Source organism: Cucumis melo, chromosome 11, assembly GCF_025177605.1.
Source record: "Cucumis melo cultivar AY chromosome 11, USDA_Cmelo_AY_1.0, whole genome shotgun sequence".
NCBI lineage: Eukaryota > Viridiplantae > Streptophyta > Magnoliopsida > Cucurbitales > Cucurbitaceae > Cucumis > Cucumis melo.
The window spans coordinates 5149145-5293323 of NC_066867.1; the positions used below are offsets into that span (position 1 = coordinate 5149145).

General features: G+C 32.4%; 7 protein-coding genes and 1 long non-coding RNA gene across 11 annotated transcripts; 5 read left to right on the forward strand and 3 right to left on the reverse strand.

Annotated features, from left to right (window-relative positions):
• The first annotated feature begins 19269 nt into the window (after window positions 1-19269).
• On the forward strand, window positions 19270-20786 carry LOC103498415 (CCG-binding protein 1). The gene is made up of 3 exons (XM_008461004.3): window positions 19270-19652; window positions 19759-19832; window positions 20199-20786. The coding sequence occupies exons 1-3, from the start codon at window positions 19418-19420 to the stop codon at window positions 20517-20519; spliced, it is 630 nt and encodes a 209-aa protein (XP_008459226.2). The 5' UTR covers window positions 19270-19417; the 3' UTR covers window positions 20520-20786.
• A 4674-nt stretch (window positions 20787-25460) lies between these two features.
• LOC127144016 (uncharacterized) lies at window positions 25461-53622 on the forward strand. The gene is made up of 5 exons (XM_051079406.1): window positions 25461-25614; window positions 52482-52697; window positions 52773-52964; window positions 53046-53400; window positions 53486-53622. Exons 2-4 carry the CDS (start codon window positions 52515-52517, stop codon window positions 53391-53393), a joined length of 723 nt encoding a protein of 240 aa, XP_050935363.1. The 5' UTR covers window positions 25461-25614; window positions 52482-52514; the 3' UTR covers window positions 53394-53400; window positions 53486-53622.
• On the forward strand, window positions 31452-36083 carry LOC103498416 (methyl jasmonate esterase 1-like). The gene is made up of 3 exons (XM_008461005.3): window positions 31452-32019; window positions 34272-34403; window positions 35604-36083. The coding sequence occupies exons 1-3, from the start codon at window positions 31570-31572 to the stop codon at window positions 35886-35888; spliced, it is 867 nt and encodes a 288-aa protein (XP_008459227.2). The 5' UTR covers window positions 31452-31569; the 3' UTR covers window positions 35889-36083.
• On the forward strand, window positions 50206-52454 carry LOC127144015 (uncharacterized). The gene is made up of 2 exons (XM_051079405.1): window positions 50206-50338; window positions 51217-52454. Exon 2 carries the CDS (start codon window positions 51219-51221, stop codon window positions 52110-52112), a length of 894 nt encoding a protein of 297 aa, XP_050935362.1. The 5' UTR covers window positions 50206-50338; window positions 51217-51218; the 3' UTR covers window positions 52113-52454.
• An 11838-nt stretch (window positions 53623-65460) lies between the features above and the next one.
• LOC103498414 (kinesin-like protein KIN-12D) lies at window positions 65461-81824 on the forward strand. The gene is made up of 37 exons (XM_008461003.3): window positions 65461-65695; window positions 65776-66463; window positions 66640-66795; window positions 66902-66985; window positions 67415-67534; window positions 67612-67725; window positions 67818-67910; window positions 67995-68155; window positions 68269-68343; window positions 68441-68528; window positions 68617-68675; window positions 68904-68967; window positions 69060-69125; window positions 69210-69392; window positions 69668-69772; window positions 69850-70085; window positions 70169-70238; window positions 70336-70401; window positions 70964-71043; window positions 72577-72646; window positions 72819-74531; window positions 74654-75103; window positions 75513-77969; window positions 78055-78162; window positions 78255-78376; window positions 78476-78563; window positions 78710-78784; window positions 78867-79109; window positions 79235-79333; window positions 79494-79571; window positions 79650-79705; window positions 79788-79899; window positions 80039-80149; window positions 80281-80451; window positions 80527-80592; window positions 80702-80821; window positions 81487-81824. The coding sequence occupies exons 2-37, from the start codon at window positions 65777-65779 to the stop codon at window positions 81622-81624; spliced, it is 8784 nt and encodes a 2927-aa protein (XP_008459225.2). The 5' UTR covers window positions 65461-65695; window position 65776; the 3' UTR covers window positions 81625-81824.
• Window positions 81825-88565: 6741 nt separating this feature from the next.
• Window positions 88566-94328, reverse strand: LOC103498413 (probable N-acetyl-gamma-glutamyl-phosphate reductase, chloroplastic). 2 transcript variants are annotated; one of them, XM_008461002.3, is made up of 15 exons: window positions 94207-94328; window positions 94069-94113; window positions 93799-93939; window positions 93517-93624; window positions 93274-93360; window positions 93109-93159; window positions 92892-92963; window positions 92357-92476; window positions 90567-90627; window positions 90390-90470; window positions 89755-89834; window positions 89574-89663; window positions 89319-89447; window positions 89084-89226; window positions 88566-88920 (listed from the first exon to the last, which is right to left on the reverse strand). In XM_008461002.3, exons 2-14 carry the CDS (start codon window positions 94108-94110, stop codon window positions 89119-89121), a joined length of 1170 nt encoding a protein of 389 aa, XP_008459224.1. In that variant the 5' UTR covers window positions 94111-94113; window positions 94207-94328; the 3' UTR covers window positions 88566-88920; window positions 89084-89118. The 2 variants fall into 2 exon arrangements, with proteins under 2 accessions (XP_008459224.1, XP_050935364.1); XM_051079407.1 differs by having other exon boundaries at window positions 94069-94119; window positions 94207-94318.
• Window positions 94329-101888: 7560 nt separating this feature from the next.
• LOC103498412 (serine/threonine-protein kinase SRK2E-like) lies at window positions 101889-106450 on the reverse strand. Of its 3 annotated transcripts, none has more exons than XM_008460999.3 (9): window positions 106082-106447; window positions 105787-105861; window positions 105514-105615; window positions 105273-105326; window positions 105017-105109; window positions 104313-104405; window positions 104048-104152; window positions 103773-103871; window positions 101889-102400 (listed from the first exon to the last, which is right to left on the reverse strand). In XM_008460999.3, the coding sequence occupies exons 1-9, from the start codon at window positions 106223-106225 to the stop codon at window positions 102080-102082; spliced, it is 1086 nt and encodes a 361-aa protein (XP_008459221.1). In that variant the 5' UTR covers window positions 106226-106447; the 3' UTR covers window positions 101889-102079. The 3 variants fall into 3 exon arrangements, with proteins under 3 accessions (XP_008459221.1, XP_050935365.1, XP_050935366.1); XM_051079408.1 differs by having other exon boundaries at window positions 105273-105365; XM_051079409.1 differs by having other exon boundaries at window positions 102240-102461; window positions 105273-105365; window positions 106082-106450.
• Window positions 106451-119815: 13365 nt separating this feature from the next.
• On the reverse strand, window positions 119816-121257 carry LOC127144018 (uncharacterized). The gene is made up of 4 exons (XR_007815528.1): window positions 121067-121257; window positions 120815-120989; window positions 120664-120742; window positions 119816-120255 (listed from the first exon to the last, which is right to left on the reverse strand). It is a non-coding gene; the product is annotated as an uncharacterized LOC127144018 (long non-coding RNA).
• Between the last annotated feature and the right edge of the window lie 22922 nt (window positions 121258-144179).

A 144179-nucleotide genomic window follows, 5' to 3' on the forward strand; every position in this document is an offset into this window, starting at 1 on the left:
ACTGAGCCGCCAAGCTCCCTTTTAGCCCTGTTTTAACCCACATTTTCGGTAAGCCTCGGTAGGTTGATTTTGGTTTCAATCTATCCAGCTAAGGTTATTGTGACCCTAACTAAGTTGGTTGTCGGATTAAATTGACTTAGTTAATTGGAAGCCGAGCTGGGGAATTGTCCAACTAAGTCCAAACCGAGTCCGACCTTGATCTTGGGTAAGTCACTTCAAGTGAGTTTTTGGACCTAATTTCTTTGAGGGTTAAATTATTAAATTGTGGTTTCCTGACCATTTAGGACTTTCGTCGCTTAGGGAGCGTGTTGTTACAGCTAGAACTTGTTGAGTAACCTCCAGGTAAGAGATTCTCCTACTAGACCTTCGATTTACATTAAAGAGACCACATGTTTGAATCTATGGTTACGTATGAATGGTAGCTAAGTACCTAACTCAAGGTTGTTAAGAGAGAGAGATTGATATTGAAATTGTGCCTGCTGATTGACTCTATGGTTAGCGTGAATAGTATGTCGATGCTACCGCCTTCGTTCTAACGACATAGTTGTAGTTGAGGATGACGTGATATGATATGTTAGGGTTGGTACGTTATGATTTGGTATGTTATAACATGAATTAACGTAATTATGACATGTGTGATAAGTTATGATGTGATTGATGAGATGTTGTGTACATGCTATGTGTAGGGTGTATGTTAGCTTCTTATTAGAGTCGTACCCACATGGTTGTCCTTCAGGATCACCACTATTATGACAGACATGATGGAGAGACCCGACGGGGTCGCTCACACTTATGACTGCGTAGTCTGACGGGATTACCAGTCTGACATTGACATTGACATAGACATGACGTGAGTGATCCAACAAGACCACTCACAGCCTGATCGTCTTAGGTATTCCCTTGGGAATCACCAAAGACCAGCTTGTTCCTATGGGGGCACAGATTGCACGTGTTCGGGGACGTGCCAGTTCAGGGGTACCACTTTTCAGGACTCTAATAGGAAGTTATCAGGCATCTAGTGGGACTAGTAGTGGGTCCCTTACTGAGTATTTTTATGTTCACTCTTTCCATTTCCATTTTTCAGGCAGAGGCAGAGGTAAGAACAAGGGCAAGCTGACGAGTGACCAGAAGTGATCATGGCGGGCCATAGAGATACGCTTGCTTTTGCTTATGTCAAAATTTGGATTTTAGTATTGCATTTTCAGTTCATTCTTTATTGGTTAATTTATTTCTTTAAAACTAGATAGGGCTCGAGTTAGGACTTTATTTTATACTTATTTCACATTTTCCTTGTTTATTTTTTTTATTATTTGAAAATTTGAGATTTTTGTCTTATTCTATTTTTAAAACTTTACAAATTTATTTACCCTTTTTAATTAGTAATGGCTTCGACTTAGTATAAGGAGTTTGGTCATTACAAATGTTCCCTTAAATGATGTCTCCAGGACTTGAACAAAGGGTCCTACTCTCTCTATGACACGAGAGGGGTTTCTGTTTAGTGGTTGGACCATAAACGAGTTATTCATTAGAGGAGCACTGATATTTAAGGACTAGAAATAACCTAGGGATAAAACGGTAATTTAACCCAACTGGTGTTATGAACACTTGCGAAGGACTAACTTATTGGTATTGGTATATATCCATGGACATATAAATATATCTACAGTGAGAAGAGTTCAGCTGTGAATCTTTAGTAGAGTGTACACACCGTTAACGAATATTGATTAATGTGGCTAATGAGTTTAGCCAATTAATCTCATATCGTTGTAGCTTATGATCTATAGGTCCATTAGGTCCCTTTTCTAGCTCGTAAAGAATAATGAGATTTAATTTAATTGGTTATAATTTGAAATGATCAAATTTACTTTGGGAATTAATATAATGTATGGTGATACATTATAATATAAAGTTTATATTTTAATTAAATTTTAATATATAAATTTAATTTTGGATATGATTCAAAATTAATTTATGTGAGAATAAAATATTTGAATAAGTTCAAATATTAATTTAATGTGAATTAGATTCATACGTTAAAATTTAATGTCTATATGATACATATTAAAACTATAGGTTATAAGAGAAATTTATATTTGAATATGATTAATTTGGATTAAATTAAATATATGATATTTAATTTAGCAATTAATTAATTGGAGAAGTAATTAATAGTTTAGTTTATTTGATTTAATTAAATTAAAACTATAGGATATATGAGAGATATTAATTAAATATGATTTAATTAATTATTAACTTAATTAATTATTTATTTTAATATATATTAATTTAATATTGATTTATTAAATTAATATTGAATGTGGGTGGTTTCCCACGTTCCCATTCATTCTCTCAACTTCCTACTTCTTCCGTCTGAAGAAGAGGAAATTTTTTTTGCATAACAAAACAGAAAAACTATTCTGTGATTCTGCAAACACTGAAATTCTCTCTGGAAAAGAATTTTTTTTCTTAAAAAAATTCCCTCCCAATTGGTTCCCACAAACCAAATCTCAACTAGAGAATATGAACGTTTCTAAATGGTGGTGTCTCCCAATTTGGAGTTTTGTAGATATCAACGATTGTAAGTTTTCAATTCTCTATATTCCTATGTTATTCACTATTTCAAAGCAGCCATAAATAAGGTGTTGCCAATGTATTGGTATTTTTTAGGTTTCTAATTAAATTGAGTTATGGTCTCTATTAATTATTCCACTGTGTAGGATTTTTATCCTTACAAACACCTCATTTTCCACTTAATCTTAATGGGCTATGTGTATACATCTTTATGAGACCACTTGTCCCTCTAAGTGTTAGTGAAATTATCCAACAAAATGTTGGATGTTCCTACTAACTTTAGTCCAAGGACAATACGACCATTTGACCATTCAGGTGAAAGTCAAAACTTTAACTTTTTTGAAGTTTTTACCATCTTAACTAATTTCGACCTCTCGAGCATGAATCCTAATCATTTTTCTGAAATTCAAATCACATTTGAATATAAAGCCGACCAAAGTTTGACTTTTCACAACTTTGACCATTTCCATTAATTTTGATCTTTCGAATATGAATCTGTATTCATATTTTGAATACTTAAACATAAAACTCTATCTCAAACTTATAATTGATGGCTATATCACATATATTCGTTAGTTTCTCTTTCTTTACTTAATTCGAACAATTCGAATTATTCCAACATATTGTTCTAAGTAAATACTAGTTTGAGAACCTAATGACCCAATAGATCATGGGCTCCAACAATCCCAGATTAAGTAGCTAAACCTTTTAGACCGAGCTAATCAATATTCATTCACTAACGAGTCATTCCACTAAAGTCCTGCAATTGTACTCCCCTCACTACAGATATATTTATGTCTATCTGATATAACCATGATCAGTAAGTTAATCCTTCACAGGTTGTTCGTAACCTCGACTGGGTCAAAATACTATTTTACCCTTGAGGCTACATTTTGCTCATTAAGTCTTACTGATCTATTATTGAATAATTGCTTTTAAGTCGAACTTGTAAAATCGAATCCCTCTTGGGCCAATAAGAAGATGGGGTCTCTTGTTCAAGACTTGGATTCCGTTCTTAAGGTGACAACTTATTTACTAACCCTAAAGCAGGTATGAGTGAATCGTGTCTTGCACCTTATGTCTCTAGTCATCCACCCCATTTTACCACTGAAATGGGAGACTTATTAGACCAATGCTATTGAGCTACCCTCACCTATCTAGATCTAAGGATAATTACGTTTGAACAGAAGTTCATAGTTAGCTTAGGATTAAGATTTAGTTACGTAGGTCATCAATAATCGAAATAGTCAGCTTTATACAATCAACGATGTTACAACTTAAAAGTGATTATTTCATGCACTACTACAGAAAATGGATTAGTTGACATTAATACAGTGTCAAGTAAACCTTTACTTGACGTTTTTAAAAGCGTCGAGTAATCTGACTATACTTGAGAGTCGAGTATAGTCAGATTACTTGACACTAAAAAACCGTCAAGTATATCGTTACTTGACATTGAAAACATATCAGGTATTCCTTTACTTGACAATAATAAAACATCCGTTTCCTTGACACTGTATTGACGGCAAGTAATCTACCGTCAAGATCACATACTTGACACTATTTACACGTCAAGTAAAATTGTATAGTTAACACTAAAAAACCGTCAAGTAAAATATTATATTTGATTCAAGTAAAATCGTATACTTGACACTTTTTATACGTCAAGTAAAATTGTATAGTTGACACTAAAAAACAGTCATGTATTTAACGTTATGTATATTGTTTATTAATATATTAAATATACAAGTTTTCTATTTTTTGTTTCCTGTATTAGGTACATTCCTTTCCAACCAATAGTTAGACAACAAGAAAAAGACAAATAAACCAATAAACCAACAATAATTTCATTTTTCTCCTTAATATTGATCATCAACAATTACAGAATTCCAATCCATAATATAACCAACTAAAATTTCCTATATGTGGCCTATTCCAAAATCAACAATAATAATAGCTATCCTTATATAACCAAAGACATGTGTTGTATACCAAAACTAAAGTCTATCCCCTTGCATCTATTGCCTCATCTATATAAGTATAATGGCTATGAACAAAACATTTACACAAAAAAGGTTATGAGCATTCTCATATGTTAGCCATTTACAAAATTAAGATCATATCTAGGTGTCTATCATATATACCGAGTTAAAAATTCAGCCCACTCTACTTGTATTTCATCCAATTCAAGCTGTGAGTATGAGTTTCTCCTATCAATCTGTACAACATAAAAAGTCAAGTAGACATTTTGTTAAAAAAATAAGTCACATATTATACTATTTATAACGTTACAATGTAAGTAGTTTAAAAACATACCGCATCAGTAATAATGTTTGTGTCCTTACTCACGATTTCGTGCATGTATCTCATGACATAATATCCACATTTAACAGTACCTACTTGTAAAGGACACTATAACACAAAACCAAATAACAATGCATATTAGGTTATGTGCTAAATTAAATTGTAAATAATTTTATAAATATATGTACCTTTACCGCTTTCCAAAATGTTGTTTTTCTAGTCTTGTTCAAATTCTTCTGAGATTGGAAAATCGTCAAGACCCTACATTTCCCAAGTATAGTATAAATCAAAATGAACTAATTTCTTTATCGATTAAAAAAAAGAAACATATACATAGTTAGCTTACATATTTGTTACGTATTTAATATCATCTCGGGAGCTTGTTCTCAATGAGTCAAGATGGTACACCACATCATCATATGGATTAATGACTACTAATGACCAATGATCCCTAAATGAAATATATATGCAAGTAATTAGTATTTTGGTACTAATGCAAGTTTAAAATGACAAAAATTATATTTATCTAGGAATACTTACCCAGGATTATAAGGAGCAACAACCAATTGATCTTGTTTGGAAGTCATTAATCTACTACAAAGGTTTCAAGCTCTAATCTTCCAAGTATTATGGCCAGCTGAAATAAGAGATGAATCTACAAAAACATACTTTGAAACCTTCTTCAAATCAATAATGAGTGAGTATAAGTACCTACAATAAATTAATTGCATACATCAACTTACTACTAATTAAAAAGTGTGAATATATATATCACAAAGAAGTAACATTTACTTACACAATATAAGCCACCATTGATAAAGTCTTAACTTTTTGCATGTTGCAAAAATCAATACCATCTTCTTGCAAAACGTAACTCTTTCAAGGTATCCCAAATAACTCAAGAGGTAGTTGAAATAAAAAACTAGACCCATCAACCATTACCCTTTCATCATATCTAAGAATATACTTCAATTGTATTGGTAGATTGGATGGTTCACTAGTAACTTCCACCTCCTTTGTCATCGGCCTTAAAGCTTTTACCTAACACAAGTAAGTAACAATATAAGAACTCATATACCTAAAATTATCTATTTACAATCCACTTCACATTTACCTCATTCTTTGATATCGATGGCCTAGTAACAATCACTTCCTCCTCTTTCACTTCCTCCTCTTCTACGACCTTCTTCTTTGATGTAGGAGATATCGATGGTACACTAGTAGTAATCTCTTTCTTCTCTTTTACCACGTTTTCTAAAACTTTTTCCTAAAATCATCAAGATTTTCAAAGCACAAGTAAATGATATAGCTTCACTTTGATAAACAATTAATATTGTAACTTTACTTTAGAAACAAATATTTTACCTTCTCTTGGAGCAACTACCATGTTCCGATGTTGGGATGTTTTGAACTTTTTGTTCCAACTCTTGAATACGTTTACGAAGTGCTTGATTTTCATCAATAATTTGTTGGTTGTATCCACCTTGTTTGACTTTCTTGGCTTTGCTTAATGAAAATAAACAGTAGGTGTAATGAAACTACCCACACCACGTACTCGACCACCATATTCTGGAGTACCCAAAGCTTGAGACAATGCAACATTGGGTGATTCATCATTAGGTGATTTATCAAAAATCTCATCCTACAAAAGATTAAATATGACCATTAATATATTAGAAGTATATTCATGTGATTTGGTGTAAATGTAGCATTGAAAATCTTACTATTTGATTGGCAACTTGCTGTATATCTTCGTTTATGTATCCTCCATTTTTTTTTGTCCGAGCTTTTTTCCACATATTAGCCCGTCCAAAATCCTGTTCTTCGAAAGGACCCTTTTTCTGCATATCTTTAAGCACATGATAGTTAAACTTTAGAATATTTGTAAAATACAATAATATTCTTAATTACCATATCCTCGGCAAGATTCGCATAGCCTCGTCTTGACATATTATGAGTATATTTACTCATCTTTCTTCAATCTTGATGTTCCCTTCTCACTTTCTATACAAATTTTACGTAAAAAGATTAAAATAACAAACGTGGTTTATACTTTGATTGATCTGATTACAAGACAAAAGGTTAATACTTGAAATTATGGAGACATTCTTGACTAGACAAATTCTTGCCAAACAGGTGTATCAATTATGTGAGAGTACACTAGTACAAATTTAGGTTTTAACGACACTACAAATCAAAACATTGTGTCATTAAAAATAAAAAAGGGGTAGGGTGAGAGTAAAATGTGTCGTTGAAAATATAGGTGACACACTATTTCTTGATACAATTCTATTGTCACAATTTAATTTTTCTTGACACATTTAAAGTGTCGTTAATTAACGATAAATTCTTCGTGTCATTAAATAAATTTTGAAATGAAAAAACCAAAAATTCAAAATTTTCCAGTTCCCTCTTCGCGTGAAATTCAAAAAGAGTTTTACAATTTGCTCAACATTTTCTCTCTCTCCCTACCCAAAAACGGAAAATAACGTAACTCATCTCCAAATCTAAGAGACTGTCGTCAAACCCACTAATTTCACACCGGCGAACAAGCAAATCCCGTCAAACAAGCAAACCCCGTCAAACAAGCAAACACCGTCGAACAAGCAAACATTGTCTAAGGGACTGTCATCAAACCCACCACTCTAAGAGACTGCCGTTGAAGAATCTTGACCGCTCCGATTTCTATTATCCCTCGGCTACTAGAAAAATGGGTTTTAATGACATTACTAATCAAGATATTGTGTCGTTGAAAATAAAAAAGATGGGGTGAGGTACAATTGTGTCGTTGAAAATTATTTATTGACACAATTTAATTTTTCTTGACACATTTAAAGCGTTATTTATTGACGCACCTTTTCCACTCTTCAGCCAATCTACACATGCCACGTATCGTCTTCTCCTTATGCACGCCTTTGATGTCCTATGTTCGAATGTCATAGCCTGCAAATCATTTTTTCTCACATATTTTCAATGGCAATCTTGTAAATGTATAACAACTTTCCAAAAATCCTGTCCTTTCCTTCAAATTGAATGTGTGCATGACCCTGAAGTTATGAGTTCGAAACCCATGAAGCGGTTATTTTCATTTCTTTTCTATATATAACTCATTTTTCCATAAATCTTAATCAATTTTAAGTTATATTTGATCCATTCATAAATCCAACTCCAATTTTCATCCAAATTCTCTTTAAATATCATTTTTTCATAACTCTCCCATATCATTGTCATTTTTTCTCTCAAAAATATTCCGACAATCTTTTATTTCAATGGAGAAAAAATTCCAGCAAGATAATCTTCTAAGAGGTAAGAGGATCATGGGTATTCAATTTATTTGAGAGTTTCTTCCATTTTTCTTCTAATTTAGCATGTTGATTCTTTAATTTTTGTTCAAGAACGAATTCAATTCCATGTGATCTCTATGAAACAATCTTTTAATTTGTTCTTGATTTTTTAATTAGTATGCAAGATACATTTTGTTTAGAAAATTAAAGTGCAAAATTCAATTGATTATCTTTGTATTGTGAAATATTTTTTGATCCAATGAAAGGGTAATCTTTTAAGAAGTTGTAGATACAACATTTTGTCCTTTATTTATTATTTTATTTATTTTATTTTACTTTATTTTTATTTTATGTTGAAAGTTGGATTTGAATTTGAATTTAACTTTTCTTTAAACAAAAACAAAACAAAAACAAAAACAAAAAAAATGAATATCAGTCTCTTCCTATTTTCACTCAACTCACCCAATTTTCTCTCCCACTCCCACCTTCTCCACCCTCCTCTCTATTTTCCCTCAACTAACCCAATTTTCTCTCTAGTCCCACATTCTTCACTCTCTTCCCAATTTTCCCTCAACTAACCCAATTTTCTCTCTCTCCCACCCTCTCCACTATAAAAACAAATGAGGATTTTTTTAGGGTACATTTGAGATCAATTAGAAGGGTCGTAAAAAAGCTAAAGAAACTATTCTATCAAAGGTAACTTTTTTTTATTTCCTCTCTTTCCCTTCCCTTTTGAGGGTTCAAAAAAAGCTAAGGAAAACTATTTTGTGGTCTTCAAATGTAACTTTTTTTTTAATTTCCTCCATTTCCCTTCCCTTTTGAGAATGTGATCAATTATAACGATGTAGTTTTTCAAATTTGTTTTTGTTGTAATTTTGTTAATTAATTTGAACGTGACTTTAATTTTTTTAGGATTAGGCCTAGGCTTATGCCAATTGGGTTTATTGTTACTTCAAATTTAGGTCAATTGAATTTATTGATGTTTAGATCAATTAAATTTATTGTTGCATCAAATTTAGCAGGGTCAATTAATTTCAATGAGCTTCGAATTTGTTAGATTTAGTTCATTTGAGCTTTTAATTTTGTTAGGTTTAGTCCAATTGAATTTATCATTGCTAACCAATTGATTTAATTTGTTATTTTTTTGGTTTATTGTTTATTAATTGATTAGACTTGTAATAGTTTGTTAGGTTTGATATTTATTTCACAAACCTGTATTAGTTCTCAACTTGTATATAATATTACATATATTATTTTATATTATATCCAATATATTATTTTATATTATACCCGATATATTATTTTATATTATACCCGATATATTATTTTATATTATTTCCAATTTATTTATTCTCAATCTGTATATTATTTTCGATATAGCATTTCTCAACTTGTATATTATATTATTTTATTACAACGTGTATTATTTGTCAACTATATTATTTGTTGGATTATTTGCCAAATCATTTGTCAACCTATATTATTTCCCAACCTGTATTTGTCATATTTCACATTGTTTTGCTATTATTATTATTATTATTATTATTTATTTATTTATTTATTTTTCAATTTCTATAATTGCAAAATGTATGAAAAATTCATTTGCTTTTTGCCATATGGATATAAAAATTTGAGACGGGAAAGAATAATGTTCATTTATGGATTTTATGGTTCTTGGCTTGCAACTAGTATGTTACATTTTCCAATTAGTAAAAAAATTTCATTTTTCCTCACTTAGATGACTTTTTTTTCTTTTTCGAACTTCTGCCAATCTATGAAGTATCATGCTATGTATGTTTCATTATCATCTAATTTTAATGTTTACGAATAGTGATAGACTAAATTAAAAACTATAAGAGGATAAGATACAAAACTAGGACTTCTCAATTTAAGCCATTAAAGATTTGCTTATCTGTTGTATGTCAATGATGATGTTTTCTGGTGTTATGGTTCCCAGGAAAAAACAAGGATTATTTAGATCAATATATTGTCTACTTGATTTTTTGGGTTGAATTTGATAGAAGAGGAACTATAAGAGATTTTTGATAGCAACACTTCCCAATCCTCATCGTAAGAAAGTTTTGAAACTTATTTTGCAACTGAATTTTATATATTATTTTGGATTTTTGGAGTATATATTATTTTGGATTTTTGGAGTATATAAAATTTTAAAGTGTTTGTTATTTGTTACATTGTTTGTTGTTTTCTCATAACATTGGATGCAACTTTTGTTCTCGGAATAACTTTGAGAATGACGTTAACTTAATTTATCATGAACTCCGTTACAAATCAAATAATGAGAGTTAATATATTGCATATGAAACAATAATTCTATAACTTACGTAGTTTGCTATTCATTATTAGGGCTTCCGAACTTGTAAGAAAGAATAAGCCTCTATGGAGGGTAATCAAGATATGGGGGTGAGGATTTAGTAAAAGAAAGAGGTAAGTGTGCTTTATGTTTTATAACGTAACTTAACTATTTTATTTTAGGAATCATGTTAACATGTACTTAGGAATGTTGCTTTGACTATCCTGCAGTGTTAGCCATTGAAAATATATTTTGTGCAATTCACTTAGACATATGTTTTAGGAATCATATTGACATGTATTTAGGAACTTGATACTTTGTTGTATTGACTATTCTGCAGTTATGGTAGTCATTGAAAAGCTATTTTGTTCAATCCGCTTAGACATATATTATAGGAATCATGTTGTTTTGTATATACTTTGGAGGAGGGGGGCTAAGGGTAAGTTTATGCTAAGTTTCAACTTGATGCAAGCTAGAACATTGTTTGGCCTGTAAAGATTAAATCGAAACTTACATTTGCAACATTTATATACTATGGTTATGCCTATGCTTATGTAAACCACTTTAATCTTTTGCATTCCTTATGGGTCTTTTATTAAAAACCTTGATTGTATGAACTTTGGACGCTTATTTTGAAAAGTTTATTGGTCTGCTTATAAGAAGGTGATTTTTGTTTGGCACGTACTTAATGTTTATGCTTATGCTTATGCTTATGCATTTCTCGTAATGAATGTTGGATAAGGTTCATTTTCTTCAAATTTGCAAGTAGTTGAAGAATCCATGGACCATGGTATCGATCAAGTTCTTATTAATGCGTCAGTTTGATTAGATTAGGTCACACATACATGTAATATTACAGTAAATTTATCTTTTGGATTATTGTAAAATCTTTACCGATAATGTAAGTCATATTTTTTATCACCAATATAAGTATCTTTCCAACATATGTGGGTAATGCTAAAATTTAGTATTTGATTTTTTTGAAAGAAGAAATATATGACAGAAAAATATGAGTTGCGAAAATGAAGAATAACGACACCAAACATGTGTCGACATATAAGCCTTTATTAAATAGAAACAGTGTTGTTAAAACACATTTGTTGACAACAATTTTGTGTAACGAAATATTTACAACAACATTATATTAGTGTCGAGTTATATTGAAAGGTGGCACACTTAAAGCATCGTTATAAGAGTATTAATGACAATATATTGGTGTCGAGTGATAGATAACAGTGTCACATTTAAATTGTCAATGTAATAGTATTAATGACATTATATTTGTGTCGAGTGACAGATTACGATGACACATTTAAAGTGTCAATGTAAGGTTATTAATGACAATATATTTGTGTCAAGGTATAGATAACGGTGACATATTTAAATCGTCAATATAAGGTTATTAATGACAATAAATTCGTGTCAAGTAATAGATAACGGTGACACATTTAAAACGTCAATCTAAGAGTATTAATGACAATATATTAGTGTCAAGGTATAGATAACGGTGACACATGATTTGCGTCAATATAAGGGTATTGATGACAATATATTGGTGTCGAGTTATAGATAACGATGACATATTTATTGCGTCAAGGTAAAGGTATTAATGACACAATTTTGGTGTCATCTAAGCATATTTAATGACACGTTTTTCAAAGTATCATTAAATAACCTTTCTTGACAGTGGCTTCAATGACGCGAAAATTGTGTAGTTGAAAGTCTTTATGACGCAAAACTTGCGTCATTAAAACCCAAATTTGTATTGTACGTACAATGAAGGTGGATCTATCAAGAGTTGTGGTTCATCTATAAAAAGGATAATATATTGTGTTGTCAACCAATTCTTGAATTGATGAAATGAAACTCCAGCCGTTTTCATAATGACCTTCTTACTTCGACCATCAACTACAAATGCTCCCTAGACAAACCAAACGATGCATAAGAAAAAATAACCTATATGCATTAATATATACATGGTTGGCTACCATAGCTGCAGGATGGCCATAACATAGTACAACTAAAACTATACAACAAATGTATCAATATATGCATGGTTGGCTACCATAGCTGCAGGATAGCCATAACATAGTACAACTAAAACTATACAACAAATGTATCAATATATGCATGGTTGGCTACCATAGCTTCAGGATAGCCACAACATAGTACAACTAAAACTAAAAAGTAAGTGTAATATTTGCATGATTTAAAAAAGAGAAAGGATTATTACATACCTCAACCATGTTGTATATTTTTTCTTTTAATTCAATCGACACTACCTTCCAAGATATATGTGTAATGGGGATGTGATGATGCACACAAGATCCAATGAAAGATTGTAGCTTGTCCCATTCTCGCCAATTGGTACTTCATTTTCATTGTATTCAACTACTATTTTCTCCCCCGTACTCTTAATTCTTGTAATATCATGCATCAATGTTAGTCCTCTTGTTTTCTTCTTCTCGTTCTTTGATGCATCAATATGTTCCAATTGATCAGTAACCTATTTCAACCTCGTCCAATCCAAGTGTTAAGACCCCATTAATTGGTAGCTCTATTGTATAAGAATCAATCTGAGAAAAAAAAATAAAGTTTAGTTAACTAAGTGTAAGATGCAAAATATTCATAAAAATTAATAAATAAAAACTCACTCAAATATTTACTCATTAGCAATTCATGTGCCTTCACAATCAGCTCGTACATATGTAGGAGTTTTCTCGTATAAATCAAGTTTAGATTCAATATCTAATGTAGCTTTAGGCATTCCTAGACAATTTAAAACTGTATCTCCAAGTTCGTTATCATTGTATTGATCCTCGAAATCTCTTTGTAGTGGAGTAAGAACAATAGGCCACCGACTATCACTTGGATCCTCAACAAAAAACACTTGTTTTGTTTGGGTTGCAAGTATGAAAGAATCATTTTTATGCCCTACTCTACTTAAGTCAACTAACACAAACCCAAGCTCGTCAGTTTTGATACCACCACTATTTTCAACCCAAGCACATTTAAAAATGAGAACCTTAAATGAATTATAATTAAGTTCTCAAATCTCTTCTATCACACCATAAAAGGACATTTCTCCGATTATAGGATTTTTATCTTTTGAGCTACATACTTGCATTGTTTTTGCAACTAAACTAACTCTACTATTCTGTACTGTTTTATTTTTGTCATGCGATTTTGTGTGGTTTTTGACAATTTCCACACTTTAAACAAGGGCAATGCTTAGAAGTATTAGTTGTATTGGAAAATCCAAATTAAATTTGATAAAGTTCTCTACACCCAACTCAAACTCTTTAGATAATCTACTCTTTGACATCCATGATTTATTCATACTTATAATATGCTAATCTTGGATCTACAAAAAAGATTACAATATTCAAAATTAGCTAGGTAACTCATGCAACTTACTATCCTATCAACAAACAAATCCCAATCTATCTTAAGTGTTCTAGTAGTAACATCATTTACATCGAAATCAAAGCTCAAATTAACAAGCCATTTACTCTTCGCCAAGCCTTAGAGTAGTCTCAAATCAAGGATCCAAACATAAAACATAAACGAACTTAAGTTCAAACTTTACGATCTCAAACCAAAAGACAAAATATAGAGATCCTTTTGCCTATAGCAAATATAGAGATCCAATAAAATAAAAGAAAAGAAAAAAAGAAAAAAAAGAAAAAAAAAGAACTATTTTTTTTTCAAACTCACACAAGTTTTAACTTCTCCTTTTAGAAAAATAACTTGAAAAGGAAAAGAAAATCAATATATATCTTTTTTTATCACGGGTGGAGACGAATAGATTTACTTTCAATTCTCTTCGTCGAAAATATATATTCATAACTAGTTGAACTAAACTAAAATATGATTATGATTCTAATGTCTAAACTATCAAAAATAGGTATAAAGTTCTAACTCTTTTTAAGTAATAAAAAAATCTATGTATTTTTGTTTAACATCACACATAACAAAATCTATGTATTTTAAAGTAATTCACCTATATTAAATTTGAACTTTAATAGCACACATAAAGTAATAACAAAATTTGTCACTTGCTTGAAGGAGAGGGAATGCACAACAACAATTAGAATTTATTGAGTTAACATTTTTCAGATTTAAAAGAATCTCGTCTTCAAACCCACAAATAATTCTTTTCCCTTTTTCGAATAATGTTCTTTTCCCCTTGCCTTCAACCTAAAAATTTTGCATTCTTTGGCCTAATCCCTTTAATATTTATAATATTAAGCTACAAAAATCAATCAGCATTTTATTCAAACATCACATTCATATGTAGATCAATACCATCTTTACCATAGAAGCCAAACAAACATCTCTACCAAAGAAGCCAAACAAACAGTAAATTACCAAAGACTTAAGTCAAGATATTAGGTATTTAATACAAAGACTAAACCAGTCCATCGATGTAACAAACTCGAAGTTCATGGGGTGAAGAAACTTACCGGCGAATAGTGGCGGCGACGGTTGGCGTGTGCGGGTTACAGTGGGTCGGGTGTAGACGCAGCGATTGGAATGTGTAGGTTACACGGGGTGCAGCGTCCAGCGGTGTCTTCTGGTGCGGCGGTTGGTGTCTGCGGGTTATGAGCGACGGTGGGTCTGGTGCAGCGGTGGCTTACGGCGGTGGGTTACGAGCGGCGTGTGCGGGTTACGCTGGGTCGGCGTCTTCTTGTAACGCCCCAAGATAAGACAATTTATTTTAATTATCTTAAGTTTAATTCTAATTGGTGTTAGAATTAATTTGGGTGCTAATGGAATTTTTTATTGGAGTTGTTTATTCAGTGAGATTTGTAGTTGGGAGAAATTTGATTAATTATATGTGAATTGGTAATTAATTAACTTTGGAGTTGGGATAATTATATCATGTGGATAATATGGTTATGTGAGGATATTGTTTTGGAAAAAAAAGAAAGATATTTGTGGAGAGAGAGAATGAAATCTAAAATAATAATTATATAATAGAAAATATAATTATTAAAAGATAATGTTGATATTTTATTTGGAGAAAGGGTGAGGTGATTGGTGGAATTTTTCACTAAAAGGGGGAATTTAGTGAGTTTTAAATGAAGAGAGAGAATATATGATTGTTTTGGAATAATTAAGAAATAGGAAAAAGGGGAAAATAATAATAATTGTATTATTATTATTTTGGGTTTAAATAGGGTCAACTATTCATCATCTTCCCTAAATAAACCCTAATCCCAAAACTTCCCAAATCCTAAAAACACTAACATGAAGGCAAAATTTGAGAAATATTGAGGGAACAATGAAAAGAATAATTTGTTGTTGTATGTTGCTATTGTGTTGGATCCTCGAAAGAAATTAAGATTTGTATCTTTCTTGTTTGAAAATTTTTTTAGTGACGAGGTTGCTGAATCCATGAGAAATGTAGTGGAACAATGTTGTAGACGTCTCTTTCATGAGTATAATATTGCTCGAACTGGGACTGGGAGTAAACAAGGATGTAGTAGTACTAATACAACTAGTACACAAACTGTTTCAAGCTTGGATGCTAATATTGATTTTGATTCAAATGAAATTGTTGAGGAATTTGAAGAGGATGCTACTACACCTTTCGAACAAGGGTCATCGAAGATTGATATCTATTTGTTGGAAGCCAATGTTAAGACTGAAGGTGATTTTGACATACTAGGTGATTTTGACATACTATAGTGGTGGAAGATGAACAGTGATTGATTTGAGGTTCTTGGTCATATGGCTAGAGATATTTTGGTTATTCCAGTTTCTACTGTAGCCTCTGAGTCGGCTTTTAGTGCTGGAAGACGTGTTGTTGACTCATCACGCTGCTCATTGACTCTTAAAATAGTGGAGGCTCTCATATTTACTCAAAATTGGCTAAATTTAGATCCAATAGATCTTCAAATTCAACATGAATTGAAAGAGGCTTCAAAATTTGAAGAAGGTATTATTCAAATCTTTACATGATATCTTTTGTAGTTGTAATGTGTAACTTTAGTGAAATCTTAAATTATTTAATAAATCCCTGATATTGATTATGTAGGATTCTGGGTGGTTATGGATAATGAAAGAAGCTTGAAGACCTTACAGATTTTGATAAGTTGTCATTGTCGACTAGGTGATTACTAACTAATTCTAATTCAAGATTTGTAATATTTCTATCGACTAGACTATCGATCATAGTGTTTGTTTATGTTTGATATTTCGATTGTATTTGACTATTTGTAACTCTTAATGGTAATGTGGTGAAGTGAATGAACTTGGATGTATTTGACTATTTGTAACTCTTAATTGTATTTTTATTTCATTTTGGTAGTATGTTTACATTTTTATTTTTATGTTGTTTATTTTATTGATTTGTGTAACTTGTAAGAATTATATACTAAGTATTGAAATTAATAGAACTAGATTTTATTTTTTACATAAATATATGGTTTTAAAACAATATAAAATATATATATCGTAGACTAGACTTTTCTATTGAAATTAAAAAAAGAAATAAAACATAATAATGTCATTCTTATCAATTACACGATCGAGCTTATGGTTCAAGGTATGTTATTTCAATTTAATTTAGATTAACATAACTTTTTATACGTAGTTCATTTGAAATCTAAAATATTAGTTGAACAATACAGATGGAGAGATCAATTTTGTGTGTCCAGATTAGCTACACATGTAGTCTCTCAGTATAGGTACATGTTTGATCTTCTTCAACCTAGTCAGATACGTCGTGCTGAACTTGAATTTTAAGTTCCATATATTTTTTTAATATTATTTGTTTCATACAATATGTTGTGTTTTAGATTATCTGGTTGTCGTAAAAAGCTGTCATAGATAGCTTACCACGTTTCTGTACGAACGGTTACGACATATGGCAGACGATTAGTCCTCTCATATGTTTCTACATTGGTGAGTGGCATCATCCTGATAGAGTACTTAGACAATTTGGTATTCAACAAGCTGTTCCACGTGGTTGTAATACCGAACCACTATTGTACGACATTGACCTGAGGACTGCTGATTGGTCAGATAGAGTTGCTCATTTAGTGATGCAATGGTTAAATCGCAGAAGGTTTACTGCTACAGGACCTCCAGTTGAGCAATTTGATATGGATGTAACTCAAGAATACATCCATTGATACAAAAACATTACCAGACTCTTTATCACCAAACCGGGAGCTACTGTAGGTCATCTAGTATACATTTAAATATTGTATAGTTGTTTTTAATGCAAACTTATTTTCAGTGCTTTCTAATTTATTTTAATATTTTACAGAGATCGAACAATAGTAGACTTCAGAATGTTGTAGATGATCCACAACGTCCTAAATATATGCAACGATAACGAGCAGTACATGGAGAACTTTCGCTATATGTACGATGTCTCTATTGTACTTGCTCCAGTTTAGAGGAGACGTACTCAAGTGCAAGAGCCCGATCAATTGGAAGAAGTGCCTCCCGTGACACAGACACAAAGCAAGCATGGTTACATTAATCCAGTAATGATCATGTCAGCATTTGGAATGACATATTATGATTCAAGAGTCGGTCAATCGTCAGACTTTGGAACAAGATATTATAATTCAGAGGCAGGTCAATCACCATCAAACTTTGGGCAACAGTACTATGATTTAGGGAGTGATCCATCGTCTTCATACATGTATGGTCACAGGCGTGGTCGCGGAGAGCATAATGAATATTTGTACTATGAAGTGCCTGTAGCGATACCCGAGCAATTAGATGAGCAACAACAACAAGAGAATAAGGAGGAAATACAACAACAAAGAGTTCAGAGTTAACGACGACAACCAGGTAAAAATCGTTGAAGTCCAGGTTGTGGAACACATTGATTTTTTTTTCTTTGAATGATAATTGTAAAATTATTGCATTAGACATTTTGTTTCATATTTAATTATTTTTCAATCGAAAACATTTACTACAAATTTATGGTCTTCAATTAATACAAAACTAATGGACTACAACGATAAATATTCATAAATTAGAAAATTAATAACATAAACATAAATTGAAAAATTATAAAAAAAAAAATTAAACAAAATTTCATCAATTTAAAAATACAAATAATATACCTTTAATTGAAACTCTTTCCTCACATTTTAACTAAGTCACAATTTAATTAAATTAAAAAAATTAAACTACAAAGGAGAAAATTAAATCACATTCTAATTAAATTAAAAAATTAAACTAGATTTAAGAAAACTATACCACATTTTAATTTAATTAAAAAAATTAAACTAAACAAACTAAATTAAAATGAGTCAACCCTATAGAATTTAATTAATTTAATTAAGATAAATCAAAGTTAAAAAAAATCGTTATTGATTTAAATTAAATAACTTAATTAAGAAAGTAAAAATAAATAAAGAAAGGAATATCGACCTATGTGAGAGAGAAAAAAACGAAAGAGAAACAAAAAAAAAAAAAAAATCAAACCCAACATTATTTTGGTAAATACTTGCAAATGATTCTATTTTAATAAATAAATTTGTAAACCACGTTATTTATATAATTTTTCGTTTGAAATGGAAGGCTAAAAAAAAGTAAAAATATAAATAAATATCCAGAAGCCGCGCCCGCCGCGTTTTTCGTATACCATGTCCGCAGTAGATTCAGGCCCACCGCTTACGCTTTTTATCCAAAAATGATAAAGAAAAGTCCAATTGCCCCTTCAAATCCTGTCCACGTCACCCGCAATCACCCAATCACATCACCCCTATCCAACGATCGAAAACACATCATACAAATATTCTGATGTCACTACCCCTCCCTAAGATATTTTTATACATAAAAAATCAAATCCAATAATTAATAAAATAAAATAAACAAATCCCATCCTTATCCACTTCTTCTTCATCTCTCATCTCATCTTCTTCCTCACGATTTTATCTCAAAATTTCATTCCCATTTCCCTTTTGCTTCAACAATGGAATCCTCCCTTCTCCGTTCCCTTTCATCTCCTTTACTTCTCGAATCCACCGACCTTCATCTTCGCCGGATCGGATCCCTTCCCTCTTCTAGATTTTCTTCTACCCTTGTTGTTCGTTCTTCTTCCAAAAGCCATTCTTATATTCCCAAGCTCGAGCCCTTTAGCCGTTCTAAGCTTGATCGCGCCATCAAAGAACCGCCTCTCATTGAGAAGTCTGAGAACGAGCTTGCAGGTTTGATTATTAATTGATTTCTTCAGAGGAAGTGTCTTTTTTTTTTTTTTTTCTTTTTTTGTTCTCGTGGTTTTATTCTGATCTGATCCTTTGCGGTTGTTTTTAGATTATTGTTCGACGTTGGAAGGAGACGATTCTTATAGCTGTTGGAAAGCGTATTTCGAACTCAAAGATCTTGAAGTGAGTTTCTATGGTTTCTTAATCTATTTTACTTCGAGTTTTTCTGTTCTTTCGCACTTGGTTTTCTTTTGCCCCCAAATTCGACCTCTATCGAACTCAAAGATCGTAGAGTGAGTTTCTATGGATTGCTAATCGATTTTACTTTTCTTTCACTTTTGATTTCCTTTTCCCCCCCAAATCCGACCTCATCTTCTGTTGGAAATCCTATTTCAAACTAAAAAATCTCGAAGTTAGTTTGTTCAGATTCTTAATCGAGATTATTCAATATCCCTTTTCCCCCCCTAAATCCGACCTAATTATCAACACAAATTCAATTCAATCCAAATGTAATGTAGTGAATCGTTTGTTATATGTATTTGAAATCAGAAAGAAACGCCAAAACAAGAAGTGGAGAAACTGATTCTGCAAGCAGGAGGCGTGAAATCACTGATAGGGTGCTTACACGGGATAACAGCCATACCGAAGAGCAAGGGAAAGGAAAAGGAGGAAAGGAAGGCATGGAAGACGGGAGTGGAAGGAAGAGGGAATAAGGAATGTCCAATACCAGATGGATTGCCAAAATCTGCTGAAGAAATAGAAGAAGAAGAAGAAGGGAGAATGCCAGATTCGGCGTTTACGAGATTGTTGAGGAGCAAAGGCACATTCCCTGCTTGGTATTCCCCTGCACCCGATCACGAAACAGATTGAAACTCAAATTTTGCTTTTTAGGGTTTAGGGTTTTGTCTTTGGCAGATCGATGATATGAGTAGTAGCAGCAGCAGCAGTAGTAGTGAAGTTGATTGGTAAATATTTGTTATATAAAATTTGTGAATAAGGGATAGCTTTTTTCCTGTATATTTAATTTGATGTTTGTTTTGGTTTTTATTGTGTATTGTTGAGATATGCTATGGGTAAAAAGGATATGAATTAGATTGAATGAAATGTTTGAATGACGAGTGCCCTTTCCATTTCCAAGTTTGGTAACTTGTTTTTGTTTCTTGGATTTTTAGTCCTTTTTTATCTTTAATTAAAAAGAAAAACTAAGTTTTTAAAAGATATTATTTCTAATTTTTAAATTTTTGCTTTAGTTTATTTTAAAACTAAGTAGACATTAGATGAAATTGAAGATTTTTTTATTTTAGAAAATAAAAGAACCAAATTGTTACAAACAGCTTTTAGAATTTAGTTTTTATCGTTTATAATTAGAATTTGCTAATAAAATTAGGTTTATAGTTAAAGACTACCGAGTTTCCACTTCAATTTAAATCATATAACATTAAATTTGCTTTTTAGAAACAAAGATAGAGAAGGAGAAGATAAAGGTGAAAAAAAGAAGGATGTAGAGGAGGTGATATGCGGATTGAGAGGACAGAAAAATATTGTGGATTAAGGCTATGTTTACCAAATTGTGATGTAAAAGTCATGTGATCATCATAAAATTTAATTAATTGATTAATGTTTTATTTATGAAAAAATAATTTTTAAGGATATATTTTCTTTTAAATACTTTTTTTAAAATGGGTTTAAAATTTAAATATTAGATTTTGAATTTTTTTTTGTTAGGTTTTTATTTTTTAAATAATATTATCTTAAAACATAATGTGAAAAATAGGGCATAGGAAAATTACTGTAAAAATAGGATCTAGTGAGTTATTTGATTAACCAAATATATATATATATATATATATATATATATATATATATATATACACTTTCTCATTAAATAAAATGGGATCGTGATAGAGATGGTTTAGGGCAACACATGAACATCCATAATACTCCGAAAAATAAATTCATCAATTGAAGAATGACAAGACAGCTAAAGTCTTTACCATCATAATTGAGAAAAATAAACACAAATAATTGATTTTACAAAAATAATTAAATCATAATAGAGGAGTCGTCAATGGATAATCTTATTGGAAATAAAATGGAGGAAAGAGACAAAGACAACCCTTTAGTCCCCATGTATTTCCTTGATGGGCACTATGCAGAGCGTTGCATCAGTCCCTTATAGTGCAGTGACACTCTTAACAACTTCATAAATATTTGGTTTATGATTTTAGGTCAAAATATGCCGAAGCTTAGTGGACTCTTTTGGGTTTTCTTCTATTTTCTTATGTTTTTTTTAGCATTTGATGTTCAAGAAGAAGGGTAAGAGATGAGATATTCCAAATTTACAAGCCTCAACAAAATGACATCTTTCATTACTTTTTGGAGCATTATTTTTGGACAACATCTTATTTGTTTATTGGTAATTGGTATCACTTCTAGTTAAAATTGATCTTCCAATGTTTTTTCGTTATAAATTATAAGTACTGCTACATCTTTAAAAAAAAAAAAAAACAATAGTTTGTGTTTATTATATCTCATTCAATGTTTTGGATGATCAAAGTATTTTTTTTTTTAAAAAAATAGTACATAGAAAATGCTTTAAAATTTTGGATTTATTTTAAAGTCATTTTCATAGATAAGATATGGAGTTTAAAAACTCATTTTTGTCATCGTGAAAATCATCTTCCTTTGAGTATTTCTTAATAAACGTGTTTCATAATTTTTTATTCTAATTTATGTATTTCATAACTCAGTTGACAACATCATAATCGAAGTCTTATTTACGACCACAATTTTATATACAATTTAGTAAGAGTATAATAGAAAATTTAATAAGAGTTAGCGGTTGGTAAAAGGCTTAGTTGTTCTCGGTTCATCCCAGATAAAATTGTACCGAGAAAGTTCAAATTATCAAATTTTTAGACTTTCTTGGTTCAATTTTTCCTGGAATAAAGCCACATTATCAAATTTTTAGGGTTTCTCGGTACAATTTTTCCTAAGATGAATGGAAATCCATAATTTCTTTTCAAATATCGGTTATATGCATAGTTTAATAATTATATTTTTGATATTTGATAAAGTATTTTTAAATTTTTTAAAAAATAAAAAAATAGTTAAGATTTGAGAAGATTTGAAAATTTTTTGAATTTGTCTAATGTCTACCGAGATGCACCAAAAATCCAAAAAATCAATAAGTTAATTTTTTTTTATATTTGTTGATCTCGTCCGAGATGAACCCAAAAAAGATGTTTGAACTCTTTAAAAAAAATGCTAATTTTACGAGACAAATCATATTAAATGAAGTTTGTGACAATTTCCTTTTTTACTTAGGTAAAAAACCCTACAAAAATTATTGATGAAGCTATAATTTAGAGGGTATACATATAAAAAAGCATTCTTCTTTAGGTAAAGAAATTTGAGCATTTTTCTTTTTATAAAAATAAAAATGTATAATTATGTCAATTAGATTTTTCCACATTGACACTCAAAAGAGGGAAGACTTAAATGATGATGTCACCTTAATCTTTTGCTATTAAAAACAAAAGGTGGCGTAAGAAGCAAATCCTAGAAAAGAAAAGGTGAAGTCTATATTGTGGACTCATACTACAATTGGAAATTTGGAAATCCCAATTAATTGTAGAATATCAATTTTCCAATCTTCTTCTCAAAGAAAAGTAAAAAAAGAAAGAAACAAAGAAAGACAATTTTCCTAACTTTGTAAGTTATAACTAAAGCTTCTCCATTTTTCTTTTGCAAAGTCTCATTTTTCTGTTGCAAAGTCTTATTTGAAATGGACCGAAGTTTACATAATAAAGAATAACGAGCAAGACTTAGGTGCAACTGTGTTTCTTTATCTACACATAGAGAGGAAAGTATAATATAGAATTTAAAATATCATGTTTTTACTATTCTACACCCATTATATAAAATCTATAATTTATACATTTCACATCTCAACTGCTAATGTTACATCGTAAAGATTGGATGTGTGGGTTGTTTAATTAAGTTATTTAATTTTTTAATTAATTTTTTGAAATTTGGAGATATTTATGAATATACCAAAGTTTCATAGTCTATCATTCTAATTAACACCAATAAGCCCTAATTTTTGGGGAGTTGTTTTAGATGTCTATCGGTTTCTATTAATATTTATCAATGATAGATAATAATAGTAGGTGTTTGAGGCAAGGGGTTGGTTATTATAGTCTTAGACTATTATAGTTAGGTTATAATAATTTATGTTTGGAGTGTAGATTCTTTTAATTTATGTTATAATCACGTGTTTGAAGTGTAAACTATTTTAGTTTGAGAAGAAAAATAGTAAACATTGTGGTATAAAAAACATAGAGTGTAAAATAGTAAAAATTGTAATAAATGCATGGTTTTAAAATAATGTTGACCGTAGTTAACTAGAAAGTGCAAAATAATAGTTTTTATAGTATTGAATAATGCTTCCCCAAACACCTCCTTAATGTTTATCATCACATATAAATGATATTTTGTTATATTTGTAAATATGTTGGTTTAACTTGAATTTTCAAAAAGCAACTAATAATCTCTCAAATAAACACTACAAGAAAATGGAGCATTCCCGACGCCGAAAAGCACGTCGGCATAAAGAACGTCGGGAATAAGGGTTTTTCCGACGCCATCAAGAATACGTCGGGAAAAGGATAAATTAATTTTAAAAAACGAACTATTCCCAACGCCGTGAACAGTGCGTCGGGAGCGGCGTCGGGAATAGGGGTTTCTCCCGACGCCGCGTGAAACGTTGGGAAAAGGGTTTAATGAGCGTCGGGAATTCCCCTTTTCCCGACGCGTTTTGAGGGATTTCCCGACGCCACGTCACTGCGTCGGAAAATCCCCTTTAAATTCATTTCAGTTCTGTAAATTACAGAACCGAAACCGAGAGGAGAAAAAGAAAGGAGAAGAAGTCGTCGCGATTGTGTTGTTCTGCCGTTGTTCCGCCGCCGTCCGTCGCCGCCTTCCCTCGCCGTCGTCTGCCACTTTAGTTAAGTGAAATATGAAAATTTATTTAGTTTAAGTTTATGTTTTAGGGTTTTTTTTTATGAAAATTAGTTTAGGGTTTTTTTTTATGAAAATTAGTTTAGGATTTTCTTTTGGAATAATTTTTGTTTGTTAAATGTATTTTTGTATAGAGTGTGTGTAATTTGTGGTTGAATTGAAATTGAAATTTGAAATTTGAATGGTTTAGGATTTTTGTTTTAGAAAATTGAATTGAGGGGGGATTTTATAGTTAAATGAAAATTGAATGTGGGTTGAATTGGGGGAGGGGGTTTATTGTTAAATTGAAAATTGAATTGGGAGGAGGGTTTATATTTGAATTGAAAATTGAAATTGGAGGGGGGGGGGGGGGGAAGTTAATAGTTAAATTGAATTGGGAATGTAATATGTGTGTTAAGATTTGTTTTGGCTATCCTGCAGTTATGGTAGCCTGTTTGTGTTCGTATTTGGTTATTGAATGTTTGTTTTCTATATGTCCATAGTCATTATGTCATATCGATGATCAAATTTTATGGAGACGGACGATATGTTCCTCCAGTTTGAGGAGGATTTAGATAACATTGCGGGAGGGTCGTCATCTGTGGGCGACAATATGGGTGAGTCTAAGAATTTTTTTCATTTTTAACTTACAAATATTTAATGTAGGGGTTTCTAACTTTATATGTTATTGTCTATTTATTGAGCAGGGTCTTCTTCTCAACAAATGACTCCGACTCCTAGGAGACGTGTGCAGTCTCGACTCTTGGAGTTAGAGCGCCACGTTGCAATAAATGGGTGCATTCCGATGACGATCGCCCCTGGAGCGGAGAAGCCTATTTCTCCATACGCCGTTCGCTTCAGTCAGGCGATAGGCGTGTGCGTGAGAAAGACATTTCCCGTCCGTTGTCTTAAGTGGGCGGACGTTGGGAGAGAATACATTGAGGTCGTCAAGGGCGACCTCCAGGTAATTAAATGCACTACACACATTTATATATGATTTCATTTGAAACATATCTAACTTTAACCAATCTAATGTGTTATGTTTGTAATGTGTAGCGATTGTTTGTGTTTGATTTCAATGATCAAGCAATGAACAAGTTTGTTGAGCATCAGATGCTCACGACCTTTAAAGAGTTCCGGGCCGACTGTCATAGACATTTCAAAAAGTACAGCGACCCAGAGGAGGCTCGTGCCAACCCACCAAACGCATTGGTTGGACGTGATGAGGATTGACACTTCCTCTGCGACCATTATATCAGCCGTGCATTCCAGGTATTTGTCATGATTAATTATGATAACAAGTTTTAATATGTATAAGAAATAAACAATATAATTGTTTTAATGCAGGAGCAATCACGGAAAAACAAGGCTGCAAGACAGAAGCAGCCTTACAATCATAGTAGCGGGTCCAAGTCGTTTCTACAACGACAGTATGAGCTCGCTGAAAGAAGAGGGCAGCCGGTCGATCGTGTGGAATTGTTTCGGGAAACACACGTTCGAGCTGGGACATTCGTGTCGCAGGCTGTCGAGGATGCGCATGTAAGTTATACCCTTATTAATTATCCACTTTTATTATATATTTTTGCGTTACCTAACATAATTTTTAAAATTGTTGCAGAATCAAATGCTGGAACTCTAATCCCAGCCTACCCCAGAGGGTAGTCAACCACTCTCTGAGGATGAGATATGCGATCAGGTGTTCGGTAGACGACCAGGCTACTCAAAAGGCCTTGGTTGGGGACCCAAGCCGAAGGTCCGCAGAACGGCAAGTGCAAGCAGTTCGTCGATATCTTGTTCGCAGTCCACACAAAAAGAGATTGAATTACAAGCTAAACTTCATGAAGCTTTGGAACGGATTGAAGTACAAGATAGAAATCACCAAGCATTAGCTTCACAAGTGGAAGCTATGAAAAAGATGATTGAAGACCTAACTCGTGCACAACAGGGACCACCACATGATCCCTAGCTCTGCGGTACGTCGTATATGTCTCTATTATTCTTAAGTTTTTGCAATATATGATTATGTATTAAACTTAGTTATTTTTATACCATTTTTAGGACCGAAAGTGTAGAATGACGCGCATACGCACCTCGTTGGGAGATTTTTCATTATGTTTGTGTTTTTTCTATTTTGAGAACTATATTTTGTTGTAGTCAACTTATTCGTATTATTAAATTTAATTCTATTTTTTAAATTTGTGTTTGTATATTTATTAATTTATTTTAATTTAATCCAAAACGTCGCGAAATTTTTTTGAGCAATCCGAACATCATTGTGAATGTTTGAGCAAAATATTATAAGGAAAAAAGTAAAAATAAAATATTTAAAAAAATATATAAAAAATATTTTTCGACGTCGAGTTGGTACGGCGTCGGGAAAGCCTCTCGTGACGCATTTCTCCCGACGTTCTTTCCGACGCCGTTTTGTACGTCGGGATATCCTTTCCCGACGTACGTTGCATTTTCGCCGACGTATTTGTGCATCGGGAGTACCCCTGTCTCTTATAGTGAAAAACCCTTAAAAAAAAAAAGAAAGAAAACTTGAGAAAGAAAAATGGAGAATTCAAATAAAATTTCAACAAAAACCACATTATTATCTTCCAATTATTTCTAATATTTTGATAATTATAAGCATATATTTTTCTTTCTACATTTTGGCTACATTTTGAATGTTATAGGTTTTATGGCTCTCTACCGAGCACAACTTAGTTATACATACATACATACATACATATATATATATATGTTATTGAGATTTATGTTCTAAAACTCGTAGTTTGTAGTTAAATTATATTTTATTCAATAAAATGGTTATTGAAGACTTATTAGTAAAATTAGAATACCATAATCTTGAATCCAATAAACTAAGGTCCAGAGGCTATCTAGTGTAGGCTTGAACTTTACGTAGAAACATAAATGTGGATCAAATTTGAGTATATAGCCCAAACGGTCTATAGTGTATGAATAAGGTTGGACGCCTTATTCTAGGAACATTGCATGCAGCCTGCTTTGTAGTTAGTACAAATGATGTGATCCTGAAATAGTTACTTTAATTTATAACATCGTTGACCGTATAAAACTGACTATTTCAAATTTTTGACTTAATCTTAATTCTGAGCTAACTATAAACTTCTATTCAAACGGTATTATCTTTAGATTTGCATGGGTGAGGGCAGCTCAATGGCGCTAGCCCAATAAGCCTCCTATTTTAGGAGTAAGACCGGGTGGATAGCGAGGGACATAGGGTGCAAGACGAAATTCACTCCTACCCACTTTTAAGGTTAATGGATAGGTTGTTTCTTTAAGGATTGAATCCAAGTTTTGAACAAGGGGCCTCACCTTTTCATTGGCTCGAGATGGATTCGGTTTATAAGTTGGATCTTAAACCAATTTTTTAATAGCGGATTAGTGGAACTTAAGGAACAAGATGTAATCTCGGGGGTAAAATGGTATTTTGATCCAGTCGAGATTACGAACAACCTGTGACAAAGAACTAATTCATTAATCATGGTTATATCAGGTGGACAGAAATATATCTATAGTGAGAGGAGTGCAACTACGAGACTTTAGTGGAATAACCCTTTAGTTAACAAATGTTGATTAGCTCGGTTTAAAGGGGTTTAGCCAGTTAATCCCGAATTGTTAGAGCCCATGATCTATAGGTCCATTAGGTTCTCTTGTTAGCTCATATGGAATTAACTTAGAACAACATATTGGAATAACTTGAATTGTTCAAATTAGGTAAAGAGAAAGAAACCGACAAGTATATGTGATATAGTGGTCGGTTATAGAAAGAGCTTTATATTTAAATATGATTTAAATATTATAAAAATATGAATACAGATTCATATTCGAAAGCTCGGAATTGATGGAAATGGTCAAAGTTATAAAAAGTCAAAATGTTGATTTTTAACTTTGAAAAGTCAAATTTTGACCGACTTTATATTAAAATGTGATTTAAATTTCAGAAAAATGGATACAGATTCATGCTCGAGAGGTCTTAATTAGTCAAGACGAACAAAATGGTAAAAAGTCAAAATGTTGACTTTTGACTTGAAAAAGTCAAAGTTTGATTTTTACTTAAGTGGTTAAATGACAAAAATACCATTGGACTAGGTTAATGGAAAAATTCAACATTTTGTTGAATAATCCCACTAAATAAGTGGCTACATGAGATGTAGATACCTAGCCCACTAAGTTCCACTAATGAATAGTGGATCATTAAGTGTTGAGATTTAATAAATTAATTATATACAATTTTGCATGTAATTAGTTTATTTAAAGAGATTTTTTTTCAAAGTTTCGAAGATTCTTTTGCCTTTTTGTTTATATTTTTTACAAAATTATTTAAAAAATAATATCTCTTCCAAAATTCTCAACCCTGTCTCTCCCTCCAAATTTCATCTCTTTCTCAAATTTCCTTCATTGAACGAGTCCCACAATCTGGTTCTAAGTCCGAAGGAGATTGCGAGGATCGAGAGACTCTAAAGCTAAATTAGGGTAATTATAATGGATGTTAATCACTAAATTTAGTTTAGTTGCAATTAGGGTAAAAATCCGATCTTAATTCCACTGCTCATGTCTCGCATTCCATCATATATATATACATACATACATACATATATTTATCTCATCTAGCTTAGTCAATTCAACACTTGAGATGTTTACTTTTCCTATTTGAGATGCACATTCTTTGATGCCACACCTTGATTTCCCTATTACAATTTGACTACATGCTATATCTTTCTTGTGGACTATTAATATACCAACATTGTTTACAGTGGTAGATCCAGAAAATTTATTGTAAGATTTGAACCTAGATTGGAAGGGGTCTGACAAATAAAGTAACCACTAAGATATCTATAAGTATTAGAAATTATATAAAAATGATAAAGTTGGAAGAGAGGCTCGAACCCCCTAAACCTATACTAAATCTGTTGGTGCTTGTTTATTTCTTCTAATTTATTTCGAATTCATCCAACTATATCTCATTCTTCTTAACAAATTATAAAAGTAAAAAAAAAAAAAAATCCAAACATCAATTTTTAAGATGATAATTAATACTTTTGTGACCAATCAAATTCGTTTTTCATACACGCCGCCTAATTAATTCAAACTAAAAAAACGGCACTACTTTTAAATTTTACATGCAATAAATATGAATGACTTCGTAGGAAAAGTCACAAATTTGTATTCCAACAAAAGTCAATAGGTTTACTTGTCCATAGAACTATACACTAACTTTATTATTCCTCCATGTCCCACATCTCCCCAATCCACTATTCAACCATATAATTCATATTAAATGCTTCATCACTCAAAATCAATTCTATTTGACCAAACTTTAATATTTCATACATAATTTAAAAACTTAACTTTCAAAAAAGTATTCAAAATCGTTACACACAACTAAATTTCAAAAGAGTATTCAAAGTCATTAAAAGTCTTTTAAAACTTTATTTAAAGTAGAATTTCATTAATATTTGAAACTTGAATGTGATCTCAATCATTATTGTAACATATTAAATCTCAATTTTTTTTTTACAAAACGCTATCTATTATAATTTTGAATCATAAAAGAAGAACTCAAGAATGATAAGTTTCTTCAAATTTAGCCGATATATTTTCAATTGTGTAGTTTCAATAAATTTTAAGTTCAATATACTAGTTTATTGATTTTTTAAAACTATCTTTTTCTTATCAACTAGCATTCTTAATTACTATAAATTTTGAAAATTGAATCACAAATATATATTGTAGAGCTTTCCATGGATTTGACAAAATGAGTTTTGAAAATTAGATTCACGGTCTTTAAGTTTATAACTTCTGCAAACTAACGAAAAAAGAAGTCCAACTCATAAAATGTAAAAAAAGTATGGATAATGCACATTTGTTAATCCGAAGTACAGTAACTATAAAGTGAGAAAAGTGTGTATTTCACACTTAAAATATCACATTCTTAAATTTTTGAAATAATTGCAAATATAATAATTATATTTAAAATAATTAACTATACAGTAACATTTTAAAAAAATTGCAAATATAGACTATAGAGAAAATATTGATTTATCACTAATAAACCATTATGATATGTTTGGGGTGAGGTTTTAGGGGGAAAAAGGTTAGGAAATTAGGCCAAACACGATAAATGGGGATTATGATTATCCTAATCCTCAAATAACTTTATCTTCTCCTTTCTTACTACCCTACATTACCCCCTAAATAATTCAATCCAAATTTTATTATTGTTTTTTAAATTATTACAATCATGACATTTTCACCAAATACATATTATTATAACATTACTATCACAATTTCTCCCTCAAACACATACTATCATAACACTACTTTTCATATTATTTCCTCCAAACGCATATTACCATAACACTACCAATAATAATTTTTTCCCCAAACACATATTATCATAATACTAAAATTATCAGGATCATTTTCTCTCATAACTCTTCCCATCTCTCAAATGGACCTAAGAGTCTATATATTTTTAAAATATTGCTACATATTAAATAATTATAAAAAAATTTCACACTTCGTCATTTTTCATTATTATGTGAAAGTTATCACTATTATCTAACCATTTAATTATTTTGACAAATATTAGATTAAATCTAAGATTGATCAAAAATATAAAAATTAAAATAGGACAATTGTGAAAGTGACGATTAAAATTGAAGAAATTCAAAATAGATTGATTTTTTTTAGTACTCGAATTGAAATACCACAAAATTAGGTTTGAACAAAAAATGTATTTTAACCATAATATTTTTGTTGAAAAATCGAAGTGTTAGTCCAAATTAAAATTTCATGGTTTAAGTGCAGTGTCCCAAATTTAAATAGAACCCCACAACACATCCCGCCGGATAAACTAAAATAATTTCCAAATCCCCAAATTAAAGAAGAAATGCATTATTTGAATCTCCTCTTCTTCTTCCTCTTCCTTTCTCCCACACTAACCAAATCCCTATCAGATCCCCCGCCTAGCCCCGACGTAAGCAGCGGTGGAAAGCACTTCGTCCTAGTTCACGGAGCCTGCCTCGGGGCCTGGTCCTGGTACAAGCTATCAACGCTGCTCCGATCCGCGGGGCATCGGGTGACAGCGTTAGACATGGCGGGGGCTGGAATTGATCCTCGGGAGGCGGAGAGCCTGACGTTCAACGAATACGTTGAGCCGTTGAGAAGTTTCATGGCGGAGGTGGGGGAGGATGAGAAGGTGATTCTGGTAGGGCACAGCCAAGGCGGGCTTTGCATATCGAAGGCAATGGAGGAATATCCGGAGAAAATATGTGTTGCGGTATTTGTGGTTGCCGCTATGCCTGGCCCAGCCCTAAACGCTTCATTTCTAATTGGTGAGGTATGATTCAATATTCTTCTTCCTCTTCTCACATTTCAACAAATATCTTCTAAAAATTTGAATTCCTTTTAATTAAAATTTAAAAATTCACTTTGTTTGTTGTTTTGTGTTAACTCTTAGATTTTAAAATAATAAATTTATGTAAACAACTCCGCTCAAAAATTTTCCTCTCTACATATTTGATATCTTATTTTCCTAGAAGGACATACCAGTTTTGAAGCCCATTTAACAATTACACTTTTTTAAGTTTGAGCATTTATTTAATTTCATTGATTTCTTTTTTTAAGAAACTATATAACAATATATCTATATATCTATCTATATATATATATATATATAAGCTTTTTGGCCTATAGTTTTCATTTGGTCTATATTTTAAAATGTTTCACAAGTTAATCTAAAAACTAAAACTATTTCTATGCGCAAGTTTGTTTGATTCCCTATACTAAAAGTCGCTTATAACAATGTTAAATGACCATAAAAGAAGACTATTAAATACTAGGGATGCAAGAATAACCTGAATAACTCAACAACCCAGACTACTAACTCATATGGGTTAGGTAGGGTTAGTTTAAATTGTGATTTGAGTTGAGTTGGGTCTCTGGTTGGAGTTAAAAAATTCAGTTAACACAACTCAATCCGAATTATTAATATATATATACTTTTATGATCTTTTGAAACTTTGAATTTATGGATGTTTGAATTTTTAGACGTGAATATTTATCGATTGTACGAACATTAGGAATGAAAAAAAAATACAATCCGACAATCCAACGTTGGGAATATAATTTGGGTTATTCCAACTCGAAAATATGGGTTGGGTTGGAAATGTCCCTAAACCCAACCCAGCCCATTTACATCCCTATTAAATACTATGAACTTGTTGTCGGCGATGGAGAGTTGGTGAGAGTGTTGAGTTGATTACTATGGTCAATAGTTATTATGTTCTGTGAGTTATAGTAGTCTAATTTTGAGGTGCATGTTATTTGTGTTTGAGATGTGGTCTATTTCTTTTTTTTTAAAATGTCTTTTTAAGTACAACTTGGGATTGGAAATTTGAACCTGAGAACTTTTGTCCTCGAGAACATATAGATGTTAATTAAGCTAAACTTACGTTGGTAATGTCGTATATTTTAGTTTATTAACAAAAAGAAAAAGGGGTAACTAATGTGTGAGAAATTGTAAACACTATAAAAGATAGTAAACATTGTAACAAAGATAGAATTGTAAACATCGTAAAAGATAGTAAACATTGTAACGAAAAGGAATTTGAAATAATAGTACATCGTAGGTTGATTGGAGCTTTAATATGGTGCGGACTATAATATTTTATTCCACCTACTTGAAGTTGTGGACCAAATGCCCTTTGAGTTGTAAATAGTTTAATGCAGAAAAACGAGGGTTATATTAACTTTATTCCCCTCATGTCCCATATGTTAGGTGGACTATTACAGATTGTTCAAGCCACAAGATAAACTTTAAAAGTTTTTCAGGAGAGTAGTGTTCTAACATCCTATTATTAAAAATGACATATTTTTTAAAATTAAACACTTAAAAAGTTAAACCAAACACACCTTGCCATAATTCAAATGAAATTTAAAGTTGGAAAGTTCCATGGCAAAACATCATCCAATTTAATGTTTCAACCCAATTGAAATATTTCAACAATGATCACTTAGATTTGATTGTTTAAATTTTGTTATTCAAATCTATTCGTTTAGATTTGATAATTTTTTGTAGATTTGGTTATCCAATATCCTAACGATTTTTTCTTCGGTATCTCTTATATTTGACGCACAATAACAACCAAATAACATTTTAAAAAAATAGATTTTTTATATTTGGTATACCAAACCAAATAAAAGTTTGAAAAAAATAAAAAAAATTGTAGAAGAAGAGAAAAAAAAACTATAGAAAGAAAAAGAAAAATAGCAGAAAAAGACGATGGAAAGAAAAAAAAAACACGATAAAAAAAAGAAGAGCAAATCTAGAATGTTTAGAAAAAAGAAATCAATTTCATGCTTTTTTATTTTCTTACATTTGCAAATATTTCGTAGGTTTGTTATATATTTATGAAAATTAACCTAATAATTAAGTATATAGCAAATTTTAAAAGATTGTAAGTATAATAAAATTTATGAATGATAGACTTTTGATAGACTCTTATAGTTTATTATTAATAGAATTTTACAGATTTTGCTATATTTAATTTAAAATATTATCTAATTGCTATATTTACGAACATAGTACAGTTACGCAAGAGGTTAGATTTTGGGCCTGACAGCCGTTATACATATGGTAATGGGCCCACAAGCCCACCAACAACTTTGACATTTGGCCCATTGTTCTTGGCCGCAAGTGTATTCAACAAAAGCCCGCCGGAGGTAAATCAATTTATTATTTATTTATATTCAAGACTTCAACTATTTCTAAATTCTACCATCTTCTAACAATACTATATTATTAAACACTTAAACAAGTTAAACCCCACTCACTCTTTATTTTATAAAATTAAGTATACATTTATCAAGAATTCCGTTGAATTAGTTGATGTGCTTAATATAAAGAAATCCATTGAAAGTTAATTCAACACTTAGATGATATAATATGTTTAGATTTAATGTTATTATTACGCATGAGAATATAGTAAATCTAACCATCAATTGTAATATAGTTTACCAGATAAAACATCTTTTACTATATATTCTAAAAACCAATATAATTTGATCATCCACCCTCACTACAAGTAAATCCATGGGCTAAATATACAAGTGGATTAGGTAAGGTCTTTTTCGATATTAGTTTTGTTTTTTTCTTTGAAAATATCATTTAGAGTATAAATTAGTTTCTAAGTCTGTTTGTCATCTTATTCACTTCCTACAACAAAAACTAATTCATGTCCAAAAAAACTAAAAAAGAAAAAGGAAAAAAGAAAATTAAAGTAGGCTTCCTTTGGTAACGATCTTCAAATTTTTTATAGAAACAACTGAATTCTAGTTCAATATTTTTAATAAAAAAAAAAAACAAGTTTTTTTTTAATGATTTTATTTTATTTTTTCAAACTTGGGATTGGTTTTCTAAAATAAAGGTGGACGTGTTTATTGGCTTAATTTTTAAAATCCAAATATCGAAACCAATGTCTCATTTGACAACCACCATTTTGATTTACTAATTTAACTTTTTAAAAATTAATTTTATAGACACATATTCCCATAGTACTCGTGCTTTTAAAAACAAATGTAGTAAGAAAATTAGAAACAAACGAACATAAGTCATCGAAAAAATTTAAAAAATAAACTTACACCCATAATCTTTAGAGTTGCTTAATTTAAATCATGAAATAACGGTTGTATTAATTTAAATCTCAAACTTTTATAAGATTATTAATTTACTCCTCAATTGGTTTTCAAATGGATAGACATCACATGAGACTCATAATTTTATTGATTAAACAAATCTATCCGGACTCATTTTTGAAAATTGTTCATGCAATATTACATATTTTGATACATTTATAAAACTCAATAAAATGGTTATAAAAGGGGTCACATGACATGTTTTGGTTGTCTTTTGGTATGGTATAGGACTTGACATTAGGACGGATATTAGTGAGACCAACCCATTTGTTTGGAGGAGAGCAATGGAACAAAGATTTAGTTCTGACAAAGGAAAGATATGGCGCCGTCAAAAGAGTTTTTGTTGTTTCGGATAAGGATAAGGTTATCAAGAAAAACTTTCAAAAATGGGTTATTCGTAGAAACCCACCTAATGGTGTTGTGGAAGTTAAAGGATCAGATCATATGGTCATGACGTCTAAGCCTTTAGATCTCTTCAACATACTTTCACACATTGCTCGTCAATATTCTTAGTCCTTTTAATCCTCTTTTGTATTATTTTAGAATTGTGTTTCTTAGTAATGTGGGGCTTTTGACAAAATATTAAAAGAATTGTTGTAATATAAAAGAAGTTTGTATCTTTGGTTTCAAACAATCTCAATTTGACGTTGTGTGTACTAGCTCAATTGAGTGAATGATATAATAATACTTGGAGAGAGTGATTTTATAGTTTTTTAGTTGGGATAACTTTTATGGTTTGTGGTTTTTTTCGTGGGTTTAAAGTGTTTTCAGGTTAATTTTTGTGTCAATGGTTTTATTGTTTTTTTTATATCTTAATTATTTTAAGCATATTTATGGGTGTGAATGAGTGGATTTATTTTTTTCTAACAAAATACTCTTTCATCACGTAGAGTTGCGAATTCGAAAGAGTTGTGAACTCATGAACCCAAGATGTAAAGAGTTAATAAACCACAAAATCTACCACCATAATTTTTATCAACCCTTCAAATCTTGGTTTCAAGATTTTCTATCACTACATAGGGCATGACATGTAGTTCTAGTAATTTACCTTCAAACTCTTCTTCTTTGAAATCTGAAATCCTCCCCCTTCGATGACCAAAACAGTTGAAAAAATATATTGTTCAATCAAATTGGATGAACTACGACCAAAATGAGTCGAGCAGTTGTACTCTCATTTCAACTTATGTTTAATGTTGGTTAAATTATAGATTTTTAATTTTTTTTGTTTAGAAAAATATCCATGTAATTTCAAAAGATTTAAGGTGTTTTTGGATTATATTTTCAAATGATTAAATTAAAAAATAAGTTGTTTTGGAAAAAAAAATCATTTTTTAGCAACCATAGAAAATAAAATTTGAAAAAATGAATTTATAAAATATTGTGGTTTAAGATAAATACTTAAATCAAGTTCAAAAAAATCAGTAACCTAACCAACTCAGTATGGTTTGGGTTGGGTTAGAAAATTGGATAAAAAGAAAGGTCGAGGTAACAAATTGGGTAATTAAGGGTCGGGTTAACCTAACTTGACCTGGTGACCTAGTCAACACGATTATTTAGTAGCATGGTTAACACAATCATTTAAATTTGAAACCCTTTTCCCATTTTCTACACTATCGTGTATCATTTCCTACATTATTGTAGACTTAGAATTTGAAAATAAAAATAAAAATTTGGATTGAAAGACAATATGAAAATGATTAAAATTGAATTCATACATCTATATAACCAATATAAAAATTTGAAAGACAATACAATTAAAAAACAAGGCCAACCCACCAACCCAACTTGACCCAACTCAAATTTTTTGGGTTGGGTTGGGTTAAGTTGACCCTTGCATATTGAACAGATAGGATTCAATTTGTGCCCACTCGGTTACTTTGGGTTGATCTTTATTTTTCTTCCAACGCGACCTAACCCGACAACTGTTTTCATTGATTGTAGTCTGCTAACATCCAACCACCGTTCCAACGATTGTTGCTAGTGAACCTCCGACCATTGTTTTTCACGCGATCGGTGAAAGCCACTGTTTTCGAGCGACTGTTGTTTGCTGACTATTGGCGATCAACTTTTATCTACTATTTTCAGACAACCATTGTCGACCAAACCTCCGACAATTTCTTTTCGATAATCATCATTGACCAACTTTGGAAGAACGTTTTTTGATGTTTGTCATCTGCTAACTTTCAGGGACTATTTTTTAACAATCGAATTTGGCACCTGATTGATGTGGCAGTGACCTAAAATAAAAAACTAAATCACCACACTATTATAAGTCATTAGCATATTGTGCCAAGTGATCTTAATTCATGTTTAAACTTTTAAAGAAATGTTACTATCACAGTAGTTTTGAAACATTTAAAAAAACTTGAAGGTGTTATTGCAACTCGTTAAAGTATAATTGTAAACCCCAAACCTAAGGACCCTTAAGTCTTTTAAGAGCTCGAAAGGATGGATTTAAGATAGAGTTCAGTTGAGGAAGTAATTAAAAAAAGGGTTAAGTTGAAGTTTTCCAATAGTAGCCTATGTGTCATCCTTAGTGTGTTAGCATTGGTGGGATCATTGTAGGAGTGTCATGGTTGGTGGAAGAAGGAAAGTCACGTTAAAGTTATTAAGCAGTTCTTAATATTTAGGGTTGCATGATTAAAAAAAGCCAAGTGATGGAAAGTTAAAAGAAATGATGTTGCTGACCAAGTGGTTGTTAAAAGGGTGGGTTAAGTGTGGATAAAAAGAAGGCCTAGGCGTTAAGCAAGGAAGCCATGTGCGCTAGGCAGGCTTTTGGTAGAAGGCTTGTAGGCGTGGAACCTTAAGATGGTGAGGTGGTATTCTAAGCATGTTGGTTAAGTGAAGGACAGATGCTTACAACATGCAAAGTTTATTTTTACGGCAAGTAGGAGGTGACAAAAAGATGGCATGTAGAGTGCATTATATAAAGGCCACTTCGCATGAGAAGAGCTCACAAACCACTCATATGATTTCCTTCAGATCACTTACAGAAGTTTAGAAATTAAGTCTAGTTTCCAGAATGAGGCTGCGGGACAAAAATAAGGCAAGGAGGTTTGAGTTTGACTTCAAGAAAGAGAGAAATGTCTTTTTTTGGAGGAATCTAAGCAGTGTGCAGTCTTTGGAGTCTAAAGATTGATTTCCTTCAAATTTAAAGTTAAAATTTTGAGGTAAGCTAGCTAAGATATCACTAAACAACTTTGTAGAAGGATGTTTTCTATTTAGAGTTATGGATGTTTAGTTATCAATCGTCAAAGTTGGGTTTAAGTTCTGGATGAAAAAGTAGTTTCTAAGTAGTGTTTGTGGCAAGCCGAGTGTCAAGAAAGGTGAAGCGAGTTGGGCGTAGGTTTTAAGTAAAAGATGTTAGTTGGAGTAGCATGCGATGGGTTAGCGCTAGGCTCACGGCCAAGAGGGCGCGTGACATGCCTTATGCGTGAGGTTAGCACACGACAAGGTTGTACAAAGACCTGCGTGCCCGCCAACCTCCCTGTTCCCCATGTCTGTGCGCCAGCCTATGTCAAAAGGCACTTTTAAGCCATTTTGGTGATTTTTGACATTTCTAAGTAAAAGTCTTAATATTTTCATGATCAAGGGGATTTAATTGGACTTAATTACCATTATTTCAAGTCAAGAAGAAATCAGAAAAATCTATAAGCCAAGAATCTAAACTTGTATCTGTGAGTGGCAAAATGAATTTCTAAAGTGGTTTCTAACCATGTTTTACCGAGCTATTATTTAAAGAGTACGTTGAGCTAAATGTTTGAGTTATATTGATTTACATTGAAATTCACAAAACAAATCTTTTGAAATGTTTAACATGCTTTGAGTTATCTAATATTTATGAATTATTTCTAAAGTCTGTGATGTGTTTAAAGTATTTGATAAAGCAAGAATTGTTGAGAAATATTTATGGCTATCAACAAAAAAATGAGTTTGATAAGACATGGTTATGGTTTAAGATTTGCTTATTGTAAAAAGTTCTTTAAAGTATTAAGGCATTGGTTTCAAGTTTATGATTTTACATATGTTTTGTCTAATTCAAGTTATCTTAAACAACCCTACGAGATAGGTTATAGGGTGCCGAGAAATTTGAGGTAAGGACACTTATCTCTGAAGAACAGAGTTAGGGAAGCCTATCTCTAAGGAACAGAGTTGGGGATGTCCATCTCTGAGGTTTGGATTTCATATTGATTTAGCTCTGCCATCTTTTGAGGAGTAGATTCTTGGGTTCTAGACGAGGAAAAACTAGTACTTGAGATATTGTTTTCTAAGTGTTTGCCAAGTTAATGTATTACAGATATTTGTTATGGTTATTGACTAAATATTTTATGAAATAATGTTTAAAAACCTAGTCACTCACTAGACTATCTTGGCTTATACTTTCCAAAATGTTTTTCACTTTCCAGGTAGAGGTCGTGTTCCCAGAGCCTGATACGCTATCATTTGTCTGCAGAAGGATTTTATCTTCTTTTCGTATGTTGTCTAGTTATTTTGAAGTTATGTACATTTGGTCTTATAATTATGCTAGTTTTAAGTTAGAGTCGGTTGCAGGTGGAGTTTGTTGCCATGTAAATACAGGTTGTGTTAAATGTCTGTATAAGACTTATTTTGGTGTTTGTTAATGAACACTACAAGAAATTGGGGTTCTCCCGACACAGAGAAAGGCATCACGAGAAAAATCATCGAAAATGAAAGGATCTTTTGACTCCCAGTGTAAAACGTCGGGAGAAAATGTTATTTCCGACACTGTAAAATATACGTCAAGAATAACATCGGGAATTATATTTTTCCCGATGCCATGCATCATGCGTCGGGTCAGGCGTCGAGAATTACATTTTATCTCGACACGTCGTGTGTGTCGGAAAAGAACCGTCGAAAATTAGGCCACATTAATTATGGCAGACATGTATTCTCGACGCCATGCATCATGCGTCAGGGATGGTGTCGGAAATAAAGAGCATTCCTAGCGCCATTAGTGGGATATCCCAATGTTTTTGGGTTGCATGGGGAGATCCCCTATAAATTTCATTTTAGTTCTGTGAAACATAGAACCGAAATGGCAAAGAAAAAAAAAAAGAGAAGCGAAACGAAGAAGGATTCGCCACTGTGGTCCTTGTCGCCGTCTGCCGCCATACATTAAGGTAAGTTTAAAATCGTTAATTTTTAGGTTTATTTAGATAGTTTAGGATTTTTTTAAAAAAAAATTGTTTTAGGATTTTGTTTTGGAATAGATTTTTGTTTGTGAAATGTATTATTATATTGAATGTGTGTTGAATTGAAACTTTGAATGTTGTTGAATTGAAATTTGAAGTGGGTTGAATAAAAATTTTAGGGTGGGAGGGGGGGGGGAGGGGGTTCAATGGAAAATTTGAAGTGGGGGTTGGTTTAATTTTAAATTTTGAAGTGGTGGAGGATGAATTGAAAATTTGAAGTGGGCTTTAGTTGAATTTAAATTTGGGGTCTTTTCAAAAATATAAAAAAGTGGCAAAATATTTACACTCTATAGAACAATTCTAAAAACGGAAAAAGCCCAGACCTACCGTGTAAAATACCAAAAATGCCTCATCAACCACGCTTTCAATAATGCGCGCGTAATATATTTGTGATTGTTTAGATTTGGTTATTGTTTGATACGCGATCATTTAGATATGACTACAATTTATACCTGTTCATTTAGATTCGATTCGATATATACACGATCGTTTAGATATGGCTACAACGCGATTGTTTAGATATGGCTATAATTTATACGTGATCGTTTAGATATGGCTATAATTTATCTTTTCAATTCCATCATTTAATTTTGTTACACGATCGTTTAGATTTGGGACCCAAATCTAAATGATTTTTTTTTAAAATTTGGTACAAGATTTTTTAATTCTTTTGGTACACGATCGTTTAGATTTATTTACACGATCGTTTATTTTTTTTACACGATCGTTTACAGTTGGCTACTCCAATCCAAATGATTTTTTTTTCAAGATTCTTTATACACAATCTTTTATTTTTTTTACACGATCGTTTACATTTGGCTACTCTAATCTAAATGATTTTTTTCAATATTCTTTATACACGATCTTTTAGATTTTGCTATTTTGTTGTACACAGTTTGGTTAGCCAAACATAAACGCGTAAAAAAAAGAAGAAAGACGATGGAAAGAAATCGCAGCGAAAAAAAGAGGAGAAGTAGAAAGACGATGAAAAGAAATCGAAGCGAAAAAACGAAGAGGAAAAGAAGAAAAACGATGGAAATATTAAACGACATAAATAAAGAATTGAAAAATAAGAAAGATGATGGGAAGAAATCACAGAAAATATAAAGAGAAAAGAAAAAAGACAAAATCGCAGGGAAACACCGGGAAGAGGAATCACGAGGAAGAAAAGAAAGATGGAAGGGCAAACCTAGAATATTTAAAAAATGGCTAACTTTTTGGGCTTTGTTACACGAGTCGTAAATAATTTACAGTTTTGTTACATTTATGTAAGTTTTCCATTTAAATTTTGAAGGGTGAGGGGGGAGGGGGGTTTAATTGAAATTTTGAAGAGGGTGGAAGGATGAATTGAAATTTTGAAATAGGGGAGGGTTGAATAGAAATTTTGAAGAGGGTGGAGGGTTTGAATTGAAAATTTGAGAGGGGAAATCCAGTTTGTTTGCGTTAAAAATTCTATAATATTTGTTAAGATTTGTTTTGGCTATCCTGCAGTTATGGTAGTATGTTTGTGTTGAATAACTTTGTTGTTGATTTGGGATGCTATTCTGCAGTTATGGTAGCCTTTTTTGTTTTGAATTTATTTCTATTTGGGATGGTTTCGAGGGTGGTATGAGGATAGCTTGTAAGATAGCGTTGTTGGAAGGGGTGGGTAGGATACGAAGATTGAAGTATTTTGTTGTTAATAATTAAGTTGTATTGGCTATTCTGCAATTATGGTAGCCTCTGTAGTTTGAAGTTAGTTTTAGTGAAATTTTTTAGAGATTGTATATTAATGAAAAATAGTGAAAATTCAGGGGAGTAAGTTATGAATGTGAGAGGAGAGAGATATGTTTCTAATCAAACCTATTTATGTTTTAGGGACTTAAACAATGGACGAGGGTTAGATGAAACTTAGGAATAAGTTCTCTCTTGAGTATAGAGAGGGAGTGACCTAAATTTTAGAATTTGTCAAGTTTCACGTTGATGCCTAAGGACGATTAAGGTATCCATATAAGAGATGTATGAATTTAAATTGGAGCTCATTAGAGGGTGTGGAACGACATCTACTAACTATTGGAATATCCTCCACTACATAGAATGGGTGTATCATGGAGAGTCATTAAGCTTTAGAGATACAGAAAACTTTGAGGAAGGAACTAGTAGTAATCCTTTTGATGAAGGAATTAGTAGTAGGCAATTTAATGAAGAAGATGATATGTTTTGTATGCTAAATGATTTACAAGCCTCGATTGAACAGGAAGAGGAAACAGAGGAACGTCGTTTGGAAGATGAAATGTCAATGAATATTGGAGTAGATATAGATGAAGATAGAACAAACATATTTCAGAACTTATTGAATGAAGCACGTAATGAGTTGTACCCCGATTGTTCTGAATTTTTTTCGTTGAATTTTTTGGTTAATTGATGCATGTGAAGGTTCTAAATGGTTGGAGTAACAAGTCGTTCAACATGTTGTTAAAATTCTTAAGAGCAGCGTTTCCAATGTGTAGTAGTACTATCCCTAGTTCATTTTATGAAGCAAAACAAAAACTTCATGACTTGGGCTTGGGATACGAGACTATTTATGAATGCCAATACGACTGTGTATTGTATTGGAAAGAATTTGTTGATTTGCAACATTGTCCTAGATGTGGAGAGGCTTGGTACAATATTTATCATAATAGAGGAAAAAAATTCCGCATAAGGTATTGCGTCACTTTCCTTTGGTACCAAGATTACAACGCTTGTTTGTATCGCAGGAAAGGTCTGCTGACATGAGATGACATAGGGATAAACGTGTTGAAACAAATGATGTGTTGAGACATCCAGCTGATACAGAGGGGTGGAAGCACTTTGATTCTGAATTTTCTGATTTTTCTTCTGATCCACGAAAGGTGTGTTTAGGCTTGCCTTCAGATGAGTTTAACCCATTTGGTTAAATGAGTACCTCGTACAGTATGTGGCCTATGTGTTACTTCCTTAAAATTTTCCAACATGAAAATGCATGAAAGAGATAAATTTCTTCATGTCTACTCATACTCGGTCCTAGATCTCCTGGTAGGGAAATCGATGTGTATGTCCAACCATTGATTGAGGAATTGAAAGAGTTATGGACTTACGGGGTGCATACGTATGACTCTTTTACAGGTTAGTTCTTTCAGCTACATGCAGCCTTGTAATGGATGATTAATGACTTCTTGGCGTATGGTGACCTATCAAGGTGAAGTACAAAGAGGTATCAGGCATGTCCTATATGCATGGGTGATAGATCGTCCTTCAGGATACGAGGTAGAATATCTTTCATGGGATATAGACGCTATCTTCTAGAGAACCACGTGTGGCATAGAAGTAGGCTACACGATGGAAAGATAGAGCGTAAGGATCCTCCAATGGTGATGAAATGGCAGAAAATCTTAGAACAACTAGATCAGTTGGAGTTTCCAGTTATGAGTAAACATCTGACAATATAGGATAAGAAAAGAAAGAGAGCTCTTAATTAGACGAAGAGAAGTATGTTTTTCGAACTTCCTTACTGGTCGAGACTACTGTTACGTCACAAACTTGACATAATGCACATTGAGAAGAATGTTTGTGACAATTTGGTTGGTACGTTGTTGAACATCGAAGAAAAAACCAAGATCTGAAGATAAGAAAGAATTTACACCTTATAGAAGTTGGTAACTGATTAGTCAAGCCACACGCGAGCTACACGTTGACTAGCAGTGAACGAGTTGAGTTTTACAAGTTCCTGAAATCAGTTAAGTTTCCTGATGGATTTGTTTCCAATATATCGAGATGTGTGCATGAAAGAGAAGGGAAAATATCAGGACTCAAAACGCATGATTGGCCTGTTTTATTACATCAAGTGCTACCTATTGCTATTCGAGCATTCTTACCTAAAAACGTGTACACGACTATTATCGAATTACGTAACTATTTTTGTGACTTGTGCGCCAAAACGATAAGAGGAAGTGATTGGGACAGATTGTAAGAAAATATCATAATCATACTTTGTAAGTTGGAAATAATATTTCCACCTGCCTTCTTTAACGTTATGGTATACCTTGTCGTTCACTTACCATATAAAACGAAGGTTACTGGTCGAATCTAATGTGTTATTTTTGTAATGTGTAGCAGTTTTTTGTGCTTGATTTCAATGATCAAACAATGAATAGGTTTGTTGAGCATTAGATGCTCAACACCTTTAAAGAGTTTTGGGCCGACTGTCACAGACACTTGAAAAAATACAGCGACCCAGAGGAGGCTCGTGCCAACCCACCAACATATTGGTGGGATGTGATGAGGATTGACATTTTCTATACGTTCACTACATGAGTCGTGCATTCCAGGTGAACAATTGAACCATTTGTCATGATTAATTATGATTTCAACTTTTAATATGTATAAGAACTAAACAATATAATTGTTTTCATACAAGAGCAATCACAAATGAACAAGGCTACTAGACAAGAGCAGCCTTACAATTATACCAATGGGGCAAAGTCATTTTTACAACGACAGCACGAGCTCACTGAGAAAAAAAGGGAGTCGGTCGACCGTGTGGAGTTGTTTTGAGAAACACATTTTCGAGCCGGGGCGCTCAAGCGCAGGCTGCAGAGGATGCACATGTAATTTATCGAACCAACACTTATGCCCTGATTAATTATCCTCTTTTTGCGTTACCTATCTTAGTTTTCAAATTTGTTGCAGAATCAAATATTGGAACTCCAATCCCAGCCTACCCTAGAGGGTAGTCAGCCGCTCTCTGGGGATGAGATATGCGATCAGGTGTTGGGTAGACGACTAGGCTACTCAAAAGGCCTTGGTTGAGGACTCAAGCCGAAGGTCTGCAAGATGACGAGCGCGAGCAGTTCCACGACGTCATGTCGCAGTCCATAGAAAAAGAGATTGAATTATAAGCTAAACTTAATGAAGCTTTGGAACGGATTGAAGTGCAAGATAGAAATCATTAAGCTTAGCTTCAGAAGTGGAACAAATGCGAAAGCTGATACAAGACTTGACTCGGGCATAGAAAGAACCACCACATGTCCCTAACTTTGCGGTATGTATATATGTCTCTATTATTCTTAAGTTTTTCCAATGATAGTATATAATGCCGATATGGATATATGTACTAAACTTAACTACTTTTGTATCATTGTAGGATCCACGGTGTAGAATGGCGCGTAAGAGGCTCGTTAGGAGACGTATGACTTTCTTTGCGCTTCTTTGTATTCTGAATACTATGTTTTTTGTATTATGAACGCTATTATGTTTTTTGAACTTCTTCGTATTATCAATATTAATTTTTTTATTCAATTTGTGTTTGTATTTCATAATTTACTAATTTATTTTGAATTTATTTTAATTTAATCCAAAACAAACATGATTATTTCACAAAATAAAGAACTTGTTTGACGAAAATATTTTAGGAAAAAAATAAAAATTTAAATATTAAAAAAATACATATAAAAAGAAATTTTCGACGTAAACAACGTCGAAAATAGGTTGCACACGACATGTCGAGGATAGTTTTTTTCGACGCACACAAGGACGTCAGAAATGATCACGTCGAGAATTACTATTCCCGACGCGTGACACGCGTCGGCAAATCAAACGTCGTGATAAAGTTATTCCCGATGCCTTGTTGGTAGTGCGTTGGGAATACTTCTTCTGACGCATTTCTTCCGATGACGGTCCCGACGTCCTGACGCAGGAAACTACGTCGGGATATCTTTTCTCGATGTTTTTATCACTTTCTCCAACGTTTTATTGCATCGAGAGTCCCTCCGCTTTCTTGTAGTGGAATTGGCTGCATCGAAGTTTTCCTTTACATATAAATTAGGTTATTTGCTTTCTCATGTGTTTCATATAGAGGTTAGAGGGTAAGGGTCAGTTGGTGTCGTTGAGAAGGGAACGATATCCGTTAACTGCATACCGTCTCTTAGGCGGAGATGAGGTGGTCTGTGTGACAATAGTGGTTGTTTTGAATGAAGAAAAAACATTTATCTTATTTTCTATAGTTTATCCTTGAATGGTAGTAGCACATAGGTTAGGTCATGTGTGTTGTTTAGACCTTTTAGTTCTATATTCTAGAGCTTGCACTATAGATGTTGTAACTAAAATAATGCTCAATAAATAAACTCAACTGATTTAATTAGTGTCTCTTTCAAATTCTAGACAACTTGTCATGATTAATTAAATAATATGAAATGTTTCACATGATTAGATATTTGATTAATTAATTAATTTGACGTTGAAATAATAGGTTTCTTTAGAAAACTTAAAAATACTTTTAATTCTAATTTTTTCGGTGATTGAACTTTTAACCAAAAATTTAATTTCAATGCTGAATGTTTCATGTTAGTCTAACATTTCTCAGACTCGTTAATAGATAAGAGACATCTTCTTGGGTTAAAGTTGATGAAGAAAAAGAAACTCGATTGGACTATATTAATTTTCACAAATATAACAAAATACTAAAATGTTTACGAGCATTTGTGTAACAAAATCAAAAAACCTATGAAGCAAGTCATCTTTATAAATATTTCATGTTTGTCCTTTCTTTTCATTTTCTTTGTTCTGCAATTTTTCTTTTCCTTTCCATCTTCTTTCTTCTTTTCTTCTATCTTTTTTTTAATATTTTTTTAAATCATGATTTTTGATTTCAATCAATCATAAATCTCAAAGTGTTATTTGATCCAACATCGTGTACCAAATATAAAAGATCTTGAAAAAAAAAATCATTAGGATATTGGTACGTACACAGATTTGGTGATCGTGTATTAAAAAATGTTGAAAAAATATTGTTTAGATTTAGTAATCAACCGTGGATCAAAATATATTACGCGCGCAAGTGGTTAATGTGTCGACTAGGACATTTTTTATATTTTCTATTGTGGACTTGTGGATTTTTTTATTTTCGTAATTGTCGTAAATATTTTACCGTGTTTGTTATATTTTTGAAAAAACTCCATTTAACTATTCTCTAACCTAAGAAAAGAATTTATTATTAAATAATAATATTAGAATAAGTGTCAATATCTAACTCCACCCTGCCTTCCAAACAATATAGTACTAAAATAATAATAAAAAAGAAATAAAAACTCAATAGTAAGCATTGTCTCAATAGTTTGTTCACCACATTGTCAAATAAAATATATATTTATTTTAAATTTCTATAACAAATAATGAAGGAAGATATAAAATTCTTTCAAACTATTCTAATATGAATAAGATTGTGATCGGGAAATAATGGACTGTTGTGTTGCATTGCACTTTGTATATATAAGATTTTTTTTTTTCTTTTGTAACTTGTTACGTTGTATTTCCTTATTAATGAAGTTTGTGTTTTTCTCCCAAAAAAGAAGAAGAAAAAAAAAAAAGAATGTGGTGAAAAACAAACATGAGGTTTATATAGCAGCAATCAACCAAAAGAGACAATGGACATTAATTAACAAAAGAGAGAGAGAAAAAAACCCAAAGTTTAAGTATAATTGAATTAATTAAGCCATATTATTACTCTGCACCGAAAAGTTATGTATCCAAATCTTCTAATTCGTCTCTCTCTTCCTATAAAGTAATAATACTCCAAAATAAAACTTTCATACAAAACACAAAACACAACTTAATATCTATATATTTTGTCCCTAAGGGAAACATACATATATACAAAAGCATAAGAAAATTAGGAGATAATTAAAACATAAACATGAACAAATATCCAAAAAGTAGGGGAAAATGTTTATGTATATGTAAATAAGAATAAGATGGAAGAAAGAAAAAGGAGGTAACTATATTCTGATAAAATAGGTAAAACCCAAAGCATTGATGGTTGAGTCAGGAGGAAGCTGCACCTGAGAAGAGAAAAAATAGATGGGAGGCATCGACACCGAAAGTGAACCACCATAGCTCGCAATCACTATTATAAACTTCACTGCCATTTTCAATAACTTCAGAACCATACCAACCTTCTGAACCACCATCTTCTTCCTCCTCCTATATCCTACTTTCAAAACCTCTCTCTTCTCTCTCTCTCTCTCTCTCTCTCTCTCTCTCTCTCTCTCTATATATATATATATATATATATATATATATATATATATATATTACTTAGTATTCATTTTTTGGAATTTAGGACAAGGACGTGGTGGACATTTAATTCCTTTATCCAAATGAAGAGGGTCTGTGAGATTTCAATTTATTATTTTTTTTAAGAAGAATTTCAGTTTATAATTAAATTAAAAAAAAAAAAGTAGTGCAAATTTTCAATTTATTTATTTTACTTCTTTTACAAATTATATATATAATTTTTTCTGAAATTAAATTAAATTTAAAGTCCTAGCTATTAATTGACTTTGAAGTTTCAAGTTTGTCATATTTTGATTCATTAATTGAAGTTAGTAAGTTTATTTAGAGAACATAAAGTTAGTAAGATTGAGTTGTTTGATAATTATGCAAAGTAAATTAAGAAAATAGAACGAAGATAGATAAAAAGTGAAGATAGCCAGATTTAATTTTTAGTTTTATTTATTTTATTTGTAAATGTAAACAAGTATAAAAAAAAAAAAAAAAAAAAAAAGAAAGATAAGAGTTACTTATTCTCTACTATTGACATTAGGTTAAACTAGAATAAATTTAAAGGACTAAAATAAGATTTAAATCTTAAGATAATGTTTTCATCAAATGATAGAATCGGTTAAATTATAAATTTGGTTAAATGATTTGGAGAAAGTTAGAATTTAGTTGTTGTAGTTTATAACTAGAATTTACTTCTTATTATTTGATAAAACTCTAATAAATAACACTATTTTTTAGGTGTACGAAAATTGTATCACAGGAACTATTTATGAGATTTTGGTCAAACTATAAGAATGTGGTTGATCTATAAAAACTAACTTCTAACTTTTAAATTTATACACATTAAATTCTAATTTTTTTTCTCCAAACCATAGAGGTTATAAAGATTGTAATTTAACTAGTATAATTTATTTGGTTAAAATAACATTTTTTTTTCATGTACTTATAGTCAAATGTCCAATTTTAAAACATTTATTTTCAATAAACCTTACATTATTTAGTTCTTCAAATTAATTTTTATCAAAATTGATTACATTAATGATATACTTTTTGTTGTTAACAAAATTTGATTAAAAAGAATATAATTGATTGATCATAGTTTGACCTTCCCGATAAATGTATATTTTGGGTAAAGAAGAGAGTCTGCTTGCAAACAAAGAGGCTAGAAAATCTACGTATTGGTATGGTATAAGCCACCACTACAAGAAAATTGAGCATTCTCGATGTCGAAAAGCACGTCGGCATAAAGAACGTCGGGAATAAGGGCTTTCCCGATGCCCTCAACAACGCATCGGGAGCTGCGTCGGGAAAACCATCTTTCCCGACGCACCACGAAGGCGTCGCCAAGAATACGTCGGGAAAAGGGGTTTTTTCCCGACGCCGTGAACAGTGCATCGGGAGCGGCGTCGGGAAAAACCCCTATTCCCGACGCCGCGTGAAACGTCGGGAAAAGGGGTTTAATGAGCGTCGGGAATTCCCCTTTTCCCGACGCATTTTGAGGGATTTCCCGACGCCACGTCACTGCGTCGGGAAATCCCCTTTAAATTCGTTTCAGTTCTGTATTCACAGAACCGAAACCGAGAGGAGGAGAAAAAGAAAGGAGAAGAAGAAGAAGTCGCCGCCGTGCATAATCCTTTTGTTCCGTCGTCGACCGCCCTCGCCGTTGTTCCTCGTCGCCGTCTGCCACTTTAGGTAAGTGAAATATGTAAATTTATTTAGTTTAAGTTTATGTTTTAGGGTTTTTTTTTATAAAAATTAGTTTAGGGTTTTTTTTATAAAAATTAGTTTAGGATTTTCTTTTGAAATAGATTTTTGTTTGTTAAATATATTTTTGTATAGAGTGTGTGTAATTTGTGGTTGAATTGAAATTTGAAATTTGAAATTTGAATGGTTTAGGATTTTTGTTTTAGAAAATTGAATAAAATTGAATGGGGGTTGAATTGGGGGAGGGGGTTTATTGTTAAATTGAAAATTGAATTGGGAGGAGGGTTTATATTTGAATTGAAAATTGAAAATTGAAATTGGAGGGGAGGGGGGTTAATAGTTAAATTGAATTAGGGGGATGTATAGTTAAATTTAAAATTGAATTGGAGGGAGGGGGTTTAAGTTAAATTGAAAATTGAAATTTGGGGGGGGGGGGGGGAATTTATAGTTGAATGGAAAATTGAAATTGGAGGGGGGGGAGGGGGAGTTAATAGTTAAATTGAATTGGGAATGTAATATGTGTGTTAAGATTTGTTTTGGCTATCCTGTAGTTATGGTAGCTTTTTTGTTCTGAATTTGTTTATGTTTGGGATGGCTATCCTGCAGTTATGGTAGCCTTTTTTGTTTTGAATTTGTTTATGTTTGGGATGGCTATCCTGCAGTTATGGTAGCCTTTTTTGTTTTGAATTTGCTGGTATCAAGGGGTGGTAGTTAGGATAGCTTGAAGTATTTTGTTGTTAATAATTAGGTTGTGTTGGCTATCCTGCAGTTATGGTAGCCTTTGTAGTTTGGAGGGGTTTGTAGGATGCGAAGATATTTTGAAGTATTTTGTTGTTAATAATTAGGTTGTGTTGGCTATCCTGCAGTTATGGATAAGGGTTGGATGAAACTTAGAAATAAGTTATCCCTTGAGTATAGACATGGAGTGACCCAATTTTTAGAATTTGCCAAATTTCACGTTGATGCTTACGGACGATTGAGGTGTCCATGCAAGAGATGTTTGAATTTAAATTGGAGATCATTAGAGGGTGTGGAAAGACATCTGCTGACTATAGGAATATCCCCCTACTACACAGAATGGGTGTATCATGGAGAGTCATTAAGCTATAGAGGTACAGAAAACTTTGAGAAAGGAACTAGTAGTAATCCTTTTAATGAAGGAACTAGTAGTACACAATTTAATGAAGAAGGTGATATCTTTGGTATGCTAAATGATTTACAAGCCCCTATTGAACATGAAGAGGAAATAGAGGAATTTCGTTTGGAAGATGAAATGGCGATGAATGTTGGGGTAAATATAGATGAAAATACAACAAATAATATATTTCAGGACTTATTGAATCAAGCACGTAATGAGTTGTACCCCGGTTGTTCTGAATTTTCGTCGTTGAATTTTTTGGTTAAGTTGATGCATGTGAAAGTTCTAAATGGTTGGAGTAACAAGTCGTTCGACATGTTGTTAGAACTTTTAAGAGCAGCGTTTCCAATGTGTAATAGTACTATTCCTAGTTCATTTTATGAAGAAAAACGAAAACTTCGTGACTTGGGCTTGGGATACGAGACTATTCACGCGTGCAAGTATGATTGTGTATTGTATTGGAAAGAGTTTGCTGATTTGCAACATTGTCCTACATGTGGCGAGGCTAGGTACAAGGTTAATCATAATAGAGGGAAAAAATTCCGCATAAGGTATTGCGCCACTTTCCTTTGGTACCTAGATTACAGCGCTTGTTTGTATCGCAGGAAGGGTCTGCTGACATGAGATGGCATAGGGACAAACGTGTTGAAACAGATGATGTCTTGAGACATCCAGCTGATGCAGAGGGGTGGAAGCACTTTGATTCTGAATTTCCTGATTTTGCTTCTGATCCACGAAACGTGCGTTTGGGCTTGGCTTCAGATGGGTTTAACCCATTTGGTCAAATGAGTACCTCGTACAGTATGTGGCCTGTTGTGTTACTTCCTTACAATTTGCCACCATGGAAATGCATGAAAGAGACAAATTTCTTTATGTCATTGCTCATATCCGGTCCTAAATCTCCTGGTAGGGAAATTGATGTGTATCTCCAACCATTGATTGAGGAATTGAAAGACTTATGATCAAGCAATGTGTTATGTTTGTAATGTGCAGCGATTGTTTGTGCTTGATTTCAATGATCAAGCAATGAACAGGTTTGTTGAGCATCAGATGCTCACGACCTTTAAAGAGTTCCGGGCTAACTGTCATAGACATTTCAAAAAGTACAGCGACCCGGAGGAGGCTCGTGCCAACCCACCAAACGCATTGGTTGGACGTGATGAGGATTGGCACTTCCTCTGCGACCATTATATCAGCCGTGCATTCCAGGTATTTGTCATGATTAATTATGATAAAAAGTTTTAATATGTATAAGAAATAAACAATATAATTGTTTTAATGTAGAAGCAATCACGAACAAACAAGGCTGCTAGACAGAAGCAGCCTTACAATCATAGTAGCGGGTCCAAGTCGTTTCTACAACGACAGTATGAGCTCGCTGAAAGAAGAGGGCAGCCGATCGATCGTGTGGAGTTGTTCCGAGAAACACACGTTCGAGCTGGGACATTCGTGTCGCAGGCCGCCGAGGATGCGCATGTAAGTTATACCCTTATTAATTATCCACTTTTATTATATATTTTTGCGCGTTACCTAACATAATTTTTAAATTTGTTGCAGAATCAAATGCTGGAACTCCAATCCCAGCCTACCCCAGAGGGTAGTCAGCCACTCTCTGAGGATGAGATATGCGATCAGGTGTTAGGTAGACGACCAGGCTACTCAAAAGGCCTTGGTTGGGGACCCAAGCCGAAGGCCCGCAGAACGGCAAGTGCAAGTAGTTCGTCGACATCTTGTTCGCAGTCCACACAAAAAGAGATTGAATTACAAGCTAAACTTCATGAAGCTTTGGAACGGATTGAAGTACAAGATAGAAATCACCAAGCATTAGCTTCACAAGTGGAAGCTATGAAAAAGATGATTGAAGACCTAACTCGTGCACAACAGGGACCACCACATGATCCCTAGCTCTGCGGTACGTCGTATATGTCTCTATTATTCTTAAGTTTTTGCAATATATGATTATGTATTAAACTTAGTTATTTTTATACCATTTTTAGGACCGAAGGTGTAGAATGACGCGCATACGCACCTCGTTGGGAGATTGGGTCTTATGTTTATGTTTTTTCTATATTGAGAACTATATTTTCTTGTAGTCAACTTATTCGTATTATTAATTTTAATTCTATTTTTTTAATTTGTGTTTGTATATTTATTAATTTATTTTAATTTAATCCAAAACGTCGCGAAATTTTTTTTGAGCAATCCGAACATCATTGTGAATGTTTGAGCAAAATATTATAAGGAAAAAAGTAAAAATAAAATATTTAAAAAAATATATAAAAAATATTTCCCGACGTTCATTACGTCGGGAAAAAAACGTCGGAAAAAAGGCTTTCCCGACGCATCTCCCGGCGTCGGGAAAGCCTCTCGCGACGCATTTCTCCCGACGTTCTTCCCGACGCCGTTTTGTACGTCGGGATATCCTTTCCCGACGTACTTTGCATTTTCGCCGACGTATTTGTGCGTCGGGAGTACCCACGTCTCTTGTAGTGCACAAACACTATATGATCCCTTTTCAGAAAAGTCAAAAACTCAAATTAACTTAACTCAAAGTCGTCCATCACTTACTTTGCTTATGCTTGCACTCTCCTTGTCTTATTTATAAGCTTTGACTTTTCTCCTATTTGTTATCGATATCTAACTAGAGTTTTCAATTGGATGGGTTGTATGTGGACTCTTGGGTAGAGACTGACGAATTCAACATTCTTATTAGACGCGTTAGAGTTTCATCTCTCTTAGGCCTAGCTATGTTGGATCTTTAGCCTTTAGGCTTACATAAGAGCCAAGGTCAATCAGACTCAGTTTCTTCTTCAACTCACTCTTTCACTCTTCTCATACTTTCCTTGACAACTTTTTACCCTTGATTTCAAATATAATCCACCCACGACACTTTTTATGGAAAAAAAAAATATATATTATCTTCGTATTTCCAAAATTTATATCATGAAAAGCTTCTTAGATTTGAAAATCTTTTTTTTTCTAGAAAAATCTATTAGATATTATATTAAACTTGTCTTCATCCATCGACTTAATTTTTTTCATTGAATTAATGATTTAAGATGGTATATCATAGCAGATGATTTACGAGGTGCTACATTCAAACTTGTACGTTATTGTTTCTTTTCCATTTAATATTGATTTTCAGTACTTGTAGAAAGTGTTAGGCTATATATATATATATATTAAATTTAAGATTGAATCAATGATTTAACGATAAACTAATCATAAAAACTGAATTTTATATTTTCAAAATCATGACATATATTTATTATTATTCCTTAGTCTCTTAATATTGCTGTATTTTGTGTTGATGTCTCAACCACCAAGACTGAAGATATTGTTTATTATTTATTTTTATTTTATTTTCTCTGTCCGGTTAGCTATTTAAATTTTAAAACATCCTCACTTTTAAAATTTTAAAATAGAACAAACTTGAAATTTTCAAGGGATGTTTCAACTACTAGATGTGGTGATTCATTACGACATTAATAACGAGTTAGTAAGTTTATTTGGAGAGTGTAAAGTTAGTAAGATTGAGTTGTTTGATAATCGTCAAAAGTAAATTAAGAAAGTAAAACAAAGCTACTTCGTAAAGGTTAAAAGTAGAGATACATAGCAAGATTTAGTGTTTTCTTTTTCTTTTTTGTAAATGTGAACAAAGTATAAAAAAGAAAAAAGATATTGGTACGTACTTATTAAATATATGCAAGTTTAGTGTTATTTACTACTAACGTTCGGTTAAACAAAAATAAACTATAATCTTTCCACTAAAATAAGATTTAAACCTTAAACCAATCTTTCCACCAAATGACGAAATTGGTTAAATTGTAAATTTGGTCACTGTGATTTGGAGAAAGTTAGAATTTAGTCCCTGTAGTTATAAACTACAATTTTCTCTCTATGGTTTGCTAAAACTCTAATAAATAGCAATATTTTTTAGGTTTATAAGAGTTGTATTATATGGACTATTTATGAGAGTTTTGTCAAACTATAGGAATTATTCATGGGGATCTCCCGACGCATAAAAGTGTTGGGAGATATATGAAAAAGTGTCGGAAAAAGATTTTCCGATGCATAAATTCGCGTGGGATTGAAGTCAGGAGAGGATCTCCCGACAATATATTTATTTTAAAAAAGAAAATATTGCAACCCATAATGGAAAGCGAATGAAAACTTAGAAGAAAATGAATAGAAAAATAGCAAAATTAGAAGAAACCCAAAAGAAATCTAATCGGATCATAGCATAAGAAATAAGGAATAAATAAATACCTTCAGCAACAATAACAATAAAATCAACAACAATAACAAAAATTACTAACACACATACGTAATATTGGCGGACGGTGACAACAATGGAAGGGTAGCAACAGACGACAACAACAACAAGAAGAAAAACACACAAGAGAAGGCCTTGAAAATCACAAAACAAACCTAGCTATTTAGTATTTTTTTTCAAACTCAAACCAAAAAACAAAAAAAACAAACAAACACTTACAGGTGAGGGATGAATGACAGCTCACAAGCATCGATGGTGACAGCATGCAACAGACGGTGGACATTCTTCTTCCTCTTTCGGCCTTCAAACCCTTTATTCGTCTCTCTCGTTTTTTTTCTTCCTTTCCCTCATTTTCGACTAACACAGATCTATTTTATATATAAAAATGGTATTTAAAGGGGAACGCCTGACATACATGACTAAACACGTCGGGATTGCCAACCTTTATCCTGATAGAGCTTCTACGATGTAGGGATAAGCTTTTTCTCCCAATGTCACTTATCCCAACGTCCGTGTTGTGCGTTGGAGAATACATATTTTCTTGTACTGTTTTAAATTTATATACATTAAATTCTAATTTTTTTCTCAAAACCATAAAGCCAAAGATTGTAATTTTACCGGTATAATTTATTGGTTAAAATAACATTTTGGGAAGAGAGTTTGCTTGGAAGCAAAGAGCTAGAAAATCTACATACTATTGTGGTGTATAAGCCACACACACTACAATGCCTAAAGTCAGAAAAGTTGAAGGCTCGAATTAACTTAACTCAAAGTCGTCTATAACTTACCTTGCTTATGCCTGCTCACCTTGTCTTATTTATAGGCTGCAACCTTTCTTCTATTCTTTATCTACTAGAGTTCTCAATTGAATAGGTTATGTTTGGATCACTCCTAGGCAGAGATTGACGAATTCAACATTCTTATCAGACGCCTAGAGTATCATGTCTTTTAGGCCTAGCTATGTTGGATCTTTAGTCTTTAGGCTTCCATAAGGGTCGAGGTCAATCAGACCCAGTTTCTTCTTCGACTCACTTTTTCACTCTTCTTTTACTCTCCTTAAAACTTTTACCCTCGATTTCGTATATAATTCACCCACAACACTTTTCATGAAAAAAGAAAAATAGAAATTATGTCTCCATGTTTCCAAAATTTATATCATGAAAAGCTTACTAGATTTGAAAACCTTTTCTTCTATAAAAATCTATTAGATATTATATTAAACTTACATTCACCCATCAAGCTTAAGTTTAGCTTAGCTTTTGAATTGAATTAATGATTTAAGATGATAACATAGCATATGGTTCAAGAGGTGTCGCATTCAAACCCCTAAATTGTTGTTTTCTTCCCCATTTAATATTGATTTCTCGTACTTGTGGAAAGTGTTAGACATTATATTAAGTTTGCTTTCACCCGAAATTAAATTGGTGATTTAAACGATGAACTAATTATAAGAACTGAATTTTATATAATTTATTAAAAATATATAAACTAAAATTGAAGCAGTTTCAAAATATGTGAAAAATGAAATAGTATTTAAAGGAAATGTACTGAAGGGTTTTCATCTCCAACATGACATATATATTATTGTATTTGTGTTGATGTCTCAACCACCAAGATTGAAGAAATTTTTATTTTAATCTTAAAATTTTCTCCCTTCAATTAGTTACTTCTGAATTTGTTTGATTAGCTTAATGGTTTTGTAACTTTTTTTATTTAATTGCTCACTATTTCTTCTGTGTTACTTTTCTAAATGGCACTCCTAAAATATAAACATCAAAATAAAAGAAAAAAATAATTAAAAATATTATGCATATATTTAATTTTAAAAAATAAATGCTTATCAAATGTCCTCAAATAGAATTCATTTTTATTTCTGAAATTTGGCTAATAACCCATGTATTTATTTAACAATGGTGAAAACAATTATAGAAAAAGAGGAAAAAGCAAATCATATTTTTTCAAAAAAAAGATGTTTTTAATTAACCTCTCTCATCCTCTCTCTTAAATTAAAGATGCTATTCAAAATCATTTTGATGGTATGAAAATTGAATTAATTTCTAATGATTAAAGATGTATATCATAGTAATTTGAATAATATCAAAATTACTTCCAAATATATACTCCGATCATTAAATAAGTTATTTTAAAATAATTTTAAACATTGAAATGTGATTTTAATAATTTCAAAAACATTTTGGAAATGTGAATTAGGTAGGTAGGTTGAATCTTTTCTAACAAAAGTAGTGCAATAGATTTTTTGCTAAAAGAGGGAAGTAATAATTGAGGAATATATATGATTCATTTTATGGTTTCAAATTAATGAATGCTTCTATGATAATAACCTAATAATTTTTATTTTATTTATATATTTTATCTTTTTTGTGGTTATTCTCTAATCTCAAGACCAAATAGAAGGAATTTAATAGAAAGGACAATTTGGATTTTTCTTTTTTTTTTTTTTTTTTTTTTTTTTTTTAAGAAAAGGATTGTGGACAGTTGGATTTTGTAGTGTGTATATATATTGGTTAAGACTTTAATATTTGAAAATTACATTTGTAGTTGTCTACATTTTTTTTAAGGGAAAGATCGAATATAATATCAAGCTTTGGATTGTCATTGATGTATGCTTGAGATATGTTTGAATTTTAATTTAAGTAGCTATTTTATTTTATTATTTTATTTTATGTTCTACATCAGAAATTATCGAAAATAACTTAAATGCTTTCGTCTTCTACAACAATTACCTTTTTACAGAACTCGTGGAAATAGTTTTTCTCTATCTATCCAACTGAGATTGAACACAGAGATTCAGATGAAAATTTAATATCTTTTTAAATACTCTTTTCATAACTTTTTAGAATTCTTATTCTAAATCTTATATTTTCTTTTCACATCTTATCCAAATTCGTAAATCTTATGTCTAATTTCTCTTTTCAAATAGATTTATTAATTATTTCAATGATTTTGAAAATAGATCTTGAGGTGATTGCAACGCTTTTTTTTTTCTTTTTTTTTTTAAAAAAAATTTAGAAAAAGATTACATTTTTCAATTATTTGGAAAGTTGATTATCTTCGTCCCTAATTGGGATTCCATAGATAGTCCAAAAAAATTGATAGTCTAGAATTTTTTGGGATAGATTATCTTTGTCAATCTTGAGAAAGATTATCTTTGTCTTGGTTGAGATTTTATAGTGTAACGACTCAACTCCTTATACTAAGTCGAAACCATTACTAAATGTAAATAACACAAATAAAGTTATAAAGTTTGGCTAAAACGAACAAAACTTCAAAATTTTATTTATTTAAAAACCAAATCAAAAGTAATGTGCGAAATGTAAACAAATATTAAAATCCTAACTCGGGCCCTATCTAATTTTAAAGAAACGAAATAACAAACAAAGAATAATTAAAATTCAAACACTCAAGGATTAAACTCGGATGTAAAGCGAAAGCAGAGATCCCTATGGCTCGTCACGGTCACTTTTGGTCGCCTGCCAGCTTGCCCTTGCCCTTACCTCTGCCCCTACCTGAAAAATATAAAATGGAAAGAGTGAGTATAAAATACTCAGTAAGGGACCCACTACTAGTCCCACTAGGTGCTTATTAACTTCCTATTAGAGTCCTGAAAATGGTACCCAAGAACTGGCACGTTCCCGAACACGTGCAACATGTGATCCCGTAGGAACAAAATCTGGTCTTCGGTGACCCAAAGGAACACCTAGGACAAACTGGTCTGTAGCGTACCCGGAGGAGGTGCTAAGACAATCGGGCTGTGAGGATCCCGTCGAATCGCTCGAATCATATCTGTATCAATGCTAGACTGCCGGTCCCGTCGGACTATACAGTCCTAAATAAGTGGTGATCCCGAAGGACACCCATGCAGGTACGACTCTAATAGGGTAAGCTAACATGCACCTTAACCACAACATACATATAACGTAGCATCATCACGTAATCATATCACGCCTAATCATCATATCACATCTCATCAAAATGTCAAAACATAATGTCATAACAAGCCACTTCATCACGTTATACCATGTTATCATATCAAATCACATCATCAGTCCCATCATACCCTCATTAATTGACATATCGCTATACAGTCTAGTCCTCAAGGTGCATAACTAAGAATGTACGCGATCTCGTGATTCTAGTCGTAGAGCTAGTAGTAGAAATCTCTTACCTGGAGATTTGCTCAACGAGTTCTAACAGCAAGAAAACACGCCTTCCAAGCCGCGGGGTCCTAAATGGTTAGAAAACACCAATCTTCATAACTTGAGCATTAAATGACCAAGGACACAAGAATTCAGTTGGAATACTCACCCGAGGTCGGGGTTACAACGAGATGGTCCTTAACTGGAGAAATCTTACACTCTACAATTCAATTGGTCCAAGCTGTCCTTTTAAGAGAAATAAATTAGTTTAATCCAAATAATTTATCTAGGTTAAAAAATCTTAAGTCCTTGCTGGGTGTGCCAAAAATCCAATCAACTTACCAAAATAGATGCAAAGGACCGGAGCAGGCTAACGACTCAAAGAAAGGCGAATCGGCTCGGCTAGAAAGCAGGAATCGGCTCGGCTAGGGAGCTGAGATCGGCTCGCGCGTGTGCAAGGCGGCTTGGCTATGGCACGGACAGGTGCAGGCGCGGCTCGGTTACGGCGCAGACAGGTGCGGGCGCGACTCGGGTTGCAGAAGGGGAGATGCAGGTCGGGTCGGATTCACGCATAGGGGCGCGCAGGTCGCGTCGGACTCACGCGGAGGGGCGCGCAGGTCGCGTTCCAGCTCGGGCGACGACGGGGACGAAATGCGGCCGCTGACGACAGCTTGCAGGCGGAGGCGACGCGGGTCCGATCGGCACTTCGCTTGGGAGCAGTCGGTAGCGTGGATCGAGTTTTCGGTTCGTGAAGAGTGGCAGCTGGAGAGGCGCGGGTCGACGAACGCTTCGTTCGGGTCGCGGACGGCTGTTCGACGGAGGCGCGGCGAGTGGCGGCTCGAATTGGTCACGACGGCGACGGGTCCGGCAGCGGCTAGGGTTTCCAATTAAGGTTTTCTCTTTCTCTTTTTTTTTCCTCAAAGAAGAAGATGATAGTTTGCACGGGTTCCAAGGGTTTTTTTAAACACCAACTTGGTCAAAATTATTTATCTATTTATTTAATAGAAATTTTCTTTCCAAATAAAACATACCAATATCTTAACCAATTAATCCAATTTTTTCTCTCTCCTCAACCCAATATTCTTAATCTTCAACAAATAACTTTTTATTATCCCAAAAATACTTAAATTGCCCTCAAAACTTAATGAATTACATAATCACATATAATTACTCAAGTTCCTTCAACACATCCAAAAATTTCAAAACCACACTTAAGATAAATAAAGTTTCAAAAAATTTTTGGGGCGTTACATATAGAGAGAAAAAAAATCTACGGTTTAAAATCTTTTTGAGATTATCAATGACAATCTTTCAATAGCTCAGTATTTTGTGTACCTCAACCTAGCTATACTCAGATCTTTGTACAACTTATTCTAATCACTCAAACAACAAAGAACACAACACTGTTTTCTTTTTTCCTAAAACAATAAAAGAGCTTTAATGTGTGCTAAATTGTAGTAGTTGGAGTGCACAAAAATAACATGATATTTTTTCTATTTAGACTCTATCTTTCTAACCACGTTTTATACAATTATATGGCAACCAAACAATATTGTGTTTTATTAAATAAGAAATTATTTTGTATGATATTTTAATTATTTAAAGGACAATTATTGTGGTTCTACTACTCATAGACCCATACTAGCGATATAGTTTATTACAACTTTGAAAGCAAAATCTAAATTTTGTTATGTATACAAATTCATTTGTATTGTATTATGTTGAGTACGATTTATATGTTTTTGTAATCGTTCATCTTCTTTATATATATATATATATTATGAACTTTTTAAGCTGTTAAAAGAAGTATTTTTAAATTAGAGCTAATTAATTAAGGTCCCAAGAAATAAACAAGACAAATATACAAACGGATGCACTTTCAAATAAAAGAAAAAGAAATAATAGAAGAACCATGTGAATGAACACAAAGAATTAAGTTTCAAGACAAGAACTCAAACTCCATGAACTTAAAAATGGAAACTAAACAAAAATCAATTATAAGAAATTAGAAAAAGAAAAACAGAGTTTGTTAGTTCAATAATTATTCGATTGATGATTTTAACTTTAATAGTTCATACTTTATACTAAAAGATATTGATCACATCGATCTACATGAAAAAATGGTTGTTTGTTTTCCACCTCTGGTCAAGATAAATTAATTATGATTGTATCGTCTCAGTAAAAATAAGTTACAAATTACAAATTAACTTATATTTGAAGTTGAACTCTACAAAGTTTCTCTTTATTTTTTCAACTTTCAATTAATATTATTAATTTTTTTACTCTACAAATTTGTATAGTTCCAAATTCTTTTTAAGATTGAGCCTAATTATAGTTTATTAATCATAGACCAATATTTGCAAAATATGACTTATCAATTCAACATGGTCTATCAGTAATAGACTCTTCTATCACTGATAGATTCTTATGGTTTATCAATAAGAGACCAATATTTGAAACATAATCTATCATTGCAACATGGTCTATTGGTAATAGACTATTCTATTGTTGATACTCTTATAGTTTATTAGTAATAGACCAATATTTACAACATAGTCTATCAGTTAGATTTTTATCATTGATAGATGTTGACAAATTATGCTATATTTTTAGAATGTTGTTATATACTTAATGATTTTGAATCTAATTGCTACACTTATAACGAGCTGTTTTAATATACATGTAGTAGTCCAATACAGCCATCAAATATTAAATGAGATTTAAAATTTTTAGTTTTAAAGCAAGAAAGATTAAAAAAGAAAAGAAAAAGATCAATACTGGAGGTGTAACATTGACAAATTGAATTTATGAGATATTGGTCCACTTCAACATTGTCTAAAACCAAAGATTTACAAGAGACAAAGTTAAATTTCATTGAATTGCTTCTGATGATAAGATTTTTGTTCCCAATTGTTTTCATTTTTTTGGTGTATTGATGATAAGAATGACGGATGTTGCTTTTTCCTTCCTAGGTTTGGGTAATTTACGTATCTCATCGTTCTATATTTTAAAATGTCTAAATTGAGCTTATTTATTTTAAATAAATTTTACGTTATTTACCATAAGAAAACGGAGATTGCATGACACTTAAAACCTTTATAACTACGTGCTAGGATAATTTTTTTTTTCTTTTGTTGTTGAATCGAACATCAAGGTAAGAGTTGTTGTGCTATTGTCATTGTTAGTGCATTTAGAGCGTTTAGAGTTGTGAGTGTCGCTGAAAAAGGGAATGAGAGAAAATACAAATTGTTGTCAACACTAAAATTAAGAGAAACATTTTTGAAGATGACTCCATGTTGTTCACAATTTTATGAGAAAAAGATTGAAACACGAAAATAAATTCCTCGACCAAGCTTTTAGGGTTCCAAATTGTTTTATTATAATTTTTTTGCCTTTTATTTTAAAAAGAAAATATTAATTAAGTATATTTAAGAAAAATTATTGTAGATGATAAAACAATTAAAAATATTTACAAAATGTAGAAAAGTTTTAGATTCTATCAATTTAGACAATGATAGACTTCAATTAATGTCTTTTAAGTGATAGATCTAAACTTTTGTTATATTTTGTAAATATTTTGGTCAATTTTATAATATTTGAAAATGCCCCTATATTTAATAATAGTTATTTTACTATTATTATTATTATTTTTAGAGGTTTTTTAAAAAATATAACAAATCGATAAAATATTTATACTGTATAGAAAAATTTTAGGAAACGGAAAAAGCTCATAGGCCCACAATGAAAAATACAAAAAATATTCTAGTCAACATGCGCACGAGTAATCTTCTTTTAAACGATCATATACTACAATCCAAACGAATGATCTACGATCATTTAGGTCATGATACACGATCATGTAGTTTTTTTAACAATGGGGGAAAAATACTAAAATTTAAACGATCATGTTAACCCATGCTAAACGATCATGTTGATTATGGTAAACGATCGTTTAGATCATATCAACGCGACCATGTAGTTATTTTTAAACGATGAGGAAAAAGAATCAAATTTAACGATTGTGTTGACCATGGTAAATGAACGTGTTGATCATATCATCACGATCGTGTTGTTTCGTTTTAAACAATGGAAAAAAGGCTTCAAATTTAAACAATTGTGTCGACATAGTAAACTATCGTGTTGAACATTTAAGATGACATTTAAATGATCTTGATATTTTCGAATATGAGAAAAAAGAATCAAATTTAACGATCGTGTTGACCATGGTAAATGAACATGTTGATCATATCAACACGATCGTGTTGTTTCGTTTTAGACAATGGAAAAAAGACTTCAAATTTAAACGATTGTGTCGACATAGTAAACTATCGTGTTGAATATTTAAAATGACATTTAAATGATCTTGATATTTTCGAATATGAGGAAGATGAAGAAGAATATTAAAACAATCCTGAAATAGCTTTAAAGAATCTTGTCGAAAACGATGAAGATGAAATAGAAGAATTAAATAGAAAAATGAATGTCTAAAAGTAGAAGAAGAAAATGTAGAAGAGGAGATGAAGAAATTTGGAAGAGAAGAAATCTCAAAAAGAAAGAAGAAGAAGAAAGAGAAGTGATGCAAGGGCAAATCTAGAAATTATGAAATATTTTATGGACTTCATGAGTTTTTATTTTTTGTTACATGCGTCATAAATATTTTTGGATTTTGTTACATTATATAAATTAACCTTATTTTAAGTTAAGAGACTTAATGTAATTCTTGAAAGTTCATACACTTTTCTTTTTTATGTTGAGAGTGATAATGCAACTTTGGAAAGTTCATTGACACAATTTACGACAAAATTTGAAAGTATAGACAACAAGTTTATCCATGTTTACTAACAATTATAATGGTCTTGAACTTTTCTTGAACATTTAGAAGTATCATCGCTATAAATGTCTATTTTTCTTGAGGATCCAAATCCTAGATGGGCAGAAAGTGATGAAAAAAATTTTGCAAGCTAAACACAAATGAAAAGATGAACATGACTCCCGCAAAATTCCTGAAAATCTCCGTTTGCTCAATATTTTATGTCATTCAATCTACTCGTAGAAGGGGTAGAAATGTAATAACGAAAAAAAGAAAAAAAAAATTCCACAAAAACGTAATACACAACAAAGTCAACATGTGGTGTTAGAAAATTTTGAGAGCATAAAAAAAGTGAAAATAAGGCAAACTATAGGGACTAAATTGAAAAATTCTAAACTACAAACATTTGCAATTTAACCACAACTTTTCAATATTTGAATTCCATTGGGGCCTACATGAATGAGCAAAGCCACATGCAAACATATAGCCGTTAGGTCTTTAAAGCACTTATGAGCTCATAATTTCTTTTTATACCAAAAAAGCCCTTCCTAAATTCTTTAGTATATATATATATTTTTTAAATTTTGAAATACAAAAGAGTCCTTACAAAATTCGAATCCCAAAACCGCCGTTCATTTTCAAATCTTTGATGCAATCTCAGCCGTCCATCACAAAAAGTGTTTATCAAACACAAACGTTTTGAGCTCAATTCAAACTTTCGAACTTCAAACTATCCATCCACAGGACAGCTTCTCCAAGTTTGCTCATGGAGAAGAAGAGAAATTTTCCAGATTTTTGCACTGGGTTTTTCAAATCACCCTCTTCTGTCTAAGTTTCACTTGTTTTCTCCTCCAGTTTCTTCGTTTTTGCTTAAGGTTCTGCTGGAAAAGCTTCGTTCATCCAGCTGAAAAGCAATTTCAGGAGCTCGAATTCTCCCGTATTTATTCTTCATTTCTTCCTTCAGGTGACTGTTTCTGATGTCATTCACTCACTTTATTTTGTTTTGTTTTTTTTTCGTTAATTGTTTTTGATTTATTACTCCAGAATGCTTAAAGATTTCAAATTTTTGCGCCGGAGTTCTGGAAAGAACGAGGAGCTCGAAAATGTACCAGTGAATCCGAAGGATTCATCGATTAATCGAATTGGATTGGACGTATCGCGACCTCCGTTGAATTCAATTCAAGAGCCGATTCGAAATTCTGAACAAGAACAGGAAGTTGGTTTAAAGAGTAGAGTTGAAAGGACTCCCGTTAAGGCAAAAGGAAAGGGTTCGGACCTTGCATTGCCGCTGCGTACACCGGAGAAGCATGGAGGAGCTGGGTTTTCGTCGAGGAAGCGATTTGGTTGGGCTCAGAAAAGCGAATCTGGTTCTCTTCCGGATGAGGAGAAGGCTGATTCGGTTACTTGTTCAGGACAACCGAGCCGCGGCGGTGTAGGAGGATATGGAAATGGGGGATTTTCTAACGTTACAACCCCTAGAACTACGAGGACAGCGGGGAGAGCAACCTCGAGTTATTCCGAAAGCAATTCTACGCAAAGCACTCCGACTAAAAGTGTTTCCAAGCCTCCGCATTCAGTTTGTCGCAGCAGAACTGACCGAGTCAATAATTTTTCTGCATTGTATAAAGGGATTCCAGCTAACCCTGTACCACCTTCGGTTGTTAACACGGTCGAAGTCCCTCACTTCGATCTCAAAGAAGACCCCTCATTTTGGATGGAACACAATGTACAGGTAATTGGATCTGTGTTCTTACTAACGGGGCTCTGTAACTCTCCAATGTGAGCATAATGGAATTTTAAACCAATCTACAGTTTTCCTGATGGCTTTAACTAATGCTTGATCAATATTCTCAACAAATTTGTTGGCATTTAGCTATTGGACTCACTTATGGTGTTAAAATTTCACAGGTTCTTATACGTGTTCGTCCTTTAAATAACATGGAGAGAAGTAATAATGGTTACAATAGGTGCTTAAAACAGGAAAGTGCTCAATCCATCACCTGGATTGGCCAACCGGAAACAAAATTTACGTTTGATCATGTAGCATGTGAAACAGTTGATCAGGTTTGGCTGGGGAAAGAACTCTCGAGTGTTCACTGTTTGACTCCTTTTTGTAATTAAGTTCTCATTCTCCTTGTCCTTTGTTTATGACCATATCGATCCTTTGCAGGAAATGTTGTTCAGGATGGCTGGTCTGCCAATGGTTGAGAACTGCTTGTCTGGCTATAATAGCTGTATGTTTGCCTACGGTCAGGTAAATTTTCTTCACTAATTTCCTAATGCTGCTAAGGCTTTTTATTTCTAGTTGTATCTTGCCTATTTACTGATTGCAGCAATATCCTAAATTTTAATTACACCTACGTCATAGTTTATAGTTATATGAATGCTAATAAGCATGTATTGCCTAATTTGTTCACAACAGATGATGATTACTCTTGTTTGTGTCAAGTGATATAGGTCATTTGTTATTATCAACACTTCCCCCATCAAGAATACTCCAAATTCTTATATTTTCCAGTCGAGAAACATTTATATGAACTGGCAACAAAGTTCATGCTTTAAATTTCGAGAACATTCATAATTACGCTGTTCATCTGCATTTGAAGAAGCAACCAATCTCTTGATCTCAGAAATAAATTTTATGTTGTCTTTTTATTGAATTTTTTAGTTTTTTACTATGCAGACCGGGAGTGGAAAAACGCACACTATGCTTGGTGAGATTGATGATCTTGAAGTCAAGCCAAGTCCACATCGTGGAATCACTCCACGTATATTTGAGTTCTTATTTGCAAGGATCCATGCTGTAATAGTCACGTGTTCAATCTCTTTCTATTATACTGTGGTTAAAGGCATTTCTGATAGAATCTTATTCATTTTCAGGAGGAAGAAATTCGACGTGATGAGAAACTGAAGTACAATTGCAAGTGCTCTTTTTTAGAGATTTATAATGAACAAATTACAGATCTTCTAGATCCCTCATCCACGAATCTACTTGTAGGATCGATTAATTTAATATTTTATTACTAGTCAATATCAATTGGTAAATAGTTGTCGACCACTCTTCTAAATGTTTTGATTTCTCTCAGCTGCGGGAAGATGTTAAGAAGGGTGTTTATGTAGAAAATCTGTCTGAATTTGAAGTTCGGACTGTTAGTGATATTCTCAGGCTTCTGACTCAGGTTACTGTCTAAATTGGCTGTTTCTTTTTTTCTATTCACATGAACTAGTTTGTTTGTTGATCAAATCATTGTTTATGTCTTCAGGGATCTTCAAATAGGAAAGTTGCTGCCACAAATATGAATAGGGAAAGCAGTCGCTCACATAGTGTATTTACATGCGTGATTGAAAGCAAGTGGGAAAAGGAATCCTCAACTAACCTACGCTTTTCTCGACTGAATCTTGTTGACCTTGCTGGTTCTGAGAGGTAAGGAATCAACCAATTTTTTGTTAGAGCTTCAGGCCACAACATGTGCACAAATTCTTCCTTTTTTGATTGCTCTATTCTTATTTCGTTATATCTTGTATTCTATTTAACAGGCAGAAAACTTCTGGAGCGGAGGGTGAGCGTTTAAGGGAAGCTGCTAATATTAACAAGTCGCTATCTACACTAGGGTATTGATCTTCGCCCTTACCCTAATTCCCCTTCATCGATCGTATATTGATTTGCTTGTGTCTTCACCATTTTATTGAACGATGATTATAATTTCAGTCATGTTATAATGGTTTTGCTGGATGTGGCACGTGGGAAGCCGAGACACATTCCTTACAGAGATTCAAAGCTAACCTTTCTTCTTCAGGTTGATAATGGTTCTATTTTAAATCCCCTCTGCCTTTTCTGCTGTTGATGCTGTTTTTGACATCTCCAAAATAAAAATAAAAATGCAGGACTCTCTTGGTGGAAACTCAAAAACAATGATCATTGCAAATGTTAGCCCTTCTATTTGGTTAGTTAATGATTCTCTATACTGGATTTAGTCAATACTAGTCAAATTTTGTTTAGACTACATTTTATAGCTTCTTTTGTTTTTAAAATGTTATTTCTTTTCTACTTCTACTTCAACTATTTCTTTAAGTTGTCCTACTTTTCAATGTTCTTAGGTTCTGGTTCATGGATTTTCTTCTTGCAATTTTCTCTGATGATGCCTTATTTATAATATGGTTTTCTTGTTCAGTTGTGCAGCTGAAACACTAAACACTCTTAAATTTGCCCAGAGAGCGAAACTTATCCAAAACAATGTGAGTTACCCTCCACTCATTTAGGAACTAATTTGTTGATGGCATCCTCCTACTTCTTATGATCAATTTATTGTTCATTATGGCACATATAGGCGGTGGTCAATGAAGATACAACAGGGGATGTCATTGCACTCCAACGCCAGATACAACTTCTTAAGGTAGGGAGTTATGGCATACATATAATTGATTTAAATTCATAAAATCAAATTACGCTTAGTAATTTATTTATGGTAATGTTACAGGAGGAGCTTGCATACCTCAAGCGACAGAATGTTTCCAGGTCTCTGTCATTTGATTCCTTTGTCAAAGATACAGCAATGGAAAATGAAGACTATGATACAGAAAATATATGTGATATGGAAATTTCACAAGAAGATGATTCCTTTAAATCCCAATCAAAAGAAGTGAGAATTTCAACGAAACAGGTATAATTTGCAATATTAAAATTGAAATAATTAATCAGATATATATGCATTCTGGTACTAATTCTGTTAAAATCAGTAGTATTTTATCTTCATATTCACCAATGAGGTTGCATGGTATTTTGTAATGCTTCCGGTGTACACTTGCCTGCTTTCAACTTCTTTTCTTTCTCCTAAGACTCGTATTGTTTTTTAAGCTTTCTGTGGAATGTTATGGCATTTTATTTTATTTTTTTCCTAATAATATTGGTAAAATGACATGGAAAAAAAAAACACAGTTGAAATCTTTGGAGACAGTACTTGCTGGTGCCTTGAGGAGAGAAAAAATGGCAGAAGCTTCCATCAGGCAACTTGAAGCTGAAATTGAACAGCTGAACCGTTTGGTATCTCTCTTGTTTTTATTCCTTATTTTGAATTCTTTTTATTTAGGCAATAATTCATCTTCTAAACTTCTTCTCAGGTTCGCCAAAGAGAAGAGGATACAAGGTGTACTAAAATGATGCTCAAATTTCGAGAAGACAAAATTCAGAGAATGGAGTCGCTTCTTGGTGGTTCAATTCCAGCAGAAACTTATCTTCTTGAGGAGAATAAAAGTCTATCTGAGGAGATTCAGCTACTTCGAGCTAAAATAGATAAAAACCCTGAAGTTACACGCTTTGCCATAGAGAACATAAGGCTTTTGGATCAGCTTAGAAGGTAATATTTCTCTTCTGTCCCTTCTATTTCTTTTCCTTTTTTGCTTTGGAACACTTTAAATTCCAATTCTTAATCTTCGATAGATTTCAAGAATTCTATGAAGAGGGGGAGAGAGAAGTACTCATGGATGAAGTGTCCAGATCACGCGATCAGGTACTTATAAAAGTTGACATTGTGTCCATATTACTTTCTTGTTGAAGTCATTTTGATTTTATTTTGTATAACCATTTCTGATAACAATAATAATCAGATGCTTCAATTTCTCTCTGGGAATTCGGAACAACAAGATGAATCAAAACCTACCATGCAACCTCAGGTCAATATTTCTATACTGGAAAGAACTTTTCATTCAAGAAGGAAAATAGGACTAAAAGTATTCTTCATAGATCTTTATTCATTTTTGCATACTTTGTTCTTTGAGAGGAACCTTATGTAAAATGCTTGCTAATATTTATCACAAGTTTCATATGTTTTTTCCTTGTCGATCTGCCAAAACAATAAAGAAACCATCTCCAGATAAAAGGAAGTTGCTTAGAGCTGTTTGGGTGTATATTTCTAAACTTTTTGGAAAGAGAGACCACTTTTTCGTTGTTTACATTTATTCCTTCTTCATATAAAACATTAAAATCAAGTTATACATATATAATAATTAATGATTTTATGAACACAAAATATAAAAGCAAGACACCATCTTCATTTTCTATTACCTTTCCCTATAAAATTTTTACGAAGTTATCCTTCAAAAACATAAAAATTTTCAACAAAACAGAAGATGTTTTTGATACATGAACACCCTTATAGGTTCATTGTTTAGAATCCATGTTTTCTTCATGTTCTTGGCATGTACTGAATATGAAACTAAATTTTGGCTGTTACAGTTGAAGAAAACACTTGCTGAACTAGAGGAAACCAAATGCAGTCTAGAATCTTGCCTAGAAGAAAATAAAAAACTTAACCGGTGAGTAAATTTCTTATTTCTGCACGAAGTTTATTTCGTTTGGCTTTTATATGGGCTAACTTAAACATAACATTACACGCATTTGCATTTTGCAAAAATATCAATCCTAGAAAGTGATTGAAATATAACAGTAGTAATTTATATGTAAATCAACGATTGCTTTTGAAAATGAATTGACTAGGTTCCTCTTTATCTGCACACAGAAACCAACAAGAACATGTATTCCGAAAAATCTCAGGGGAAAACGTTTCTTGTTCGTATGTATTTACTTCACGGAAATGAAGCTAGACTTCAACAATTACACTAGGAAATAAGAAAAGCAACAATGTAAAATCGAAGAGTAGACCCAGCAATCTTAGCACATTTGAGAGAGCTGAGAAATTCTCTCCAAGAAAGCCTATACTCTCACCAATTTCTCCACAACCTGCCAAACTCCCAAAAATCTCTTTTAATTAAACCTCTCTCAACTGTGGTGTCTCCACAACACTCAAACGAACCTCACGTCCCACTAATTGCTTTGCATTGGAATTTCCACTCTGATCCGTGCTCTTATATTTATAGACAACCGGGGGCCTTACACTATTATTATTAAGTCAACTAGCAATTAAGATAAATGATGGCAAAAGATACTTACCCATGTCAATTAATAATTTCTAATAAGAATTCCAATCCATACTTAAGCCAATTATCATTATTTAAATCAAGTAATATAGTTAGAAGTTAAGTTTATTGATTACTATTATCAAATGAATCGGCAGTTAAATATTTGTATATATTTTAAGAAAACCTTATTTGAAATTGCTTCTATAAATTGGATATTTTACATATTTTTTGATGTAATTGATGATTGCTGAAACGATTGTCTTTAAGCTTTCAGCTTTGGACTTTTAGTTGGGCTATTAGTTAGTGTTTTAAGTCAGTTTTTTTCCCAAAAATTCCAGAACCCATTGGCTACTTGTTTCGAGTTGCAAATTCATTTTTTTTTTGAAAGGGAAGCAAGCCTCTTTTATTCATGATAATAATGAGACAAAAGCTCAAAGTATAAGAGGATTATACAATGAGCAAAATAACCTAGGGATCAGTAGACACACCCGGGCATCTCAACTAGGTTGACACCCCCCTCAGCATCCTCATCATATCCGTACAAACTAGTAAAAACCTGTGAACTACTAGGGACAATAAATGGCCAAGAGCATAATAAAAATATATGAAAAATCAAAAGTCCAAAATGGAGTGCACGAATATCCGAACTGTCCACTAGCACAAATAAGTGAAGTGTAGGAGACCAAATAACCCTAAACCCTGATTCGTTTGTTGAAATGAATGCACTCCAATTCAGGTTAATTTCAGAAATGCTGTACATATCAAACTCCTTAGATAGAATGCTTCTTCCTCCATCTTCCTCCCTCCAAGAGTGTTTCATCATTTTGAAAAGCAGTTTGTTTATCCATTAATTTTTTCTTTCTTTGTCTTGAAAAATGAGACCTCTTAGTTTGCTATTGATCTAAGAATTAACTTGTTCATTCTATGCAGGGAGGTAGACCTACTGCAATCAATGCTGAAAAATTTAAAATCTGAACAGCATCAAGATATTACCATTGAGGTATTTCATTCTAAAGTAAATTTCTATAAGCTTGAATCCTTACTAGAAGGATGAGAAGAAGCCTGATAGAAACTCAGAAATTTTTTAGTGTACCTAATTGTTGAATACGCTGGAATATTACTGTCCTACAAAAGTTCAAAGCATTTATGCCCTTTTCAATTTGAACTTCCAGGGATCATTTAAAACTGATTTTGAAGATTTGGTGCCAAAGGCAATCCATCAGAAACTGAGAGAGGGGAATGACGACTCATCACTGGAGAAACATGATGAAGAAATTTTGAATTTGCGGATGGAATTGGATGTACTTAAAATCATTCTCAACGAAGGAATGCTGTCTCACAGAGAAGTTGATGAAAGAGTCATATACTTGAACAATGATCTTCAGCATGCAGCAAAAGATCTTCTGCAAATGAATGAACGGTGTGAAGCAGTAGGCAGAGAATTAGAGGAAGCAAAATCCATTATTGAAGCTCTTGAATCCCAGCAAATTCTCTCAATCAATGAAATCGAGGAACTGAGGAACAGCAACTGTCAGAATTCCCAGCTTTTGAGTGAACGGGAACATGAAATCATGTGTTTGAAAAAGTGCCTTGCTCTAAAGGAGATGCATGATAATTCAACTGAATCACCTCCAGTCCATTCCAGACTTGATGAATCTCGATTGCGTACAAGACTGACCAAGATGCAAGTTTCTCTTGAAAAGGCCAAGAGACTGAATGCTTTGTGTCAAAGGGATCGTGAATGTCAGGCTTCAAATGATAAAGAAATTGATGAAGTTCGCAGGCAAGCTGAAGCTGAAACTGCCGAGGTGATTGTCTGTATGCAGGAAGAGCTAGCTGTACTTCAGCAACAAGTCCAAGAAAGTCATTTGAAAGAAATAGAGATGAAAAAAGATGTAAACTCTTTGGAATCTGAATTGAAGCATCTGCAGAATGAACTTCAGTTTATGTCTGAACATAATGAAAGTTTAAGTGAAACACTTGAGAAAAAGGACCAGGAACTAACAACATTGACTGAAGAATGGGAACTGCTGACCTGTGAGATGGAAGAAATTCTTGCTGATGGATATGTAGCACTCGTGGATGCCTCAGATCACCTTGACAACATATCTTCTTCCTTTCCAGTGAAAAGGATTTGGATTTCTGAACAAGTGAGTAGAATGATAAGAATCTTATCTGAGAAAGACTTGTTGATTGAAGAACTCAGAAGATGTTTGGAGGATGCAAATAATAAACGTATTGACATGGAGAGCATGCTTAAATCTCTCAGAGGAGCAGCATTAGCTATCACAGAAGCTCATCAGCTGGAGTGCAAGGAAAAAGATGAGGAGATCCTTCATTTGACATCCCAGATTAAAGAAAAAGCTATATGTATTGCAGAAATGGAAGACACCATCAAATTGGCAGAAGAGCGCGTTAAAAGAACATCAGTTTGTGCTACAGTTGCTTTTGTTCTTGTTAATAGATTATCAGAGTTGAACCATTCTCATTCTAGTGCCTTGAAAGATAAGGATATCCAGTTCAAGGAATTAGTAGAATCAAACTTGATGAAAGATGCCCATGTTGAGCACCAAGCCACTTTGATCGAAGCAGCAGAGGAACAAATAGTGCATCTAAGGAAGCAACTAGAAGAATCAAGGGGACTTTGTGCTACATTGGGAAAGCAACTTACCGAGGAACAAGAATATCATCATTCCATGCAAGCAAAGCTTGATGAATTTGAGAATGAAAAAATTTTGACAATTGAGAAGCTAGCTGAGCTAAAAACTGGTGTTTCTACTCTAAGGTCATGCATGAGCTCAAATATGGGAGAGCAGCATGTCAATAATGAGGAACAGGAATCCAAGGATATGCCTATGTCTTTGGGTGAGAGGGAAGAACGATGGGTAAGCTAAAATTTTGCTTTCTGATTGACAAGATAGATCTTGAGGTTAGTTGCATGCATTTATGATGTTTAATTATGACTGAAGGTTGTTTTCCTGATTGCCAAATGTGAAATATGTTTCAGACAGGTGTAAACACACATCAAGAGAACAATGTAAACATGGATGCAGACCAACGAGCTGAAATATTTGATCGATCTCCTAAAATTGGAAAAAACTTATCTGGCTATCCACGTAATGAGAAAAACTTAGAGTCTCAAACCTTCAATTGTAATTCTGGCAAAGATATTACCATCACACTTCTGAAGAAAGAAATAGAGTCTGCACTAAGAAGCTTGGGAGTGGTACAAGCTCAGATGGTCAAGCTTCAAAATGAGAAGAAAGAGATGATGATCAATGAAAAACATAATCAGCAGAACTTACAGTGTTTGACGAATCAAGTACTTATACTGCAAGATACTATTGAAAAGTTTGAAAAGCAATCTGAAAATGTGATGGAATCTTTCAGTCACAAGCTAAAAGCATTTGAACAGAACGTGTTTGAAGCTGGTTCTCATTGGTGCCAAACAAAAGAGGTTAACAAAAAATATATTCTTAACTATTTTCCTATTTTTTTTACACATCTTAACTATATCTCTCAATTCTTTTTCTGAATTCTTATTCCTCATATTTCATAATCTAATTTGAATATGTCCACAACCTGCGGCTTCTTTCATATTAAAAGATTCTCTTTTCCTTACCTTTTTAGCCATATAAAAGAATGATACCTATTGAAACAACTGTTTCAGGCTAGAATATCACATGGATATATGGATCCAATGTTGTCATCACATTTCAACAGTCTGAAGACATCTTTGAATATGTTTGAATGTTTTAACCGAAGACATTGTGTAGTATATAATCATCTCAGATTAGTCAGCAATTTATTGATAGTTTAGTAGCTGGTTAACATTGTTATCTGACCTATCATTTCATGTCTTACAGTTGCTTGAACTTGAAGTTGGGGAAGCAAAAGTACTTGCAGTCCACAAGACTGCAGAGGCATCTTGCATTTTGGCTAAATTTGAAGAAGCCCAAGAGACCATACGAGAAGCAGATATTATGATGAATGAGCTCATGATAGCAAATGAGACATTGAAGCTTGAAATAGAAAGGCTAAGGAAAAAGGAAACGTTGCAAACCACCGAGCAGGAACTATTGAGGAAAGAGGTTAGAAGCTTGCAACACTATAATACTTTAGCATGTCAGCAATTCCAAACTCTAGAGGAACACATGTGCTCAAATTCAATGGAAATAGAGGCTTCCATTGTGGAACTAGAAGATATCATTGCAGAAGTCCAGACTACTGTTAATAGTAGTTTCATGTCATTGGCATCCGAGATCCAATCAATGAAATCTTTACAACTGGACTCAACTAAGTTTGTCCGCTCATGTTTAGAGAATGTATGGTCTGAGATAATTGTGAAGGATTGTGCTATATCAGTGTTGCACCTCTGTCACATGGGTATCCTATTGGAAACTGTGATGGGGCTAAATGCTGAGAATGGTTTGCTTCAGCATGGACTATGTGAATCAGATGCTGCAGTAGCTGGTTTAAGGGAGCAAAACCTCAAGTCAAAAAGAGAGCTCGATATGTGTAAAATTCTGAAAGGAAAACTGCTATCTGACCTCAAGAGTGGTTTTCATCGCATCCAAAAGAAAGAGGAGGAAGCGGGAGAAATGAGTTCAAAGTTAAATGCATTTGAGAAAAAGATATTGGACCTACAAATACAAGAGGAACAAATGTTACAAAGGTCAAATTACATGGGACACCAACTTGTTGTTCTGATGAAGGAGTTGGATGACAGTAATAAAAATTTTATTTCATCACTACTGGATCAAGAGGAATTACTGAAGAAAAGGGAAAATTTCCTTGAGCTCCAAACTGATTTTTTTGTGACAAATTTTGTCTTGAGAGATTTAGAGTCGTGTATTTTAGATGAAGAAATAAAACAGTCCACTCTCCAGAAGTCTATTGTTGATAGAGAGCATATAAATTGTATAGCATTTTTGGAGATTTTGAAGGAAAGGGCAATTATTTCCATGGTTGACGAAGGATTGAGAGAACAACTCTTACTAGACAAGGAAGTTGAGGTTGTACTTCTACAAAAGGAAGTTCAAGAAACACAAGTTGAGAGGAAAAGTTTATTGTCAAAGCTGAATGAAAGCAATATGAGTGTGAGGAAGATGGATGAAATAAACAAAACTCTTGAACGAGATATTCAGCTGCTAAAAGAAGTCAGTGGTTCAAATGACGTATTGAAAGATGAACTGGATGAAGTTAGGGGGAAATGTCAAGCACTTGAAGCTGAATGTGATAGATTGCTGAAGGATTTGCAAATGAAAGAAAAGCTATTGGAAGATTCTTCCGGCTACATACGTGCCATTGATCAGAAAAATCAGAATTTAAATACTGACCTTGAAGTGAAAAATATTGAGTTGTTGGAGCTACAGTATTTACAGTTTATACTTAAAGATATATTGAGCTCAAAAAGGCAAGATTTTGAAATCTGTGTTAACCATATAACTACGCTGCATGAGGAGAATGTTTCTTTCAGAAACAAACTTCAATATCATGATGAAAATATGAATGGAGTTCTCAGAAATATGAGTATGAACATTGCAAAATCTATTGATTCAATGGGCATTTTAGATGTTGACTGTACCAGAGTAGTTGACGGGTTGAATGCTTGTTTTCCAGTTTTGGACAAGATATATCATGAGATGCTGGAAAGTATGGGAGAAATATCTACTTGTCTGAAAGAATTTGAATACCTGGAGTTGAGTACCAAGGAAGTGGAATTGGAGAATTTGACTCTTCAAACTGAGTTAATAAGGAAGGATGAAGTTCTTGCTGGACTTCTTTTTGATCTTAGGTTGCTGCAGGAATCTGCCTCCGAAAGTAAAGACAGAAAAGATGAACTAGATAAGATGGCAGCTTCAATGGAAACGTTAGATAATGAGCTTGCGGAAAAGTCAGCTGAACTTGATAAGGCCATTGCTCATGCCTGTGGACTAGAAGCTCAATTGCAGGATAAAATGGACATAATCTATGATCTGGAGCTTAATTTATCCAAAGAAAGTGATTCTAAAAAGTTGATTCTCAGTGAAAATTTGGAGCTCAAAACTCAAATTGAAAATTTTTTAGTCAGAAAAGGTTCAATTGAGGAGGATTTGTCAGAAAAGAGGAAGTTAACTGAAGACTTGGAAAGAGAACTTTTAGAAGTGGGCAATCAACTCAGCCAAATGAATGACTTAATTGAATTTTTGAAAAGAAATTTGAATGAACTGACTATTGAAAGGGATCAGCTACAAATGGAGTTGTGTAGTGTGAAAGAAAAGCTAGGAACCTTAGAAGCACTAGCTGAAGAAAATGAGGCAAATCTGATGGAAGCTCAAGAGGTATGCTCTATAATTATGGATATGGACGTGTGTGGGTTTTCTTTATGAACCATTACCGTAATATAGTTATAAATGTCAATGTCAGGTAGCTGAATCACAAAAGATATATGCTAAAGAGAAGGAGGCCGAAGTGCAACTCTTGGAGAGGTCTGTGGAAGAGCTAGAGTGTACCATAAATGTACTGGAAAATAAGGTACAGAGAAAAGTGATTACATTACTTGAAATTTCTTTTTGACGGTATTCTGTCATTCAACTAAATATATTGATGTCTGATCTTTTTTTTAGGTTGACATCGTAAAGGAAGATGCTGAACAGCAGAGGTTACAACGAGAAGAACTCGAATTAGAGCTTCACGCTGTGAAGAATCACATGCATCATTTTAAAAATGCTGATGCTGACTTGAAAAGGTATATATCTCAACTCACTCCATCTATTTTCTACAATGGTTTGAACATGCTCAGTAACAAATAATGACATTAATTATTTTTCCTCCTTTGTACCTCTAGATATGTGAGTGAAATAGAGAAAAACCTTGCAGAAGCGTGTAAACATGTTCAAATTCTTGAAGGAGATGTAAAGGAAAAAATTGCTGAGGTGAGGTTTATTGTTTCATTCTCATTATATACAAAAACTATGTTTTTGCATTAGGCATTAAATTATAGCTGAATTTTTTTCACAAGAGTTTTAGCCAGTAAGGCTTTAATCTGGAGTAGTATTTCATTTCCGTTTTGTTTTAACAGATTGCTCAACTTAAAGCCCATATCTCTGAGCTGAACTTGCATGCAGAAGCACAAGCCAACGAGTATAAGCAAAAGGTAGTCGACTTTAAATGTCATTCTTTCTCAAACAGTTAATTCTTTCCCTCTAACTTCAGAAAGTTACAAATCCTTGTAATAGTTCAAATCCTTGGAGGTGATGGCTGAACAAGTCAGACCTGAAGGGCATGCCACATTTGCCACTAATGCTTCTTCAAACAAGACAGACAAGTACGCGACAAGGCCACGTGGATCTGGTTCACCTTTTAAATGCATTGGATTGGGCTTGGCACAACAGATGAAGTCTGAGAAGGATGAAGACCTATCTGCTGCAAGGAATCGCATTGAGGAGCTTGAATATTTGGCAGTTAGCAGACAAAAAGAGGTGTTGTGTACATAAACTTGTTTGGAAGTTCGTAGATCTATAAATATTAAGTAACAAATATCGTATTAGTTAACAAATATCAGTTAACTTTTCCAAAATTGTTGATCTTTTGGGTGTTCATACAGATATTTGCATTGAATGCAAGACTAGCTGCTGCTGAGAGTATGACGCATGATGTCATCCGAGACTTGCTAGGAGTCAAGCTTGATATGACCACTTGCATGGTATTTTATGCGACCTTTTTTGTTATCTGTAGTACTTTTTTTGCCATGTTCATTTATCTGATGGGGCGTCCAATCAGCTTACAGTTTCTTGTTAATGAAACTTCAGCAGTATAGTCTGCTTTAGATAGATTTCTTACAATTTATTGTTTAATATTACTAGTCACTGTTCGATGATAATCATCAAATGCAAAAGGCATCAGAGAGTGTCCAATTCAACACTGTCGAGTCTCAGGAAAAGGTAATCTTAGTTTTTTACAATGTTGATGAAGAATTAGTTGAAATTCAGAGTTTGTTTGTAATCTTGGATATCTTTCAGGAGAAGGTAGTAAAACTGAAGAAGCAGCTCACTGAGTTTGTTGAGGAGCGTCGTGGGTGAGTTTCTATTAGTGCCAAGAATTTTTAGTTTCAAACTTGTCTGACTATTTCAATCATATCTAAGTTTCTGCCTTTTTAGATGGTTGGAGGAGATTGATAGAAAGCAAGCCGAAATCTTGGCTTTACAAGTTGCTTTGGAAAAACTTCGCCACAAAGATCAGTTACTCAAGACGGAAAATGAAATGTTAAAGGTTTGGATGCTGAACTTGATTGTCTTCATTTTCCTTTTCTAGCATTCTTATTGTTTCATTTTGTCTTACAAGACTAGTGGGGTATATATATTTTATTTTCCATGATTTTATCTTGATTTTCCTTTGTGCTTTTGTGTAGTCTGAGAACTTCAATCACAAGCAGAAAGTATTGGAACTTGAAGGAGAACTTAAGAAATTGTCTGGTCAGCAAAATATCCAGCAACGTATTCACCACCATGCCAAAATCAAAGTGAGAATTGAGATAACGTCATTCATATTACTTAGTTCCCAATGGTTTTTGGCCATTCCCTCCAAAGTACTCGTAAACCTGATGGCGAGTAATCTTTTCCTCACTTTTCTTTGCTTTTTTACATACAACAGGAAGAAAATAACACGCTCAGAGCACAGAATGGTGACCTAAGTGCTAAGCTGCACCGAACAGAGATTCTTCTTTCTCGTGTGAAAGAAGAGCTGGCTTACTTTCGCACCTCCACTGGGAAGACTCCAAATATTGATTTCGATGAGGAACAACGACTAAACATCAAGTTGAAGGTTAGTACTCTACAAATGAAACATGATGTCTTCAAAAAGTGTAGTTTCTCATTGTCTAAAAACAATCTATTATAGGAAACTGAGGAAGAGAAAGTCCAACTAGCTCGGAAGCTATTGAATTTGTGCACCAGCGTTTTAAAGGTAGGTTTATAACCTCATGAAATGAAAGAAACTGAGTAGAAAAGCTATTCTCATTCACACCTCTGAATTAACTTAGAAGTTTATACGTTCTTTTTTTTTTAACTTGCAGGCAGCTGGAGTAACAAAACCTGCATCTGAGATATGTCCTTCTGTGGCTGAGGAGGCACTAGATCAACTAATGATTAGAATTTCTTCTGTAGAAAGAGAGCTCCAAGATTTCAAATTCAAGGTATAATTTACAGTTTAAACTTTGGCTTGAATGTTTTATGATGATCGTTGTGCTTTTGTCTTTGGTTCATTTTGGTCCCTTTACTTCTAAAATGTTCGCTTTGGTTCCCATACTTTCACCTTGATTCACTTTGGTCCTTGTACTTTCAAAATGTTCATTGGTCCTTGGATTTTTAACTTTGGTTCATTTTGTCCATGCACTTTCAAAAAACGACCATTTTGAACCCTTAAAAATGAAGTACAAAAATGGTCACTTTTTGAAAATCTAAGAACCAAAATGAACTTTTTAAAGTTCAAAGACTAAAATGAACAAGAGTTAAAAGCATAAAGACCAAAATGAACCATAGCAAAAAATAATCAAAGTAGTATTTAAAACTGAGATTTATGTCCATTTGGTCTGAACTTTCAAAACTTGTCCAATAGGGTTTCTAAACAGCTTAATCAATCCCTTTAGTCTTTTAGAAAAAAAATCGAAAGTTCAAGTACTAAAAATTTTGTAAGTTGAAAGTTATGTACGAAGCAAACAAAAACCTAAACGTTGATAGTCTAAATTTGTAATTGAACTTAATTTATATAGTACTTTCTGAATTCTTCTGCTGGTAAACTTCATCATTAGTCTCATGAAGATTTGAAACTGAGAAGCCTTTTGTTTGTTTTGATGTACAGAACAAAATTGCGAATGAGAGGATTAGATTATCGGAACTCATACCACAACCTTCACCAAAGAGTTCAAAGACAGAAGACAGTTGTCAATCTCCTCTAAGGCTGCTTCAAACTTCATATTTTTCTGCTTTAGATAGATGAGGCCCCAAAACCAAGCATTTTTCGCGATGATTTTTTTTTTCCAATTCAATTTATTTATGTCATTTCCAGGAAATTGTAATTAGCCTTTTCACGGCATCCAAATGTATATTGGTTCAGCTGTCTATCACTTGTTGACAGTGTAAATATTACTGTTATTTAATGATTATATAGTTGAATTTATATAAAAAAAATTACCTTCATTTTCTCCTTGCCTCTATTTTTGAGGTTTTTTTTTTCTCTTATTAAGGGCAAGGATGCATCCCATCTTACATAACTTGACTCTGCTACCAATGGAAGGAATTGAACCTTAAGCAGAAGCGATTAAACACCTTTGTCATTAATCTTGATTTGATACATAAACATTTGGGGATGAAAACCAACCAATCAAACATGCTGTTTTTAGGAAAGTTGAAAAAATTAACACCATTTTGGTTTCATATTTCAAAAGTAGCACAATTTTAGAAAACTTGTAATTTTGTTTTTCTTGGTCATTTTTGGTTGAGCTAGATCTCGAGATCCTTTGCAAATTTTAAAGAACACTTTCAAGGAAAGTTCTTGGTCTCTCTCGGCCGAGTTCGTCACCAAGATTGTGCGTTTTTTATTCAAATTTTGAAAATAATGGGATATATTAAATGACCAAAATACCTCTAGAATCCCAAGTGTTTGATATTCTCACAAAACCCTGAACACTTTTCTCATTTCGCTTGAAAACTAAACGAGAACACTCCCAAAGTCTTTCGAATTTCCTTAATTCTTGCTTCCACAAATTTGAAGAAGCTATCCTCAAACTCATATCGATCAAGGTGAATTACTTTGAATGATTCCATAGTTTAGGTTTTAGTTTTTATTTTATGTTTTTAGTTTTTAGTTTGAAATCTGAGGTGAATGAGAAACTTTGTAGTTTTGGTGTTATGATGTAGTTATTGTTGAGTTAATATGGGTTAGCTCTAATGATGTTATTGTTTTCTTGATCTCCTTCAATGAATCTCAGCGATTTCATAAATCTGGGTTCATACAGATGATGAATCTCGGTCGAGATCTATAAAATTGCCCAGAGATTTGTTGAAGGAGTCCCGAGATTAGAGGTGTTTCACATGGATTTTTTTGGGCAATCTCGGGGGCGATTTTGCTCGAGATTACCCCAAAGAATGCATGCAAAACCCTAATCCTGTGGCATCTTGGTAAAATGTTGTCCGAGTTCAATTGCTTATTCATGTTTTCTCAACCAAGAATGCCCTGAGATTGACCCAAGATTCATCACAAAATATTGATTTACGTTTGTTTTTTTTTCTTTCAGATGCTTATTGTCACAAAGATCAATTTTAAGGACTTTTTCTTGGCCAACCTGATATGTTCGCACCTAGCGAAGGCAGTGTCCAACATAAAAAACAAGCTTACACCTAAGCAAGTTAACATGTTCAGGAAAACAATATTTGTTCATTTCCTGGACGTGAAATTGGCTTTCAATGGACCGTTCTGCCACTATTTGAAGATGAATGGGACATCGTTATCTTATTTCAATGGATTGTTCTGCCACTTTTGGCAGGAGGACTTTGGTTATAATCACGGGGTCGGGGGCTTTTGAGGGAGCTTCAACCTGAGATCATTTAACCTAATGCTTCCGTATTTTAGCTTGGGGCCATCTCAAGGTAACTTTGGTTCGGGATCATTAACATAAGTGCTTCTATCTTTTAACTTGGTGCATCTCAGGACCATGGTGGCCCGAAAACAGTTAACCTAAATGCTTTTGTTTTTCAACTCAGGGACTCTCGTCACAAATTTGGTCCGAGAACAGTTAACCTCAATTTCTAAATCATTACATGATTTCAATATATAAATAATTTTGTCAATCTCATTAGAAGTTCTTTAAGCACACCATAACGATCAAGGCAGTATTCAGCCGACAAATATATAAATCACTTAACCTAAACAACTTTCATTTCTAAATTATCTAATTGTCAATCTCATTAGAAGTTCTTTAAGCACACCATAACGATCAAGGCAATATTCAGCCGACAAATATATAAATCACTTAACCTAAACGACTTTCATTTCTAAATTATCTAACTCACATGAATTCAATATATAAAAATAATTTTGTGAATCTCATTACAATTTCTCTAAGCACGGCCGCATAAAGATAGGCAACAATAAGAATTCAATTAATTGTATTTTTAATTACAAGAAGGCTCTATTAGCCTGTAATTGTATTGTTAGTTGTCGACGAAATAGAGGGATGTTTTATGAGTTCAGGGTTAGGAAAGAGGAGCGGCTTACATCATATTAAAAAAATTACAACAATAAATCCCACAATCACCCGCCAGCATTTGTTGGGATGCATCCTCTACACGATATAACAGCCATGGTGTCGGAGGTAGATTGAGCTTCACTGTGAACACATCGCTTCGTCCCTCGACCATGTCAAGCACAATCAAAACTTAGTGGCATCCCCTGATTTTATAAGGCATGTATATGAGGTCGACGTTCATCTATGCCTTGTCATAATTAATTTGGTAACTCGCCTATCATGTATTTCAAAATGGTACCGTCTTTAACCTAAGTATACTCAACGTCAATCGGGCGAGTGCCCCTCTGAACCTCCTTGTACAGACATGGGCTACGCCTTAGGAAATTCTATAACGTAGGGTGAACCAAAACACACAGTATTACCAAGTTAAGAATAACAATTGGACTGAAAGTTGTTTAACATATCGTGATGGCACGATCGACCGTAGTGAATTGTTTATTGACGTGCGAGGGATCGGTATTGACCTGCAACTTCTTCTGGGTGAATAGGAACAATGTATCGATCATCTGCAAATGGTGAGAAGCAACTAAATAGTGTCAAATGATGACATACATAATGGAAAACGTACAAAATTTGGAGTACATACATCGTCATCTGTGAATGTCTGTAGGGTTAAGAGGTCCATGAACCACAGAAGTGCCCTCGAGGATCTAACTATCTTCAGCAACTCCTTCTCTCTCTGAGGGTTCGAGAGGTATGTCGAGAATTGTTTATTGAACTTCACGGGAATCTTGCAAACAAGATTGTAAGGGAGCACCTCTTTCTTCTCTTAGACCTTTATCCTTGTTGGATAATTGAGGACTGCAATTTCTAGGGTATACCTCTCTTCCTTGTCGTCCTTTCCTTAGGTACGACATCTAAAAAACAGAAGGCGAGATGACCTCCATATCAAACTTGATGGGTTGCACAATTCATATATAAGTTTTAGATGTTAGTTTTATTATTACTAAAATCAATACCATATAAAGGAAGGAAAAGTTTGAAACCATTTCCATTTACCTTATCTTTCGATTCTAGCATGGGTTGGGAAGGCAGTGGTGACACATCCACACCCTCCAATGGTACGTCGATTAGTATGATACCATATTCGGGATCGTCACTAACAAATGTTATCATTTTCTCATCAGTGGGTTGGTCATCGATGATTAAAGCGGGAACACCCACGAATACGTTGCCAACCAAAGTCTGAGCCTTTAATGTATTAAATGATGTACCTTTACCACTGCCATAGCATGGTTGGGAGTTAACTACCTTACACTATTAATGAAGAAGTAAAAACATACGTAAGGACTAATACTTAATTAAGACAAAACAATAAAATGTTCCACGCGAATAATAATAATACCTTTACCAATGCCATTAGAAGCTCCTTTGTGACAGATAACTCGGTTGACACAGATGACTGCATTCATTGTAAGAAGTTGTCCATTCGACCTAATCTCGCTTCTAGGCCACGTACATGCTAGTTGCAATCACACGTCTCTCATGGTCTATCGATCTGAATAGGTTGCTCCATAGATGCAGTGGGGCAACCATCATCCCCAGGAGGAGAATGGGGATGTTGGACAAAAGGAAGAGGGAAATGCTCGACGTGAGTGCGTGACAGGGGACGCTCGAGTTGCTAAGGAGGAAGGTCATCGAGCCTTCCTCGTAACCTTCCATCGTTGGAATTTCAAGACTCTGATCAAGGTAAGCAAGCTTGTCATCCAGAAGTTGAATCTCATGTATCCAAGTTTGAAATTGGAACATTAACAGGTGCTAATTAAAAGACAAAACCCTAGAATACTATAGTGAATGTGGAGGAAGAAAATGAATCGCAACATACGATCCGAAAACCTGTGACCCAATCACCTTCAACCCAGGTGAGTGTGTGCAACTCCATCGCATGATGCGTGATATCGCAGATGATGACTCCTTATAGGAAACCCGTCCACTGATGGACGACATTATCTTGTAGGCCTAGACCTACAAATACAATGATATCGTTTAATGAAAAAAATAAACACAATGAGCATATAATCACAAACCTAAAGGACGAAGGGAAATCTGTAGAGCTAATACGACTCTGGGGATTTTTTATTCATAGGTTCTTATTGTGCAAGGCTACTTTTCCATGAAATGCTCCTTTCAAACTAGCAATGGTCTTGGATCATACCAACTCACCCTAGTCGTAGATGATGAAGTTCTCCTAGTTGTCAATCAGGCCCAGCATCGTCCATTTCATGTGTTGCCTCATGTCCCGACCTGTCATTGCAAGCTCGATGAAGTAGAATACTAACATCTTCACCTTATCTTTGTCATTTTCAAACTTAAGGGTTGGGTAATCCTTTTCAAACTTAGACTCGTTCATGCTTGTCCTATCCCTAAAATCTAACCTTCTTAATCAAATGTCTTGTCTTGTTCAAACTGGACCTAACGTCTGGGGGTATACCTCAACCCTATTATTATGTCAAAGTCCTTCTGTCCGTAAAAGACCTTATCACCCAGTAACTTAAAATTAATTGTGTTTTACCATCTCTCATCGACATCTCTCAACGAAATTTAATTCTAGAGAGGTTCATTGAACACCAACTTTACGTCCAAGAAGTGTAAAGATGGTTTTTCAAAACATGTGAACTTGCATAAGTGTTAACTTACTTTTTATACTTGACATGGTATCCGATAAATGTGAACATCAGGTCAAGTTTGCAAGGGAGAAGTCCTTGGAGTTGATTTTGGTCAAAAGAGTCATCTGAAAAATAGAAAAAAACACATATGTGAACAAAATAAGTATTTTGTGTTAAAACTCAAGTTGATCTCAGGGCAATCTCGACTAGAAACCACATGAAAGGCCAATTGAACTCAGGCAATATTGTCTGGAATGACACGAGATAGGAGTTGCAACATGCATTCGGTAAGGTAATCTCGGTCCCATCTCGAGCGAAATCGACCACGAGATTTCCCCACATAATGCATTTGAAATGCATCACATCTAAGGACTCCAACGAATCTTGGGTCATTTTCGTAGGTCTCGACTGAGATTCTTCATCTGCACGACCCTAGATTGATGAAATCGTCGAGATTCGTCAAAGGAGATCACATGCATTAACTTAAAATACTATTGTATTTCTAACTTCATCATACCACCAACTATAGAGTTTCCCATCCACCTTAGATTTCAAACTAAAAATTTAAAACATAAACTAAAAAGTAAACCCTAAGCTATGAAATCGTTAAAAGTGCTTCATCTTTAGAGACTTAAGAGGACATATGAGTTCAAAAAGTCTCGCAGAGGAAAAATCATTGAATGTCGTTCAAATTTAGGAGTGAAATCATTCACTTCTTGACTGAAATGAGTACAATGTTTGTCGTTTAGTGTTTTGAGAGAATATGTAATGTTCGAGATACCAAGGGTATTTTGGTCATTTGATATATCCCTTTATTTTTAATGTTTTTAAAAAATGAACGATCTCAATGACGAACTCGGTCGAGAGGGATCGAGAAATTTCGTTGAAATAGTTTTTCAAAATTTGCAAAGATCTCAGAGGTCGAGCTCAATAGAGATTGATTGAGAAAAACAAAATTACGAATTTTTTCCAAATATGCTACTTTTGAAATGTAAAACAAAAAGTGTTATTTCTAAAAAAAAATTCATTTTTCTACCATAGAACTCGTGTCACTTGCATGCCTATTTTACTACAAAATCAATCAACAAATCTTTGCATTATATTAACCCATATGGGTTTATTTTTGAAAAACAAGATGAAATTTAATATTCCTAAAAAAAGAAAGGTACATCGCAAAAGCTAAAACTCTAAACTTAGTCTAGATGTCGCTACAACCGTCGTCACACAACTCGAGCTGACATTACCCAATTGATCACGAAGCCCGATACCCTCACACACGACTCAGTCGTCCATCAGATCTATCATGCACCTATTTTTCAAAAATAAAATGGACCCAAATGGGATTGTACCAAAAAATTAAAGTTTTTTTTTTTTTTTTTCATAAATCTAGTTACAAAATATAATAAAAGTTTAAACATTTTATAAAATATTGCTTGTGAAGTAGGTCAATCCAAGGCAATTCTACGAATCTTTCTCCAATAATAAACCATATTACCTAAATTTTAACTTCAAACCAAATTATGAAGTCCAAAATTTAAATTTATACTATACATTTTATAACTATACAAACAATAACTATATCATTTTTAATATTCAGTAAATAATACAGCTAGTTTACAATTGTTTAAATTAGAATCCACCAACTCAATTCTGCTAATGAAATACAACTTTGTTTCAAATTCCTATTTACAGATTCTTAATCTTCTACTAATTGCAACAATATAGCCCATGCGTTTGCACCAAAACCAAATTGTAGACTAAGAGATAAATCTTTATTGCTTTGAATACAAGAAGACAAGAAAATTGTCCAATCAAAACCAATCCTATTATCCTAACCCAAATTAATTAAATTAACTAATTCTAATGCTCCAAACCTAGTCCTAATTCTAATTAATCAAGAAGGTTGACAGTCTTTTTCATTACAATTTTGGCTCACCACTCATTAAAAAAGACTATAAACAAAGACCAAAACAAATATTTTGCAAGGCTAAGAATCAAATAAAATAATGGCCAAAATAGAAAAAATATTGTCAAGTTAAATGCAAATTCCATTGAACTTTATGACAATTTACAGCAAATGTACTTGTAAAATTTGACTGCTAAATTTCGAAACAAAATTTCTCCCGAAATAAAATCAAAGGTATTACACAGGCAAAAACTGAATAATTTAGCTCAGCTTTGTTTATGAGAAGAAAGGTGAGCATATCAACAAAAGACGTGCTGCTTATATAAGAAGATAACATTACACGCATTCTTTGAACAAATGCCCCATCACTTGGTGAATCAATTGTCCCCTAAACTTACTTTTCATCATCTGAGAACTCTTATTATATATTTTGGAGTTACCACTATTGTAGCATCTTCATCTTCATGTCATGTAACCTACCCAACAGGTAATCATAATTAATCGACCATCAAATGGACCAAGGTTTGAAAGTATTCGAGGACCCGAAAAACCCAAAATGATGAAGATGGGGAAATAATCCTTGGCCTGATTACTATGAAATCGAAGAAAACAAAAAAGTAGGTTATGAGTTTGACTCACAAGTTCTTTTCAAACCATTAACAGGAACAAGGGTGTTAAGGAAACAAGGGCTGATAAAGGAGCCCCGTAGTTTCATGGAATCCCATCATCAAATTAAGATTTTGTAGAGCTTGACCTGAAGCCCCCTTCACAAGATTATCAATCTGCCCATCGAACCATCAAGATTGTCATTAGGTACCATATGGAGAGGGATATGCTAGTTTTAAAGTTAAATTTATGAATTTGATCAACTTACAACAGAAACGATGATCGCTCTTCCTTGAATACGGTCGGGAAAGACGTTGATGTGGCAATAATTAGACCCTCGGACATTATGAGTACGGGGGACAACTCCTTTCTCCAATACACGTACAAATTCTTCTTCCTACGGAGAATGGAAAATATCAAATAGTTATAAGTGTGAGCTAATACTTTATCTAGTCAAATGGTGAACTCAGGAACACAATGCTGAAGGATGGAATCTGCAAAAAATGAGAAAAGTTATTTATACCTTATAGGAGACTTTTAAGTGTTGGTGCAAATCCTCAGTAGTTATCCCTGGAGCCATTTCAACATATATAGTTGATTGCATACCTCGAATCTAACATGGTAATGAGAATATATCTGTTAAACTATCGTATGAAAAAACCAATCCCAAGACAACCCTTATTAGCACATCAAAAGCGTGTTACCATTGGCATTAGGTGTGGCGTAAAACTGACAGTTACTTTTGACTTTGCAGCTTCAGATAGTCCCTGCTCAATTTCAGGAACTGAAAAGTAAAGAAAAATCAAGACCATTACATCGTAAAATCTACTGAAAAATACCACAATAAAGACATTCAGTTAGGTAACTACTGAGAGCATGACCTAACTACCTAGCATGAACACCAAGAACAACAAACTATACAAAGAACACCAAAAATAAAAATATATTGCAATATTAAAAAAGGTAACAATATAATTTGCTGGAAACTCCGGTAGTACTGCCATCAGACACTCGTGCCCAGGTGAAGTCCAAGGGAAAGAAAACAAGTACCAAATTCTAAGTTTACACATAGCATATATAGACTTCAGAGTAGTGGTTGTTTTCTCTAAATGTTCTCCACTGTGTTCAGTAGATAAACATGGTAGTGTAAACAGTGTCAAGATGGAAGTATGACAAAATCAACAACTTGCTGCATAAGTAATTCAATCAGAAATCAGCCATAGGAGGATCTTAGACGATATTTAGTCATCCAAGAATGACAAATTCTAGAACTCATACATATTATTAACTACATATCAGAGTGCATTAACCCTTCATATGACCAAGTGTATTAACTTACCATGACGATGGCGGGTAATTCCATAAGAGTAGATGCCTTCAGCTATTTCCGTGTATAAATTTGCCTCTTTAGCACCTCGTCCTATGGAGTAAACCCAGTTTATAAAGCAACAGTACAACACAATCCAGTTCATGAAAAATTTTGCAGAGGGTGAAAAAATTGGGAATAGATCCTAACCAGCTCCACTGACTCCAGACTTAGAATCAATAATGATGCCCCCAAGTTGAATTAGATTAGCCTGAAGAAAAATAATCGAGAGATAATTAGTGGACGGCAACTATAACTTATTACGACAGTTATCTCTTCTGCCAAATATCAAAAAGCAACTTTTTATGTAGAAGAGAAGGAAGCTTAATACTATGGAAGCACCCGTAATAAATTCTTTTTTCCCCAGATGCTATGCATTAGTTTCAAATAGTCCAATATATTGTTAATACATCATCAGCCATCTACATTTTAATTATGCAAAAAGATACATGCAATCAAATGACACAGTTGCTGTATTGCTGACGAAATGATAATTTGGCCAAACCTCTAACCTAGGAAAATGGAAACATATTAAACATTGCGTTGGTTGAGAACAATCCCAGCCAGCCTTCACCATAAGTATTAGACTACTAAAATTCAGTGAACGAGATGAACAAAGGGTGCGTAAGCTAAAAATTTCAAACTTGAATGGAAGTTTCCTCATACGATTGATTTATACTATATATGTTTGCTTTCAGCACTCTTAAGTTCACAAGAGTAAAATAGTCCTAGTTCAAATTGTTACAGCTCAAACCTTAATAATTTTGAAGAATTAAGCAAATCACGATTATTTTTCTAATCACTAGGCAGGTATAGAGATTTTAAGCCTCAGTGCGTTTTCACAAAGACGTAAGCCTCTTGTGGTTCAACAAAGGCAGAAGTTTCGAGGCTAAAACTTAGAGCCTTGCCTTGAAGCGAGCAATACGTAAGCCTCAATAGCTTTTAAAAACATTGGATGTGTTCCTCAGCGATATGGACTCATTGAAGGTTTCTTCCCACTAATTTTAAGTGAAAAGTTGATCACTGAGAGACGAATGACTCTTCTTTAAGGTTAAACCAAAAACATTTAACATAGAGGAGAGCCACAGGAACGTTCAAGAGACAGAGTCTTCCACCAGCTTATTGAATTTCTTCATGCTTTTGTTTCTTCTACTTCCTATGGATCTTTCATCGATCAAAATCCCTTCCTAAGCCCCAACTTTTATTGCGTAAACCATATATTTTGCACCTCTCACCAAACGAGGTCCCTATTGAATTTAATGCAAAGGGCTATTGACCACTATGATACACCAAACAAATCCATCTTGAATAGAGAACCGAGTAGGCATTAAACAGTTCCCCCAACTGCACTTATTAAACAAAAAGTAGAAGCCTCATCTGAAATGAGAATAATGCCAAACAAACCATAAGAAGCTTGAGAGGTCCATCCATTTCTCCTAATTCATTGTGATGCAAACAGAGTAAATCAAATTTCTGTCTACACTAGCTGGGTTAGTTTCCTAAGAGATCCATCAAATCTAGACTTTGGTAATAACATATATTGGGGGAACTGTTTAATTGGGGCAAGCTTCCAGAAAGCTCACATTCGAGGTAAGGATCTCCATAACCTTCTGATTCCCAGTATTCTAGAATTGCACATAAAATTCAGAACTAAAACCATGGTTCCAACCTACTTTTCAATTTAATAAACTATTTATTCACATGTAAGCTTCCATAATACATCAAAATACCACAGAAGATCAAACAGAACAATGAAGAGATAAGCTCTGATTTTTCTTTTGCTGAAAATGATGCATCATGTAAAATCTTTATTTCCGTACTTGGGATTTGTATAAACATAGGAATATACAAAAAAAAGAAAAAAAGAAAAAAGAAGTATCAGCTCAGCATCAGTAGACATTATAATGTAATAATGAAATCTTCTAGGGATAGACAAAAACCTTTATTAGTGGTACAAGAGGAAGTTGAATAGATGTTGGATAGCAACCAGGATTGGCTACAAGACGAGCACCCTTGACTTTATCCCTCAAAATTTCTGTCAAACCATACACGGCTTCTTTCTGAAACCAATATAAAATATTTGTAAAACAAATTCAAAACAATACGTACATGTTAAAAAGAGCTAGAAAGAAATCTTAGAAAATGCAGGGTTCACATATTATCTCACCACCACTGGCCCAATATACCTAGAAGAGAAAATGACCAACTTACAACACATAACTTACTCAAAATAACACAGTCTGAGATGCAGAATCAGCTGAAACACAGTATTCAGGCTATAAAGGAAACGTAGTAGAAAATTGATGAGAAGTCTAGTTAGGAGAGGAATCACTCAGCAGATTTGGAAATTGATGCTCCAGTTTAGAGTGAGCAAGCATTTTCATGTGCCAAAATTTCCCGACTCAACCTTTTTTATAGACCTCACTCTGAAGGGAAAGAAATTTTTCCTAGTTCAAACAAATAAATAAATCACACCTGCAAATCCACTGCTCTATGTGGCTGACCATACCACTCCTCATATTCAAATGGATCTTGCAAACGGAAGTCCTGGAGAATCATCGAGTACAATTGTACAATTCATGAGAACATTTCATCATTTCCTCCTCAAAATATAAAAGCTCCAATTAGTTAAAATACAATAAAACAAAACCACTCGCACATATAAAATAAGAAGTTAAAACATTAAACATACAGCTGAAAGGTCCACAATCTTTAATTCCTTGGGAAGCGCTTTAATAACTTCCTGGAGACAGAAAAATGCAAACTAATTAGACTTAAAAGGAGAAATGCCTATGTAACATTTGTGATACTTCTATCTCATACATAATTAGTCGATGAACTGCAATTCGATGCTGACCTGGGTTGTTCCATGTGGCAAGCAGCAAAATATGGCATCCACCTTTGAAAAGTCTGCATCTTTGATGGCTACCAAATCTGGAAGATCCTATAAATAGCAAAGGAATACAGTCAACATAACTCCACGATAACAACATACACCATACCTAAAGAAGGTTCATATCCAGCATTCCAGCCAACTAAGAAATAACAAAACTGACCATGACCGACATTAAATAGAATCACAATAGTAAGAGAGTCATACTTGTGTGAATAGATGAGGAAAGACTGATGAAAACGGTTGACCAGCCTTCCTATCAGCCGTCATGAGAGTAATGCCAAAATGTGGATGATTTGCTAGAAGCCTAACAATCTGAAGGAAGATACATAAGAGATCATTCCTTGGGTGGAACAAAAGAATAGGAAATAATAACAAACTTCCCCTTTTGATGTCATAACATTCCAAAATCCCTGTGCTTTGGCCATTAGACAGCAAGCACATTTCTTCCCAAAGTGAATATATAAGTTGCAGGTTAAAGAAAGCTACCTCCGAACCAGTGTAGCCACTAGCTCCAAGAACACCAATGCGAACTTCCGGCTGCGGGTTTTGAGATTTAACGCTCATTGAACATTTAACAAACACCTTCCCTACATCTCGCTTTCTAAGCTTCAAAATCTGTGATTCATCCTGAAAAACACAAACAAAATTACAGAAAGGAACAAAGGAAAGCCTCTCCCAGCTCAAAACATTGCCACAATGAAAATGAAAACCCGATATTTTCTGAGTAATCAAAGAAAATGCATAAGGAATACAAACCTTGAATAAACAGGAAACAGAACTGAAGGTTGAAGACGTCATCTTCTACTCCTTGCAAATAATGAAAAAGAGTGTGAGGTTTTAGATGATCATTGAAGATACCCATTTGAATATTATTGAGACGATGAGCACTCAAACCTTTGGCGATTAGCGCCGCTGAAGAACTTTCAGCCGTTCTTCCAAACGAATGAATTGCAAATAAGCTTTGTGTTCGATCATCTACTTTCTTTTGCTCCTCTTTTTTTCTTTTCTTTTTCTTTTTTTGATACACACGATGACGCGAAAAAAAAATTCAAAATTCAAAAATTTTAATTTTAATTTTTTTAAAAATAATTTTTGAAAATCCCAATGGTTAAGTTAATGTCTATTTAATTCATAAAGTTTCGAATAACAACATTTTAGATCCTAAGATAGCTTCGATCAAATAAATTATCAATGTGCAAAATTTTACTTCAACTATCATGGTGCAACCTTACACTAATTTTATATCTAAGTGACACTTTAACATTTAACAAAACAAGTTAGGACTATCTTAGGTTGACTTTTAAATTGAAAAACATATAAGAAGTGTTTTAACTATCAAAACAACCTACAAATGTCTAAATGTATGATTCCCAAACTCAAAATCAACTACAAAATGTCTAAAAAGTGTTTAAGTGATATTTTAATTTTGAAAACAACAAAGTTGTTACTTTCATGCTCAACACCAACCTAAAAAGTTTTCAAAATATGTAAGTGTCATAGTTTCATTCTCAAACCCAACTTAAAAAGTGTCTAAGTGATATTTTGACTCTCGAAACAAGTTAAACCTAATTTTTCTCTTTCCAAATGACCAAATGCAACAAATTAGAAAATTTTAATAAGTATAAAATCAAATTAGGTATTATGTAATTTTATTAACTTTCTTTTTTCTAAAATAGTAAAAATATGATATCGAAAGATTTTGTCTAAAATGAATTTATTTGCTTTTTTCTTAGAGTGATAAAGATAAATCAAAATATGATATTAAAAAATATTTGTATAAAATAAATTATTTTGTTTTTTCCTAAAATGATAAATCAAATATGATATTAAAAGATTTTGTATAAAATAAAATATTTTGTTTTTTTTCCTAAAAAAGATAAAAATAAGTAAAATGTGATTTTTTTTTAAAGATAGATGTAACTTCTTTTCTTTTTAAAAATAAATAAAATATTAGCCAATATTACAAATAGTAGGTATTTTCTTAAACAATAAAAAAATGTAAGATAAAATTAGGTGACTACACATGGTATCAGATGTTTTAAAAGATGTGAAGGTGCAATGACAAGTAACTTACAAGTGATGGTGACATAAGACGACTTTGCAGATGGAAAACAACAATGAACAACCTACAAGTGTGATGGTGGTGATATTGTATGAAATATTCTTTCTATTTTCGCTTATTTCAGACTCATTTCGTAATTTTATGATCTTATTTGATTGTGTTATAGGATTTGATCAATTAATGGATGAAATTTGGAGTTAATGCCATTTTGGAGGTAGTTTGGGCAATTTGGAGTCAAACGATGTCATTTGAGTCACCTAAATGTCGAAGCAAAAGAAGCCAATAGGCTTCTGCCTTACAGTGATGTGGCGTCCCATGGCGCCACAACAACGTTGTAAGGTAGAAAGGCCTCTTTTTACGTAATTAGCCAAGCATCACAGAGCTCTGAACATTTGAAGCGAAAGAGACGTGTGTGCAAGGGTAGTGTTGCAGCGTTGCAACATTTATTAAAAAGTCATTTGGCTGCCAGCCAAACCCTATCTCGAATACCAGTCGTTTCTCACTTATTTCATCTCTATTTTCTGAACTCTTTCATGTACTTTTGGTTCCTAAATAATTCCTTATCATCTTACATGTGGATGAGAGGCTATAAGGTACCATTTTCTAGCTTGGGTTTCTTAGATTCTCCCTTTATTCCTATAAATTTTTTAGAACTTAAACTTGTTTTATATAATCTTTGGTTCAATTTTGTTCTTCAATGATATAATTTGTTATATGTTGGATGCATTGGAATGTATAACTTCTGCTTTGCATCGAATCTTTGACTTGTGACATTTAGATAAGATTTAGTTAGAAGCAACCGTTATCAACCAACTTTTGTTGACCGTTTTTTAGTGACTCTTATCGGTAAGCTTTTGTCGACTATTTTTTGGTTTCCATTGCCAACCAACTTTTATCAATCATTTGTCAATAATAGTTACTGGCCAACTGCGTATCGACGACTTTTTTTTTGTGACCGTCGTTAACTAACTTCTATCGTCTGTTGTTCAATGACCATTGCTGACCAGCTTTCGTTGACTATTTCTTAGTGACTGTTGCCTATCGACTTTCGTTGATCGTTTTTCAAAGATCGTTGTTGGTTTACTTTCGTCAATTTGTTCTTCGATGACTGTTACCAACCCACTTCCGATAAACCATTTTTCAGCGATCATCTTCGGCTGGCTTATGACAATTACCACTCTCACAAACCTCAGTTGGTTACTAAGTTATAGTGGCTATTGCTGACCTCCTACAACCCCATTCTTGTTGATCGTCGACAAACTCCTTTCAAAACCTCCATAGATAAATTAAATTCTTTTATTAAATTTGAAATTATAAAAAGATTCTATATATAACAAGTCAAACAAATTTTTACCTAAAAACAACTTTTCAAAAAAGTTACAAAAAAATATTTAAATGAGAATGCATTTTTTAAAAATATTTTATTCTTAAGTTATTCCAAACATTCCAAAATAGGTTTAGGGTTTTAAAAAGTGTAGGTAATAGAGAAAGGGAAGTTGTTTTTTTTTTTTGAAATAAAATGTGGGCTTAAAAAAGAGCTTAATCCAACACACAAATCTAGCTACTTGCAAAAATATTAAGAGTTTCTACCAACGATGCGTAGACAAAAACTAAAATAAAGGTTCAAAACACTAACCTAATCATTTTCACATGATCACACAATTTTTTGTCTACACATATATCAGTCGGCGAAAATTAATTCAACGATTTTTTTAACAAACTTTTTGTAGCGAAAGTATTGTACAATTTGGATTAAATGTTTAAAGTGTCTTCGAATATCTTTGGTCCAAGTTTGGACAGTTTCATACATATTGTCATGGACATGGGGTCAAATTTTACAACCAAGTTGTCCTCTCCATTTTGTTTTTGTTTTCTTTTTCTTGTTTTGAGTTTGAAAGAATCTACATTGTTATTTCTTGTTTCATTGTTTCTTTTTTCTTTTTAATTATTTGTTGTTTCTTATTTTAAATATATTTAAAAGAAATATATAAAGAAAGAATCTTTATATAGAAAGTGTCTAATTCATGTTCCAATTAAATATATCATAATATTTAACATTTTATGTGAAAACTAATTTTGCTGAGATAACAAGAACAATAACAATCTCAAATTTTTCATGTAATTAAATCTATATTTTCTTAAAAACAATAAAAACTTTTTGTTTTACTTCTAAAAATCAGAGGAAATAAGAAACTAAAGAATAGGGTAATTGTTTTAAATGATGAAAACATTTATAAATATAACAAAATTTTAAGGTCGGATACATCTATCATCTTAGAGATGTTGATAAATGTCTATTTGTATCCTTATTTTCATTAATAGATAGTAAAATTTTGTTAGATTGGTAAATAATTTCATTAATTTTATCCTTTTTGCTGCTCTTAAAAACAAACCAAAACAATAAACTAAAGTAAAATTCAATAATTCAACGTATTTACAATATTGATCTAAAAATATATTATTCAATCTTTGTCTAGACAAAGACGTTTGAAAATGAAACTTAAACAAACTATGGTTGAATTAAGGTGATAGAAAGAGCCCTTAATTCAACCTTTTTTATTCTCAAGTAATCGTTAATTGGTTTAAAGTTCCGTCCTTTGATTGTATTCAGAGGTCATACGCTTTTTTTTTTTCGTATTTTCTTTTATTTATTTTTTAAATTAAATGGTCGCTTTTCAATTGATTAAAACCAATTTAATAATTTATGCAGAAAAAAGACATTGTAGAGTTTTATTTATTTTGTTGTAAGTACCATGGTAGCTAGGGGCAGATTGTGACAATATATAATATATGTAAATATAATACTTAGTTTAATTATAACTTAGCTCATTCTAGACTATATCACTCTAAGTTAGAGAACAAATCTTGACATCGAAATATATAGAATTTTAAAATAATGTTTGAAAATAAAAAACATATGATATATCGAAATGAATTAAATTAATTTATAAATACAGCAACATTTTACTTTCTAATAACAATAGATGGTGGTAGAGTGTTACTATGTTATTATATTTGTAAATATATATTTAAAGAGAAGTTTTATCATAATTATAAAAAGATTATATTTCTTGAGAAATTAATTAAAATGATGGGTTTTGAGATTATGATAAGTGTGAGAGAGTGGTTTAGTTTCATGTGGGCAGGGATGATGGAGGTGGTAGTCCTAGTGAAAGCTAAGGGGTCGGTTTGTTTGGTGGAAAAGGTGTGGCAATTAGTAGCTCCTATCCCCAATAAAGTTAAAGCATTTTATGTGATGGACATTTTATTATTTGAAGGGAGAAGACATTTGATCTTTATGTTCTTTGTATGGGGAAGGCAGAAGATCAATTTTACAAAATATGATATATCCTTGGGTGTGATCGAGCCCACTAAACAATTAAGCTGAGTGAGTTCCCAAGACGCAGGTTCCCAGTAGACTATGTGGGTGGATGAGTTTAATTTTCTAAGTTAATTAGAATTCCATTTCCACATTGCCTTTCAAACTAAAATAGTGAAAAGTATTTAGAAGCTGAATGTTTTTGCTTCCATTGTTTGGTATAAATATACAATCCAAGATAAGTAGGTAAGTTTTAGAGAGGAGGGGAAAATAAGCAAATGTGGTTTTGGATCGTTGAACTTTTACCAACGTTTTTGACCATTGAACCGTTACCAAAGTTACATTTCCTCCGATATACATATCACACACTTCCTTTGTCATTTGAGATCATTAAAGCAAAAATTATAATTATAATTCTCTCCTTTTCTACTTTATTATGTTCTTGAATTCCGAGCAAGGTATCCATTAGTATTGGTTTTCTGTTTGATTTTGGTGCAGTTTCAATCGACGAATAGAGTTGCGAAACGTCTTAAAGAAAGCGAAATTCACGACTTAGTCAGGGGCAGATTTATTAAGGGGCCAGCGGGGCACGTGCCCCTCTTACATTATTATATTAATTTTGAAGTGTCAGATTACAATATATATTAAATAATGCTTTATTTTTATTAAACTTCAGTTTTGGTGTATTGGCTATGCCTCCACTCTCTAATAATCAAGATAATGGTTCAAATTTTGTGTATTGCTATTATTTTTATAACATAATTTTTATTTCAAATATCATTAATTTTCTTTCCCCAAATATCAAATATCTTTCCAAATTTCAATAATTTTATTCCTCCAAAAGATAGTTTTTATTTCAAATATCAATCATTTTCTTTCCCCAAATATCAAATTTCTCCCTAAATTTTCACAAAATATTCCAAACATCATTAGTTTTCTTTCCCCAAATATCAAATATCTTTATAAATTTATTTTTAGTTTAAATTCTTTTTCAATCTATGTAATAAATTATAATACTTATATTGTTTAATACTAATTTCGTAGAGTTAACATATCAATATGGAGAGATATTTTAAAAGAAAAAACAACAATAAAGTCATCATCCTAAAAAAAGATACATTATTCTTGATTCTGATAGATCTTATACTTAAATCAATTTAGGATAACTATCTGTAGATCCTAGTCTAAGAACTAGAATTTCTGAATATAATTATAATATTCAAGATCAAGTTCGTAGAGCATATCTACAAAAAGATCCTTATTAACCTCGAAATCATACTTTTTCCATTCAAGAAATTGGGGGCAAAGTCAAGACGATTTAATCCAGCTTGGTTTAAAGAATAACCCGAATATAGTATCACTTAAGGAAGCTATTGATGGTTCTTTTCTCTCAACATGGGTTAATAAGTATTGCTAATTTGGGAGAGGACAAGGATATGATGGAGCAAGCTAGTAATATGCAAGGTGAGTTTCCATGGCTTGAAAGCACTTATTTTGAAAGAAAATGAATGTGCTTTTTACATTCATTGTTTGCTCATCAACTTCAATTAACTCTTATAAATACTACAAAAAAATCATGTGAAAATTGCCGATCTTTTCTTTATTGCTACAAATGTAGTGAATATTATTGAAGTATCAGTAAAACGTCAAGATATTCTACAAGAGAAAAACATAGAATGAAAATTTTTTAAGATTTAAATAATGGTTAAATATCAAGTGGACGAGGATTAAATCAAGAGATAATGACTAAAAGACCAGGAGATACTCGATGGGGATCACATTACAACACTTTAACGAGTTTAGTTACAATGTTCTCTTTAGTAGTTGATGTGCTTGAGACAATTGTAGACATTGGATCAAATTCAGAATAAAATATGAAGCAAGATTCTAATGAATTCAATCTTGTCATTTGACTTTGTTTTCAATATGCATCGATCTCATGAAAAATATACTGGGAATCACAAACGACTTGTCTCAAGTCTTACAAAAAAAAAAGATCAGAATATTATAAATGCAATGAATTTAGTCAACGTTTGTAAAGGTAGACTACAAGCAACGAGGGAATTTGATTGGGATTCATTATTGGAAAGAGTTTCTAATTTCTGCAATAGTCATGACATTGAAGTTCTTAAAATGGATGTTATGTTTTTAGTTCGATAGCGAAAAAGTCGAAAATCTCAACCAATTACAAATTTGCATCATTATCGTGTTGAAATCTTCTATGCTGTCATCGATATGCAACTTCAAGAGTTGAATAATCGTTTTACTGAATCAAGTACTGAATTATTTTTCTGTATGGCTTGTTTGAACCCGTGTAATTCATTTGCTGCTTTTGATAGACAAAAACTTAGTCGACTTGCTCATTTTTATCTAAGAGACTTTTCAGCTATTGAACTCTCTATGCTTGATGATCAGCTTCAAAATTACATTATTGATATGCGTTCAAAGTTTGTTAAAACTAAAAAGCATTGGTGATCTTGTAGTAAAAATGGTTGTTACGAAAAAAGATAAGATCTACCCATTAATTTATCGGTTGCTCACATTGGCGTTGATTTTACCGGTTGCAACAACTACTGTAGAGAGAACATTTCTCTACTATGAGTATTGTGAAGACTCGACTGCACAATCGAATGGGAGATCAATGGATGAATGATTGTCTTATAGCTTATATTGAGAAAGATTTATTGGATAAGTTATATAATAAACTTATCATGGATCAATTTCAAAACATGAAAACTCGTAGAGGACAATTGTAATACGTATTAAATTAATTAATCTTTAAAGCTAGTTATATTTTTTTTTTTACATTTTTTAAGTGTCTTTATTGTATAGCGCCCCCTATATAAAATTTTTGGATCTGCCACTAGACTCAATCATACTACTGACTAATTTTTGTTTTGCAAATTTGTCCTTTCTGACGGTTCTATAGCTCGAGCAAAGTGCATCAACATTTAGCGAGGAGTTTGTGTTTGTGTGTGGTTGGGGTTGAAGGCTGGGTTATAATTTTGCTAGCCTTGTAGTCAAACTGTGCAGTGTGTTTGTATATATTTATTTTGTACTTTAGTTCTCTTTCAACACGTACGCAAGCAAGCATGCACCTGCGTGTGGACGCTCCCATGCACAACCAACAACAAATAATAGTTGAAGCTCGGCTCATTTTGTCAACTTTTTAAATAGCTATACTTTTAATATCTGTTTTGTCAAAACCAACCAATATTATATCACTACATGAGAGGGAGAGTGAATAATACAAATACACGGTCAAACTTCACCGTTACAATAATTCAACATAAAAATTAAAAGCAAAAACACGAATCAAATATAGGAAAACTCGAAAGTGTGTAAGTTACTCCCAATTCTCGTTATAAACACACATGAAGGGGGTTCTACGTTAAGGCATAAACGATCTCACCACTGCTTTCCAAGTCGAGTTCAGCATCCGTCTCCAAATCCTCCTCCATGTCCTCTTCGATGTCCAAACACCCTGTCAGATACTGTCCATTAGGACTCTGAAATCCGGCCTCCATCACTGACGCTTCCTCGATGATCTGCATGATTTCTTCAATGCTTTGCGACGGGGGTTGATCCATCGCCTCCTCCCCCACCATATTATTGATGTTCCTATTCGTCTTCTCATCTTCAGCCAATTCGCTCGGTAGGTTCTTTGAGAACCATTCCTGTTTTCTAATCTCTGGTATTGATATCCTCTACATGCATGTGGTGGAATAATTCATTATCAACCAAACATCTTTTGTCTCCACTCCATCCCTAATCCAATATATACACACTACACACATATATATGCTTATAATATAAAGATGAAATCTAACTAAATATTACAACGCTTAATTTACACGATGGATGAGATATTGAGACTTAAACGGCCTCAAACTCTAAACAAACTTGCTAATAATGATTGCTTAGTTATGTTACTAGTATTATTGTATACAAGTTAAGAAGAAAAAGAACAATATTATTTTATCTTTAAAAATTAAATTTGTAGGATGAAGAAAAAAGAAACTTCTCAAAGCTTAATCCATCGTTTAAAATATCATTCTAGTCTCTATACTTTCAAATTTGTTTAATTTTAGTTATCCTACTTTCAAATGTTTAATTTTAATCTTTGTACTTTAAATCTTAAATTTAGTCTCCTAACTTTAATTTTTAATTTTTATTGAAATTAATTAAATAAATACAATAATTTTATGTAAAGAAACCTAATATATTTTTAAATTTTATAGTAAAAGCTAAGTGTTAGTAAAAAATAAAAAATAATGAGAAACTACATTAGTATGAACTAAATTATATTTAAGATTTATTGAAAGCAGCAAATGTGTGACCTTTTTTTCTTGAAAATTCATACTAAAATATGGTTAAATTATTTCATTCACAAAATGTAAAAGTGAGTCTAAGCTAAGCACAAAGTGATTTTCGTTACTAAAAGATATTTTTCCCAAATTTTTTTAAAATACTAATTAGCATAGCATGCAATCTATACTTCTAAAAATTGAAAATACTTTAGTAAATTAACACATGTGATTCTATGAATATACTTTTCTACCATTGCGATAGGAGCTGGTTCAAATCCTCCTACCTAACCTATAATCAACACACACAATAACTTTAGTAAATTTAGCATGTAATCCAAATACAAAATTTGTAAACCTAACTATTGTTTTTGCATCCCACGTTAAAATAATTTGCTAAAAGTTAGGGTCTCATTTGATTTTTAAAAACTTATGAAAGTTGTTTAATTTGTTGAGTGGAGTTAATATGTTTTGAGTTGAGAGATATTGAGTTAATACGTTGGCCAATTTATAATTTTTGTTTGAAATGTAGAGTTGTAACGTAATAGTTCCTTCATAAATGTAAAAGTAGATTAAGAGATAAAGATGAAGTTATTTAATATGAAAAACATATATATAGAGAGAAAGGTAAAATTTATCAGCAAGATGTGCAAACTTCAACGATATTTATTATTGAAATTGAGTTGTTAAATAGGTGAACCTAATGACCTAGAAAAGTTTATAGAAAAATAAATCGACAGAATTGTTATCAAATAGGACGTGAGAAACTAACCTTGGCGGGATCGGCAACAAAAATTCTAGACATGAGGTGGCAACAATCAGGAGATATATGAACATAGTCCGGAATAGAGTATTGAACGTTCAAAATTCTCTACAAAATAATCAAATTAATAATAATTTCACATGTAATTCAATCCTAATTAGAAAATGGTAATCCTACTATATTATTCTTTCTGTAAAATTAAAAAAAATTGTTTTAAACCGACAAAAACCGTTGAAAATATTTACAAATATAATAAAATTATTCATAACAATGAAGAAAAAAACCTGGATAGTTTTACGAAAGTTTTTAGGATCTTCTGGATCCTCGAAAGGGTATGCTCCAACCAACATTACATACAACGTTACCCCACAAGACCATACATCTGCAATCTGCACCTCAACCATTAAAAGATATTAAATAATCATTAAAGAAGACCTTAACTTTTGAAAATTTATTTTTATTCTTAATTTTTGAAAATTTATAATTTTACGTTTATAGAATATTTTAGCTGTAAATTGAAATATAATTAGCATATAGTTTTGGTAATACCTTTCCGTCGTATTCCTTCTTGAGTAAGACTTCAGGAGCTATGTAAGCTGGCGTTCCCACCGTTGATTTTGGTTGAGAATGCAACACTGACGACTTTATTTTCTCAAATATAAACAACATAATAATGCAGCTTAATTAGAGGAATACTATTCAAATCAAAACCCAATGAAATACCATAAATACGTGTCCAAGTTTTATCAATGTTTCTTCGTTTACTAACAATTTTTTGTTACTACTTATTTCGATATTGACTGTATCTTTTCTTCGGAAAAATATGCATCAATTAGCATGTTGTTCTTTCTTTTGCGGAATGTCTCGTAAATCGTTTTCCTGTTTATTTGGTTGTTTTTTCTCAGTTAGGGTTGTCACACTTTTGTGATTATTCTTTGAGATAGTGCTGTGGTTGAAGAAGTTTTTGAGCATGCAGTAGAGCAAAGTTCGTCAGATGTTCTTATAGAAGTTGTGTGTATTTCCTTTTTGTATGAGGTTCCTTTTGCTATAGTCATTTAGAATAAGTTGTTGTTTCAATTATTCTGATAGATTTGTATGAGTCTCGAAAACTTTATTGTGCTCTTGTATTTTAGAGTGTTCTCTAGCTAGTTTATCGTAGTGTGATGAAGATAAAGTTGAAGAAATAGGAAAGACATGCATACAATTTTCTAATCTACATTATATTCTACAATCGTTATAGTGATATTGAGTACCTTAGAATAGCCGAAGTCGCATATCTTTAGACGTGGGGCAGGACTTCCATCCAATAGTGTGTTTTCCAACTTCAGATCTCGATGGCAAACTTCCTGAATTTACATACATAGAAAAATTCCAAAATTGTTTTTTTTATCTTAAAGGAAAAAGAATCCAAATGCAATATTTCAATTGAGTTTAGGGAAATTAATTAGAAAAGCATTGCATTTGGTTGATACATAAAAAAAGAAGAAAAAAAAAAAAAAAAATACTAACCATAGCATGACAGTAGCTTACTCCTGATATAAGTTGTTGGAAGAAGAATCGTGCCTTTGCATAACAAAATTTAAAAGCTGATATAAGATTATCCTAAATTTAATCTTATATCATTAAAACCGTTAGTCTTGATTGATATCAATTAGAGGAAAAATGATATAATTGGTTGAAGAAACAAAAAAAGAACATTATTCAAAAGAAGAATATATAGAAGTTAGGATGAAGGAGAGGATTAGCAAACCTCATCTTCACTGAAGCGGCCAGCGTTACATATCCGCTCAAACAACTCTCCGCCGGAGGCATATTCCATCACAATGGCTAGATGAGTTGGTGTTAGAACAACCTATAAATACAGTAAACGTAGATGTGAATTATTCGACTGCGGTGCTATATCAAAATATTTACAAAATATAACAAAATTTCGGTGTCGAATTTAAAATTTTTCCATATCTTATAGATATGTTTTTGTTAAAATTTCAGGCCGCAGAAACAAATCAATTAAAAGCTACTGTACCTCTTTAAACTTGACAATGTTGGGGTGCCTCAAGGACCTGTGGTTTATTATTTCCCTCTGAACGTTTTCATCTATCTGTTCATTCCATTATAAATCCAAACAAATATATTATTTGAAAAGTTAATTATCATTTTAAGAGGAAAAAAAAAAGTTCACAGGTCTTCTTTTAAACTTTTAAAAAATGTATGAAAATTTCGAAATTTCTCTTCCAACACAATTCTTTAGAACAACACGGGTAGATGAAAGATTTAAACTCAAATCTAAGTATATGCCTTTTAAGTTTATTCAACTATACCTTGTCACCTCTTTCAATGTACTTAACAGCAACAAGCTCATCGGTATGTTTGTCTCTCATCAACCTAGCCACTCCAAAATTGCCAGAGCCGATATCTCGAACCAACTCATACCGGTCACTTGTATGCATGATCGGAACATCCATCGCTCTATACCTCCGGTCACTACTGTCACCCTCGTCAAGTTATCTCTTGAGACACCCTCTAAATCAAAAGACTCAAGGGGCTCTCATATGTAATATTGCCTAGCTAGCCATTATTGTGTCATACATTGCTGAGTTTTGTGTTGCATAAAAAATCGAATGCAAAATAATGAGTGATGCGCAAAATTAGAGAGATTATTGAAGAAGAAAGGAGGTGGGCGTGAAAAGATATGGCGTAGTGTGAACTTGTACCATTACAATAAGACATGCACCCCGTGAAAGCTTCACCAATAATACCTAGCAATATTATTAACTGAACCTTTCTTTTCCTTTTTCTTTACAACTTCCATAGCTTATTCGTCCATCTGTTCGGACAAGATATATTCATTTTAAATATTAAAAGCAAAGTCATTTTCAGTTTAGATTTAATAATTAGGAACGTGAGAATCGAACTATATATCCATTTTTTACATACGATAATTATAAGTATATATAATATCCTATGTTATGCACCGTTAGATCGGTAGTCATATCATGTTATGCAATCATTAAATTTTATCGATAGACTTGTTATATTTACAATTTTTTTAAATGTTCGCTATAAAATTTATTATTATTATTATAATAATCCTTTAAATTAATATAATTAAGTCCTGATCTTAGTTTATAGTACTCATATGAGAGTATAAATTTTGATATTATTTCAATACATTGTTATATATATATGAGGCTGTAAGTGAAGTATAGATTAGATCTTTTGGGCTTGGCCAAATGATTGATTTATGAATTAGAGAAAACATGCAAAAATAGCATTTAAAAAAAATAGCAAATTCCAAAATTATTTTGATTTATAGTAAAATTGCTTCTCAAATTATTTTTTTCAATTTTTTCTCAAGTTTATCTATCTAAGAATGACAATTGCTCACATACAAATACAATATATTTGTTGAGGTCAAAAAAATTAAAAAAAATATCATATAGCATGAATACAGTGTTTTAAACACCTTCACTTTTAGTAAATCTTAATTATATCACAAAATATTCTATTTCGCAAAAGATTGAACAAACATCCTTAAATATATAACTTTAGTTTTAACATCCCCTAATTATTTGGATTTAAATCAAGTATTTAACGATTTTTTATATTTCATATTATTTATAAAAATATATTAAATAATACATATTACAAACTTTTAATAACAATTTCAATCTACAATTTTTATCATCTCCTAAAATCGTCAATTTGAATTCAAATTTTACCTCATATCCCTAAAATAACTCCAAAGATAAATTCAACCATTTCACATTTTTTATTCTTCAAATTATTTATCAAAAAATAGACATAAAATTATAATACATATTTGATATTTTAACATTATTTTTAACATTGTTTTCTACTCTAAACCGTTAGTTTTAATTAAATTTTTAACACTATTCTTAAATCCAAATTCTACACATTAATTTTAGATTGCTAATTTGGATATATAAAATTATGCTAAAGATAATATTTGATATATATCCCACCCTAATTTTTCATGTTAGTTTTAATTCAAAAATTTAAAATTATTTTTAAATCCAAAATTTACACCTTAATTTTAGATTGTTAGTTTGAATTCTTAAAATTATAGCAAAGATAATGTTTGATATATATCTCACCCTAATTTTCACGTTAAGGCCACAGTTTTCTCTAGTTTTAATTCAAAATTTTAAAACTATTTTTAAATCCAAATTTTACACCTTAATTTTAGATTGTTAATTTGAATTCTTAAAATTATACCAAAAAAGTTTGATATATATTCCACCCTAATTTTTCTAGGCAACAGTTTTCTCTAGTTTTAATTCAAAAATTTAAAATTATTTTTAAATCCAAATTTTACACCTTAATTTTAGATTGTTAGTTTGAATCCCTAAAATTATGACAAAGATAGTATTTCATATATATCCCACCCTAAAATTACACTTTGATTTTAATTTAGTTTGAATCCCTAAGATTATGCCAAACATAATATTTGATATATTTCTAATACATATCCCACCCTTTTAATTTAAAATTTAAACATTATTTTGTATTATTTATGAAACAGTAATTTAAGATACAATCTTTCCAATTTAATAATATTTTAGCATAATACTCTTCAGTTAATTATTTCCACACATTTTAAATAATTTTGCCAATTTAATAATAGTTTTTGGATTATTAACTGTAGACCATAACAATTTTTGGATTACTCAGTACATCCCTTTGAATTTTTTTCAATGACTTTACAACGTGTGAATACTGTGTTGGATGATAGATGGATTGAATCTTCTCGATATATTGATTATCGTGTTCTTGATGTATACGTTCCAGTTTCATCTTCGTTTCAAGAATTTGTAAACTGTTTTCAAGGTAGATTTTTTCCAACTTCAGAACTTTTTGTCTCTCGGTTTTATTTGAATGGTTGCAACAATTCGAACCTCATTATGATTTTTGACGATAAGGATGTGTCTTGTCTTATGTTAGTCATTTCGAAATTTCCTGACAATGATTTACTTGTTGTCGTTGACTCTGTATCTGTTGGTGATGTTAGAAATACCACATATTTGAGTAGTGAATTACCTAGAGCTCAAGACTCACATAATGAAATGAGGATTGTTGACCTTGATGCATTTGAATTGGCTCATATTGGTATACATATTAAAGTTGGATCAATGTTTAGGAATAAATCAGTTTTGAAGAAAGCTATTTATATGTTTGCTATGAATAATAGTTTTGAACTAGTTACTGTTAGGTCCAATCGTACATCATTTGATATTTGGTGTAAAGATTCGTCTTGTCCTTGGTATCTATGTGCTTCGATATTAAAAAAAAGTGATAATTGGATAGTCTATAAATTCACGGATACCCATCAGTGTGTTGTTGACATCGTGAAGAATGATTACAGGTAAGCAACATCTTAGATTGTTTTTGAGTGTACGAAGTCATTCTATAAAATGAATGACAAGGCTCCATGTCGTCCTTCAGACATTATCAATTATATGAAGATTCACCATGGAATGAATGTAAGCTATAACAAGGCTTGGAGAGGACATGAAATTGCTTTGAATTCTATTAGGGGCACTCCGGAGGACTCGTGTGTCATGTTGTCTGCATTGATCCGAAACAACCTAGGTATAAAAACTACAAATACACTATATTTTAAATAATAACACATGATCAATTTGAAAATACACTATAATTCTTATTTATTTTATTTAACTGTTTTGAGGAATGTATACGGCTGAAGAAGCAGATGATGAAGGTCGGTTTAAATTCTATTTCATGGCACTAGCTGCTTCAATTGATGCATGGAATTATTGCGTACTAGTTATTTTGGTTTATGGTGCAACCATGAAGAACAAATACCTTGGTATGCTCATTTTTACTTGTACTATTGATGGCAATTCTCAAATTGTGCCACTTGCTTTTTCTGTTGTTGATTCAGAGTGATTTGTCATGGCATGGTTTTTTCGACATCTTAAAGCTGTTTTTGGGGAACATAATAAAATGGTAATTGTGTCTGATGCTTACAAAAGTATAAAAAATGGGTTTAATGTCGTTTATGAAATAGCTGAACATGGATTATGTGCATTCCATTTGTTCAAGAACTTGAAAAAGAACCATAAATCACTTCCCATGGAGGACTCATTCCATAAATGTGTCAGAGCTTATACCCTATTGAAATTTGAGTATTACATGAGACAACTCGTTCAACTATCTCCATTAATTAGGCATGAGTTGGAGGCTGTTGGAAGACACAGGTGAGCTAGGACATTTTTTAGGAGAAAAAGATATCAGGTTATTACAACCAACACCTCTGAAAGTATGAATTCTATTTTGAAAGAACAACGAGAATTGCCTATAATTGGAATTCTAGAATCAATTTGTAGTTGGGTTCAAAAATAGTTCTACGAACGTCATACCAAATAGAGTTTCCAACGCATGGAACTTTCAATATATGCAAAAGATATGATTCGAGAATCTTTAAAGGAAAATCGCTCAATGAATGTAAGTTGTTTAATATTCGACAAATAAATGCAATAAGTATGTATTCACTTATTTATACATGACATTTTTTGTAATGATTTGACAGAGATATCCTATAGACCAACATGAATTTGAAGTCCACCATTGTAAGGAACAATTTTTTATGAACATTTTAGACAACACATGCTCATGTTGTCAATAAGACATTGATCTGATCCCTTGTTCACATGTATGTATTGCATTGTCTACAATGAATCTTAATCTACATTTGTACATTGATAAGTTCTACTATGTCTCAAATTTGATAAACATGTACAAGAAGGGAACATGTCCTATTGGTAATGTAGACCAAATTAGGAATATGCACCAAGGTGGCAATGATGGAATAGTTCCACTGCAGGTTAAACGTCCAGTCGTGATCAAAGAGGTCACAATTGTAGGTCTTGTAAAAAACCCATTCAACGTTAAGTTATTGTTTTAGTAATTTTCATATTTAATAATTTTAAGTTTTAAGTACTTTATATTTCTTTTCAAATTGTCTATATTCATAGTTATATCAGTTATCAATGAGGTCGAAATGGTTGATTCAAATAAGATTGATTTTTTTTTCATTGAAATATTAAGTATTTCTTATAATTTACAGCGACTTAGGTATGTTGACTTTTCAAATACACTATATTGTAGTGATTCGTTTTAAATTCAAGTATGGTTATTTTCAAACTAGATACATTGAGGTCATCCTAAAATGAAAGTCATGACATATATTACCACATAGGGTCAAGATACATTATGTATAGTTTCTAATCGTATTTGGCTTTTGGAGTATCTCTTCTTTTGTAAATACAATATATTGGTTATTTTGAATGGGCAGGTTATAGGATGTTGATGCAACTATAAGTTGTAATATTATATTGACTACATATAAACATCATTACGCAAATACAGTGTATTTTAATTTGCTTAATGTACAATACTGCATGGATTTAGGAATCACTTCACAAATAGATTGATAAATTTCATATATCTAAAAACAATAGATTTCAGTTGAACAAAAAATTTATAGATCTAATGTAATTAAATCAATAAACCAATAAATATGCTCCCTAACAAAAAAGTTTAAAATGAAATCATCAAGCCTGACTTAGATGCAAATCAATTGATGGCCTTTCCGGAGATGACGTCTCTTTTTCTTTGTTTGATGGACCTACTTTTTCTCTTACAACATTTATCCATATTCTTATTGACACTGGCTTAATCTCTCTATATGATTTATCATTTGATCTCTTCATTCATTATTCCCTGTTTTCTGCCATCTTTATCAATTTTTCCTTTGTCGTGTTCAACTAAAAAAAACATGAAATCTATTAATAGGATAATAAGTTATAACTTACATATGAAGTATGGGATATGGTTACGTGTTTTAGAATAACCCTCATTGCTGGATTATTGGCAAACAAGAGTTTAACTGTACCTTTTCCGAAATCGTGGACCCACATTCATATTAGGTATGCTATTACCTTGGCCATCTGTGGTCTATCTTTAATTCTGCCAAATGTTGGTTGTACATTCTTCAACATTCTTGAGGTTGAATTCAATGAACATTGACCCTATGCATACTTTAGTATTTCTCAGGTATTAGTTAATAATATTATAAGAAAATATGTCATTCATATATAGCTATTCACATCCGGAATAGGTAGTCAAACCACAAATCCAACAAGCAAAATTTCAAATATCCTGTAATTTTGATCAACATTTCATAAAAGTAATAGTCATTCATTATAACAATCATACACGATAACAAACAGACCCAATTGGTAAAGAACAAAAAATACACGTCACTGCTTATCACAACAACCCATTTTCACTTAGCTAGAGTTACAAATACCTTGTAATCGAGATTCACACTTTTTGAAAACTAATAGTCATTCTATATAACAAACATATGCCAATCATTCAATCTCTAGAATTCAAATAGCAACTTATCTGAAGTTACAAACCCTTCATGATAACAAACAGACTTAATTTGTAAAGAACAAAAAAAATACACCAACCATTGATAATCACAACAACCTATCTCATGCAGTCATAGTTCAAATACAATTTCTTAAAACTAATAGTCATCCATTCTTTAAGTATTATATTAATCAAATTAATAATGATAAATAAATCACAACAACACATCTCACACAGCCAGAGGTTCAAATACCTTGTAATTGTAATCCGAACTTCTTGAAACTTATAATCGTTCGTTACAACAAGCATATGTCATTCATTCAGTATTATAATCATCAAACAATACTATACTCATCAAACATCAGATCAAATAAAGAACATAGAATTCAAATACTCAGTCCTCTGAAGATTCAAATCACTAATGATGACAAACAGTGCCAAATTGTACATAAACAAAGAAATATACACATCATTGATTGTCATACACTTCCTAATATGGTCAACCTACTCCACGCAGTTAGAGGTACAGATACCATGTAATTGAGATATAGATGTGCTAAAACTAATAGTCATTCTATATAAGAAACATACACACATCCAGTATTATACCGTTTTTCTTCTATCTTCTTTCTTGATTTCGTCGTATATAACCCTTTCATCGATTGACCATATGAGCTTGTTTATTTCCTCCTCGGTTCCCTCTGTGCCCTATTACAATTATGTACATATGTTAGTTTATAAGATGTATTATAAATAGTTTCAACAGGTTGTATTATATTTGGTTTTTTCTTTACCTTATACGGCGAGCGATCTCCATCTTGTCCTTCGACTGTTGGTGGTGTTCTTGATTTTTCCATTCTAGGTTGCCCACCAGCTAGTCCTCTGGAAGTTTGGGTTTGACTTCCAACCATGCTCCCCTTTCCGTTTTTGTCTTCATCATCATCCTTTTTATCAAGCACCTTTGGATTGCTTGAATCCAAGTTCAGATCTTCAACGTCATCTTCTTCTTGGTCATCTTCTACCTTGTCAAGGTGCTCTTCAAACGCTCTTACTCCCTGCATACCAAATACAATGTATTTTTTTAAGATTCTGTTACATGCACACATAATATTGAAGTTTACATAACATGCTTACCATATATTCATTGATGTCTTGGGCACACGAAGAACTAGGTTGTTGGCTCCTTATTGCTTCTATTATTCAATTTATTTTCTGTATTAGTTCTTCAAACCAAGTATTCATTTTCAAGTCTACGAATTTAAGAAAATCAAGAATACCCTCCATACTCTTCTCCATCCTCTCTTGGGTCTTCTCAATCTTTTCTACAATTCTTGTCAGGCCATCAATCTGACTTGTAGAGGGCATGCCTCTATTCAGCGAAACATGAGCAACACAGTCAGAATGTTGGCTTTTTCGAAGCTCATCTTCTACTTCTTTGAGTATATCCTTTTCCGCCTCGAGGAATGGTGTAAAGTATGGCCTGCCCATTTCATTTGGTGTGGCGAGCATGGGTCATTCAAGCTGTTTCAAAAAGAAACAAAATACTTTATAAATATTAAAATTATTATAAGTACTAAAACTCTGACGAATAAGCAGATTTACATACAGTTGGCAGGTCGAAGACCTTCTGTTTTAGATCATTCTATTTGGATTGTGTGTTGGCTGCCCAATTAATAATCCTCGGGACTTCATTTGAAATCCTCATTGCAAAGTAGTTGGGCGGGGTACTCAATGTTGGGATTACCTCGTAAGCCCAAGTAATAATGGGAAAATATAACCTCCCATTAAAATCTCCGCTTGCCCTTTGCTACAAACAACCCTATTCATGAAATGTACTAGAAGTTAAAAGCAACTCTACCCCATGGATACCCGTCAAAGAGTTCATCGTCTTCTACCATAAGGATGTGATCCCACTCCATACTTAAACTTTCTTGCCTGGGGATCAAAAAACTCTAAAGGAAGTACAATTTGGCCATTTTTATCCTATCTTCATTGGTGCCAGCAGTGCTTATATTGAAAATAACGTTCAAATATTGTCTCGTCACATTTTTCAGGTTTTCAAAATATACTCTTTTTAGCCGCCCACCCCCCTTTATATCCTCTTGATTAATATCAGGAATCTCATGGTAGTTTAGGCTGGTTATAAGGGAAAACTCTCTCAACCCAAATTTCAGAACTCTCCCTCCTATTAGAAAATGAAGCTGGCTAGTCGATTTGCGCTTGCACATTCTTTGAATAAGGGGCAATAACAATTGGGAGGACTGGTTTGTTATGGAGAAGTTTAGAAAGTGCCCAAATATCCCCTCCTTAAACCTATTAATCAGCCTATCTCCAAGATTTTCTTTGATTTTATCTATTACCATACTCTTTATGTGTAGATTGATCTTTAAAGACTATTTTCTCCTTTTAGAGCACATTAAATAGACTGAGTCCTAATATTGATGTGAAAAAAACTATCAGTCAAACACAAATACACTAAGAACATATATCTATCAAGCTCAATTGAAGACATATTACAATAACACTAAAGACATATTACACAAATACACTTTAATGACCTTAAATGAATCTCAATCAATCCATAGAATTGAATGCATTATATTCAATAGAAGCCAAAATGTACATTGTAATTCAAATCATGAAATACACTCAACATACAAACTGCATAAAACTCCCGAAATAAATACACAAATACATTGTAATTAAATGCATCATATACATGAGAATTCAAAACATACAGTGTAATTCAGAACATGAGTTACATCCATAATACCATACCCCACATTTAGAACATTCAGAACATCTGTTATATTCGAAACATGAGCTACAAAATACACAAATACAGTGTAATTGAATGAATCACATATAACAGAAGTCACAAATACTATGTAATTATCATACTTCATATAGACGGCAGTACCATACAATGTAATTCAAAACAAATACACTGAATGTACAAACTGCATAAAACTCCCAAATTAATACACAAATACACTATAATTAAATGCATCATATACATGAGAATTAAAAACATACAGTGTAATTCAGAACATGAGTTACATTCACAATACCATACTCCACATTCAAAACATGAGTTATATTCATAACATGAGTTACATTCACAATACACAAATACAGTGTAATTGAATAAATCACATACAACAGAATTCACAAATACTATGTAATTATTATACTTCACATAGACGGTAGTACCATATAACACATATGTAACCCCCCAAAATTTGATTTTAATTATTTTAAGTCTAATTTTGAATTTTGGGTGTTATTTGAATTTTTTTTCTTGAAGTAATTAGTTTGGGGGAAGTAGAAATTTTAGATATTTTGGAGAAATATCTAATTGGTTAATTAAGGTGGGTTGATTTAATTATGTTTAGGTGTATTATTTGATTTAAGGATTTAATAATTGTATTATGAAAATAATATTTATGAAAAGATATTTATAGGAGATAAAGGTGATTGGATTGGTTGAAGAGAGAGAATATTTTTTTTATTATTGGTTTAAAAAGGGAGATATGGTGGGTTTTAAATGAAGAGAGAGAAGGTTTGTTTTGGTTGGATTAAAATAGGAAAAGGAAAGGGAAATAATGTTTTTTTTATTTATTTAAATAGGGTATTGGAATGTGAGCATTTAATACTCCATCATCTTCTTCACAAAGGAAGAGAAGAAAGGAAAACCCTAACCCTAAACCTCCCCGCCGCCGCTGCCGCCGCCATTGCCTTAGTCAGCCGGTCGTCTGAAGCAACCAAGTCGAAGCATAGCTGCGGATCTTTCCGTCTTCAGCCGTAATTCGTCCACCGTCTGCTTTGAGCCAAGCCACCGAACGTCGTCGTCGATCTTCTTCGCTCGCCCTTTCGTCGAGCAGCAGGATCGTCGCAAGTCGCTGAGCCTTCTGTCCGTCGCATCGCTGAAGCCGTCAATCGTGTTGTGCGTCGCCGCGAAACCCAACCCGACCTGCGCCCCTTCTTCATGAACCGAACCTGCACCTGCGCTAGCCGCCCACATGAGTCGCGTGCGCCTTAGCCGAGCCGCGCCTCCAGCCGCGAGCCGAGTCTACCTCTCAGTCGAGTCGCTAAGCTTTTGTGAGCCACAAGTCTGTTTTGGGTCATTTTCTCTTGTTTTAGTAAGTTTTTATTGAGTTTTGGTATGCCTAACCAAGATTAATTTTTGGACCTAAATAATTTAAATTTTGGATTAAATTAAATTATTATTTATCCTAAAGGACCGGTTGGACCAATTGGAGTTTGGACTGTGGAACTCTTTCTAGTTAAAGGAAATTGTTGCAACCTTGATCTTGGGTAAGTTACTTCGAATGAATTTTGTGGACTTTAATTATGTGAAGGATAGGTTATTAAATTATTGTTTTCTAACTATTTAGGACTTTAGTGCTTGGAAAGCGTGATTTTTTTGTTAGAATTTGTTTGAGAAAATCTCCAGGTAAGAGATTCTACTACTAGACCTACGAGTGATATTAATAGATCGCATGTATTTATAGTTATGCTTGAATGGTAGCTAAATTGCATAACGCCATGATATTGATGATGACCGACGTTGTGTTGATTACTGATGCTGAGAGTTGATGTTATGTTATGACTAGTAGTATATTGATGAGGATGATTGCGTTGTGTTCATGTTTACGATATTGGTTAAGTATGCTATGATTGTAATGATACGCCATGTTTACGATGATGTTATAAAATGTTTCATGCTATGGATATGGTGTATATTAGCTTTAGCTATTAGAGTGGTACCCGCATGGGTGTCCTTTGGGATCACCACCTTTTTAGGACTGCATAGTCCGACGGAACCACCAATCTGACATTGACATTGACATAGATATGATTTGATGGGATCACTCGCAGCCCAATTGTCTTAATGTTCCCTTCGGGTACACTAAAGACTAGTTTGTCCTAAGTGCTCCTTTGGTTCACCGAAGATCAGATATGTTCCTACGGGATCACATATTACACGTGTTCGAGAACGTGCCAGTTCAGGGGTACCACTTTTCAGGACTCTAATAGGAAGTTAACAGGCACCTAGCGGGACTAGTAGTGGGTTCGTTACTGAGTATATTTTTATTCACTCCTTTTATTTCTATTTTTTTCAGGCAGAGGCAGAGGTAAGAGCAAAGGCAAGCTGACGAATGACCAGAAGTGACTGTGCAAGCCATAGGGATCCGTTTGCTTCCGCTTTATGTCATAGTTCATATTTCAGTATTTGAATTTTTTAGTTTATTCTTTATTTGTTATTTTATCTCTTTAAAATTAGATAGGGCCCGAGTTAGGGTTTTATTTTTAGACTTATTTCTAAATACATCCGTTTATGCTTTTAATGAGAAATTCGAGGTTTTGTTTTATTTTTTCTATTTTAATTTTACAAATTTTATTTATCTTTTCAAATTAGTAATGACTTCGGCTTAGTATAAGGAGTTGGGTCGTTACAACATACCTCAGATTTTTCTAGTTTCATTAGTGCTTTTCCCTTCCTTGTTCGATCTTCTCTTGCCTTTTGTTCCTTTTTAATAGCCTTCATCTATGTTATAAAAAGAAAATTTATAGCCAAATACAGAAAATAATCAACACTTTATTAAATTAACCATATGCTTACTTTCTTTCCCTGTTCCATTTTCTTTTTTCTCTTTTTATTATCCGTTGGTCTTTCATCTTGTTCACTCGTCCATGAACTTGAATCTGCATCTACCGCTGTCTCACCCTCTCCTTCTTCGTCGTTATCTTCTTCTACTTGTTTATCTTCTTCTCGTTGTTCATATTCTTCTCCTTGTTCCTATTCTTCGCTTTCGCTTTCAATATTTTCTTGTTTGTCAAAGTTATATCAATTTATATAAGACATAATTGAAGTACAATAAAGGGTAAAACACGTACCTTTTCTTCAACCTCTTTTTGTTTCTTTTCTTCAAGTTTCATTCTATAAACTCGACTTTTTGAAATCTACACAGACCTCAACATCAATAAGCTACTTTTTGAAACCTACACAAACCACAACTCATTATAAATTAAATCAGCAGTTTACTAGGCTTTTTATCCTTTGTTTCTTTTGTACAATGACGTCTTCTTTTGACGGTTCAATCCTCCCCCTCTTTTCGAAGTTATTGGACTCTCTCGCTTGCTTCCCAACTCCTCCACCATTATATCTTCTGGTCTCTGCTAGGCATAGAAAAAGCTATAAACATCAAATGTATCTATATATATAACCTATATTTTAAAAAAAAATCAGTACTCTATTTTCAAAATACAAGAACATCAGACATCACAACAATGGAAGAACTATAATGCAAAGAAAAAATCCAAAGAAGCAAATACATTGAAAATTTTGAAGAACTCATCGATTTAAAGAACTCAATGAAGATTTTGCAGTAGACAAAGATATGGGAACGAATCGAAGAAAAAATTTGAAGCAGACAAAAGGAAACTGGAATCTTGAATGCAAAGGGAAGATTTGAAGAAACGTTGAAGATGTGAAGACTTCAGACATTAAAGATGATAGATGTTATGAGGATGCGAAGACTTTGAATCGAACGGGGCAAAGCAAACCTGAAGATGCGAAGCCTGAAGATTGAAGATTTGAAATAATATAGCATCCCATGAACCTGAAGATTGGGACGAACCTGAAGATGCGAAGCTTGAAGATTGAAGATGCGAACTTGAAGAAGCAAAGTGAAAGGACGTTTTTTCAAACAGACGAAGGTGCAAATAAGCGAATGGATGAAGGTTGAATAAGCGAACCTGAAGATTGAAGGTTGAAATAACTGAACGAACGGTTTATTTTTTTACTTTAAAGGCTCATTTTTTTGATCGACGAAGGTGCAAATAAAACAAGTCAGACGAAATCTTCAACATCCGAAGTGAAACAAGCTTGAACAATGGAATCGTTAATGCTCGAAGTGAAACAAGTCGGACGAAATCTTTAACGTCGGATGAAGTGAAATGGACGAAGGTGCAAATTGAATTCAAACGAACGAAGGTGCAAGGTGAAGATTGAAGTTAGGGTTTTCAAATTCCAAATAAGAGAAGAAAATACCAAATAAGGAAGGAAATGCCAAATGATGAAGAACATTTGTTTCCAAATTCCAAATAATGGAGGATGAAACTGTGCACTACACAAATTGAATGGGATGTGATAACTTGCAGAGCTTTGAATATGCTTTGATGGGTAATTTTTCATTGGGGGAAAGTAGAATATTCAACTATGGGTGCAAAACTTTATTTAATTAGAGGGTATTTGCGGAGTAGTAAACAAATGTATTTATGAATCACATTTGTCACTTAGGTAGGGGCATTTAAGGCATTGCTTCCCCAATTTACCTCAATTTTTATTAAAAATTTTTATGTTTTGCTATTTTGTCATTTTAAAAATAAATTTGCCATTTATCCAAAGTAAACATCTAATTTTGTTATTCTTCTTGTCAGCTCAACTATATATAAGTCTTATAATGATAAGCTTCAAATGGTGATTATGGTTGGTACTGATTTAACTAATGGCTGACAAGAAGAATAACATGGTTTGTTTTGAATAAATGACAACTTTTTATTTAAATTTATAAAACAGAAAAATAGAAAAGTATAGAATAAAATTGCTAGAACAATGTCTTAAATGCCCCTACCAAAGTTAAAAACTAGAATCCTAAATACAATTAGTCAATAAACCACAAATACCCTATAATTAATCAAACTCCCACACACAACTAATACCTACCAAAATTCTAATTTTCCTCCAAAACCCGAAAGTTAACATCTATCACCATCAAAGCTCCACATACTTTCTGCACCGTTTCATATCATCTTCAAATTGTGGACGTTCTGGCATTCAAATGTCATCAATCTCTTCACATCTTTCAAACCTTTCAACACTTAAGGTATTCAAACGTTGAGGGAAAGAGGGTCATCGAACAACATTCTTGAAACCCTTGAAACTCTTCAAAGTCGAAAAAATTCCAGGTTCCCTATCTTCTGCTTCCATAGATTCCACCGAAAACAAATCTTTGAAACCTTTCGTCCCATTCAAATCTTCCATCGGTTGCAGAAACAATTGGAGCTTCAAGTTTCATCCCCAAATACATTGTAATTCACCACAATCAGATTCAATATATTCCATAATACATGGGGTCATAGACAACAAATATTCATAAATAATTTGAAGTACAAAGCAATGCAAAACTATCGGTCAGTTAAACAAAACAATAGAACAAAATCTATAAGTTAACTACACTTCAAAGTATCCCACTCCATAACGCCCAATACTCCAAACATAATACACAAATATATTGTAATTTACATCAATCAGATACAATATATTACAGAATGGATTGCATCATAGACAACAAATATTCACAAATATAGTATAATTACACAAAATACAATGTATTTTATGTCAATAGCAACCACATACTTTGTATTTTACGTATACATAATTCATACATACCAAGTACTTTATCACACATACCTCAGCTTTTTCTTGTGTTTGCTTTCCCTTTTTGTCTTCTATCCTCTTTGGCATTTTCTTCCTTGTTAGCACTCTTGACCTATGTTATAAAAAGGAAATTGATAGCAAAATTCCATATCTTTTACATTTATTAGATGTTATATATTGTTACCTTCTTTCTCTTAGCTATATCTTTTTTTTCTCTTTCTATTCTCCATTGATTCTTCATTTGTTTCACTTGTTTCTTTCGTTCTTAAATTACATTCTTCATTTACGTCTGCCTCATCTTGTCCTTCTTCATCTTCGTCTTATTCTTCTTGTTTGTCTTGTTCACTTTCAGTATTATCCTGTTCAGCAAGGTTATATTATGAATTTACTAAATATAGTACATTTTATGAATTGAAGTACAACGTATACAACATACTTTCTCTTCATTCTTTGCTTCTTTCTCTTCTTTTTCATGTTTCCTTCTCATAAATTGCCTTTTCGAAACCTACACCGACCCCAACATCAAAAAAATTATTAAATGTACAAACTATAAAGAGAAAATACCAGCAAAAGAAAGATCTCTTTCTTTTGATATGTTAAAAAATGATGGAATTCAAACCTCAAAAGACTAGCTACGACTGTGAAATTAAGAGAAAAAGCCAAAAAAAAAAAAAAAAAAAAAAACGTTAAGTCATCAGGTGAATAGAAACTTAAACATTCCTTCTAGGGAATGAAAAGATCGAGAAGGAAAAAAAGCACTTTGTATGAAATGTGCATCAGATTGAACTCCAACGGCGAATCATAAGCAATAAAGCTTACCAGAGACGTGGAGGCCAGTGACAAAATTAGCATAGACTTATAAAGAGTGTGGCGGTGGAAAAAATTATTTTCTATTAATTTTTTTAAAATCTATATAATTTCCACAAGAATATAATTATTTAAAACAAAAATCAACAAAAAGATATGGATAATCATAATTTGCATTGAAATCAAGCAACCTAATCTAACATTTAAATTCAAATGGTTATTAAAAATATATATTATGTATTATTTAATAAATTATTAATAAAGAATTTAAAATATAACAAAATCGAAATTCTTGCATATATAATTGGCATTATTTTAGGGGAAGGATCTAAAATTCAAATTCAAATTGTTATTATAAATATATATTAGGGGTCTTTTAAAAAATATAACAAAGTAAAAAAAATATTTATACTAGAAAAATATTTATACTAGAACAATTCCAAAATCGGAAAAAGTCCACAGGCCCACCATAGAAAATACAAAAAATGTTCCGTCAACCACGTCGTCAATAACTCGTGTAATATAATTGGTACACGATCGTTTAGATTTGACTATTGTTTGGTACACGATCGTTTAGATTTGTCTATTCTTTGGTACACGATCATTTAGATTTGGTTTTCTAAATTTGAATAGTCAAATCTAAACAATTTTTTATTCAAGTTTTGGGACACGTGTAGATTGGTTAAACATTTTTTTTAAAAAAAATTCTTTTTGTACACGATCGTTTAGAATTGTCTACATTTGTACACGATCGTTTAAATTTGTCTATTTTTTTTACACGATCGTTTAGATTTGGCTACCCAAATCGTCATTTTTTTCAGTCTTTTATATTTAGTACACAATCTTGAACAACCAAATAAAAAAGTGTAAAAAAAATAGATCTTTTATATTTGATACACGATGAACCAAATAACACTTTGGAAAAAAAAAGAAAAAAAAAAGACGATGAAACAGATGAAGATGGAAGAAAGGAAAAAAAAAAAGAAAAGAAGAATGATGATGGAACAGACGAAGAGAAGAAGAAAGACAGAAGGGCAAATTTGGAATATTTAAAAAATGGCTAACTTTAGGGGTTTTGTTATACGAGCTGTAAATATTTTACCGCTTTGTTATATTTATGAAAATTTATCTATATATTATGTATTATTTAATAAATTGTTTAAAATATAATAAATCCAAAAATGTTGTATATATATTTGACACTATTTTAGGGAGAGGTTGATCCAACAAAAAAAAAATAGTAGATTTTGTTTAGATTTACCAAATTTGAATGTTATTTGATAAATACACTGGTTTTCGTTCAATTTGTGATACCTTGCCTCATTTTTGAAGCTATTCAAATACACTGTATTTGGAATATATGAATTATCTTATACTAGAGTAGATTCGAGTTTAAAATAATTTAAAAAAAAAGGGTCATGTCGCTGTTTTGCTATAATTCTTATTATTTCCGGTTTTTGCCATTTTTCAAGTTGCTATTTCCACGGTTACCTCTTTAACTAAATTCTAGGTTGTTATTGAAACCCAAAGTATATTTTATTTTAGTATTGGGGAGGAATAATATATGTTTTAAATCTCTAAACCTAATACATATAAACAAACAAGGCCTAAGTCTAAATAACTACATAATTGGACAACGTGAATAACTTAGACTACCCAACTCATATTACGAGGATTGAGTTGGATTGTTTTAAAATTTGGGCTAGGTTGGGGTTTGAAAAACTCGGTACAACCCAACCCAACCCGGATTAATTATGTTATATATATTTATATTAAGTTATGTAGTATGATATTTGAAATGTTTTTGGATTTTAGAAGTTTGGTTTAATTTCACTCTCTTTTAAGTAATTCTACCTGTTTTAAAACTTGATTAATTATTATTATATTAATGTTGTACTTTATATTTGTCTTTTAACGTGTGGATTTTATGAATATAGTATTATAATGATTTTAGAATTTAACAAATATTAAGAATGAGAAAAAATTATACTACCCCATTACCTAAACCAATCTAACCCATTGAGTTGCAATCTTGAACAACCAAATAAAAAAGTAAAGCAACCCCCTTACACCCCTCGTGACACCATATCAACAATAAAAAACATAAGTTCACAAATATAACATGTGGTATTCTACCCGTATACTATCTAAAAATCGGTACATATCTTTTTACATTCATGTGGCTAACTTAAAAAAACAAATTTTAATCCTTGACGTTTAAAATCTGTATTAACTAATCCCTATGGTATAAATTAGTGTGATAATTTAACGAGATTTCTTGCATAAATAAATCAATAAACTAATTAGAGACTTAATAATTCATAAAATACAATGTCTACATCATAAATTAGCCAAGATTGATACCAAATTTGAATTTTGTTCGTATTAGGAATATGAATTAGATATTTACAAATTTAAAAGAACAAAGGAGTAAACCGTTACAAACTAAAGTTTTGAATTGATACAAAATTTAAAATTTAAAAAGTATATTATTAAAAGTAAAATATTGTTACATCTAACTAAAGTTCAAAAGACTAAAACTATTTTCTAGAGAGAGAGAGAGAGAGAGAGAGTTAAGATAAAAGAAAAATTGTAATGAGGTTGGATTGAAATTGGAATCTAACATCACTAAAAAAAGCTTATTTCATTTCTATGTTGTTTAAAAGAATCTTTTTCCAATTAGAAATCTCAACCCAACTGGGGCCCATGCCCCCTCCTTAAGATTCCTTATCTCTAAACTCTCAACCCAATAACTCACTTTCATCTAAACCCATCTTACCCGCACCCCCTCTTTTCTCTTATCTTCGTGTTTCTCACGCTTTTCCACTTTTTCCAAAATTATTTCCTACAAAAATAATAATAAACAACTAAATATTTTATCCACTTTATTATTTCTTTAGACGATAAATATCAATATCTTTCTATATTTTATAAATTTGTCAATAATTTCACATATTTATGATTTGACATTACTACAAGAGGTAAATTAAAATTCTTATTTTTCTAAAATCCAATCAAAGTAGCTAAAACTTTATTGTGTAATTGGTCATATAAGAAAAAGTAGAATATAAGAGAAGAGAGTATAAAAAATCTCACACGTCAACAAACTCACTATTATTTGTTTGATTCCAATATTTCTATCTAATCTTAACTTGATGTGACATTTAAAGAAATGTTATATATAAATGAAAATTATGTATGTGATAAAAATGAGGTAAATACAGAAAATAAGAAAATATAATTTTAAATAAATATTAAATAAAATACAATAAATAAATAAAAAAAAAAGGTTAGAAAAACTCAAATTTCCTCCCCTTCCTCCGAATTTCATGGATTTCTCTTCAATGTACGTCTAATTTTACAAAGTTATCAAATGCCACAATTTATTGTTAATTTGGCAAGCATGAAGTGGATTAAATGACTACTAAAAATTAATATCTTCAAGACATTTGGCAAAGGAGTTGGAAGTGGAGGAGAGTGACACGTGGTGGATACTAAACATAATGGATGATAGGCATCTATTTAACTAATATTTATAATAATCCCCCTTATAGAAACATCACTTGAGATCTTTGAGTCACTGCATTCCAATGTCGTGCACCAATTTTTTAAAAGTTGTGAAAGATAATTATTTTGTAAATTAGCTTGTCAGGTTATCTTTTAAACAAATTTGTTATACAGTAATGTCGTCATTTTCTTCAAGATCACGAGTATAGAAAAACTTTGGTGAAATATGCTTTGTTCTATCACCTTTAATATAACCTCCTTTGATTTAAGCTATACATGTCGTGTTGTTTTCATATAATATCATTGAAAATTTTTTACTAGAAAGGCAAGTCAATCATTCCACGAATGTGCTGCATCATTGATCTTAGCCATACACATTCTCGACTTGTCACGTTCATTGCAAAAATTTCAGCATGATTTGAGAAAGTGGTTTTTATTGTTGTTTCACTAATCACTATGATATAACAATTCCTCCATATGTGAATAGATAAATTGTTTGAGATCTAGCTTTTTGTGGATCAGATAAATATTTAGAATCTGCAAAACCAACTAAGTCAAAAATTGATTTATTTGAATAAAACATTCTCATATCAATTGTTTCTCGAAGATAACGGAGTATATGCTTAATTCTATCCAATGTCTTTTTGTTGGAGAAGAACTGTATCTAGCTAATAAATTTACTGAAAATGCAATATATGGTGTTGTCTTATTAGCATAAGATACATTGGTGCACCAATTGCACTAAGATATGATACTTCTGGACCAAGAAGTTCTTCATTATCGTCTTAAGGTCGAAATATATCTTTCTTCAACATTTAGTGAACGAACTTGCATTAGAATGTTTAATGGATGAACTTTATCCATATAAAATATTTTTAAAAAAATTTCCATATAAGTTAATTGATGAACAAATATTTCATCTGCCAAATAGTCAATTTGTAAGTCAAGGCAAAAAATTTTTTTTTTTTTGAGATCTTTCATCTCAAATTATTATTTCTTAAAATATTCTATTACCTTTGAGAGCTCTTCATAAGTTTCATTTATATTTAGATCATCAACATATAAAATTATAATAACAAATCTTGACTATGATTTCTTTATAAAATACATTGACATATTGGATACTTTTGATATTATTCTTTGAGCAAATATCCACTCAGGTGATTGTACCACATTTGTCCTAATTGTTCTGATTTATATAATGATCTCTGTAACTTTATTGAGTATAGTTTCCGAGAACTTGGTTTATATGTTTTAGGTATTTTAAATCATTTTGGGACTTTTACATAAATATCATTATCAAGATATCCAAATAAATGCGCAAAAAGTGTTGTCAACAACTACATTAGTTCTTTATTTTCTCTTCTTTGATATTCTTGTAAGGAGTCAACAACTACATTATCAACTACATTAGTTCAGTTTCATCTTTTTTCTATCATAACATAGTTTATTGAAATCTTATTATTATCCTCATTTATTTTCTCTTCTTTGATATTCTTGTAAGGAGTCAAATTTTTTATTTCTTCTAGAACATCCATATATCTTTAATCAAGTTATTGACTCCCTTTCTTTTTCGAGAATTTTTATCTTTGGAACGCACTAGTCTACCACGTTTTTGCGTGTTCCAGATTCATTAATGTCAACTTGTTATGTTGGGATATCAATTTTTAAGGGACATTTGCAGCTCTATATGTGACTTAGTTACTTTCTTTTCATCTATAAATACATATGGTAACCAATTTGCTAGAATTCGTAAATGAATTATTTTATGAATTTCTAGTTTACATTGATCTGTATGGGAATCTAAATGAGACAATAATGATACACTCAAAGTAATTTCCTTTTACAACTTATGAATTCCTCCCTCTAATGTTGAAAATTTTGTCTCATTAAAATGAAAATCAATAAATCGTGCAATAAATATATCATTCGTTAGGGGTTCTCAAGATATTTAATAATTGATGAGAAATCAAATCCAACATATATTTCTAACTTTCTTTAAGGACCCATTGTAGTATGTTGTGGTAAAGCAATTGGAACATATAGTGCACATCCAAAAATTCTCAAATGAGAAATATTTGACTCATATGCTAATTACATAGTGAGTACTTGGGATAAGTTGCTGGTCTCATACACATGAGTGATAGAGTATGCAAAATAGCATGTCCTCATACATATGTAGGAAGTGTAGCTCTCATAAGTAATGGTCTAGCAATTCAGTACAAATGCTTTATAAATGATTATGTTAAACCATTTTGTGTATGAACTTGAGCTACATGATGTTAACACTCATCTCAATTGGCATACAATAATTATCAAAACCTATGGAATGTAAATTCACCAGCATTATCAAATCGAATGTTCTTAATTATATAATGAGGAAATTGTGCTCTTAACTTAATTACTTAAGCAAGTCATCTTACAAATGCAAGATTTCGCATTGATAATAAACACACATGTGACCATCTATGCTGGATGCATCTATTTATACCATGAAATATTTAAATCGTCCACTTAGTAGACTAATAGGTCAACATATATCACCATGAATTCATTCTAAAAATATAAGTGATTCAATTCTCACTTTAGTTGGTGGTGACATATTTATTAATTTGCCACTACAAGGAATTGGGGCATTCCTAATGCCATTGTACGTCAGAAAAAATACAAAAGAGCGTTGGCATAGGTTCTCTCGACGTCGAAACTTTGTCAGGAAGAACGTCAAAAGTACTACGTCAGGGAAGCTTTCTTCGATGTGCTAAAGGGACAACAATAGGATCACCTTATCCCTGACGCAGTTCATGCTGACGTTTGGCTGACGTTGGCAATAGATTAAGTCTGACATCCCTTCATGTGTCGGGGATAACGTAATCCCAACGTGAGGTTGAGAAATTTTTTTTGATGTCGGGGAATCACCTTATCTTGACGTAGGGTATACGTTGGGATACATTTTTTATTATTTTATTATTTTTTTAATTTTTTGTTATCGTGAGGTATTGTTTTCGGTTCCACTTCGGAAGGCAATAGAAAAAATTTATAACAAAGTAGTAAAATAAAAAATTTACAATTTATAAAACTAAATACAAAATCTGATGTATAACAAAAATTACAATTAAGTTGTTCAAATTGTTCAAAACAATTACATTAAAAGGAAAAAAACTACATCTATCTTCTAAAACATAGTCGCGAATGCCAAAAGAAAGAATTCCAAAGCTACGAATGACATAAAAGTAAAGTTAGATATATATTACAGATGAGAAATTAAATAAATTAAAAGTTGAAAAATATGTACCCTAAGTGTTCTTGGTCCTCTTTGTGTCCGAATCATTTCCTTGATTATCTTCCTCATCTCTTCCATTTTTCGAACACTCTCTTCTATTTGTTGGCCACACTTTCCCATTTGTCAGTCACGCTCCTCAAACCTTATTCGTTGTTCTTGAATTAAGCGATTAACGTTTTCAAGATTAGTCATTAGTTTGCTAACCTCTCTATTGTGCATCTCTTGGTCATAGAAAGAGGAAGAAGTGGAAGCAATACTCTTTTGAGACTTGGGCTTGGGGCCCTAACTAAGACCTTTTGAGTAGTCCGATCGCCTATCCAAAATGGTCTCACAATATTTCATCCCCAAAAAGTGGTTGAGAACCCTTTGGGGTGGCCTGAGATTGGAGTTCCAACATTTGATTCCGCGTCATACAAGTTGTAAGTTATGAGATGACAATTAAAGTATAAAGTACAATAAAAAGTTCTCAACACATTCTCTATTTTCACTCTTTTATCCTTATGTCATCTCATGTTAGATGAACCTTTTTGTGATAGAAACAAGCATTGTAACTTGGTATCAATGAAAAGTAGTGCAATACATTCTGCAAAAAAAATTTCCTTTGTTATGACTAACCTTGTACCGAGACTTACTATAAGTTGGACAATGCTGCAAATCCCTAAACTCCTTCTAGTACAATACACAGTTATACTTACAAGCATGAATAGTCTCGTATCCTAAGCCCAAGTCACACAATTTTTGTTTGGTTTTGTAGAATGAACTAGGGATAATGGTACTACACATTAGAAACACATGTTTTAATATCTCTAACAACATGTCGAAGGACTTGTTACTCCAACCGTTGAAATTAAATCACAATCTCAAATTCAATAAACACCTCCCTTAAATTCAATATAACCCCCACAAATCTCAACACATTCAAATTATTTATCAATCTCAACTTCAATCTCAACATCAATCTTAAATCCTAAAAACACTTCAAATTCAAATTCAATACTAAGACCTAACACTAATTCAAAATCTAAATCCTAAAACTATTTCAAAATCTAAATTCTAAAACTAATCCTAAAACTAAATAACTAAACCCAAACTAAAACAAAAACAATAAAGAACTTTAAACAATTTCAATAAACTCTATCCATGCAAACAATTTGAATATATACATTCATCAAATGCATACATTTTTTTAACTTTAAAACAAAAAAAATATAAAAAACAAAAAACAAAAAACAAACCTTGATTGAGAGCGGTGGCAGTCAAATAGGACAATGAGGGAGGACGGTGGGCGACAGAGAACTCTGACGGCAACGGCAGCGGACGACGGACTTCGCTGGACAACAATCTCTCTCTCTTGATCTCTCGATCTCTCGACCTCTTCCTCTTTTCCTTTTCATTCTAAGTTCTATGTTTTGTTAACATAAAACTGAAATAGAAAGGGGATCTTCTGAGGCACCTCGAAAATAACAAGAATAGTTCCAACCAATCCCGACGTTTTGCTAATGGTGTCGGGATTGGTTGGAACTATCTCTGACGTTCTTGCATGGCATCGGGGAAAATTAAATAATTATGTTATTATTTAATTTTCTCCAACACGGTCAACATAGATGTCAGGGATGATTGAAACCAACGTTGACGTTCCTACAACAACTTCGGGGAAATTTAAATAATTAAAATATATTTTAATTTTCCCCAACGTTTTTTTCCACGACATGTGACAAAATTCAAACTAAAATTAAAAAAATGTAATTGGTGGAGCATTCTCAATGTCTCAACTTAGACGTTGGGATTGCTCCTCTATACCGACGCTACTTTGCAAGTGTCAAAAATGGTAGGACATTCCCTATGTACTATTCCTGGGAATGCTTCAATTTCTTGTAGTGTGCCTTGAGAGCAAGCATCATATGATAATTCATTAGATTGAAAAAGAATGAATCTTCAATGGATGTACATGCGGATTTTCTATAATTCTTCTCATTACTATAGACCCTAGGTGATCCAATTGACTATGTCAAATTGTAAATATGTTCAGATTGTCAAATTGCCAATAAATAGTGAGATTTGGTGGGTTTGTAAGATACACACATTGGTTGAACTACCAAACAAATTAGAGATAATGGGGTAGAGATGGTGGAGAATTTTGGAGAGTTATATTTTCTTAATTTATTGTTTATATATTTTAATATATATTTTGATCTTGATATTCGTATTCCTGTTGTATCTCATTTTTACAACACATTATCAACACAACTTCTCCGCGAAGTTAGGTCCTTAAGTGTTTCCATGAAAAATCTTACAAAACTAGAATTTAAACCCCTAACATTAACGATAGCAATTATTTGTCATAGGTTGTTGATGTTGAAATGTTTCTCGATGCCATGAATCACAAAGATACAATTAATTAAAGAAGAAAATGAAATGAACAATCAAGAAAAATAGAAAGCTGTAATTTTTCTTTGTCATCACATTCATAAGGATTAATCAAAGTCAGAATATTTAACAATAAAAGATCCTCATACGTTGTGGAATAAATTAAAAGAAAGGTATGATGATTTAAAATTAGTTCATCTTCTTCTAGCTCTTGTTGTTATGCTAAGAAAAAACTATTGATATGGACAACTGAAAACTCTTCTCATTGTAGATATATTTCTATGTTTATGGATATAGACTAATAATAGTAAGTTAGTCCTTCACAAGTGTCCATAACACCAGCTGGGTCAAATTATCGTTTTTCCTTTGGGTTACTTCTGGTCTTTAAATACTAGTGCTTCTCTAATGAACAACCTGTCATTACAAGAAGAAGGGATCTCCTGACACACAAAATTCATCAGGAGATATACGAAAAAGCATCGAGAGACGATCTCCTGATGCTTGTCGGGATCGTGGTCGGGCGAAATGTGTCAGGAGAGGCTTTTCCGATGCCAAGAAATGAAGAGTTGGGAGATGATTACAACTCCCAACATAGTGACAACGTCAAGAGTTTGATTTTTTTTTTTTTTAAAAAAACAATACCTTCTATTATTACTTTTATTTTATTTTTTTAATTTTTGTAACCTAGAATTTTTAACCCCAAATAAAAAATAATCAAACAAATTGTATTCATACATTCAGAGTAACAACTTCTTCATTACATCATATATATGATAGACTTTAGACATGCATAGCGGAAATCAAATTTAACTTTTACTCTAATTATAATTATTAAGATTAACATGCAAAATTCTAAAACCTAAATTAATTTGAAATTAGGATTTTCAGATACTTAAATTCGAAGCTCCGATTGTTGTTTGAACTACCACTAAGGTTGACCTGTTATCCTTTAAATTCAAAACTAGGTTGTGGGACCTGTTGGATGAAGTAATCATGAGAGAGAAATTGATAAAAATAAAGAGAATAAAGAGGCATTGGGCTTTTTTATATATATAAATAAGGGAAATCCGTGGAAATGACAAATATTAGAATGGAAATTAAAAAAATAGCAAACTGTTATTTTTTTTATTTATGGCAAAACTAACTGCGTGAAATAGTTTCTCAATTTTTTGGTATGAAATTACGCCTTAACGGATGAGAATTGTCCAGATTCAAATACAGTATATTTAAGGAGATTGGAAAATCAAATAAAATATCACATATCCGATTACACTGTATTTGTGAACACACCCACTTATGATAATTATTAACTAAATCAAAAAATTATTATATTCTTTCAAAGATCCCTAAACATGTTCAATTGGTTTCAATATCCCCTAATTGTTCCGATTTTTACCTTCAATAATTATATATTCAAAATTTAGCTATTAATGCAATGAATACGTCCTAAAATTTTAATGCAATGAATACTTCATAAAATAATGATAAAGATGATGCAATAATTAACTATTAACAAAAACATTAAAAAAGTAAAAGTAATGAAAAATCATTTAAAAGATTCAAATTTCAAATCTCAAGTAAAATTTTGAAGAAAATTTTGAGAACTCGGTATTTTTTACCGATACATGTAGAAAATAGAGGAAAAATCCAAAGGTTGAAGAAGGAACAGAAGGGTGAAACGAAACAACTCACCGATACTTTGGGTGGTGCAAACCGATTTAAAAAGGAAGGACGTGCAGACGGTGGAAAAGCGACGGAAGAAAAACTGACTATGGAAAAGCGACAGTGGACAAACGGAAGAGAAAGCTACGGTGGAAAAGCGACGGTGGAAATTCGTCGGAAAGCCTTTAAAAAACGGAAGAACAAATGCGCCGGAAAGCCTTTACAGAAGATGATTTTTTTTTAGGGAAAAGTAGAAAATTGAAGGGAGTGCATAGTATGTATTAATTACAGGGTATTTATGGTTTTTTTTACTACTGTATTTAGGAGTTTATATTGTAAAGTAGGTAGAGCATTTAAGACATAGTTATCTCATTTATTATGTGAAAATTAACTGTTTTGCTATTTTGACAATTTGTAAACCTTAGATTTTACTATTCTTCTTGTCGCCTCTATAAATAAGTGAGTAAAAAGAAATATAAAGGAATAATAAGGGATATAGCAACGTTTTTAAGGGTCATTTTGAAAAATGGCAAAACCGCTTTTTCTTTTGATTTTTAATAAATGACATTTTTTGCACATGAATGATTTTTAAAATACTAAAATACCCATATTCCCGAACTGTAATTATTTCATCTCTACAGTGTAATTAATTTGTGTTGCACATTTATGAGCCTTTAATTATTTTTGACGTAGTAAAGATATAACAACCCATTTCATAACTTCTTCCTAATATCTTAGGACTCAACTAATTGATTCAACCTTTTAACAACTCTATTCCATCATACTAATTTCAAAATAACCAAATTATTAGTTTTCATTTTGGGAAATTTTAACGATAGATTTTATTTCAAAATAATTTTAATTGAATTTTAAAATAAAAATTATTATTTTTCATAATTAGAGAATCTCAATCATAGATTTTATATCATAATAACCTTAATTAATTTTCAAAATAACAAAATTATTATTTTTCAAAATTGGAGAATCTCAACGACAGGTTTTATATCAAAATAACATTAATTGGTTGAATCTCAAAATAACTAAATTATTATTTTGAATTTTGGAGAATCTCAACCATTGATTTGTTTACCAATTACCTTAATTTAATTTCAAAATAAAAAATATATTATTTTTCACCATATAAGAATCTCAACGATAGCTTTTATATCAAAATAACATTGCTTAAATCTCAAAATAACCAACTTATTATTTTAAATTCAAGAGAATCTCAACCATTGATTTTATTTCAAAATAACCTTAATTAAATTTCAAAGTAACCAAATTATTATTTTTCAAATTGGAGGATGTCAACGATTGATTTTAAAATGGAATACCTTTAATTGGTAGAATCTCAAAATAATCAAATTATTATTTTGAATTTAGAAGAATTTCAACCCTTGATTTTATTTCAAAATAAATTTAATGGTTTTAATCTCAACTCTTTATAATTTGAAATTTGAAGTTCAAAAAGGTTGTCAATACATGTCTTCATACTTATGAAATTTTTTTCTTATAGATTTTATTACGTAGATCATATATACTTGAAATTTTATTTCCTTCCATATTTGATTTGCATTAATAGTTACACCACAATTATCATGGAATAATGTTTCTTTATGTTTACGTTTTGTAGTTTTAGGTAATAACGATTGTTTAAATATATATTACTTTGTCAATGTTATTTTTTACATGTCTAATTTGTTTCTTAACATTTGTTATTAATCTCAAATTAATTTATGGTAGAAAGATAACATAACATAACATATATATATATATATATATATATATATATATATATATATATATATATATATATATATATATATATATAAAATTAGGGATATACGATTAATTGATAACAATGGTTCGAAGGAATTGAAATTAAAAATTTGTTGCATTAATTGTATCCAAAGGTTTTTAAGATAAATATGTTCACTTGACTAAATAATTACATTAATTAAATTATAATTTCCATCGATATTTGTTTGAGGTCTATAATTGCATATTTATTTGATTGAATAAACTCCTAACTAACATGATTTCAAAAGTATGTATTTACAAAACAACTGCATCAAAAGTATATGTATTTCCATCCCCTTCATTTTCATTATCTTTTTTTGGTTGAAATTTGTCCACCCCACAAGATGTATCAGCATCTGGGTTTTCTTCATCCTCTCTCCTTCTTTTATACTATCAAGTTTCCTATGAAATTTAGTAGCCACCTATTTAGATTTTAAAAGCATTAGTATGTAGTTTTTTTTTATTGAATATTTATATGCAATAGAACATGTAATTAAGATGTAATTATACTATATACCATAATTTTTTTTGTTATAGTCATACCACCTATTACTTCAGATCTTTCTTTCTTCTTCATTCTTTTTAGTTTCAATCTTTCACCTGACAGTGCTTTCATTTAGGTGTTTGTTTCCTGTATGAACAAACATATTCAATTAATACGATGAAATTAACTGTTTTTTCTTTTTTTAAATGGAATACCTCTTCAAAACTACTTAAACTATTGATCGTTTCAGATTGTCTAATCCCTTTTCCAGTCATCAATAAAGCTCTCAATCGTCATAGTAATTTTCTCTTTCATCCATCTTAATTATAAAAAAATCATTTTAAAAGGACAATATTTTCAATTCGTTTTTTTCCAACGAAATATGCTAAGTTAACTTATTATTTTTTAAATGGAATATCTCATAAATCTGGTGCATTTTATTTATTAAATAATACAAATTATTAAAAAAAAAACAAGACCAAAATCTCTCCTTAAAAGTTAGAAGAAAATGGATAAATATAGTAGACGACGCTTATTTGTTCTTCTAAAAGCTTCTTTCAACTATGCTTTCGAGTGATTGAAGATGAAAATCATAGACGAAATAATACCTAGACAACAGAGAAGTTAGAAGAGGAAGAAGAAGGAAGAAGGAAAAAGAAAAAAACAATGAAGAAGGAAGAATATTGAAAAAGAAGGAAGAACGAAAAAGAAGACACATAAGATGGAAGAAGATAGAAAAAGAAGATAGAAGAAAAAGGAAGAAGACTCCAACACGAGTGGTTTTTCTAAAATTAAAGAAGAAAGGGTTTCTGAAATTGGAAGAAGACTAAGGGTTTTTGAAAGCGTAACTTTTTTTAAAAAAAATTTACATTGAAAAAGTAGGGTGTAATCATGTATGTAGGGGTATTATTGGTGTTTCCAAATTCTTACTTTTTCGATTTACCATTTTTGAAAAAATAAACCGATTTTCCTATTTTTCAAAACGAAAAAATTTTAAATTTGTTATTCTTCTAGTTGATCGAAATATAAATGCAAATTTTTAAGAGAGCCCAAAATTCCAACCCATCAAATGGATTGAAAGACCCTATTTATAAGAAAATTACATGCAAAATGACATGTTCATGCAATATCAAAGTCCAACAACTCAAAATCCGCTTCTTTAGTGGACTTTTTGTCTTCATCAAATGGCAACACCTAGCCAACTAGAGTTAGTTGGATTATATAACAAAATGTTGGATTTTTCCACTAACTTTGGTCAAAGGGCAAAATGGTATTTTAGTTAAAAGTCAAACTTTGACTTTTCAAACGACAATACCTAGCCCACTAGAGTTAGTTGGATTATATAACAAAAAGTTGGATTTTCCCACTAACTTTGGTCAAAAGACAAAATGGTATTTTAGTTAAAAGTCAAACTTTGACTTTTCAAACAAAAATTAAACATTTTGAATTTTACCATTTACATTCATTTTCTCAAAATTCAAATCATATTTGAATATATTGTCGATCAAAGTTTGATTTTTCAAAGTCAAAAGTCAACATTTTTACCTTTTACAAATTTGACTATTTCCATCATTTTCCAGCTTCCAAATATGAATCTGCATTCATATTTTTAATATTTAAAACACATTTAAACATAAATCTTTATCACAAACTGATAACCGATGACTACATCAAATATATTCGTCGGTTTCTCTCTTTTTACCTAATTCGAACAATTCGAATTCTTCCAATATATTGTTCTAAGTTAATTCCACATGAGCTAGCAGGGGAACCTAACGGACCTATAGATCATGAGCTCCAATAATCCAAGATTAACTGGCTAATCCTTTTAGACCGAGCTAATCAACATTCGTTAACTAACAGGTCATTCCACTAAAGTCTTGTAGTTGCACTCTTCTCAATATAGATTTATTTGTGTCCATCTGATATAACCATGAACAATAAGTTAATTCTTCACAGGTTGTTCATAATATTGAATTTGTCAAATTACCGTTTTAAACTCGAGGCTACATCTTGCTCCTTAAGTCCCACTTATCCACTATTGAACAATTGGTTTAAGGTACAACCTCTAAATCAAATCTCTTTTAGGCCAATGAGAGGGTGTGGCCCCTTGTTCAAGACTTAGATTCAGTTCTTAAGGGAACAACCTATCTACTAACCCTAAAGCGACTATGAAAAAATTTCGTCTTGCACCCTATGTCTCCAAGTATTCACCCTGTCTTACCCCTGAAATGGGAGGTTTATTGGGCCAGTGCAAATGAGCTGCTCTCACTTATGCAAATATATGGATAATCTCGTGTGAACAGAAGTTCACAGTTAGCCCAGGATTTAACATTAAGTTACCTAAGTCATCAATAATCGAAATAGTCAGTTTTATACAGTAAACAACGTTATAACATAAAAGTGACTATTTCATGGTTCAGTCTTATGTAAACTTTTTACATAGGATACCCCACTTTCATGTCTCTACATGAACAATTCAAAATCACATTGCTTGTACTAACTAAAAAGCAGGTCACATCCATAGTGTTTGGGCCTTCGTAGTCCAGTTTTTTTTATATGGGATGTGCCAGAAGTAGAAGATGTTGAGAATGAAAAATTGGATGTATCGGAAACTATTTTCAGACATCGTGTGGATGAACATATTGAGGATGTCACTCTATGTAGAGTTGACGTTTATCCTACAGTGGTGGAAAGATTAATTATTCAGTATCTCGTTGACGATTTCATAAACGATGATGATGAACAATTATCTCCTCAAAATGGATCAAGTGACGACGAATTAAAGTTGTTACATTTGTACAAAGAGTTAAAGTTGTTACATTGGGTTCTTATGGGGTAAGGTCCTATTGGAGTGAGTTTGTTGGGTTGTTATGGAATGGTATGTTGATCATGGAGTTAAGTTTGATCATTGTTAGTGAAAAAAATTTGGTTTTTGGCATCCATTTTGGTTTGTTTGAAGTTGAAATAATGTATTTTACTTTCATGTGATTGTAGATGTGGGCTTATTCGATGATGATGTCTGGCAATGAGAGATGATATATTTTTCTTTTTTGTGTATTTGTTTCAAATCAGCATTGTAAGAGACTCTCTCTCTCTTTTTATGAAATAGGGTTTAGGGTAAGAGACTCTCTCTCTTTTTATGAAAATTTTGTAAATTAAACTTCGGTATTTCACTGTAGTTATTAATTTTGTAAATGTTTTGTTTAAAATTTTTATTGAATTTAAATTTAATCAGAACTAAAAGAGGTACCACATGCTAAAAATGAAGATAAAAGTTAAAAAAAAAAAACAACAAACTTCCAACACACAAAGGTTTCAGAAGTTGTTACTCACTCCCGACGCATCTAGTAGGCATTGTTACTCACTCCCGACGCAACGCCTACTAGATGCGTCGAGAGAGAGGGGCCTCCCAATGCTTTTGAAGCGGTGTCAGGAATTAGGGCTCTTCTGACGGTGCATGTTGTGCGTCAGGAGCTCCTCTCTAAATGAGCATTTATGTGTCGGGAGATCATTTTTCAACGCTTTCTCATACATCTCCCGATGATTTTGTGCGTCGGAAGATCCCCTTTTCTTGTAGTGGAAGTATATAGCAAGAAAATATTTGAATATTATTTTCCATTCAATTCAATATAAAAAGTGTTAAAATGTATGGGAGGATTTGAAGCCAAATCAAATACGAACACTACAAGAAGAAGGGGTTTTGCTGATGCAGAGATACGTCGGTAGAAGCCAAGAATGTGTCGGAAGAAGCTACGTCGATGAAGAAACGGACGTCGCCAAGATCATCGTGAAAGGCACTTCCGATGCACGAACAGGACGACGTCAACAAAGGGTTACTGTTGACGCACTCTTCGTCAACATGGTCAACACGTTGGCAGTGGAGAACTACCGACATTTGTTAACGGCGTCGCAAATACCTTACTGCCGATGTTGCCAAGTGCGTCGGCATCATGTAGTATGCAGCGCTAGCATTGTTATCTGATTTTATTTTTTATTAATTAACATAAAATTAATAAAAAATTATTAAAATTTCAAGTTGAATCAAAATTAACATAAAATTAAAAAGAATTTATTAAAATACGAAATCAAATATTAATATAAAATACCAAATCGAATTTATATTAATATTAACTCAAATGTTAAAAAAGTACACGTTCGTAGGTTCAGAAATGTAACGACCCAACTCCTTATACTGAGCCGAAGTCATTACTAAATGTAATTAACATAGTTTAAGTCATAAAATTTAGTTAAAATGAATAAAACCTCAGAATTTTATTTATAAAAATCAAATCAAGGGAATGTGCGAAATATAAACAAATATTAAAATCCTACTCGGGCCCTATCTACTTTTGAAGAAACGAAATAGTAAATAAAGAAGAAAATAAAACTCAAGTACTAAATGTTTAAAACGGGGTGTAAGCGAAAACAGAAATCCCTATGGCTCGCCACGGTCACTTCTGGTCGCTCGCTAGCTTGCCTTTGCCCCTAGCTCGGCCTCTACCTGAAATACATGACATGGAGAGAGTGAGTATAAAATACTCAGTAGGGGACCCACTACTAGTCCACTAGGTATCTGTTAACTTCCTATTAGAGTCCTGAAAATGGTATCCAATAACTGGCACGTTCCCGAACACGTGCAACATGCGCCCCCGTAGGGACAAGCTGGTCCTTGGTAATTCCCAAGGGAATACCTAAGACGCTCGGGCTGTAAGCGGTTCCGTCGGATCACTCACGTCATGTCTATGTCAATGTTAATGTCAGACTGGTAATCCCGTCATACTACGCAGTCATAAGTGGGAGCAACCCCGTCGGGTCTCTCCATCATGTCTATGTCATGAAGGTGGTGATCCCAAAAGACACCCATGTGGGTACGACTCTAATAAGAAGCTAACATACACCCTAACCAGCATACATATACGTAACATCAACATGTAATCATATCACATCTCATCACCACAACCAAACATAAAGTCATAATCAGCCGTTAACACATTAACCATGTCATCATAACAAGTCACATCAGCAGTCACATCATGCCCTCATTATACTATCGTTATGCAGTGTAGTCCTCAAGTGCATAACTAGGAATGCATGCAGTCTCATGATTCTAGTCGTAGGGCTAGTAGTAGAAATCTCTTACATGGAGATTTGGTCGACGAGTCCTAACAGCAAGAAAAAAATTGTGCTTTCCAAGCAACGGGGCCCTAAATGGTTAGAAACAACAATTAATAACCTAACCTTCATGGAAAAGAAGTCCAAGAGTCGTTCGAAGCAACTTACCCAAGATCAAGGTTGCGTTAATCCCCTTTAAGTCGAGAAATCCCACGTTCCAACTCCACTTGGTCCAACTGGCCCTTTTAGAAAAAATAATTTAATTTAATCCAAAATCAAATTATTTAAAACCCAAATTACTCTTCGTTGGGTATGCCAAAAATCCAACCAACTTACCACAAACTTACCAAGGACACGTGGGGGAAAGGACCAAAGAACTAGGTGGCTCCAAAAAAAACTTGGCGGCTCGACTGGAAAGGCAGGGATCGGCTCGGCTTGGGCGCAGGCGCGACTCGGCTCGGGTGTAGGTGCTGCGCGCGTGCGGCTCGGCTTGAGGCAGAAGGAAGGTGCGGCTTGCGGGTGCGCGCGGCGCGGTTTGCACGCAGGCGCGGGCACGTTCGGGCGCGGCGACCGGCAAACCTCGCGGTGGCGGCGTTTGCCTGGGGCGCGACGGATGACGGAAGAGATCGGTTGGCGATGCGGGTCAACTTCCGATCTGCAAAGCACAACTGCTCGAATGGTTGACGGTCGGCTCGGCTACCGACTCGGACTGATCTGCTCGGCGAACGCCCGACGGCGGCGGCTGGCGGAGGAGGAAGAGGCGGCGGCGGATTTTAGGGCTAGGGTTGTTTTTCTCCTTGGTGAAGGTGATGGTGATGATGCATTAATTGCACATCCCAATGCCTCATTTAAATAAAATAAAACCTTTTATTTTATTTTATTTGCTTTAATTTAATGTTTTACCCCCTTTCCCCAAAAATCTCAATTCCAACCAATCACATGCATCCCTCCTTTTCCTTTCTCTTTTTCCAAATAATATCTCACCATTAACTTTAACCCAATTAATTTTCTCTCTCCTCCACCCAACTATCTTTAATCTTCACCAAATAACTTTACCAAATTTATTTTCCAAATAAAACAATTATTAACCCATTCAAAATAATTATAACTCTAAACCCTAAATAAATCACAAGGTCAAAATAATCAAGTTCCTCAAATAAATTCGAAATTTCCATATCCACACTTAAGATAATAATAAAAAGGAAATCAAATTTGTTGGGGCGTTACAAGAAATTACATGAATAATAAAAAGTAAAAACTAATACTTAAAACATAATTCTAAGTGTCAACGCTAGTTTCTTAACTTTTGCTGATTGCCTCGACTAATATTAATATTAATTAAATGTGATTGACAGCTTTTTTAACAATCAATCATATTTACCTAATATGCAAGTGAGGAACTTTCTATGGCTTATCTGTTCGGTTCTCGATCTTGTCATTTTCCGTTCCTCTCTTCCAAATCAATTTTCTGAACCACCAGAGTTCTTTCTGTTTGAAGCAAACTTGTATTTCCTTCGACGCAACTCGTAATAATGTTCAACTTTCCTCTCTACGCATTCTGCGAATGTCTCTATGATCATACTAGCTATGATCCATGTTGAACTATTGACTGTTACTATTTGACTTTCTTTGAGTTGCTCCATTGCACATAAGCTCCTCTATAGACTTCTCATACTATTCCTTTTCTTTCTTTGTTGTTTCAATATGACATATTGTAATTCTGAAATACACAACAAGTTTGATGTCAAAAACAAAAAAATAGAAAACAAATGATTACCAAACAAATTCTTAATCATGGACTCCAAATCCAAACACCACAAACCTAACCTAAACCCATGTTTAATTTCCTAAATCCATAACTAAAAACACATGTGTTTTCTAAGACATTAATAAAGCCTAACATGTCACACACTAGAAGGATATTTAACTTAAAGAATTTTTTTAGAATATTCTGACTTAATGGAATTTATATTTAGATGAATATTTAAAAATAGTTTCATATAATAAAGTACTAAACTTTATACTTTCTATCCATTGGAGGTCATCCATTTCATGGCACAATACCTATTAAACTCCAAAAGAACATACAGGACTTTCTGAATCCCATTCTTTTATCTAAAACAAAAGGTTATAAATCATGAGAAGATTACAGTTGTAGTGTAGCACAATAAAGTGAAGCTTTTGATACAGAAATTAGGTTTGTTGTTCTTGTTTAAAATCATTGAAATCCTTACATCTATCATTCAAAATAGTCACATACTTTCATTTGACAAAATGAACTAAAAATATACAAAACACTTTCAGTAAATCTTCAAACCGATTTTCTTTTAATGAAAACAATAACTTTCCTTGAGAAAGAATGCAAGAATAGAAGGGCATACAAAAAATGGAGTGGGTGGCGGTGACTCTCGACTTTCTTCAAACCAATATCTCGACTTCTCTCTCGGCCTTTCCTTCTCAATTGATCCTCTTGACTTCTCCTCAACTGCTCTCGACCTTCCCGTCTCAGTTATGTGAATTACAAAACGTGAAGTTGGTTTTTTTTATAAAGGAACTCTTGACATTTCACTTATGATGTCGGCATAGGATTTCCAACTCGCGATGTAGTCACTTATGGCATCATGAGAACTCTGTCAAAAGCAGTTAAAACATCGCACTTCTGGCGATGTTACCTATCCCACATCGACAGAGGTTCGACCTCTCACGACACCATGCAATTTGGCGTCTTGATATTGTTGTCAGAATTTTTTAAATGTTCAACCTTTTCTGACACGGTCAAAGAAACGTTGGCAAAAGTTCGATTACTCATGACATCTACAGTAATTGGGATAACGGCAATGCACACATGCATGGTATCGTGAAAGTCTATATTATTATTTAAATTAAATATTTTTTCGACGTCTCCTCACGCGGCGTCGTGGAAGCCTCACTCTTTGTCGACGTTATTTATGCTACGTCACCAAAGATCCATACTGCCGACGCTTCCTTCACGGCATTGCGAAAAAGTTTCTTCTTACGACGTCACTTTTCTCAATGCCTTTTTCGACGTCGACAAACCTCCGCTTTTCTATAGTGGAACGATATAATTTAAAAAGAATATTGTTAGGAATAGCACAAAAATAAAACTATTTATAAAATATACCAAAATTTTTAAATAGACTGTAAAGAGTTTGATGATTTTATTATATTTTGTAAATAGTTTTTGTTTAAAATGACACTATTTAAAATTATGATATTCATTTAATGTATTCCACCGTTTAAAATGTTTGCCAAGCGGAACCAAATTCAAAATTTAAAAATAAACAAACAAACAAATATTTCCATTCAATTTCACAAAAAAAAAAAAGATATTTAAAATATTCTTGGTACGATAATTAAAAAAATAATGTTTATTTTAAATCATATGAAACTCCCAATTATATTTAGATTTATTTTAATTTATTCACAAAAGTTAGCGAAAAAGACTATATTTCCTTTTTTAAAAAATCACGACAAATTCTTTTTTTAAAAAATAACTTTTAGGTAAATATAAAAGCACCCTAAATATAAAATTAACCAAAGTTGAATGTTGAATTTAGACTTTGCAAACAACAAATATGATCTATTATATTGAAATGTGTTGGGTCAAATCGCCTAAGTAGATCTTAATTTGATCTATTTTTGACCTTTTAAGATACAAAGAAGATTATTATTTTTTTTAAAAAAAAAAGAAAATTATTTTAAAGGACAAAATTGTTGAAAGTATTTATAAATATATTCAAAATCTACCATTGATGTTAGATATTAATAGACATTGGAAAGACTTATTAGTATTTATTAATGTACAGATAGACATGAATAAGTATGTATTAGTGTCTATTATTGATAGATTTTGAAATTTTGCTATATATATAATAAATATGAGGATTTTTCAAAAATTGAAAAAATTAAAAAATTATTTATACTTTCATAGAACAAAATCATTAAGAGACAAAATTTATTATATTTGACTTTTTTATAAAACGTAAAAATTTTGTCAAATGTCCTATTTTTTACATTTTTTCTAAATAAATTTTGGTTTATTATGTTATAATGGAGAACAAACTCTTTAAAAAAATTAAAAAAAGAAAAAAAAAAGAATTCAAATCCACCAATAAAATGAAGGTTATGATTCTTATAGTGGGAGAATACTTTGGAAAGTTGGGGGAGAAAAGAAGATAATTGGAGGGGACACCAAAATAGGTATTGGAATAATGTTTATATTTGGTCAAATGTTAATTAAATTAATTTAATTAAAGGTTTAATGATGAACATAGTAAGCTAAAGTTGTTGGAATCTAAATCAACACATAGACTATCAACACAACAATATTCCAATTTGGTGGCCCATATCTTTCTCCATAAAGTCAAAATGATTTTATACCTATTAGTTTCTTTTTGTATTTTTTGATATAAAGTGTTCTACATTATAATTTGAATTTTAAAAGGATAATATATATATTTTTTTCATTCAACTTGACCAATTAGATTCCCTCTATTTAAGTGGTAC

Bases quoted from the DNA above. Each gene is read 5' to 3' on its own strand.
- LOC103498415 (XM_008461004.3), top strand. From the start codon at position 19,418: ATGGAATCCTCCCTTCTCCGTTCCCTTTCATCTCCTTTACTTCTCGAA. The intron at 19,653-19,758 runs GTTTGATTATTA...GGTTGTTTTTAG, and splicing joins GTCTGAGAACGAGCTTGCAG to ATTATTGTTCGACGTTGGAA. The intron at 19,833-20,198 runs GTGAGTTTCTAT...ATTTGAAATCAG, and splicing joins TCGAACTCAAAGATCTTGAA to AAAGAAACGCCAAAACAAGA.
- LOC103498416 (XM_008461005.3), top strand. From the start codon at position 31,570: ATGCATTATTTGAATCTCCTCTTCTTCTTCCTCTTCCTTTCTCCCACA. The intron at 32,020-34,271 runs GTATGATTCAAT...AACATAGTACAG, and splicing joins CTTCATTTCTAATTGGTGAG to TTACGCAAGAGGTTAGATTT. The intron at 34,404-35,603 runs GTAAATCAATTT...GGTATGGTATAG, and splicing joins TCAACAAAAGCCCGCCGGAG to GACTTGACATTAGGACGGAT.
- LOC127144015 (XM_051079405.1), top strand. From the start codon at position 51,219: ATGGATAAGGGTTGGATGAAACTTAGAAATAAGTTATCCCTTGAGTAT.
- LOC127144016 (XM_051079406.1), top strand. From the start codon at position 52,515: ATGAACAGGTTTGTTGAGCATCAGATGCTCACGACCTTTAAAGAGTTC. The intron at 52,698-52,772 runs GTATTTGTCATG...GTTTTAATGTAG, and splicing joins ATATCAGCCGTGCATTCCAG to AAGCAATCACGAACAAACAA. The intron at 52,965-53,045 runs GTAAGTTATACC...AATTTGTTGCAG, and splicing joins AGGCCGCCGAGGATGCGCAT to AATCAAATGCTGGAACTCCA.
- LOC103498414 (XM_008461003.3), top strand. From the start codon at position 65,777: ATGCTTAAAGATTTCAAATTTTTGCGCCGGAGTTCTGGAAAGAACGAG. The intron at 68,676-68,903 runs GTTAGTTAATGA...TTTCTTGTTCAG, and splicing joins AATGTTAGCCCTTCTATTTG to TTGTGCAGCTGAAACACTAA. The intron at 71,044-72,576 runs GTGAGTAAATTT...CATTCTATGCAG, and splicing joins GAAAATAAAAAACTTAACCG to GGAGGTAGACCTACTGCAAT.
- LOC103498413 (XM_008461002.3), bottom strand. From the start codon at position 94,110: ATGACGTCTTCAACCTTCAGTTCTGTTTCCTGTTTATTCAAG. The intron at 93,940-94,068 runs GTTTGTATTCCT...TGTGTTTTTCAG, and splicing joins CTGTTTCCTGTTTATTCAAG to GATGAATCACAGATTTTGAA. The intron at 93,625-93,798 runs GTAGCTTTCTTT...ATCTTCCTTCAG, and splicing joins GTGGCTACACTGGTTCGGAG to ATTGTTAGGCTTCTAGCAAA.
- LOC103498412 (XM_051079408.1), bottom strand. From the start codon at position 106,225: ATGGATGTTCCGATCATGCATACAAGTGACCGGTATGAGTTGGTTCGA. The intron at 105,862-106,081 runs GTATAGTTGAAT...TGGAATGAACAG, and splicing joins ACATTGAAAGAGGTGACAAG to ATAGATGAAAACGTTCAGAG. The intron at 105,366-105,513 runs GTTTGCTAATCC...GATTAAATTTAG, and splicing joins GCCGCTTCAGTGAAGATGAG to GATAATCTTATATCAGCTTT.